This window comes from Amblyomma mixtum, chromosome 2, assembly GCF_055824585.1.
Source record: "Amblyomma mixtum isolate Tamu chromosome 2, ASM5582458v1, whole genome shotgun sequence".
In the NCBI taxonomy this organism is placed as follows: Eukaryota; Metazoa; Arthropoda; class Arachnida; order Ixodida; family Ixodidae; genus Amblyomma; species Amblyomma mixtum.
In genome coordinates this window covers 239,152,853-239,297,031 of record NC_143013.1, presented here as the reverse complement: position 1 = coordinate 239,297,031, position 144,179 = coordinate 239,152,853, and the positions used below count along the sequence as shown (strand labels likewise).

General features: G+C 47.6%; 2 protein-coding genes, 2 long non-coding RNA genes and 1 pseudogene across 4 annotated transcripts; 1 reads left to right on the top strand and 4 right to left on the bottom strand.

The window, feature by feature from the left end:
* Window positions 1–16,867: 16,867 nt before the first annotated feature.
* LOC149363097 (uncharacterized) lies at window positions 16,868–19,048 on the bottom strand. Its single transcript, XM_089569879.1, has 3 exons — window positions 18,913–19,048; window positions 18,493–18,536; window positions 16,868–17,515 (listed from the first exon to the last, which is right to left on the bottom strand). Exons 1-3 carry the CDS (start codon window positions 18,962–18,964, stop codon window positions 17,159–17,161), a joined length of 453 nt encoding a protein of 150 aa, XP_089426005.1. The 5' UTR covers window positions 18,965–19,048; the 3' UTR covers window positions 16,868–17,158.
* Window positions 19,049–41,608: 22,560 nt separating this feature from the next.
* LOC149363095 (uncharacterized) lies at window positions 41,609–77,343 on the bottom strand (annotated as a pseudogene).
* LOC149363096 (uncharacterized) lies at window positions 47,145–49,527 on the top strand. Its single transcript, XR_016288555.1, has 3 exons — window positions 47,145–47,364; window positions 47,432–47,548; window positions 49,307–49,527. It is a non-coding gene; the product is annotated as an uncharacterized LOC149363096 (long non-coding RNA).
* Window positions 77,335–113,539, bottom strand: LOC149363094 (uncharacterized). The gene is made up of 3 exons (XR_016288556.1): window positions 113,478–113,539; window positions 95,560–95,597; window positions 77,335–77,403 (listed from the first exon to the last, which is right to left on the bottom strand). It is a non-coding gene; the product is annotated as an uncharacterized LOC149363094 (long non-coding RNA).
* Window positions 113,540–122,418: 8,879 nt separating this feature from the next.
* LOC149363093 (uncharacterized) lies at window positions 122,419–138,805 on the bottom strand. Its single transcript, XM_089568434.1, has 4 exons — window positions 138,625–138,805; window positions 130,846–130,989; window positions 126,620–127,678; window positions 122,419–122,615 (listed from the first exon to the last, which is right to left on the bottom strand). Exons 1-4 carry the CDS (start codon window positions 138,803–138,805, stop codon window positions 122,419–122,421), a joined length of 1,581 nt encoding a protein of 526 aa, XP_089424560.1.
* Window positions 138,806–144,179: the final 5,374 nt, after the last annotated feature.

Below are 144,179 nucleotides of genomic sequence, written 5' to 3'. Positions count from 1 at the left end.
TGAATGGAGAAAAAAATTCAGAGGAGGCTTAAGCTTAATCTTTAAGAGTGGGACGGGAGAGCGTGTTGCAGCGTTGCCAAGGGGTCCACGGAACGCCATCGCCCGTTCGGCGCGACGCCTTGCCCGAAGTAAAGGAAACGACGCCTGTCTGTAATATCTCGGTGGACACCCGAACCGTGCCGTAAGCGAAGGAAAATGAGATGAAAACTGATTTTAAGGAAATGACGGTTACTGATATCTCCGTGGATACCCAAACCACGCCGTAAGAAAAGAAAAATGAAATGAAAATTGATCTTAATGAAAGGTAATATACTCATACATCGGTGTACACTCGAAAGGCATTTACACCACAGTACGTCTCTAAAGCACCCTTCTAAGACACCCGTATTCACTAGACGCGCCTTTGTTCATTACAAACCATTGAACTAGCGTGGCCGAGTTAACGTCTCGCTAACAAGGTAGTCTCTCATGTCCCTGTCACCATTTTTCTCCTTGCTGTGTCAGACCCACATGTTTTTGTTCTCAGCTGAAGTAGCTCCCTCAAAATCATCTTACGACACAACTGTTCAATTATGCATAGCTCTTCGTCTTTGCTGGAAAATCTAATGCGTCGAAAGAAAGGCGCGCTTTCTTCGTCGCACCATGGCTATGGTGAAACAAAGAACGTTAGGTTGTCTTCACTTGCACTGTTCTTAAGCAACACACTGGGGCCGACATTGAAAAGCATTTCATCTAACAGCATAGGTAATTGTTCCCAAGAGTTGTCGAACACTGAGTTCACAGTTTTGATTCAATGACTTGAAATTAGTTTTTACAACGTGCGGCTTAGTGTAATCATGGCTAGTTTCCAGATTGCCACACTTAATTAATGAAGATTAGGGCTTAATTTCTCTCATTAGTATACCGTGCTCTCGAAGAATTTATTACATTGTACAAGAAATGTGACAACTATGAACGCCATACATTTTGTTCATGGAAGCAATTTTACAATTCCAATCACCAGCGTTCTCCACGGAAAGGTAATTTTATCCAGGCTTAGGGCAATTGGGTACATGGTTCGACGGTTGAAACTTTCAAACTGTGCTCGAGAAACCGCAATTTAGGACCCCATCGTATCGTGGAGCGTTTCTATGCTTTTCGCTCCTTTTAACATTTTGCTTTGAAGAATAGTCCAGTGTTGTCCCCGCGGTCGCTCAGTGGTTATGGTGCTCGGCTGCTGACCCGGAAGACGCGGGTTCGATCCCGGCCGCGGCGGTTGAATTTCTTTGGAGGAGAAGTTCTAGAGGCCCGCGTACTGTGCAATGTCAGTGCACGTTAAAGAACCCCAGGGGGTAGAAATTCCGGAGCCCTCCACTACGGCGTCTGTCATAGCCTTAGTCGCTTTGTGATGTTAAAGCCCATAAACCAACCATAAACCAACCCAATTTGATAGGGTTACGCGCATTCCCAGTAAGTGATCCTCATTGCTTAAATCTTATTCTAGTTGTTACACTACATTTCAACCTCACGTCCCGTGGTCACAGGCATATATAACAAATACAGAAGAGGTAGCAGCTGTGGTTGGGTGGACTAGCATAAAAAGAGAACAGTGAATACTGACCGGTAAACATAGGTTGTGGAACCTAGTTTTTTGTTTCCTTCCTCTGACGAGCGATGAGCGGTGACCGAAGTTATCTGCTCAGTTTCCAGGGTTTCCAGATGAGTTTCCCACCAGTAGGCTGACCAGGTAGGTCATACGCTGAAAAAAAAATGTGCTGAGCGTTAAGCAAATATCCAGGCGTGCTCATGAGAGTTCATGCCCCAGATGCCAGCTTTTGTTTCAGCCGGAAGCTACAAACGTAAGTTGAAGCAATTAGATTTGGGCCCCGTCTCTGCCGCGTCCACTGCCGCAATAATAGATGTGGTTAGACGACTGACCAGCGTTTCCGGCGTTGGAAGATTAGTCTCGCTTAAGCAGACGTTGCAGCTGGTATGCTCAATAATAGATCCTTGTGACCGGCCAACAAATTTGCAGCTGTGCCCCTGACGTCGTCCTCGCTCTTCATTTTCTGAATTTGTCCCTGGTTCGCGCTTTGCCCTGCTCTTTGTTTGCGGCGTGGTTGACCCTGTATGTTGGAGAGCATGATCGTTAAAAAAAGCACGTCGACTTCTCAGCGACTAAATATGGTACCAAAACCTATGACAATGACCGAAGAAAGCAACTGCTCTTCGGTATACGAACTCCTGACATTTAGATTTTGAAATATGGCGCGATGCAGGCTATTCCACCAGCTAGAGCTTGAATGTAAAATAGATGCTCACAAGAGAAACACGACAACGCTGTGCTTGAAGTGCAAATGTTCTGGGACTACAGCGTTAGACTTTTTATCACCGCCATTCGTTTTTGAAGGAAAACATGCAAATGTAGCTGTGGAATTTTCTAAGCACATATGGTGTGGCTTAAAAATAACAACAAATGCATCAATTCAGAATTTCGCCGGCAAACAAAGGTCGAAAACATTCGTACTTAACGCCGCGTAATTAACCCGCACAAATAACTCTTCTTCATTTTTTGCGGAACATTTCAAATATATCTTGTGTGCAAAGTGCATAGATCCTACCCTAGCATGACATGGAGCTGGTAACAGTGAGGAAAAGATTCGTAATTAGGTACTGTACTTCACTGGCTTAGACTCACTTGCAAGACTGTAACTAAATCCTTGCTTGAAGTTATCTAAACTCCGGACCAATGTTTAGTTCCCGATCTGAGTTCAGTAGTCGGCCCGTCATCGCATTCGGCAATTTCCGCTTTACAAATCAGTTTTAAACCTAATTTTCAGTGCCCTACTGCACATGAAGAAGTGATCAGGTATCCTGACTGAAGAGGGTCACTCGTACTCCTTGCTGCTTTGCACGATGAATCTCACAAACAGAAGAAAATGGAACGCATAATGAAAGTTTACAGAAGCTAATTTTGACCAAATACATATTCATCGCAGTTTTTGAAGCACATATTGCTTAAAATGTGATTTCAGTTCATTTTTGTCACCATTTGAAAACAGTTATTCCTATTTAGTAAAACCTAAGTACAGGTCCCAAAATATTCTCCGTGCGTTCCTCAGTTCGCAGTTTTGCACTGAACCACCAGTACGCTTCCATTCCAAGAAAGCAGAGCGCAACAAAACTTCACCTCATTTAGTACGTAGCATTGTAGGGAATTCAACTCTAGCCTTGTTCTGTGGTATTATGGCCGCTTCATTCTCTAATATGACAAATGAATTATAAATCATATGAAAAAAAAAATCTACCAGAATAGTAAAAATCAATTCTGAATTTTGTTAATGCTGACATTTGCACTTAATTGTTGCATAATAGGTGTCTTTGTAAAATAATTCCCTGCACAAAATTTACAAAGTTTAGAGTGCACTAAGACGAATACTACTTCTGGTTACATTCAGTAAGACATTTCTGTTCCGGACTGTATCACGTTACTTACAATTGTGGAGGAGCACAAGACTGTGCAGAAATGCATGCGGGTATAGCATACGTAGTTGCTGAATATTTTTTTAATGCAGTTGAAGCGGCTGAAATATCATCACATCTTTCAGACGCGGGTGCGATCCCGGCCGCGGCGGCCGAATTTCGATGGAGGCGAAATTCTAGAGGCCCGTGTACTGTGCGATGTCAGTGCACGTTAGAGAACTACAGGTGATCAAAATTTCCGGAGCCCTTCACTACGACGTCCCACATAGCCTGAGTCGCTTTGGGACGTTAAACAATAATAAATCAAATCAAATATCACCATTTCTCTCCGCATGCCTCCTTAACGCCGGTTTAGGGGTCATACAAAAAGTGCCCAAGAAGCCATCGGTGAACGTAGTGAAGCAATGTGACCGACCTTTTTTTATATGTTGCATCAGTTCGGTAGTATGTGAACCGGTTATAATTCAGACATAAACGTTGGTGCCCTTGCTACTTAATGGTAGCTGTAATGCATATGAAGGGGCTTTTGTGCAGTCATGATTCTTCCTCAAGTGCAGCAGGCGTCACTCTTAGAAATGCCTCCCTTGTAAGATTGTTCATAGGATGATCTCTGGAGATTTTTTTACCACGGTACCTACTACCATTTCTTGCACATCTTTTCTGCCGCTCCCCCCGCTCGTACAGAGAACAAGACGAGCGAATTCCTCAGCTTCAAAAGAGCGGCAAGATTCGTCCGAGTGGACCCACTAACACATATAGGGCACGTCGTGATATTTGTTCTAATGCATTACGAATAAGCTTTGACATTCTACTGATAAAGTGCCATCGGAATGTACATTAGTGCCATCTGTGTGGGCCTGGCTTCAAAAAAGACAAAAAATATTACAGCCGATTTAGCTTACTTCGCCAACTGCAAAGTGTGAGTGCTAGCAGGACGCGTCTCATTTCGCTTTCGATTCAAGGCTAGATTTTCAAGATCATGCTTCAGTCAAATATCGATCAAATCGGCGATTGGCGGCCTTACTGTACAGCACTTTAAAACTTTGAAACCCTTTAAGCTATCTGAAGAGAGCAACGCAACAACGGTCGCGAGAGAGTGGCATGTAAACACGAGGCGCCATCGGTGCGGTGAGCGTAGAAAAAAAGGTGACGAAGAGTGTAGCACTAGGAGGTAGTGCGACTCCTTTTTGAACTCAGTTTAAGCATAAAATTTTTTGGGTTGATTTGTTGCTTAGCTGTTTTGTATAAGATGTGTTAGTTATGTGCTGTGCATTGGCTCTCTTTTCTTGCTTGGTTATGCATAGTGTTGATTTTGCACTGTTGTCTTAGTGTTTGTGCCTACTTCATCGACATAAAACATACCGTCACTGTAATAACCACCGTGTTTAAAAGAACAGCTGCGATAGCATAGTGATTTCGTACAGGGGCCAGCGAAGGAGATCTGTTCACGTCACCGCGGGTTCAAAGCACAGGCGTGACGCAGTCGTGGCAATGTTAATTTTATTTCGGCAGTCTAGCTAGTTTCAGACAAACAGGCAACTTTTTTTTTCAGATTGGAAGCTTAGGGCTAGTGCACTCAGGTAGGACCTCTGAACCCAATTAGCGAAAACAGACTTCACCGTCAAGAGTCCGCTTTCACGTGATTGTGGCGCTTTCCCCTGAACACGCGGCCTTGAAGTTAGTCATTTATCCCGCCGCAGGGGTTAAATGAATGTGGCGTACGAAGGACACGGGATCCCATCCCTGTCGCGACGGCTCCATTTCAATTGAGTCAAAACGCATGAGCACGCATGTGGAGTGCAATGTCATTGTACACAGAATAACCGCAGAAAGTCTAAAATAAATTGAAGCTTCCCACTCTGATTGATCCCAGATAGCATGCGCAGCGTTGTGCGGCTAGAATCTAGATACTATTACCACTGACATGCGCACCACACGATGTTTAGAGAGGCACATGATGTTGATAGCAGAGAAAACAAAATCTTGATATCACATCACATCTGCATCGACTAGGTGGAAACCTTCGATGAGAGAAATTATAGTGCCACTACGAGGGGCCTATGTCCTAAAATGTAGATACCTTTCTTCATTTTAATTAATTTGCATATTCCATGCTGCATTCGAACAGAAATGCCCATGGGAGGCTGTGTAAATATGAACAATAGTGCCGCGAATCTTTGTAATGTTTTGTAGTGTTTGTTCATGCTTCAAGGCCGCCGACACACCGCTTTATCGGGTGGTTTGTGGCGCAAGACGCGCCTAGATTTATCTCGATTGATCGCATCCAGGCGGAGCCGGTTCTAGTTTGCGCCAGAATGTTCTAGTAGCTTCCCAAAGCTTTATCTCGAATGTTCGCTATCAGCTTTAAAAAGAGCACGGCCGACAGCGGCGGTCATTCTGTTCGACGACCGCCGTGCACGCTTGTTGCTACGCCGCCGCCGAGTGAAAGTTCTTTGCGGGCGCAAGTCAGCCCGAATAAAGAGTTTCGTTTCGAAGACATTCCCGCTGTGTTCCTGTTCGCCGGACTGCAGTCACCACTACGTGACATCTGGTGGAGGTGCTAACGGATGTCCCTGTCGGCCTCACCGCCTGGGAGCCGTCAGAGCAGCCCGAGCCGTCTCGAAGAAGATCACGTGAGAGCTGCAGAAGCCGACCCCCCCCCCCCCCCCCCAGGCGAAGGGCGAAGCAGCCATCGTCTCTAAAGGTGTCCACCAGAATTCGGACGGCTACCGGACCGCACACGAACGAAGAAGGGCCCCTAGATTTCGACTTCAGGCATCGCTGTGACACCAGCCCCCATTATTTTACATCAGCCCCAACTGTCACCGACGTTCAATGCTTCACCGGGCGAGGATGCCGAGGAATGGTTGGAACAGTCTGAGCGTGTCGCCGCGTTCAACAGTTGGGATGACCAGACTAAAATGAGCCAAGTTTTCTTCGTGTTGGAAGGTTCAGCGAGAATTTGCTTCGAAAACAACGAAGCTTCTCTAGCGACGTGGAAATTATTCAAACGGGAGTTCCGAAGGCCTTCACGAGCGTCGTCAGGAAAGAAAGAGCTCAGCTGCTCCTAGAGTCACGCATCCAACACCCGAATGAGTCCGTGACCGCATATGCAGAAGAATTGAAGCGCCTTTTTCGACGAGTCGATCCTGACATGGCGGAAGAGAAGAAGGTGGAACTTTTGATGCGTGGTGCTAAAGAGGCACTTTTCGGCGGTCTGACCCGACCCCCACCGAAGACGGTCGCGGAATTCACCGGTGAAGCAGCCGCCATTGAGAGAACATTGGAAGCACGAGCCCATCATTTTCCTCGACTGCCGCAAGTGACCTCGACTGCCCTCTCGGATGGCACAGCATTCGGAGGCAACATGCGGGATGTGATGTTATCCGCGAAATTGTACGAGGAGAGCTGCGTCGCCTGCTACTATCTTCCAACCAGCCTCAAGTAGCGACTCTTGAGGAAATTGTACGCGAAGGAGTGCAGCATGCGCTTGGCACTTCGTCATCTTCGCCTCCAGCTGAAGCTCCAGCCTTAACCTACGCTGCTGCACTACGCAGTCCTCAGCCCCAACGCGAGGGCCGCATTCCGCCTCTTCGACGTGAACCAGCTGTTCCCGATCGCCGTTCCCCTGCCCCCGCCCGCCCAGCCTACGACCGACGCCCAAGCCCCAGGAAGTGCGACGCCTGGAGGACTTCCAACAACCGCCCGCTGTGCTTCCATTGCGGCGAAGCTGGTCATGTACTTCGCCACTGCCCGTACAGACACATCGGCCTGCGTGGTTTCGCCTTCGACGCCCCACGACCATTCCCCGGCCAGCGACGACGGGAAATCGACGACTACCTGCACAGAGGGGAGTACGTGTCGTCAAGCCGTCTTTCCCGCTCGCCGTCGCCGTCCACCGCACGTTTTGCATCACCGGGCTGCAGCTACGCCGCGGCTGTCCGAGCAAGGTCCCGAGCAAACAAAGCGACCTGTGGAGGTCAGGTTGCTTCCCGAGGAAACGACGAAGACCCTCCAGCGACCACGCCGTATGTAGACGCCGCACCTAATACGCCGACGACGCATGCAACAACAGCCTCGACCACGACGCGAACCGCCTTCAAAACGACGCCGTCATCAGGAAAAGCTTCGACCACACGCCCCACCCACAATTCACATATCCGTCGAAGCCGTGACCCGACGCCGAAGACGACATACAACGCCAGAGCCAGGACATCCGACTTGGAAGTCGGTATCGACGGCCGAAAAGTTACCGCTCTAGTCGACACAGGAGCCGATTATTCGGTGATGAATGGACGGTTTTCTGCGCAGCTGAGGAAAGTAACAACCGCTTGGGACGGCCTACAAAATCGCACCGCAGGGGGCCACCTCATTACGCCATCAGGGCCATGCACAGCGCGAGTGACTCTCAAGGGACATACCTATCCCGCGACCTTCGTAGTGATACGGCAATGTTCCCGCGAAGTGATCTTGGGCATGGATTTCCTTAATGAGCATCAGGCGATCATCGACCTGCGATCCAAGATGATCACACTTTCCACGGCCGAGGCTATCCCATCGATGAGAACTCCGGAACATCACGTTGCGCTTAGTGTCCTGGAGGAACAAGTGAGTGTCCCGCCTCGCTCAAGAGACATCATCGCTAGCCGTACGCTAGCCGTTCCCTGTCCAAAGCCGAAGCTAATATTCGACAACTGAGAAGGAGTGCCTTGCCATCATCTGGGCGACGTCGAAATTCCGCCCCTACCTGTACGGACGACCGTTCAAGGTAGTCAGCGATCACCACGCACTGTGCTGGCTCGCCTGTTTGAAGGACCCCTCCGGCCGCCTCGCTCAATGGAGTCTGCGGCTACAGGAGTTTGATGTAACCGTCGTTTACAAGTCCCGACGCAAGCAGTCTGACGCCGACTGCCTGTTAGGAGCCCCTGTAGATGCAGCGCAGCAGGACGACGATGAGGACGCCTTCCTGGGACCCATCAGCTCCAGGTCTTTTGCACAACAGCAACGCTCGGACCCCGACATAAAATGCCTCATCGAATACTTGGAAGGCAAGGTTTGTTCACTCCCCGCCTCGTTCAAGCGAGGATTGTCTTCGTTCTGTTTACAGAAAGATGTCCTCGTGAAGAAGAACTTTGCAGCGAACACGAAAGCCTACTTCTTGTTGTACCTGTAAGCCTGCGTGGAGAAGTTCTTCAGGCCTCACACGACGAGCTGTCAGCTGGACATCTCGGGTTTTCTCGCACCCTCCACCGCATTCAAGACAAGTATTACTGGCCCCGACTGTCTGCCGATGTCGCACATTATGTAACAACCTGCCGAGATTGGACAACTCTGCATTATGCTGCACGGGAGAAATGCGAAAGCATTTGCATTTGAACTTCAGTAACTTTTTTGCAAGTTGTCTCTGTCACGTGACACTCATCGCATCACCCATGAATGATGTCAAGAACTTTTTGAGTCATATTAGTCACGTCGCGCCTATCACGGGACCCTTTCGATGATGTTATCAACTTTTGTTTCCAAGTGATCGTTGTCTAAGATCAGTACGAATCCCGACCGACCTCACTGTCGTACAGACCACCACGCAATCACTTGCCGCCCCTTAACCGGCTTGAGCCAATGGCTACGGACATTTACAAGCCATTGAACTTTTTACCGGATTAGTTTCCTCTTCTGATGCGCTCCATATCCTTGCAGACCTTTTAGTTATGTTACGTTTACTATCAAATTTATATATATATATGTATATATATATATATATATATATATATATATATATATATATATATATATATATTGTAAGCACAACATGCGACCTTCGTCTTCATCTGTACAATATCCATCATCATCGCTCAAAGCCCAACATGCGACCTTCGTCTTCATCTGTACATATCCATCATCATCGCTCATCTTCTTCTTCAAAGGGTTGGTCGCCATACTTGCGGGTGCCATTAAAGCTCGCTCCATCCTGCGCTCTGTCTCCCGTCTCACAAGTGGTGGAGTGTGCTCTCGATCCCTGCGTCCTCTCCGCCGACAGACTGCAGCTACGTTCCGGTCGCCACCTGCTCGTACCATCCGCACCGATGGATACCGTCAGCGACAACACCACTCGTACTCCCGATGGGCCCCCCGTTCGTCTTCCTCTCGATTCGAACCGTCTGGCGCCAGCAATGATGAGCCAACCCGGTCCTTCCCAATCTTCTGGACACCCCACTTGGACCATCACCACACTCCAGCGCGAGCCTCCCATTTTTGCTGGTCTTCGTGGGGACGATGTCGAGGACTGGCTCGACCAATATAACCAGGTCAGTGCCTATAATCGTTGGGACTCAGCGATGAAACTTGTAAACGTGTCGTTCTACCTCACTGCCGTGGCCAAGACTTGGTTCGTCAACCACAAAGATGCCATCCCGGACTGGGCTCACTTCTCGGCACAGATACGAGAAATCTTTGGCACATCTGGTGCAAGCCCCGCTGTCTACAAAAAAAAAAGCTAGATACGCGCGTTCAGCTACCCGGTGAGTCCTACACATCCTACATTGAAGACGTGCTTGCCCTGTGTCGAGGTGTCAACAGCGCTATGTCAGAGAACGATCGGGTACGTCATCTTCTGAAAGGGCTTGGGTCATTGGCCTTCAATACGCTTGCTGCTCAGAATCCAACGTCAGTTCAAGACATCCGAACAACTTTCCATCGTCTTGACGACCTTCAGTCACTTCGATTAAAAGACACCTGGGACACCCCACTTTCACCCGACGTGGACTTACGCTCCCTCATTCGATCCATTATCCGGGAGGAAATGCACGGCTCCACCTTACCGCCAGTCGATTCCCACCCGCCTCCAGCGCCGTCGTCCTCGCCTTTGCGTGATCTCATCAAAGACGAGCTCGCTTCGGTCACTCGTACCTTGGCTGCGGAACCACCACCTTTACCGCGTTTTGTGCCTACCTATGCCCAGGTTGCTGCGACGCCTCCTGCTGCTGTTTACCCGTCGCATCCACAGCCCGTCCAGCAAACTCCGGTCTCTGTGTCCCCGAGCCCCGCTATGTGTCCTGTTTGGAGTCCGCCTGCACGTCGGCCGGTGTGTCACTACTGCGGAATTCGCGGGCATGTTGCCCGTGTGTGCCGTCGGCGTCAGCGCGACGAGCGCGAGTGGTACCCAGACTTTCGCAACGGAGCTACGTACTCGTCACCTGCTTACCGTCCGACGTTTGCCTCTAGTCCTCCTCTTCGCCCATCGTACGGGGACTTCTCCCACGACGCTCCGCACTCGTCGTACGCTTACCGCCCACCGTTTGCTGACCATACTAATTATCGTCCCTCCTATCCCTCTACCTCTCCGGACCGCTCCTCGAACGACAGGTCGTCGCGCCGCCGCTCCCCATCGCCTTTCCGCCGCTCGTCGTCGCCTCTACGTCCACCATCCTCCCAGACAACTGGCCACACGGAAAACTAAATTGTGCAGTTTCCGGAGGTAAAACTGCACCGCACGCCTCCCTCTCAATTCCTCCTGCACAGCCATCGAACATGTTAACCGTTGACATTGAAGGCACTGTAGTAGAAGCATTGATCGATACGGGCGCCGCCATTTCTGTAATTAGTTCTGATTTATGTTCTCGTCTTCGCAAGGTGCGCACCCCTTACAGTGGTCCGTCTCTCCGTGCTGCCAATGATGAATCAATGCGTCCTTCCGGATTGTGTACGGCACGAGTCACTCTCGACGGCATCCTGCACTACATAGTATTTGCTGTGCTTCCCTCTTGTGCTTATCCCCTCATCCTCGGCTGGGACTTCCTCCACTCTGCGCAAGCTGTAATTACCTGCTGTCCCCCTACTCTACAAGCTTCTGAATCCGACCTTTCTGCCATTTCTGTCCTGCCTTCTCATCATCTGGTTACCACCGTTGATCATGTACTTTACCCCGGCTGCGAAGATGTCCTCCCTGTTGCTTCTGCCCACGTCAACGCTGGGGACGTTTTCGTCACACCAAGCCCCCGTCTTTTCTCAAGGGGCATCTTTCTCGTCGCGTCCCTGCTCCGCTTCACCAATGGGTCTTCACTACTGACTGCCTTCAACACTACGCCGGAACCCATTCTTCTGCGTCAAGGCACAGCCATCGCTTCTGTGGATACCACTCAACCTGTAGCCGTTCTTTCCTCTCTGCCCCATCAAGTTTCGCTTTTTCGACCCCTGCTTCTGCCTCTGCATCTATTTCAGCTGCTATCAGCCCCGGTCTCACCCCGACTCAAAAAGATGAATTGCTTGCCGTCTTGACCAAGCATGCCGCTTCCTTCGATACCCAGGCAACAACCTTGAGCCAAACCACCGCAGCTAAGCATCGCATCTACACAGATGGTTCGGGCATCATTCACCGTCGCCCGTATCGTGTGTCTTCTAGTGAGCGCAAGGTTATTCAAGATAACGTAGCCGACATGCTCAAGCGCCACATCATACGCCCTTCTTCGAGTCCTTGGTCTTCGCCTGTTGTGCTGGTTCAAAAGAAGGATGGCTCAGTACGCTTTTGTGTTGACTATCGCGCCCTTAACAAGATCACTAGAAAAGATGTTTATCCGCTGCCTCGGATTGATGACGCCCTCGACTGTCTCCAAGGTGCACAATTTTTCTCTAGTCTCGACCTAAAATCGGGATACTGGCAAATACCGATGCATGAGGCCGACAAGGAAAAAACTGCTTTCGCCACTCCCGACGGATTATACGAATTCAACGTTATGCCGTTCGGCCTATGCAATGCTCCGGCCACGTTCGAGCGCATGATCGACACCGTTCTCCGAGGCCTGAAGTGGAAAACGTGCCTATGCTACCTCGACGACATAGTCATTTTTTCTTCGACTTTTTCTGAACACCTTGTTCGTCTCGATGAAGTATTAAGCGCACTTTCTGAGGCCGGCCTTCAGTTAAACACCAAGAAATGTTACTTTTTGCTTCCACTTCTATCAAGGTACTCGGTCACGTCGTTAGCCAGAAAGGTGTAAAGCCTGATCCCGACAAAGTGGCTGCAGTTTTGCATTTTCCTCGCCCATCGCGCGTCAAAGACCTGCGCAGTTTTCTGGGGCTAGCGTCATACTTCCGGCGCTTCATACGCAACTTTGCCTCTATTGCGGCCCCTCTGCATAAGCTCCTCTGCGCTGACCAGCCGTTTGTGTGGTCTGAGACCTGTGAGGTCGCTTTTACTACCTTAAAGAAGGCTCTCACATCTGATCCGATACTGGCACATTTCGACGACAATGCTCCAACGATTTTACACACGGACGCCAGTGGACACGGCATTGGTGCAGTTCTTCTGCAGCGGCAGCACTCTTCGTGCGAGCAAGTCATCGCCTACGCCAGTCGTACACTGACTGCAGCGGAGCAGAACTACACGATAACTGAGCAAGAGTGCCTCGCTGTTGTCTGGGCCATTCAGAAATTTCGCCCTTATTTGTACGGCCGCCAGTTCACAGTTGTCACTGACCATCATGCCCTGTGCTGGTTGTCCTCGCAAAAGAACTTGTCCGGCCGCCTCGGCCGCTGGATTCTCCGTCTCCAGGAATATGACTTTACCGTCAACTATAAATCGGGCAAGAAACACCAGGACGCCGATGCGCTATCTCGTTGTCCCCTCGCCCAAACCCATCCACCGCGCGTGTCCTCCGCATCCTCAAACTGCCAAACTAGCCCTTCGACGGCTATCTCAACCTTGACCGCCGCACCCATTGACTTGATGCCAGCTCCCAGTCTTGGCGATCTCGCCTCGGCGCAGCGGGCCGACCCTTACTGCCGGACTCTTATCGACCGTCTGAGCGGTGCTACGCGGCCACCGAATGCCCGCCTACGCCGCCAACTTAACTCTTTCAAGCTAGTCGACAACATCCTTCTTTGGCACAATTACAGCCCCTTCGGTGACTCATGGGTGCCGGTCGTACCCCGTTCTCTTCGCCGAGAAGTTTTGCAGGCCTTTCATGATGACCCCCCGGCTGGCCACTTAGGCTTTCAGAAAACTTATGACCGCATCAAGCGCCGTTTCTTTTGGCCTGGCCTCTCAACCACTGTTGGAAAATACATTGCGTCTTGCATCTCTTGCCAACGTCGTAAACTGAGCACGTCTGCCCCTGCGGGCCTTCTACAGCCTCTCCCCTGTCCTTTCTCCCCTTTTGAAGTCGTTGGGATTGACCTCTACGGTCCCTTACCATTAACACCAACGGGCAACCGTTGGATCGTCACTGCCATCGACCACTTAACTAGATACGCTGAAACGGCCCCTGTTCCTTCCGGCTCTGCTTCAGAGATCGACCACTTCTTCCTGAACGCCATCCTTCTGCGCCATGGAGCTCCTCGTGTCCTTATTAGTGACCGCGGCAAGTCCTTCCTCTCCAGCATCCTTGCCGAAGTTCTTCACGCCTCCAGAACCGTGCACAAAACCTCTTCAGCTTATCACCCTCAGACCAATGGGCTCACAGAGCGCTTTCATCGCACGCTGTCCGATATGCTAGCCACGTACATCCAGCCCGACCACACCAACTGGGACACCATGCTTCCCTTCGTTACCTTTGCATACAATAGTGCCATGCAAAGAACCACCAACTTCTCCCCATTCTTCCTTGTGTATGGACGTCAACCTACCTTCACCCTCGAAGCGTCTTTCTTCTCCGCCCCCTCAACCTCTTCCAGACTCTCTCACGAACAGTTTACTTCTCGTCTTACCTACTGCCGTGCCATTGCCCGCCTGAATACCGACGCCTCCCAAGCCTCCCGGAAAAGCACCTATGATCTCTCCCACCGTTCTATATTTTTTCTCCCTGGTGATGAGGTACTGCTGTGGACTCCAGTGCGTACCCCGGGATTGTGTGAAAAATTTTTGAGCCGTTATATTGGTCCGTATACTGTACTCGAACAAACGTCCCCGGTGAACTATCGCGTTGCCCCTGTTCATCCTGTTAATGATCGTCGTTGCCGAGGTGCCGAGATTGTTCGTGTTTCCCGCCTCAAACCCTTCGCCCGTCGCCCTACTGTGCTCTAATCTGCGCCCAGGCCGGTCGCTTTCGTACGCGAGGGGAGAAAGTGTAAGCACAACATGCGACCTTCGTCTTCATATGTACAATATCCATCATCATCGCTCAAAGCCCAACATGCGACCTTCGTCTTCATCTGTACGTATCCATCATCATCGCTCATCTTCTTCTTCGAAGGGTTGGTCGCCATACTTGCGGGTGCCATTAAAGCTCGCTCCATCCTGCGCTCTGTCTCCCGTCTCACAATATATATAGGTTGCGAAAGCATGAGGTACTTGACTGCTTACAAGAATATATAGCGAAGTCTACGCTTCGTTAAAGGAAACATATTTATTCGACTCGACGTTTCGATCGGAAGACCAATCTTCGGAAGATCGGATATATATATATATATATATATATATATATATATATATATTCTTTCTGTACATGTCTATGGCGAATAAATGTCATAAAAAAGACCCTTCGTGGCGTATGCTTTGCGTGCCCACTTGGAATATACAGGGCTGGAGTTCCTACCGCAATGGCGGCAAATTTCTTTTTTCGAATGGCCATTTTCTTGCAGACACTCTCTGATGACACACTCTGCCGACATGCTCCGCCGACTGTCTCGGCTGATAGGCTCTGTACACGCCAGTCATGAAACAATGAATATTGTCGCAGCAATATAACGAACAACAGTTGAGAGGTTAGCATTAGTCGGTCATGGGAAAACAACTAACGATGCAGTGCTGGCGAAAATTGATGGGCATCACTTGAAGATCACCAAACGCAGGATAGGAGCTTGTACTAGGTTCTGCTCTGGAAAAGGAAGGAAAAGTGCTGGGCACCTAAACTATTCAGCCATTGCGCACAGTGAAGGCGTTCATTCACAGTTGAGGAAGATGGCTACGCTTGGGTGGGCGCTAATGACTAATTACTCCCTTAGCACCAACCTACTCCGCCCGGGGGGTTCCCCTGAGTATTGGAATATCGTTCCCACTTCGAGTGGCTGATCAATTCGCTCTCACCCTACCATACGCTATCCGTGCCGGTTAGCTCAGTTGGCAGAACGACTGCCTCGGTGAAGCAGTGACTCCGGTTCGAACTCTGGAAGAGGAAGAAGTTTTCGCAAACCGTGTAGTTGCTGTGAAAGGTGCATAGCTTTCCTTTGCGGCCTTATAGCTGCAGTAGGGTGTAAGCCAATAAGTAATCCCTTAGAAGCAGATTACTAGCGAGTGCATACACAGGATACCAGAATGGTGTAGTAAATAGCGTCAAAAAGAGCGTGTATGAGGAAGGAGGTATGAACTCAGGAAACGCAGTGCCAAATGTGCCGACTACGTACGTATATAGAAGAGGAAAATATTGTTCACCGGGATATATGTTCCGAGTTTTTGAAAACATAACTCCCTATGGATGGAAAATTGTACCGCAGATGATGATTTGTGTAGAGCGCGCGATTAGTCTCTAGACACGATTGAACATATTCTGCGGGAACATCGCAGTGTCAGTCCTGATGTCGATGCCTGCCCGATCAGCATCTGAGATACTACGTTTCACAAGGTTCATGTGGATTAATGGTTCCTTGCATGAAAAGTTAGGACTGCGCGAATAAAACATGGACAAGAGACATAGGAACGAAAACGACACCACGAGCGCGGACTTCTGTTTATTGATGAATGCAAGCACACGATATACAACCGCGGAACCCAAGCGCGTTCCACGTAGGAAGCCTGCGCTCGTGGTGTCGTTTTCATTCTTGTGTGTCCTGTCGTTGTCCTATTCGCGCAGTCCTACGTAGGCTGCAGTGGGAACTGAAGATCTATTAGGAACGCCGCATAATCTGCATAGGAGGAGTCAACACACCGGTTAAATTCTCATCATTATCTCCTTAGACTGCTGCGCAGGAAATTCACTTGTTTGTTTGACAGGCACATTGAAGGAGCGCTAATGCACTATTCTCCGGATTCACGGATTTCCAAGCCTTCGAAGATTTCCCGAGGCAGCTTGTGTTGGTTCAGCCAATCTCGAGGCAAGCTGACTTGAGAAGCTTCACAATCGAGAAATCACACACACACGCAACGACGCATGTACACAGACGGGTTTTTGCTCCAAGTTTCAAGTAACAATTACGAATGAAAGAGAAAAACACTGCAATTGGACATGCAAGGAAAAGAATTGTTCTCTCGCCCGAATATTCTTTTAGCACCTACCAAGGCGCCACTACAGGACGCCACGACTGATCTGCTGCGTATACGCCAGGCTCCATTTGTGTTCGACATCTTCGGTTAGTGCATTAATGTGCTGCACCAGAACTGTATTTCTTGCGGCGCAAGAAAGCACAACAGTTTATAGGGCAAGGTGCCAGTGTTGCACAAACGATCAAAAATACCTTCACATCAGTACGCCAGAAGGAAAATTAGATTTTTTTTATTCAAGAGCAGAAGCTTTGGAGAAGTCTTCTCATTGTTTCATAATTCGTGTTACGGACCTTGTTTTTCTGCTGATGCCGTGTCCTGGAGAGCGTTCTGAGGCGGAGACAAAGCGTGAGTGCGCGACGCTACTTATATGCTTGATGGTGTTCTCTGAGTGGTGCTGCTTCCGTTTGCATTTTTGTACTGCAATTTGGTGGTGGCTTTCAAAGTTTGCTTTGAGGTAGCATCGGCTGCTGACGAGGAAGCTTCGGAAGTTGAAGTGTGGCCATGCTATTTCTCGTCGTCATCCTCGTCGTCGTCATCATCGTTGTGATGCTTGTCGTCATCGTCATCATCCTCGCGCTTGTCGTCGTCATCATCATCATCCTCGTCGTCGTCGTCATCATGCTTGTCGTCCTTATCATCGTCGTCTTCGTCGTCATCATCGTCGTCATCGTCGTCATGCTTGTCGTCGTCCTCGTCGTCATCGTCGTGATCGTTGTCACCATCGTCATCATCATCATCCCTGACATCGTCTCCGTCATCCTTATGTTCACCTTTGTTGTCTAGCTCTACGTAAGAAATGTCACTGCCTTCATCTTCTCCTGGTGCGTCCGTTCCTCCGACGCAGAGTTTGCCATAACGTGTCTGCAAGCGAGAAAAATGGCAAATGAACCCAACGTAGATCGATGCATGCAGCAGATATAATTTCTTTTTCTTCTCCTACCCTATAATGACATTTGCATTAATATGTCAAGTGTGCACGAAATTGTTGAGCTCAGTGTGGGCAGTCTGAAATCTTTCCTAATGAATAAAATTCTTTTCGTGCTCTTCTGGGGTTCTATATTCTGCTGTAGCTCATGTATTACGCGCACTCAGGTCCCTCCAAAGAGGTGAGGCTACAAGTTTCACGTCAACGGAGAAAATAATAAATGCCCTGCTCAATAGTTTCACTGGATTGATTCTTTGAGAGCGATATAAGTGAATAGCACCGTGACACTCCGTTTATTGCCACGATCAAAAAGGTCGCATTGCGCAGGAGACCGCACCGCTTTCTGAACAATTCGAACCACATTAAAACGCACCCTTCTGCCATTCATCTTCAGTTTGCAAGCCAAATCAATTCTAAAAGGTTCATAGATATGAATCTTATAATAGGACATGCAAGATTTCAGCACCTTCTATTCACTGCGTAGCAGTTAAATAAAAGTAAATGCAGCAACTGGTGCTGCAGCCGCGCGAAAAAAAGAAAAGCATGTGTTTTCAGTGAGAACAATGGGACGTCAACATACTTGATGGCGACGAAATTCTGTACGCGAAGAATTGTGCCAATTATTACCGTGACTTACCGGTACCGCAGGTCTTGCTGTCTATAGTAGCTGAGCGCTTATTTACCGACGCAGAACGTAGTGCAGATATATTTATTAAAAGAAAGACAAACTATTATCCTCATGAGCAGTAGAATAACCGAGTCCTGATATAGATTACTGACTTTAAGTGATTGTTTTCCAGCAAATCACCTGTTTGGTGTGGAAGGGATGTCTATAACCTTCGAGGAGTTTGAAGAAGTATATATGGTAAAAGTATCTGATGTGTGTGTATATGCCCTAACGGAGTAACTTTACCTGGAAGCAGGGTTTGGAGACATTATTGGAAGCAGTTGGTAGTGCTGAAAGAAAAGAAAAAGCAATATGGCTCTAGTCATCATACACATAGTACTAGCTCTTAATAGAAATTTATAAAGCGCGAAAGAAATAGATCTATATATCAAAATGTTGTCAACATTCCATCTTCAAACTAGGTTGTATTTAATTTGCTGCACTTAAAGAAACGTTACTTGACACACATATTGGAGAACAAGCATATGCTTTATATCTGCGATATCTTGAAGCTGAAAGTGGTTCAAAGAGCCCGTATCAGTAACATTTTAGCCCACACTCTGTGCTTCCTTATGACCAAACCGTTGGAATCAGTTTCGGCATAGTGTATGTAACTGAGGGCAAATGATCCGGCTTAAGTACGTTAGCATGAATAAAATTACTTACCTGCTGCTAGCGCTGCCATCGACAGCAAGACAAGTACAAGTGTGATGCGCATTCTGAATCCGGCCTAGAAACAATTCTGCAGGGAACAGTCAAGTATTAGCCAAGCTGGTAAAGACGCTGATGGTTGGTGTTTCGGTCTTTTTATTCACAGCCCTTGGTGCTGTCGACCAAGTAACGCAAGATGCACGCTTGCTCTGGCGGAAATCATAACTCAGGCCTGTCAGCCCTCCTCTGCTTGACGTCAGCAATTGGCTAGACAGGAAGCATGCAAGCGGATGCAAAATGAACGTACCGTCCGACACAGCAGAAGACGACGCAACATACACATCTGTTACACTGAGCAACGGCAAAATGGCACCTGACTAGATTGTCGTAAACGGGAGGACTGCTTGCGGATGTAGTGCAGCTGTGGGCGAGGCAACGATGACAGCCGTCAAGAAGCCACTGATAAATTTAATCTTCATTCTGCTAATAGGATCACGCATGTTTCGACGTAGACGTTTAGATTAGATTTCTTGCGCACCCCTGGTATCCTTACTTGCTTCAGTCTTAGCCCCCATATATTTAACGTCAATCCCAAAGGCCGACCAGGTTTCTTTTACTACTAGCATCCGCTGCTTTGCCGGTACCAAATTGCTACGCATGACCATGAATGATCGTCGAATTGGTCCAAAGTTAGCCTAAACTGTTCAGATGAAGAAACTATTGCAAACCCATCCTTTTCATACGCGTTTCATGGTTTAAGGTCAGTGTTAGAGCCACGGGAGCTTGGTCGATATTGTCAGCAATGGGAAGAAGCCTGTGATCAACGGATTCTCAGCAGCTGCTGCTTTTTTTGCATTGACGATGCTTCCATCAGCGAGAGGCATGATTGGCAACTGTGTGCCGATGTGCGCATTGCAGCGCCCGTGAGAAGTACCAGGTATTTTCAAGCAGAAAAACACATGCCAGTATAAATTTTTTTGTCAAATATACCCCCGACATGACAGCAAATAACTGGTTGCAGCGTGTGTTGGGAAGCTACCGTATTGTGCAAACATTTTTATCCACTTAAATCTTACTTTGCAGAGCACAGAATGCGATAACCTTAACCAACTCCAGTGGCCGTTCATTTTATGCTGGCAGTGAATTATTTCAAGGTAGAGTTACGTGACGTACCCTAAGCTTAAAATCCTTCCAAATTGAAAGCATTTCTGCTATGTTACCGTGATTATTGCTCTAATGCGCTTTATAATTAACTCCGCAATACAACGCTAAACCAAAAGGGCTATAGTTTCAGCTTCAATAAATTTCTTTCGAAGGAATCAGTAATAAAAAAATGCTAATTTGCCAGAAAAAGAGGTAAAAAGTGAAATTTGAGCTTTCAGATTGGACTTGATTTTTTTGTTTTATTTCAAGGGCTCATAATGTGGCATAAAAAGAGATTTTGTTAAACAACAGTATGTCGTAGAGGCTATTATATTCCGGTAACTAGACTAGACTCCGGCTTTGAGCTTTGTCCGTTAGCCACAAGGAAAGGTGTTCCTTCCTGGCGGTCGTAAGCCCAACTTCGAGTAATCACCCTGTTACTGAGTCCTGCTTTCCTGTACACACCCTGAAAAAAGGTGGCGAATATGCACTTCAGAGGGCGGCGTTGAACTCTTGGACATCTGCTGTGCACGCAATCTTCCGTAGAGACCCGTCGGCACATTACCTACGTAATAGGGACCGGCCCAGCAGGCAATAGCTTCCTGAGGCATACCTCCTCCAATCTCGTTAAATTACGCAGGACGAGTTAAGTGCTCGGGACAATTAAGGCACGTATACTTCTTATAGAGGACGACCAGATGGGAAAGCGGAGCTGAGATCAACAGAGATATTAATGGGCGATGCTTTCGTATAGGGGGCTGGGTGTCTAAAGTATGGCAGCTTTCTTCTGGTCAACATTCATAGTATCTTCGTGAGTCCAATAGATCTAGATGCGTTTGATTATTTTCATATTAGAAACATGTATATTGAGTGATGCTTATAGTATTCGTGGCTCTTTTGAGTTGTTTAACAGCAATAAGGTGTCCTGTATATAGAGACCCCTGTTATATATGGCATTTTATTTATATACTTCACCGCATCACCGATATCGTAGAGCTCCATTACAAGTGGGTCTAGATGTTCCGAGACGTATTCACGACGTGTGAAGAACTGAGAATGTGCAGGGCTAGTAGTCGCCTTTTTTTTCGCCTTTTTCTATCATTGATGCGTGCATATAAGCTATACACGTTGCTGTACTTATATGAAACACTGTTCGAGTTGTAAGCTTTGCTCTACAATGGAGCTTGTTCTCCTTGTTTGCAGTTATTGCAGTGCATGCCATGAAGGGGCCTACCCATTTTCGGTGACGATGTTCTCATCTCATTGCAAGCAGCTGCAGCGGACGTACGTTTCTCTTTCTTGAGATGCATTTTTGCTTCTCGCTGTTCAATAAGTGGTGGGTGTATTTTACTGCGATTTTTCCCGGAGAACCGTGGTGGGTGACAGTTTTGGCAAGGCCGCGATAGTGCGCACTGTGCTGCTATTTATTGTTCTAGCACCACCCATCGTCGTCTTATCAGTAATTGGAACTGAGCCTGGTATAGTATCCTGGGTTCAAGTACTGAATGTAGAACTTGTCTGGCCTTCCGAGTTTTGGCCCCTCCACCCCACGTCGAACATTCTTCGACAAAAATTTCATTAATACAATATTGTAAGGCACTCTTGTAGAAACATTGAAGGTAATGATCCATTCATTAGATAAGTAACAAAATCTTCCTTGTAAAATTTTTCCATCGCTCGCATCCAGCAGTAATCACTTTCATAGAAAACCAATGCGGATTTTTTTTACGACAGCAAGCGCGTTAATAGCCAAAAATTGCAAATTGTTATAGGTAAAACTGCGGATATATTATTGTTACCGAGCAAACCACAAACCACCCAGAGATGCTCGGATTAAGTCTAGACGTAGACGTTTTGAGGCATAATCGCTGTGACGTCTTTTTGCCGACCTTTTTTCGTAGAAAAGCTGGAGACGTACCCATGACATATCTGCCTTAGCCTAGACACCTCGTAGATATTACTTGTGACTTCCTGGGAATTTAATCGAGATATGATTTTAGAATTTCACATTTTTCAATCATCTGATATTTTGTGTTGCCTCACTCCATTTAAAGTTGGAAATTGCCGCGAGGCATGACCAGCGCTGCCTGTATTTTGTGTGTGTGTGTGTATTTATGCTCGCTTTACGGAAACGTTATCCTACCTAAAAAGAAAAGTCATTGGGTTTAAAATGCAAGTTACTTTGGTCAGGTTTCGCATTGCTATTTCATTACTTTTCTTACTTTCAATTTATACCTTGCCCTGTAGACCATGCAAGCTATCTCAGCTCCAGATGCGAGGCCACACTGAAAAACTTTTCTTTAAATCCGCAGCCAGGACTGTAATATTTTTTTTTCTGATTAGGCGTGCGTTATTCAACATATTCAAATATTTAAAGTACAAAAATAGGTTTAATTCAATTTTTGGGGGGTAATTTTTCGCAAAATTTGTTAAAACTGCTAGTCGAGCTAGCATTGATAACTACTGCAATGCTGAACTGAGGAAAGCGTTGGCATTTCTGTAGTTGAATGTGTGACCTGTGTAATGAAATAGGATAAATTTAATGGAATCAATAGAGAAAGTAATTTTTTATAGACTGAACAAAGTGAAAAAATTATTCATCTTCATATTTGTTTGAAAACTAAGATGGTATTTAACTTATTTTCAATAGATTACAATTTGGCCCTATTTATTGCATATATCTGCATATGGGGAGCTGGTGGCCAATATTTCATTTCAAAATATCCATTAAAAAACCGTTATCGTAATTTGTGTAAGATGAGCAAAATCTTTTCAGAAAAATGTGAAGATTTAAAAACGTGTGAAACATGCGAAAAAACAAACATACAGATGCAGGTCTAAAATGCGCCACGCTCATAGCTAGGCCCTCTTGAGATGACCCAAGGTGCAGTAGAGTGTTCTTTTGTTAGCATAGCTGCCCATCGTTTCTTCCTAGCTCATTTAGCCTCATCAGTTGCAATTGCGTGTTTTCGTAAAGCATAATTGCGTAAAAATTCGGTTGCATGTGCCTATGCTTTACATGCTCCATTTCAAAAATATAAGGCCATCATCCCACTGTCCTTTGGGCATTTCTTCTCACGAGGAGTCTGCTGACATTCTGAACATAATACTCTATCCATTACGTTTATGTCAGCATTATTATAGCATGCTATAGAGGAAGCCTATGCGCAAGAGATGACCCAAGGAACAGTAGGATGGGGAAGTCACCAATACTTGTGATCCAGAATTTTTCAGGTATTACAACCGCAGTATTTAAGAGAAATTATTGGTCCCATATTCTATATACAGGGTGTTTCACCTAAGACTTTCTGCAATTTTTAAAAATAAGCTATTTGAATTAGACGCGCGCTTTTTCTGGGATAGCATTGTCAGTGGTGTAGTACATCATAATGCAGCTAAGCCGTGCTAACTAGCAGGCTTGTTAACCAATATTTAATAGTTAACTTTTAAACTATTACCGTTGGGCTCCTTAATTATTGAGAGACATGTAGCCCACCGTAAGTAATGTCCATATCCGTTTTTAGAATTTCGAGAACGCGATTATCCTCGGCGCTTTGGCCCAACCAATTTTGGCTATTTCGACGAGTTAGGTTCACTGGAGATGTTGCTTTGCCTGCAAGCTTCTCAAACCGCATGCATTTTGGCGCGATGTAGGCGAAATTTGTTGGGCCACAGCGCCGAGGATAATCGCGTTCTCGAAATTCTAAAAACGGATATGGACATTACTTACGGTGGGCTGCATGCCTCTCAATAATTAAGGAGCCCAACGGTAATAGTTTAAAAGTTAACTATTAAATATTCGTTAAAAAGCCTGCTAGTTAGCACGTCTTAGTTGAATTATGATGTACTACACCACTGACAATGCTATGCCAGAAAAAGCACGCATCTAATTCAAATAGCTTATTTTTAAAACTTGCAGAAAGTCTTAGGTGAAACACCCTGTATATATGTCTAGACTATGTAGACTGGGCGTACTTATATCATGCAAAAAAATCTGCTAAAAGTCGTGCTATACCTCTATACCTACTATACCTTACTATACCTCTGACCGGACACTAATTCTGATGATGTAGGTACGCAGATTTTTGGTAAGTGGTAGTAAACTGGATGTCTGGTGAAGACGTCTATTGTCAAGTGTAAATATCTCGCTGACATCCGTGTAACGTTTTGTGGTTTGCTGGGTGTACTGAAAACTTCAGTATTTGAAAAAATTGTATTAGTGAACTGTTTCCACTCAAAAATGCTTTCGGTCAGAATTGCTGGATAGAGATGAGATGCATTTATTCAAGCGTAATGTAGTCGCTGCTGCTTTTGAATGCATCCTGTTTTATGCCTGACTTATTTATGTCTAGCCATAGGCCACCCACCTCATCTGCACCTTGTATTGTCTGGTTACTGCTCTTTAGATGTGACTCACTAATCGGGGAAACCTGACAAAGAAAATTTATTCACTGTGGCACCACTTGTGCAGTCAAAGTCCAATGAACGCAGTTATATAGCCAGAAAGTACAAAGCCCAGATGCCTCGGATAGGCGTGTATTATGGATCCGAGGAAAGCCACCGAAACAAAGAGTGCTGGTGAAGAATGTCGACTCAAACCATTTACGCAAGTATGTAAGTGTGCACACACATAATGTTTCGAATTCCAGAAATGGCTGCAAAGAGTAAATTTTGGTGTGTTTATGACCGCTGGCGCTGTTGGTTTTCTCTAGCTGCAGTTTTGATTTAAAACCGTGGGCGTCAAATAAACCGTCATGTACGGATAGTAAAACAATTCATTGTAATATTCATGCATGTCGGATGTAAAGGCAAATGTGTTATAGAAAAGGTTGAAATATTTTTGTCTGTATAATAAAATCCTGATTTTCACAATATTATAAATGAAAACTTGCGGTATTTTCTTACGGTATTTTTATATATCGATGCGATTTCACCGCTCCGTAGAGAGCGGAAATAAATATTTGTATCGACATAAGCCGCAGTTCAATGCAAACAATTAGAAAGCCTCGTCGGAAACTTCCATCAAGGCGACCGCGCATTTAAAGAGCGTAGAGAGCAGCGCATTAAAGTAATGCAAGATTATCCATTGAAAACAATTTGTTCAAGATATCCTTACAAACGTTTAAAATTATTCCAAGCAGTCCCTTAAGCATCTACACATTTTTGCAGCGACTCTGCCATGTACTGTACGTATCCTGGAGGGCGTCGACGTTAACCTTATTTGCGGCCTTTGTCACGGCGGTGCGGATAGCTTCGATGTTGCCAAACGGACTCCTTTCAGGGCGCTCTTGATTCCTGAGAACAGGATAAGCTCTGCCGGAGCCAGGTCAGGACTGTAGGGGTGCTGGGGCAGCGTCGCCAAGTTCTGCTTGGCCAACAACTCCCGTACAGGCGCGGACAAAAGTAAACGGAGCACGCAACTGTCTTCGAATATTTTTCACGCGTCGCCTAATTGAAATTTCCAGCAGTGGTACGCGCATGCTGGTAGAGGAGGTTGGTGGGCTTTTTTGTAGACAAACAACGCCTCTTCATTACCAATAGAGAAAGCTTAATTGCACTTCGAACGCAATAGCGTGCTCCGTTTACTTATGGCCGCGCCTGTACACGCAGAGAAGTGTGGCTGGGAGCGTTGTCGTAGCGCAACTGCCAGTTATCGGCGATCTCCTTTCGCTCTCGGAGGTGCCTTTTTCTCAATCTCAAGGTGCCCATAGTAGACAGCATTGAATGTCTGACCTTGGGGTACAGATTCTTTCAGAACCACGCGCTTGGTATCAAAAAAGACTATAAGCATTGTTTTCACTTTCCACTTGCTCTTTCTTGCCTTCTTAGGGCAAGGGGACTCTCAGAGGTGCCGAATGGAACTTTGGTACTTCGTCTCAGGGTTGTAGTCAGATAGCCATGTCTCGCCACCGGTAATGTGACCGCCCAAAAATGAAGGTTTAATCTGCACGCGTTCCAGAAGTTCGCTCGTGATCGTCACTCGGTTCATCCTGTCGTCATCAGCCAACAATTTGGGGAGCAGCTTGGAGCACACTTTCCGCATTTTCAAACTCTCGCTTACGACGTCGTTCACGGTGGTTATTGAAATAATGAGAGTCTCTGCTATCATCTGTACACACATGCGACGGTGGGTGTCACAGAAGATCACGAACACGAGAGACATTTCTGTCAAGTTTGCTCGTTGATGGTCGCCAAGAGCTGGATTCATCATCAACTTCTTCCCAGCCCGCCTCAAACGCGTGCAACCACCTTTGCACTTGAGTGTAGGACAAAGCAGAATTCCTGTAGGCTTGCTGAATCATACCCTAGGTATCGACAAGAGTCTTATGAAGTTTAGCACAGAACTTGACAGCTTACCACTGTTCACGTGCCGATGTAATCTCTACTCCTAGCACAGCACCATCAGTACGCGGACGGAAACAGCGATCCTGACCCTCCTAGAGCTTAGAGCAGACTGCGCTAGGCAGTGATGAAAAGCTTAATCCCCCCCCCCCCCTAAGCCCAACGAATCTGGGCTAGGTAGGACCGATAGCAGCGCGCGAAAGAAAATAATTCCATTACTTTCCGCATACACCATGCATGTATATTGTGTGCTGTAGTGGGATGATCTTCAATGTTTAGTAATTTTAAACAAAAAGGCTGCACAAGCACTGTAGTGTGTAGTGGATCTCTTGAAGATTCATGAAGCAGAAAGTGAATTTTTGGAGGACCAGCCCAAAGGGCAGTTGAATAGGATAAAAAAATAAAATAATCACGCACATGGTTTAAGTTCAGCATGTAAAACGACGATACAGCGCAGCAGTCTCTGTGATAAGCACTTAAAATGCACAAATGTCTGCTGATTTTCCTTTCTGCTCAAGCCTAGTGGCATCCTGCGCATCTTGAAATGTTTTGAAGCCTCCATGGAATAGGATATTTGTCGTTCTCACACAGACGATTTGCGATTGGCCTAGATGGGTTTCTGCACACTGTGTCTCCGCACCTTGTACTAACTAGGGGCCAACACGGGCGCTTGAGAGGACGCCGGCAAGCCCTCACCGCAGCAGCAGCTAAGCCGGGTAACCCAGTGCAAGCGGCCGAATTCGGAGCATTATCTGTGCCCTGGTCACATGGGCATCTCTGTTTTTGGGCTATTTAATTCCATGCCATTACGCTGTGGGTCTTGTGTCTCCCATTTTTACTCGGGTTTTTTTTTCCATCCGTGTTCCAATGCTGCAAATATCGCTCTTCTCCTCTTTCTGATAGTGCGCACCACCTTTTTCCTACACCGATAGCCCTGAGGGGCTCATTGTGCTGCAGTATGCCATCGGCGCTCGGTACAAACGGGCGTCCGCGATCACGTCATCACTAGGCAAAGGTGTTCGTACTACCCACGCAGATGTAGGCGACGGCAGCTCGAGCGCGCACATGAGAAAACAAGCATCTGCCGACTTTTTAAGTCAGTATTTTGGTGTCAGACATTTTATTGCGATATATTTTTAAGCGCCAAGCAGTCGCTGCTTGCGACACGACGAAGAATAGCCCACAGTGTGTCAGTGCTCTTTTTAGTACAGAAAATCAGCAACTGCCGCCGGTCAGGCCAGCAGCAGATTTGATGGGCAGGATGCACAAAGCATCGAATAGCGTTCCCTTCTCGGGGGAAAAAGCCTGGAGGTCGGTAACGTGGCCTTCAATATGCGGCTAGCATCAAATCTACAATTAGTGCCTTGAGCAAAGCACGCAAGCCGTGGGAGACACGTGCACACCCAAACATGAAAGCGGAATCAATCTCACTGGATGGATGCATGGATGGAAACAACTTTATTACACACACGAAAAAAAAAAAAACTTTTCCAGGGCGGTTCCGGGCGGTTCCTTACTGGAACCAGGAGCTCACGGGCTTGTGCTTCCCGTAAAGCCCGATCCACCAGCCACTTCTAGGCGGTGGGCTGAGCGGTCCGTAAAGCAGCCTCCCAGGAAGAATGAGTGGGATTGGGGCTGGGGGGTACTGCCTTTGGGGAAGGACATTCCCAAAAGTAGTGGAAAAGTGTGAATCTGGGCACGCCACAGGTGGTACAATCAGGAGGAAAGGTGGGGTGAAAGCATGAGAGACGGTGGGGGGAAATAAAGCAGCCTGTCTGTAATTTTCGCCATGTGGCGCTGGATAAGGGCGACAAGGTACTGTGGGTTGGTGCCAGTGTCATGTGGCTGAGTTTGTAGAATGTGGTGATTTGGTGATATGTAGAGAGGACCGATGGGGCATCTTGCGCAGGGTTGGGTGCTTTCATCCGGGGTCCGGGAGGAGAGTTCTCGGGCGCCTCGGGAGAGCACACGGGCGCCTTTTGCATTCAGCGTTAAAGAACCCCAGGTGGTCACAATTTCTATAACCCTTCAAAATGGTGTGTCTCACAGCATGAGTTGCTTGGGGAAGTTAAATCCCATAATTGAAACCAAACAGTTTTGTACATATATTATGAAAGCTTTGGCAAAAAAAAAACAAATGACTAAGTACTGAAGCAGCAACGGATGGCGTTGCCTCCGGCTACATCATGAATCAGCGCTGGTAATGTCTTCAGCTTCGGAGCTCTCGTACAAAGCACGTTGCTGCGTTCACTTCACAAACGAAACGAAACAACCACACGCCACTGGACTTTCGTTTTAGCGAATTAATTGAGGCGGTAGAATTTTTCGGTACTAAGCCATTTAGAAGAGCGTACGTTTGCTTGAAATCAGTGACTCGAGTAGGCTGGAGATCGAATACTACGAAAATAGCTTGTAAAGGAAAGGCGCAATACCTTTCTCACTTTCGGCGGACGTCTGAAGGACACTATGTGAAAAGAAGGAAGGAAGCAGGAAACGCGATAGTGCAGTGCTTCCGGTTAATATAGGCTGTTATGGAACAGGTAGCATGGCCGTGCCGGGGAGGGAATGAGGGAGGTCGGAGACGAGGATGCGGGAAAAGACAAGGAGAGAAAACTTTATAATATTAAATTTACATTATTTACAAGGGAGCTCGGTAACGAGACGCCCAATGCTGGAATGCTGCATGAGGAGAGCACACGATGAGACCATCCGATGAAAAGCCCCTCGGCCGTACCGCTGCCGAGGTTTTTAAAGTGTTCCCTTTCCCTAGGTTTCCTAGATGGGAGCCGGGCCTGCCGAGGAAGGAAGTTCTCTGTGGCACCAACCACACCCACACACTCCTGAGGGATCACACCACCGTCACGTGTTGGGAGAGCGAGAAAGATGCCATCCACGTAGCGCAGACGCTGGAATGTCCACGAGCGGTGTTCCCGCGCATTTCATGCGTTCGAACGTGCGTTCGCACGCAGTCTAGGGAGACGCTCGCTCAAAACTTCATCCTGGCAGACGGACGCGGCTTCCTGTGGGTAATGACGCGGGTTCGATCCCGGCCGCGGCGGCTGAATTTCTTTGGAAGAGAAATTCTAGAGGCCCGCGTACTTTGCGATGCCAGTGCACGATAAAGAACCCCAGGTGGTCGAAATTTCCGGAGCCCTCCACAACGGGGTCTCTCATAGCCTTAGTCGCTTTGGGACGTTAAACCCCATAAAACCAAGCAACCTAATGAAGGCGTTAACCCGTTGTGCCTTTCGGGGCTTGACGGCGTTCCGCGGCAGCCATGCCGTTTTCTTCCACACGATGAAAGCGAAACGTAACGAGGCCAAATAAGATTTTTCTTTTTGTTTTTTGCTTTCGTAGAAACGCAGCTGCCTGGGCCTGGACTTCATTCATGCATCTCAATGGCGAGCACCCAAATGACAAATGAGGCGCTGCGACGGCTGTAGCGAGAACGCCGAGGAGGCTGAGATTTAATGGCGCTTCCTCGTGTTTAGCTGGTGAACGGCCAAGGAAACGCTGCACGGCTGTCACGGGTTATTATTGCTCATGGAATAAGCAACCAACCACGAACAACCTCAGTCTTCGAAATTATGTTTAGAAAGGAAGGCCCTGGCGTTATCCGCGGAAATTTAGTGACACACTTGTTACCAGAAGCCTATTAGGTGATTACTAAATTCCAAATAGGCTGGAGGCTGTCTTCTTACTGTGGTACTCAAACCCTGCTGCGGGGCGTGCAAATCCTCGGCTATCAGCGTTTTCCCTTGCGTGGTAGTCTTTTTTTACGTCCTGGCCTAAGAATATCGGTTTCTGCATGCTTAATGCACAGCAAGCGTTTAATAATTTCAGAAACTGAACCGTAAACACCATCTTCCATGATTTCAAAAACTGAACTGCTCCTTAATAGAGTGACAGATGTATTGCGGACACAGCAAAGCCTTTTTTAATACGAAACGTTTCCGTAAGCTACCGGGAATACATATAATTTCTTCTTTTCTAATTTCCGATTTAGCGAACCACAGGCTCATGAAAACAGGACACATACTATTGCTGACAAATGCGCGATATCCTTGATTTTTAATGAAGAGTCAGGCTACGCGACCTGTTAGTGACAAATATGTGGCTAGGCTCAGGTCTTCTCAGCTAACACATGCATTTTTTGAAGCACTCTGTTGTGGGCAGTTCGGCAGCGGTGCGTCTGTGTTGAACGTCTCTAAGTTTTTTATCGCGGAAGCGGTGTAACATTGCTATCAGCTAGCACAGACCGCATCGCCGGGAGCAACGCGAAGCCGAGACTGACGGGCCCTAGACATCGGCTGCCAACCGCAAGCCTTGGTTTTGCGACGACATAGGGCTGCAAGGATTTTCTGGGCTTAAAAGGGATCGCCGAATTCATCCTCTATTCTGTTTGCTATTCTGAACTCCTACCAGTGAACCACTGTCGAACGCACCTGCCGAATGTACGTGTGGCCTAGCCTGTTGCATATTCATTTGCTGAAATTTTTATCTGCTTTTTCATCACTTCAGTATGCCAGGGAAGACGAATAAAGCGATTGAGGACTTGCGGCGGGAGCTGAGAGCTGAGATTAGGGCAATCAAAGATTGCTTGCAAGATTTTAAGACACTGAAAGATGTCATACAGAACCTAAAGACAATAAAAGATTACACTCAGAATTTCCTTCAAGAAAGTAAAGATCTAAAAGCTGGCAATGCGTGACTGTCACACCGCATCGAGGAGCTGGGGCAATACCATAGGGGAAATAGCATGGAAATTAAGGGAGTGCCACTTGATGGCGAGCCAGTGACCATAAATAAAGAGATTGGTGTGCTTGTGGAAGAAATTACCGATGCCGGCATTGATGCGTGTCAAATGCGGCAGAATGCCGACTTCAAGACATGATGAGACGAATATCATTGTTCGTTTTGTCCAACACCAGAAGCACAACGCTGTTTTTGATAAGGCCGGGAAAATCACGATGAACACTACTAAACAGGGTTCTGAAGAATCTGAACAAGTCTTGGTGAATAAGCGTCTTACCCGTCATGGTAAGCAGTTCCTCGGTGCGGCGACAAAGAAAAAGCGTGAAGTAGGCTGGAAGTATGTGCGAAAAAACGGTGGCAAAATCTTTGCTCGGTGGTACGAACAGTCTGCAACTTAGCGGATGAACGCTACGACTGATCCAGAAAAAAGTCACGTGAAATTGAGTGAAAGTGATTACCCGCATGCCAGAAATAGTAACAAGTTACAGTTTGACAGCTTTAAACTCTTCTCACTACTGTACCTAAACACCTTCAATTCTTTGGCAGAGCTACTCCGAACCAGTTGCTAGTGTTCCACTTGAACGTGTGCAGTATAGGAAACAAACAAGAGGAATTATGCGCGACTTTTTCAATTCATTGTGCCCCGCCGCGGTGGCTCAGTGGTTACGGCGCTCGGCTGCTAACCCGAAAGACGTGGGTTCGATTCCGGCCGCGGCGGCTGAATTTCGATGAAGGCGAAATTCCGATGTCAGTGCACGTTAAGAACCCCAGGTGGTCGAAACTTCCGGAGCCCTTCACTATGACGTCTCTCATAGCCTGACTTGCTTTGGGACGTTAAACCCCAATAAACCGAACGAAACCAATCAATTCATTGTCCTTTAAATTTTATTTGATGTTATTCACAGAAACATGGTTAGGAGTACATGAACAACCTCTATTGTTTCAAAACTATGCTTATCAATGTGCTTTTAGGTCGCAACGTAGGGGCGGCGGCATAGCCGCGTTCATCAAACTATTCGTGTCACATGAATTTTTTCCTGAGTTTTCTGTCGTTGACATTGATCTTGAATGCCTTACCATATGTGTGGAAAATAAAGTAGCTGCCGTTATCTTTAGGCCACCAGCAGGGAACAAAAGAAATTTCTTTGAGTTTCTACGCGGTTTACTGCTACACCTTACGTGTTCTCGTCTGCTTCTGTGATTACGGGCAATGTCAACGTAGACATGCTATTGCATGATGTCCCTTCAAGTCAACTGACACAACCAGTCACATCTCACACAACTCACACACCAGTCACAACTCACACAACCAGTCACAATATCGTCGAAGCAACAAGAATGACGCCCAATACTGCATCTTTGCTTGATGTATGTGTTACGCACTTACACCCACCAAACTGTGCTGCAGGATTGCTGACGCTAGGATTAGTGATCACTTTCCAACTTTTTGCTTTATCCCTTCTCTGCGTTGCAAACTTAGTCATGAACCAAAGAAGATCATACGCAGAATAAATGATCGGTCACTAAAACTTTTTCGCGTTCTGGTTGCTGCCGCTGACTGGGCGTGCGTATTAAAAGATGAACCTAACAAGGCGTATAGTATTTTTCTTGATAAACTTCTAGTATGCTACATCCAAGCGTTTACAACGAAATTGAGTAGGCCAAGATGTAGAAGAAAACGGAAGCCCTAGATTAACAACTCGTTATTAAAGAAAATAACAAAAACGAACCGCTTTCGTACAAAAACGTGGGAAGAAGACGCTCTCATCACTTTCAAACACTATAGAAACCAACTGAGCAGTTAAAATAAAAATGCTAAGGTAGAATATTGTGAACAGGTTTTTGCCAAAATAGGAAAGGATCGCAGGAAAATACCGAATGAAATAAAAAGTCTAACTGGGAAGAAAGAACAATGTACCGTTCTAAAAACTGTCACAACCACAGGCGCAATAATCGGTCTTGAAGCAGCCAGAGCCCTCAACGCCTATTTTGCCACGAGCGCAGTGGACGATTAGCAAAATGTTTAAGAAGAACAAACATGGTTGATAAAAGTGTGACGTCAATAGTGAACTTCATGGTACTCGCATCACTGACTCCGTACGAAATCAGCACACTTATTAATGAGATAAGAAATGACGTTGCTTCGAGTTTTGATGGACATAAAGCATTGCCAATTGAACATGTGTCTGAAATCTTATCCCCCATGAAAGCAGATATAATAAATAAAATGTTTGAGGCTGGAATCTTCTGTCTCGCTCAATATATCTGTCCTATTAACAAGGGTGGTGCTGAAGGAGACATAAGTGACTATAGGCCAGTCTCGGTCCTGCCTGTTCTTTTGAAAGTATTTGAAGGAGTCATAAATATAAGACTGGAAAAAATCTCCGAAAAACAAGAGGTAATAAGTGATTTGCAGGTCGGATTCCAAAAGGCAAATCTACCGAGGACGCGCATCTCAGTATCAAGCACCATATTATACATAACTTTGAGCACAGGTTTTAAACGCTAGGATTGTTTGTCGATCTATGGTAAGCTTTTGATTGGGTGTGTCACAATGTGCTATTAACTAAACTAAAAAGGTACGGTGTTCACGGCGTTGTCCGTAAATTGGTATAAAGTTACTTAAACAATAGGCTTCAATATGTCAGCGTCCACATAGAAACGACTACAAAAATAGTAAATAAACAAGGTTTTCCTCAAGGTTCTATTTTTGGACCGTTATTATTCCTATTGTATCATAACGATCTTTGTAACATCCATAATTCTCCAAAAGTATTAATGTGAGAGATGACACGAATATTTGCTTCACTGCACGCACCCTTACGGAGCTTCGAGAGATTGTTAATTAATATATGGATTCACTTTCCGACTGGTTACATGCCCACAGGTTACAGTTGAATACTAAGCAAACCGAATATAATATATTCGCTCCAATTAATAAGCCAATCCACAATGGTATTCATGTTACCTTTCGGGGCGCTCAGTGAAAACAAGAAGTGAAGTAAAAATTTCTGGGAGTATGGTTTCAGCAAAACTTGTCTTGGAAAATCCACATTGATAATCTTGCTCTGAAGCTCAGTAGATCGTTCGGCTCCTTATGTAGAATAAGTTCACTCATACCTTTGTGCTTTAAAATTTCTCTATGATATACTCTCTTTAATTCCAGACTTTCCTACTGCATTTTGGTTTGGGGTAGAAGCTGCAGTAAATATCACATCCGAATACTAAAGTTACAAAATCGCGTACATTGGTTACTTGAAAGATATGCAGGACACCCAAGAAGCTTATCAACAGGCCCACTGTTTGCAAAGTATTCTCTGCTAATAGCTGATGAACTTTATTGTTTCAAGATTTTGCAGAATGTACAAAAACATAAGCTTCACGTACGTAGCAGTCCAGCTGAAACACACACGCTTGCCCTTCGAAAGCAAGAGCGCAGAAAGCCTCGAACGCCCACAAATTATGGCAAGCAGCATTTAAATTGCCGAATTCCGGTGCTTCTAAATAAACAGCCAGATGATGCTGACCGAAAGAAATCAACGAAGAAAAAAACGGTCGAAACACTGGCTACAGAGAAAGATATTCGCTACCGCTGACTTCGCTCTTAAGTCGTGTGTAGGAGCTGTAAAACATTGCTCTTTTACTGTGTGTTCTAGATGTCGCCTTTGTTTTGTTTTCTTTTTTTTCTCCTTTTCATATGTTGATATGTTCGCTACGGTGACCGAGTTTTGCCTCTGTGTTCATACTTTTTTTTTCCTGTTTTATTCTTTTCACATCCAAGGCAAAAAATCCGTTGTATATATTTGTGTATCGCGAGAGGTACTGCTCCTGCGTGACATAGAACTGTCCAGAGCACAGCTAAAAATGTGTGGGTGCGTTTTTTTTCTGTAATGCTGTCGCCACTGTATGCGGAGGGAGGGTCTCGTCTGGTTAGTAGCCTTTAGCTTTCCCTTCGTTTTTTCCTCGCATTGCAAAGAAATCAATAAAGAATCAATCAATCAAATGTGTGGCTATACTGAGGTCTTCACAGCTAACAGATGGATTTTCTGAGCCACTCTGTTGACACTTATTCCACACAAATTATGAAGTGCCTTTTTAGGAGGGAATGTGCGCAGCCAGTCTTAGTGGCTTAGGTAGAATAAATCAAGACAAATGTAAGAAAAACATTTTAAGGGCCTTAGTATATAAAAAATGAGGTGCAGGAAAGGAAAGCTCTATGAATGCACAAGCCATGCCGGAATGGCTTCATGGACGTTTATACATCACCAGTCGCGTAAGAGTTCAGCAGTACACTTGCCTTGTAAAAATTTCATGTGAGTGCAAACCGAGCGATATCAAGGAAGTTAAATAAAACGCTTAAAATACCGCCGACTCGAAACAGATGTATCAGGTAAAAATAGTTTTATAATTGGCAATCAATCGCTTCGCTACAATTATTGGTTTTGGTCAGGATGCTTTATATGCTCTTTATTTGTCCAGCCTTGCATTAGGTATGTATGATGATAACCAGTGGCTCTCTTATTTCCATGGAAACATCACTTATGCCTTTAGTAAACCGTAATCTTCGGCCGGCTCTTCCATACGGCATGAAAGGGAACAAAGAAGACCAAGCTTTACTCAGTACGTTTAACGTTCAGTCGAAACTAACTAAATGCATTCCGGTGATACAGTCACTGCTGTGCTCTTAGTTGTAGGGATGGCTTCGTATAGCGCCGCGGCACATGTACCGACTGTTGCGTCGCTCAGAGAAAACAGGAAAAACATTCCCTCGGCTTATCCGCTCACCTGTTCGAGCACAAATTTTGCACAAGGGCAGCATTTGCCGGTTAGTTTTGCTTTAAACTTTGTTTGGCTTCAGCACTTGCCTAATTCGGTCAGACTACATTTATAATCTCCATCATGTGCGGTGACGGCAGACCAAAACAGCTAATTTTCGCCGCAGCGGTACCCGTAGCGCCCTCTCCACCCACCGGAGGAACGAACGTTCTGCCGTCAACTAACGCTGCGCCTGCTGTGAAACACAAAGGGGGCGAAAGCGGCCGCATGGTTGAATTTAAAAAACTTTTTGGGCGCTGGAAATATTTTTTCGACGCGGCTGTCCTCATCCCCGCACCTTACGTTTTCTCCGCAGCCTCACTGAGCTGTGGCGTCCTCATTCGTCCGCGTGGCATGTGATGGCGCTACCGGCATCACTGCAGCGAAACCTGGCTGTTTTGGTTCGCCGTCGCAGCACACGATGTAGCTTCCGTATAAATTTTGTCCGAATCAGGCAAGTACTCCACACATGATCAGCCTGACTTCGACCACTGTAGGGCAAAGGATACTCCCAAATTTGTGCAATTAATCCTGTTCTGTGTCAGCTGCTGCCAACCTATCTACGCGAACTTCTCCTTCCATCCGCCAACTTTCTGCTACCCCCTGCGGCGCTTAGATCTTCTTGGAATCCACTCTGTTGCCCTTAAATGGCAACTGAACCACTTTTAGAGAATTTCGCGGTATTAAAGGATTTGAATCTATATAAGGTGCAGGCAAAACATGCCAAGTTTCTTTCCGCTAGCCTTTAGAATAGCGGCGTAATCTACAAATAAATTTTAGGCTTCTCGTCACAGCCCGAAACGAGTGCTCTGACGTCACGGAAGGTAAGGTTTCATATTCATTTATTTATTTATTTCGGATACTTTCCAGGCCCGAAGGCATTACAGAAAGGAGTGGTAAGATACATAAAACGAACAGTGCATGTTATACAATAATATTTACAAAACGGCAGAAGATACAGTTGTCTTGAAATTGCAGATGTCAGAAATGGCAGCGATGGAGGGAGGAATGTCGTTCCAGTCTGCGCTCGTTTTGGGAATGAATGAATTATGACACATGTTTGTTCTGGAAACTGAAACAGCAACTTTAAACATGTGGTCAGAATGGGACGATATGTATGATGGGCGAGCAAAAAGATGATCCTTTAATACAGGGTTGTGATGATACATTCTATGGAAAAGACAGAGTCGAAAACATTTACGGCGTGAGGAAAGGTCTGGCAGGGTAAGGGTGTTTTTCATGGAAGTAATGCTGGCGTGACGGGAATAGTTAGATAAGATGAAACGTGCTGCGCGATTTTGAATGGATTCAAGTGTGTTGATTAATGTGATTTGACTGGGATCCCATACTGCGCAAGCATCTTCGGCCGCACTAATGTTTTCTAAAGTGTTAGTTTTATTGGTAGAGGCGCAGCAGAGAAATTTCGACGTAAATATCCAAGAACCCGGTTAGCGTTATTAGTGACATGCTCAACGTGCATATTCCATGATAGGTTACGTGCAATATGAACACCTAGGTATCTGTATGACTTGACGGATTCAAGGGAAGTGCCGCGAAGAAAGTAAGTGCGCGTGTTGTCAGTGATGTTAGTGCGACGCGATACATGCATTGTTCTACATTTGCTAGCATTTAGTTGCATGAGCCATTTATCGCACCAGTTAGATATGCTTGTAAGGTCTTCTTGAAGCTTAATAGAGTCAGTGTGGTCAGTTATTGTGCGATAAATGACGCAATCATCTGCGAAAACCGTGATAGATGAATGGGAAATGCATTTAGGTAGGTCGTAAATGTAGATAAGGAAGAGAAGAGGTCCCAGTACCGATCCCTGGGGTAGGCCAGGTCTGCTGCTGCTAACCACACCCCGTCGTGCCTAGTTGGATGCTGCCAAACAACGCTCGGAGGCCTTTGCCTTCAGTGGCGTTCGTTCTTTTTTTCTTTGAAACCAGGCCTTGGTGCACTGGAAATGTGCTGGTACCTTGATGGCGTCACATGAATCTGTGCGCTACTGAAAAGCTTGATGGCCCTTAAGATTTCAATCGTCGATTACGTCACCGTTTCAGATACTAGCCCGAAAAGACTTCGCGTGCTTTAGCAGCAGATTTCTGACATTCGTCCCATTTAAGCTCGTCGCTTTCTAAACTCAATGCAGTTTCCCTTCAAGGACCATCGGATATCCTGGCTTCGCATTCCCTGCCCTGTCTAAGCCCATTTCTTCTTTTTGATTTCGACTAGCATGTCATTCCCACCCGTTTGTTCCCTCAATCACTCAGCCTTTTTCCTGTCTCTTGACATTACGCCCATCATTTTCCGTTCCATAGCTCGCTGCGTTGTCCTTAACTTAAGTTGAACCCTTTTCGCTGCCTCCGCTTTAATTACTCATAGGTGAACACCGGTAAGATACAGCTGTTATATACTTTTGTCTCCAGCGATATCTGTAAAGTGCCTTTTATCACCTGCGAGAACCTGCCAAATTCACTCCACCCTATTGTTATCCTTTACGTTATTTCACTCTCGTGTTCTGGATTCTGCCGCCACAGCGTGCTCTAAGTAGACCCTTTCGCTAACCGCTTCCAGCACCTCATTGCCAATCGTAAACTGCTGCTCCATTCCGAGACCGTTGAGGATTACTTTGATTCCGTGCATAATTATTTTTAAACTTACCGTCCTGCTCTCTATGTCTGACTTTTGATCATGCTTTACAATTTATCTCCGGAGTGACTTAGCAAGGCAATGCCATGTGCGAATCGCAGATTGATAAAGTATTGTGCATTAACTTTTATCTCAGCTGGTCCCAATCCGGGCCTCTGAATGCCTACAGTAAACAGGCGGTGAACAGCAATGCGATATGCCTGACACCCTTCATTATTGAATTTTTTTTTGCTCGCTTTATGCAGGACAGTGCTAGCCGTGCGGCCGTTATAGATACCTCCCATTATTTTTACATAATGTTCTTCTACACCTCGATTCCACATTGCCTGCATAACTGCTTTAATTTCAAATGAGTCAAATGCTTTCTCGCAATCTATAAAAGCTATACTGAGTGCTTCAGTGTACACTTCGATAATTTTTCTAAATTAACCTTTTTGGGGTAAAAATATGGCTTCTGTGAAATAGTACTACCTGTGTTGGCGGACACCAGAAAGCCAGTGAACCGTCTTGAGTAGTAAGCTGGTTAACAAATTTTGAAAATCAACTTTCTAATTTCTAGAGTTAGGCACCTAGTTGCAGATCCGGATTTCTTGCTGAGTGCGCAGTATCACCAGAGTTGGCGGGCACCAGAAAACCAGTGAACCATCTTTAGTAGTAAGCTGGTTAACTAATTTTTGAAATTAACTTTTTATTTTCTAGAGTTAGGCAGCTAGCTGCAATTAGAGACTTGTAGCCGGTCATTAGCATTAGCCACATCAGTTCGTAGAATTTCGAACAGGTGAGTGCCTTTGGCGTTTCGGCTCTAGAAGAAAAATTTCTTTTTGGACTTGTTAGCTGCATTGGAGGGGTTGCTCTGCCTGCATGCATTCAAAAGTGCATCTATTTTCGTGCAGTGCAGCTAAATTTTGTCCAGTATGGAGGTCAGCTGTCGTTTCGCTGCTTAAGAAGCTTTTCTATGTATATTTTATCATCCCCATAAATTTCTCTTACCAATGCAAATAATAGTCAGTAGTGACCAAAACCAACCAAAGCTTAGGAGAATGTTTTCTTAATGTGCTGCCTTTATCAATATAAACTTCGCAGTGTATTCACTTTTAAAGAGATGTAAACTTCCTTACAAACCTGAAAAAAACACAACGACAAACAGCCAACCAGATTCCAGCCCACGGCCTTCGTACATTGCGTAGGGTGCTCGACCAACTGAGATTTTGCTGCGGAAGTCCAACCTTCCATTACTCAGTGCATTTGCGTTGAGTGTAGCATAACCTCGAGAGTGCTAACCAGCATCGCCTCATGCATAGCGCCGTATATAGAACACTCACTAGCACCGCAAGTGCACCGCGGAACGCAATAAAATGAAGTGTCCGGCAGCTGTGCCAGAACCCTCTTCTAATACCTCAGGCCACAGCCAATATGACTGCCAGAACCGAGAGCCTGGCTAACCTATTGCGGGGGCAGTTCGTTCTACCTCCACCGCTAAGTAGCTGACGTTCTAGAGAACTCTCAGGGTTATGGTAAAGTGAAGGAGCGATATTAAAGGGACGGTCAGGAGAAATTGAAGTCGGCTTGTATCGACAGAATACCAGCTCCTGATTAAAAAACGCCACTAATACTGACAACAAAGCTCTTGTAACGTAGAAAACAGCAAGAACAAAAATATAGGTATCCCCGCCACAGGCCAAACTCGCAAGTATAAGCGTGATGACGTAATAGGACAAACCATGGGACAAACAGTGTTGCTAGAACCAATGTTTCTAGCAACACTAGGACACGAGAAGGCACGCATGACTGAGGCGCAGCCAATGTATGCGCAAATCTCCTTGACGTCGCCAGATGGCGCCACGTAGTCGGCAGCTACGCGTGCGCCTGCAGCATCGGGACCAATCAGCGCTTGCTCACCGGTGGTAGGCGGGCTCCGGTATTCTGCTAACGGTAACACGGTATGCTAAAGGTGTCTATTTGCGAGAACTTCGTTGACGACTTCGAGAACGGGCTCGAACGTAACTCTGGCAAAACGCCGGTGCAAACGTAAACGAAGCGACGGTAGCGACGGCCGCAATAGCCGATAGCTGCCTTCAACGTGCGGCCGGCGGTAGCTTTGTTTTCGGCTGCTGCTAGGCCACCCGGCTGGCCGCCAGAAATCACGGAGTCTCTGTTACGTCATGTGCACATCATGTTCACGTCACTTAGTCCTGTGTCGTCATAAGAGAGCCCCAAGTCTGAATCAGAGCGCGGAAAAGCTTTTTCAACTTCGAATCCAAATTTCTTAGCAATAAATGCATCTTTCCCTGCCGGCCAAGTGGCAACAAAGCCATGAAATGCCGAACTATCGGATTTTGCTGTAAAAAAAAATTAATACAGCTCTCCTCACTGTCCCTTTAACGGCCGCCGACATACTCTAAACGCACCGCCCCGCTCTAAAGCCCGCTTCGTTTGGCTTATGGGCTTTGACGTCCCAAGCAGACTCAAGTTATAAGGGACACCGTAGTGGAGGGCTTCGGATAATGTGAACCACCCGTATTTCTTTAACATGAACTCACATCGCGCAGTTCACATGCCTCTAGCATTTTGCCTCCATAAAAATGCGCTCTCCCGCGCCCGAGATCGAGCCCATAGTTTTCGGGTTATCAGGCGAGCGCCATAACGACTGCGCCAACACGGCGGCTCAATGCCGGCTTCGATTTCTCCTCTGACAATAGGCACATAATAGCCAGCCACTGATTAGCATCCCCTTCTCTTTTCAATTCCGTTAGCAATGATGTAATATTTCATAGCTGAGACGTTCAGATCAAGCATGTTCCTGAGAAACGCCCTAATCATCAGGTCAGATCACCCTTCAGTGGAAGTGGATTATACACAGGCCACTGCTGCGCAGTAAAAAAATATGACTACAGCACACCAGCCAGTATTGCAAAACGCAATAGATATATACATTTATTACTTGTCGTTCTCAAGACCAAACGGCGCAAACTTTTGTACATCTTGAAGCGACTGATTGTGATGGGAACTAAGAGGGACATTCGGTGGGGGAAGACAGCTCACTGCTGTTCGTGGCACCAAGTTTCTTGTTTTGGCGCTCAATAATCCAAACCTTCGTTTTCTTTACCATATACCACCCCAAGAAGAGGAACAAAACGCCCATAGTAAAATGGAGACCTGCTAAGGAGTAGAACACGCTGTTATATGAGCCATTCTTGTCTCGGAAGAAACCTGCAAGCCAAGTGGAATAAAATTATTAGTATCCTACACAAACTGGCATTTCTTTCTCTGTGTAAAAATTACGCAAGCATTGCTCAAGAATTACTGAACCAAATATGTAAATGGGTGCGCACTGAGCTCGCAGCAGTATGGGGCTCCATAAAACACTATTAGGTTTTTTTCTCTTTACCATGTATTTGAAGCCATAGCTGCAAGAGTTACTTCGGTTTCGGTAGCCATGGCTATGCGGAAAGTTTGGAGAGAGCATTTCGTGCCTGGTCTTTGAATCAAGTTCTGGCAGGAGCACTGAAGCTCTGAGATGGGAGCTGGCGAATACTTCGGCTGTATACCGTGGAGGGCGCTCGCGTGTATTCTTCTCTGCTTGTATAATTTTCACCTCTCTATAAGAGCAAAGTGCCGCCAGTGCACCGATACACGGTTTACACAAGGCTGAGACGTACTCAGCAATACGCCTACTAGATTGACGGTTCCTTGACAAGCATGGGCAGTAGCAGCAGGGAAGCCAGGTGTGACGAGAACTGGCCACCGCACGTGCACCTCGTAATCTAAAGTAGGTCTCCGCTCAGCCCCAAATGTTTGCATCACCACATTTTGCATAGGGCAAAAACGCCAACCGCATTCATTCTCTGTGAGATGACTCATTGTCATCTCGTTGGTGTCTGACAACCTCAACATTCACGGGACGATGCCATCCTGGTGGCTTCTGACAGTGTCAGTTAACCAGACGCTGGTCAACTACGACACGCTTTTAAAAGAGAATTTGTGCATTGCTTCAAAGAAAATTTGAGTTGCATCGTCGCAGTAAACTAGAGAAAAATTGAACATGTTTTCCCCACGGTAACTAACAAATGTAGCTGAAAACCATGTTACGAGTCGTATTTGCACTTGCAGTTTATCCATTTTCAATAGACTTGTGCCTACCATGGGATACCCATCCAGAACAAAATAATTTGAAACTACGGCGGAAGTTATACACCTACGGCTCCGAAAATGCTTACGAGGACACTCGGAAGCTCGTTGTTCTTTAAAAAAAAGATTACAAGTAAATACTTTCTTAAATACTCTCTCAGTGCACAGGAGTCGCCGCGTATCAGAATCAATAAGAGCGTACGTGAAATGTGTCATGTAACATTTAGAGACCAGATAATTAGTTCTTCTGCGTACCAGTTTTTCTACACCTAATGCAACAGTGCAGTGCGCCCAGATTCACAAAGCTATCAACAAGAAAGCGAAGTAGAACACTGAAAGTTGTTCATAGAATGACGAGGAAAGTCCATCCATATCATGTGGCAATTGCGCCATTTAAGCACCACCTTTCTACAGAAAAATAAACATTCAGTTGTTTCCGAGCTTCTCGTGTGCAACTCACCTAATATTGCAGGATTGCAAAACAGCATCGGCACCACAAAGATTCCAGTGGTGGCCCACGCTGCTGGAACAGCCTCAACACCGAAGTGGTCAGCCACGACCACGTGCTTTATCGTTGTCAGGCAGCCAAGGAATATCCACGCAACTGCTGTACAGACGACATACGCACTGAATGTTCTCGTCAACCCAACCAAAGCAAAACTTGCTGCGAGGAGGAAATAGCAAGCGCCGGCGAGTACTGTGCGGCTTTTAAATCCCATGTCTGCCAAGAACGGCAGGACTGTGCGGCCAAAAAGCTGCGATGGCGCCGAGAACACTATCGTCATTCCGGCCTGAAAGGGTGTTGCGTCGCGGTCTAGCGCCGAGTCCACGATGGTCGCCGAAAACACATATTCAGAGTAGTCGCACAGGACAGCGCCGAACACAAGAACCCAATAGGCCGGCCTCAGTAGAAGTGTTCCAAGCGGCAATGTGTTCTGCTTCTCCCAAGCCTCATCTTGTGATTTAGTGTCATCATGCACGTTAACCGCGTTTCTTTTGCGGTTAGTTTGAGGGTGGGCTGGCATCGTGCTAACAACAGACAGCGACCGTGAGCACTGCTCATTTCCTCCTGATGCGGCTGAAGTGTTGTGAACTGAAATTTCAGTCGTTCGGTTTCTTTCAGTGCTGCTACGTTTTTCATATTCCCTGTCGTCTATGTTAGCCACTAGACTTGGTGAGGGTATGCTTTTGTCAACTGTTTTCTCTCCCAAAGCGCTTCCGTGCTTTAGAGCACCAGCTCCAGTTTTATCTTTCGAAATATCGCACAACCTTCTTTTTTTATGCAGAGCGACTTTCGGCTCAGTTCAGGCTCTTTAAGTGCGTACACAAGAGGTGTAACGTTCAGGCTAATGGCACCCAAAAGCAGAAACATATGACGGAAGGAAAAAACAGCATCAAGTTGTGACAGAAGAGGCGGGTAGACCAGCGACGAGAGCGAGTATCCGGCGTAACGAATGCCTGTGGCTGTTGCCCTATACTTGTCGAAGTACCTCATCAGGAGCACGGTAACTACCACGGCTACAATCCCAGATCCAGTGCCTGCGAAGATGAAAGGCAAGAGAAAGATGAGGCAGTAACCCAGTGGCATAGAATATATTTTTTTTTGTGAGCTGATTAAGATTTGTGACTGCCCAGAATGCACTTCACGCTGACCGCCGTATTAAGAAAGAGTTTTGTTTAGCTTTGAACTGCATTGATACCTGATTCTAAACCAGAAGCAGCGTTGGGCTGCGATAGATAGTGTAAGAAATTGTCATTTTTTTGTAATTGTGTTCACCGCAGACAACAGTAGAAAGAAAGAAAGATATGATTGAGTGAGAGGGGAATGAGCACAATGGAACAATTCTTCCACCCCTGCGGATTGGTAGTATAGTGGCCGTTGGAGAAATGCGGTAGGAAGCCGAGGAGGAGAAAATGGGTCAAGGCCCTGGAGTTCAGTGGGAATGTATGAAGAAATGGGGGGGGGGGGGGGTGAAGGAAAGGAGCCGCTTGACAGAATAGTGACTCGAGCAAACAGGCTAAAGGGGGCGGTAACAGTACCGTGTTGCCGTGGGCCTTCCTCGCCTGCCGCTGGCTTTTTCGTTTCTTTGGCCTGCTGCGTCTCGTACGAATGTTTTGTGTTGGTTCCTGAGTCGAGACGTTCTGTTCATGTGGGCTGCGGCATGTCGTGGAATTCTGGATTCCTAGCCTCGTTCCATGTGCGGCTACTTGTCTCCCGGGAGCTCGAATTCTTAGCGAAACCTTGCCCTTCAGCTTTCCTTTGACTCCGGCGGAGTCTTCGTATTGCCAGTCTGCGGAGAACGTCGAGCGTCCCATGTGACCGTAGGCTCAGCTGGCTGACTGACAGTCTCGAGCCAGCCACATCCTTTCCAAAGACTCGTCACCCAGAGCTGCACTTAATCATCGTCACCTCGCCACTTCTACAGCGCCTCAGCTGTACAAGCATCAGGACTCTTCCGCAGTTGGCCAGTCACCGCCCCGCAGAGGACACTGACACAACACAGACCCGGCGCGCAGTCGCCACCCGCGAGTAGTACCCGTCCTCCAACTTGCAGCCAATATAGACCCCTCCACAGCGACGCAAGAAGAAAGGCCTTGGCCAAGCACATTAACATGAGGTCATACTCCTCAAAGCACGTATTCTCTGCAGAGACGCCAGCCCCTGCCACGAAGCGCTTCTGCTGTGTCTACCGTCAACGCGAACCTCGGGAAGGAAATAGCGAGCACCACTGTCCAAAGCCGAAACAGCATAACGGGCGCCGAGGAAGACGCTGTCGCGCTTGCCATCAAGCACGCTCACATCATCCAGCAACTGACTACGATTATCAGGGACTAGCAGCAAGCCTGCAGAGCATACCTAAATGGGGTGCTCTGCCTGGTGGCAACCTACATTATGCGCAATCACTCCCTTTACATATCCCCGCGACACTACTTGATTAATCCCGGCTCAGAAAGGCATAGAGCGCAATGACATAGCTGAGAAGATAGCTCGAGGGCGTACATTCCGAGCCTTTTCGTTATCCACCCGCGAACCTTCATCCCCACTAACGTACAGAGAAATGGTCGAGTATCGCCGGCTTACTCCCAGGAAAAAGGCAGTCCCCAACAATGACCTGTATCGTCAGAAAGCCACTGTATAGGGAAATATGCAAGCGCGCACTCTACAATAGACATAATGATACAGGAATATCTGGCAAGCACAATTGCCCGCTATTGCATGGTCGGCGTGCGGCGAGATTTGAAACTTCCTCCGCATGGTTTGGAACTGCCTTGCGCAAATTAAAAATTATAATTCTCAGTAAGACAGCAATGAGTAGTGGGAGGCGAAGGTTCGTTTCGTGGTTTACAAAAGCATTTAATGAGGAAGCTCGAAACGTTCTGTTTACCTTGCTCCTTGATTTAAAGTTTTTTTGCCCCGGGGCAGCAACTTTCACTTCAGAAAGCGGAAAAGGTGCATAATGAACGCGGGACGAAGACAGAGTAAAATTTGTCCAACGCTCAATTAGACAAACAAAATAGTGTAGCAACTCTCATAGCAGAACTTCCGACGGCATTTTTGCAGAAGAACTTTAATTCAAACTATGTTATAATTGCTGTTGGGCATAAAATGCGACTACGGGCTGTATAGAGAGGAAATATGGATTCCTTGATGCCAACTCATGCAAGCAAAATCACGTTATTCATGGCGCTGTTTGGCCAAATAAAATAAAATCATCACTGGATTAATTTAGACCAGCCCGTCTTAGTTTTCCTCAGGGCATGCACGGATGAATGCGTGCGTACTTACACCGCTACACTGTAAACACAAATAAGCCCAAATAGGAGTATAAATGGCTAGTGTCCGCTTTTAAACTCCTTTTTGAAAATTGCGCAATCGACTTTAAGTTGTAAAAAAGAGGAAATCCTCCTTTTTTACTGCCGTCGCGAAATCGAGGAGTAAAATAAAGCATTTACATGATTTTACTACTTTTCCAAGCAGGAGTATGTCGGCTTCAGTACTCCTTCAGGCCCTTTATGCACTCCTTAGTGTCTGCCCGCCGCCTAGTGGCAGCTGCCGGTTCGCTGCACTTGCAGGTGAGGACGCCGGCTCTGTCGTCGCTGCCTGCTCGCCTCTGCTTTTGCTGCTTCACGCACGTTTGTCATGTTACAAGACACCGGATCGCCGCAACCTCGCGCACCAATGTGCGCCGCAGACAGTGCCTGTGAAGCCCCCAGTGTATTCGGAGAACGCTTGGTGTTGCATCGCCTGCGACGGCAGTCTGCGAGAGGCTTAGCCAGCCGAGCTCAGCCGAGCCAACATGGCGGTGTGTGACGCGTCGACCTCCCCGAAGCCGCCAGTTTGCCACCCGCTCCTTTGCGCGCTCTTGTCGTGACGTAAGACTGGACATCATCGACCTTAGCAGCAACGCAGCAACGTGCTGCAATGAACGTCTCACTCAAGCCAGCAATATGTGCAGAAGCAGCGGCTAGTCATTCATTGTCTACGCAGCATACAAGTGTTGGCTGCTGCCGTTTCGCCGCGCCGACATGGCGGTGTGTGTGTGACGCACCAGTTTTCTCGACATCGTCGGCCCCTCGTTCTTTCGCTGTATTGCAAGAATACTAAAGACCGGATTATCATCGTCGTGTGTTCTGGTAAGCAGTATTAAACTCTCCTTTGATGCCATAGACGCGCATGCACTTAACGCCGCTCCCTTTTCAGTGTGCGTAGACTTGCTGTGAACCACGGGTGCGCCGAGATGAAAGACTTAACGAGAACAGCAAAACAGCGAAGGCTTCATTGTGGTCCGGTGGAGCCAACTCACACAGCAGGCATGAAGTAAGCATCTGAGAAATTTGTTGTTGCATGCGGCTGAAAAAAAGAGTGTGGCACTGCAGTCGTGGCTGTTACTCTAACATGTACAGCTGGAAGTACGGTCAGTTCTTCTAGGGACCAAATTTTCTTCATGCGTTCACGCCCCATGAATATGGAAAAGCTGTACAGGCAATGACAGGTGAAAATGCACAGCTTTGGGGTCTGTGAATTTTTGTCACGTTATTACGAACAGTGCTGAGAACCCTGCCCTAATCGGTTGCTTCCTTTCCTGTGTTTTAAGAGGGCCTTGTTATGCAAACAATGCAAGCGATTTTATTCTTTTCAGTCATAGCACAGGACATGGCGACGCCTTAGCGATCACGGAGATTAGCTAAACTGTTACATTTTCCGAGTTGGTGGCATCTTAACGTTGCAGCGATTTTTGGCAGCGGACATGAGGTTTCAACCATACTGAACGCTGCCTTTTCTGGATGGTTAGGCGTCTAGTTCCAAAATGTGGTATCTTGTAAGCTCCTCGCATTTGAAAAATGTTAAAAGAAGTTTCCACTTCGCGTGCAGTTTCCGAACACATTCCATTATGTGAAACTCGTGGAGGCAAGCGTTCCGGTTCAGACTGCTGATCCCAGGAAGGCAGCGAAAGAAAAAGAATAAAGCATACGCCAGTGTACAAGATCCCCTGCTCGTGCTGGACGTAGTACATTGGCGAAAGCAAGCATTTCCCAGAAAAACTGAAGCAGCACAAAGCGGATGCCAAACAAATGAACAAGGAAGGAAGCGCGGGTTGACAAGACTGACTTCGAGGGAACTATCCTTGCATCAACTGGCTACGATCAGTGACCCGGCGGATGACTAACCGAAGGCTTAAAAAAAGGCAAGCTGTGACTCACTCGCAGTCACACCTGCTGAAAGAACCAAGATTCCGAAACATGTTTTTTTTTTTGATTGGCGTTCTTTCCCGAAAGTATATTCCTTTCCCAGCCAGATAGGCCTGTGTAGAATGTTTTCTTTTGAACCCTGGCCACGAATGTGAGGGCAAAGCTTAACAGAAGACAGGTGGCGGCGGGAGGGTGGGTCTGGTGGTAGCTTTCTATTCCTAACAATGCCTGCTATGTCAGTCACCCTTGCCCTGCCTTTGACCTATACACAGAATGACGACGTCCTGAAAATGCGTAGCTGCGGGCTCTCCCATCAAGGAAATTGCATGTAAGCTTCCGCTGCGTGTATGCAAAGCGCTGTATTTTGTTTGCATGTTTTGATTTCAGTAATTGGTTCTGATATGGTGCCTGAAAAGCATGAGGAACCTCTGACAAGTAAAAAAAAAATTATATCTCGAGGCCTCTTTCGGTGCAGGAACGCAGCCAAAGGCAGCGCGAATGGGCAAGTGCCTCAGTAAGACCATTTTATTTTTTTCAGTTTTATGCTTTGCGGAAAAAATGTTCCCTATCTATGCTGCTTCCCATTCGCCGTATTGCCTTAACGTTTACGAAAGCGGCTCTCTGGAATTTGTGATTCCCTGAAAACCGCGTTTAGCCGCTGTCATCCGACAGGGTACAGGTATGTATTAGCTAGTTGATTACCTACTATGTTCTACTAGCTAATCTTTAGTCATGAAAAACGTTTAAACTTCAATAATACCTACTTTATTTAAAAGTGCACTCTGAACGGCTTTGGGACGTTGACTTCTACACTTGAAGCACGTCATACTTCAAGCTTAGAGGTGCAATTCCTCTGATGCATTTTTTTTTCTAATCTTTCTTTCAGAAGGAGCCTGTATGTTGACAGCGAAGCATTTCAAGGTTCCCTCCTTGCTTTCAAGTGTGGCATCTCTATTTTCATTCCTTAACCCACGCTGTACCCAAAGACAGCGTGGGTTAAGGCACTCTTCTTTTCTACAGGGGCCAAGACGTAGGTTCTCTGTAACCGTCGAAAGCAAGCTGCCGAACACGTCTCAAATGTTTTGTACCCAATAAAATATTGTTTGAAATAAATCACTGTAAGTTCATCGACGCATTTATCCTGGAATATCAAGCTCTAAAATGAGCCTTCCATACGAATACTTTATTTCAAATCGGCTTCCGCATCAAGTGAAGTAATATACTCGTCTGGGAATCAAATGTAACCCTATAGTAAGAAAAATTTCTCGAAAAATTTCCTGTCAAAACTACTTAAAAGGAACAGGCACGTACTCCTGAAATGTACTATAAAAGTAGCTGCAAAGGAGTATATAATACTTCTATTAATTACCATGCTAACTCCTTTGTGATCACAACTTTACTCCTAAATAAACTCCCGTCTGCAGAGCGGTAACACTTTACTCCTTCTAGCACTCCGAAAGTACCCCTTCAAGCAGAGGAGTAGACGATATACTCCTATTCTGAGGAGTATAAAAACCCCTTTTCGGGAGTGCGCTACGCGATGAGCCATTTACTCCTATCCGGGTGTTTTTCGGTTTGCAGTGTAGTAGAACCTTTGTTGGTGCTGAATCCCCAGTCAAGCAGTGTGTGCATTACGATAACTACCCAAGACACGCATAATATGTAGTTATGTAGGTAGCATAAAGAGCTGCACGGTTTATCGCATTTCACGTTGAAGTAACTCAAACCTCCAGGAGATGCGGCTGCTTATATACACTTTAGAAAATTATGCTTACCTTGCACAAATCCGAAGGTGAAAGTCATCCAAGGTATGTTAGGGGCCCATTGTGATGCGAAAATGCCGCACCAAAACAACACGCTTCCAATGAGTCCAATTGTTGAAATAGAAAATCTCTTTTGCAGGGCAACGGCAATCAGGGCTGTGGATGAAAAAATTAGAGGCTTAACACACACAAAAAAGAGCGCACGATGAAGCGTAAAGAAAGGGGTGTAATGAGGGGTTTATCGCTCCAAAGTGGCATTTGGTGCAAGACAGAAACCTTTGACATCATCATCATCAGCAGCAGCAGCAGCATGACTTGCTCACTACAGGCCAAAGGCCTCTCTCTCCCCTCTCCAATTAACCCAGTCCTACGGCAGCCGCGGAAACCTTAACCTCATAAACTTTTTTAATCACCTAACTCTCTGCCGCAGTCGGCACACGCTTATCTTTTTTTGAACTATGTCGTTAACCCTAACGGCCATCGCTTACCTAGCCTTCGTATTACGTGCCCTGCCCAAGCCAATAGGGTGACATTAACCCGTGTTGCTTCCCTAACCCACTCTGCTATCGCCGGTTTCTTAGAGTTCCACTAAACATTTTCGCTTCTATACCTCGCTGCATTGTCCGCAGTAAAGGGCTTCACAATAACTTTCCCTGCCTCGAGAATTTTACCGCGGGCTGACAAAGCACTGCACATTTTTACTACAATGTTGATATCTTAGGTTCGCAGGTTTAGGTCAATAAACAACCAGTTGAAGTTTAGCGTTTGTCCTGTGTGTCTTTCCTACTTTCTATCTTAGTTCGGCGTGAATAAGTGCACTCGACTTACCACGACCAATTAGCTATCGTTTACGCAGTTAAAGTTTTACATTTCGCCTCTAAGCAAGACGTTCGCCATCGCGGGATTTCGTCTGGAGTCCTTGGACTCGCCAGCTAAACGCTAATCCAGTGATCCACCGAGACGGGCTACGATTATATTGATGTTAAATGTTGCTTTGACCCATATGGATCAGTTCAGCCATCAATAAAGCGCCATTTAGTAGGTCTTTAAGCTCCTGTGTCGAAGGACAGGCAACGTTGGGAAATCCTTTGTTCCGTGCTTTTGCGATCGGCGTCAGCGGGTCCCGCTTGGAAGCATCCAGCACACATGGTTCTCCTAGGAGGCTCAGAGTACTCGCTTTCTACTCGACGACAATTGCTCCCAGGCCGGTCGTAATGGGCCACCAGGAGAGGCCCCGGCCCTCATCTGGCTTTAACAACGTTTTTTTGTTGCGTCGAAGTGCGGCCGTCTTTTACTGGAAGAGACGGCGGGCTGAACATTGGACACAAAAGCGCCCAACTTCCTGTGTCGTCTTACGGGCCGAGAGCCAGCCAGCGAGCAGGCGGTCGTTATCTGCACCAGTCGCTGCGCCAGGTCAGGAGACAAATTTCTTGCTTCCGGTGTTACCTCTCCTGTGTGCCTGCCGCACGAATAGGGTGTTATTACGCACCGGTTCCGGCCACACGTGTCGGCCAGCTCGCCATGGAACAACCCGCGCTGATCTACCGCAGCCTACGTGACCTCGCCGGCATTCTCCTCACTCTAGCTCGAACACGTGGCAGGGGCGTGACCACAAGTGAGAGGAAATATCAGACTGCGCGAAAGTGAACGTTCAAGCCACTCCCTCCTGGGCGAGGCCGTCGTCCACCTAGAGACTCTAGGGAATGGGAGAATATAACTCGGCTGTGTTTGTGGCTGAAACACTCTCCTCTTTGCTCTTACCCTTCTAAAAATGTAAATAAAGCCACTCATAATCTTCCTCTATTCACCCAACTCATTGACTCGACGGCACTCCTGTCCTGGTGCTGAGAGCGGGTGTCGACTTCATCGCGGTTCCGTCAAGCAGCAGCGGCGACCTCGAAACCCCATTCCCAACACCTGCTTGGCAGTGGTGTGATGAGCCGGGTGACATTGCGCTGCATCCGTGGGCGAGTGTTTGGTTTTTACTTTGGATCGAGGTGGCGCCGCCCTGGTTAGCTGGCTGCCTATTGTGCTCCGCTTTCACCTGACTTTGGCCTGGTCCAGTGCCTCGCCTGCCCCTGGATTAACTCTCCATTGCTTGAGGAAGGCAGGCTTCCGAAGCACGTGAACACCATTGGCAACACGGCCCGCTGCCGAGCTGGTCTTCCTAGCACCTCCAAAACTCTGCAGCGGCGCGGCGCCTCAGTAACCCTAACGCGCCACGCCTGCACCTCTGCAATGCAGAGACTGACCAAGCCCCTGCAGCCGACACCCACCGATGCCTCGCCGGCCTCAGCTTCTTCCGATACCGCCGCCGCGGGGCCTACTGTAACCACGCTGACAGCCATGTCTCAACCGGATACGTTCAACTTCGCCCACGCCACCGCGCGCATTCCTGTCGCATTCAACGCTGTCAGCGACGCTGGGAGCACCGCATCGACCACCGCGGCGCAGCCGGCAACGTTCGTCGTCGCCGCAGCGTCCACTGCTAGCCAACTCCACGCTCTAAGGTACGCCAAGAGCTTCGGGTGCATAGACGCGTCGCAGCCGGCTGCGTTCTTCGCCGCCGCCAGTGCAGCCGCGCCTACTCCAGCCACTTTTGCCGTTGACCCCAAGAGCTGCAGCCCGCCACCCACGTCACAGATTGCGTCTCAGGCGGACGACATGTCGGCAGACATGGCCCTTACGGCGTCCTCGGTAGACGACACTCCACCCCAGAAATTGGCCGGAGCACCATCGGTGCTATCCCTAAGCCTGCTTCCGCCACCCGGCCCCGCGCCGACCTCATCACTGTTGGCGTCCAACTTCCCCTTGGTGCCCTCACTCCCAAGCTTCCTCTCTGCGGCGTGCTCGCCGCAGTCATCTCCACTGCACAACTCTCCTCCAATACCAGCGCAGACATCACCCTTCAGGCCAAGTGAGCCCAAACCCTTGTGTTTTTAAAAAAACTCATTCTCCCCTCACCGCCCACCTCCTACTTTCTATCACGCATCTTCACCTCCACGGTAAGCCTATCAGCATTAAAATATATGCCCCTATCCTCCCATCTCATGCCTCGGCGTCATCCATGACGTCGGTGGCCACTTCACCAAAGATGGCCTCATGCATGATCTCGAATATTTCACAACACATATTTTTGCTGCTCGCATGATGGGCGCCACTCAATCGGTGCTCATACCTTTCGCTGCTACCGTCATCCCCCACTTTGTATACTTCAACCTGTTGGCTTTGGATGCCGTCTTCATAAATCTAAGCCTCCCATCTGCACCCGTTGTCTCACTCTAGGACACCGCACCCACAAATGCCCCAGCACAGCGTTCCGGCCAAGTGCCGTCGCTGTGCTGCTCTTCTACCCGCCGATCCTTCCGCTGATGTATGTGCCCAGTCCTGGTGCATACATTGCCAGGTAAACACCCACCCCTCCCTCGACCCCACTTGCCCCTTTCTCAATGCTAAACATGCGAGTGTGCCAAAGCTGCATAGCTCCGACGCCTAGCTTTGTGCCCGGCCACGCAATGCACCTCCACCTCCTCCTCTGATCACGAACCTCCATCTGTTCCGATCACGTAACCGCCAGGCTCCTACACCCCAAAGTTAAAGGATCCTCGGTGCCAGCATCCCTCACTTCCACTACACCGCCCTTTTCATCTTTGACTGACTAGAGCCGCTCCTTCAACTTACGGCTCGCAATGCTGGAACGCCACCAGCGAGAGGAAGAGCGCATTTCCGACGATCTGCAACAGCAGATCCATGCCTTGACGCGAACCCTCCAGACAACCACTTGCTCTCTTACCCCCAAGCTTACTAAGCTAAATGAGCACCTTGCCATGTTCACCACTCCCTCCTCCACCGCCCAGGTCGCCCGTTTGGCTGATCTTTTCGAAACCGCCACATAGGCACACCACACTCGCTCGGTTCAGCTATAGAGACTTCGGTTCTCCAGATTCTTACCACTGTTGGGACTGGGTGTCCGAGCCATGAAACGGTCGAGGCGACGGTGAGTCAAACGACTTTTATGTACAGTATGTACAAGGGCTTTTACATGATGCAAGGGTCAAGAGCACCACGGGCTAGCACAAAGAAGAAGGGCGGCCCCGGCGGCGAGCGTAGCTCCGGCGTGATGGCTCTTCTGCTGCCCGTCTGCTCTCGGGTTCAGCGCGGCTCCGCTTTTAAAGCCGCTGGTAACGGTTACGGCAGCCAGCCGTTCAAATCCTCCAATCAGGTCACGGCACTGGCCACCGTTCAAATTAGACCAATGGTCGAGAGCCGGCGAGCGTCGGAGGAGTTCGCAACGACGGAGAGGAGGGGAGGAGGAAGTGTCCGTGTCGCCGCCGCGGTGGCGGGATGAGTCACGTTGCACGTCGCGACATGTCCGCGAGAGTCTGGGCCTGCTTTGAGCGCCGGCGGGCGCGCAGCGCTGGTTTAGACAAGCCCGCCAGCGAAATGGGAGCTCCGGCACTACACCACCCTCCAAGCACAATCCAAGCAATTAGAATCCTTCACTTCTCTGCTCCAATCCATGCATGAGTCACTGCCCCCGGTCAAAAAGAAGGAACGCATACCCTCACGAACCTCTACCTCTGCACTATCATAATGGCGTTTGGCGAGGACCTCGAGATCGTACAGTGAAACAGCCGAAATCTTTGCCATAATAAGAACCCCTTCAACCAGTATCTACTCCCCCACCCCTCCTTGCCCCGTTTTCTCCTTCTACAGGATACTCGGACGGCCCGCACTGTCCCAGGCTACCGCACGTACCATGCCGTTATGGCCACACCCCTTGCGTCAATTTATGTACGCAGCGACGTGCTCGTCGAGCCACTTGGCATCCACTCCGCCCTCCTTAAATATTTAGTTCGTGTGGTCTGTTACCACCCTTCTTCCCGCATCTCACTCGCCCTTTTGTCTTTCTACAACCCCCCTATCACTTCTTTATTCTCTGCTCTGGGCAAGTTCCTTCACTCTCTTCCTTCTACCTTCCATCTCCTCTCTGGTGGTGACTTTAATGCCCCTCACACATTCTGGGGCTACCCCCAACCCCTGAAACCAGGCCGCCTCTTCCATTGTCTGGCCCAGGAACGCCACCTCACCCTTCTTTATACTCCTCGCTCCCCTATTTGAGCGGGCACTGCCTTATAGCACCCCACGACACCCGACGTCACTTGCTCTCGGGGTTCACTTTCTTTTCACTGGAAGATGACGGCCGAAACTCTTCTCGGCGACCACTTTATCATTTGTATTACCACATCTCCTTCACACATCCCTTGATATCATCCTTTTATAAACACGGAATGGCGCGCATTTCGCACTAATCTCGCCTCCGACTCCTTTAAATCCTAAGACGACTGAACGTCTCGCATCTGTGGAGCGCTGATGTCCAGTAGCCATCGCGTTCACTCTCGTCACGCAATCCCAGACCGCGATCCTCATCATCTCTATTTATGGCGTCACCGTGAACGTCTTCAACGCTCCTTTCGCTCCTAGCCCCACAATGCCCAACTTTCCACCCAGATCACTGCTCTGTGGGCCGAGATCGTCGCCCACTGCGCCTCCCTCGAGCACTGAGCACTCTCGTTGGAGTGCTCTTAGCGATGGCCTTGACTCTGCATTGCATTCCTGATCCACATGGTCTCTCTTTAAATCCCTCCTTGGCACTAAGCCTCCCCTTGCTCCCACTCTAGCTTCAGCCGTCACTCAGGGGACTCCCTCCGATGTTTTTGATCAGCTCGTCGCGCTACCTCTCGCCTCCTCAAGCACCCTCCTACCCAGTGTACTCGGGCGGACCTAACCCCAATCTGGACACCTCCTTCACACTCCGTGAGCTGGAATCAGGTCTGGCTGCCAATTCTGCAAGCTCGGCTCCCATTGAGGGTGCCATTACATACACTACACTTCGCAACCTTCTTGACTGCGCCAAAGAACTCCTCCTTCAAATCTACAAAGAGGCCTGAGACAGCGGCAGCCTGCCGAGCTCCTGGACCTCCTCCCTCATTTCCATGATTCCAAAGCCGAGCAAACCTCCCTCTCTCTCTAACCTCCGCCCAATCTCCGTGACGCCGTGCGTTGCTGAGACGCTTGAGCGAATGGCCCTGATTCGTCTCTCTAATTTTCTTGTGGCGAGGGAGTTCGTCCCTCATTCTCTCATTGGCTTCCGACGCCACATCTGTGCACAGGACATGTTTCTGATTCTCTAGCAGACCTTCCTGTCACATACCCACACAAATTCACGCACTTGTAACCGTCGATGTTCGCAAGGCCTTCGACGGGGTTTGCCACGAACAGATCCTTTCTCAACTCGCTTCTAGTGGCTCCCGCACGTGCTCTTATACCCGCTAATTCCTCTCTAAACGTGTGGCTCACTTTCGAGTAGACACCCATCTTTCTGACGCACACCACCCTACCCGTGGCACTCCTCAAGGGGCTGTTCCCTCTCTCACTCTTTTCAATCTCTCTATGGCCCCTCTCGTCTCCCAGCTCGCTGAAATTCCCGACCTGCATCATATATTTTAGCCGAAGACATCACTCTCTGGTGTTCGTCTGGCTCTCCCGGTCACGTGCTGGACACCCTGCAACGTGGCCTAGGTATCATCGATACCTTTCTCACCACCGGGGGCCTGTTTCCTGCTGAAGTGAAATCCGAGCTTATCCTTCTCAACCATTCCTCCTACCAGCGCTCACACAACCACTTCGTCTCTCTCCACTTTTCTGACTCTCCCATTCCTGTTGTCACGCAGTGCACAGTTCTTGGCTTCCCTTTGCATACGGCGAAGAATGTGCAAACCCTCCACCACGCTGTCAACACCTGCCACTCGGTTACACACCTCTTGCGGCACGTCGTCGCTCGACGCTCAGGTCTCCACGAGACTCATGCGTGCCGAGTTGCCCACGCGCTGGCCCTCAATAAGGTCTTCTACTTTTTACGCTGTGCTTCCTTCACTCAGACTAAACTAAACGCTCTCAACGTAACCTCCGCAGCACTGCCTCTACCGCTAAGCTCTTTGCCACAGGCTTCTTCCATCCTCTCCGTTCTGTTCTAACTGTCCTTCATGAACCACAGCTTTCCCTGCTTCCCCTTACATGCCAGGGTCAGTGGTTATTTACTCAAGCGGGTATCTCGCCCATTCCAATCACCCCTGTTATCTTTCCTATTCCCACAGCGGCTCCTGATCTTCGTATCCTCCCCTCCCGATCAACATGTCCCCCTCCTGCCCGCCGGCCGTTGTAATGTGTAGCGCAGCACCATTCCTCTCTCTTTGATACGCAGGGTGTAGCCAAAGCGGATGCCTCCTTCATGACTCCTCGAGGTTCCTCCGGCTATGCCCTGTACCGTTCCCACCTCCCCACTCCTGAAACCCACACCAGCGGGCCGTATCAACGCCCTCCGGACGCACTGTCCCTCGAGGTCCTCGCCATTGCGCATGCCCTCCAGTCATTTGCCCACCTTCCTTACCTCTAAGAGTACGCAGTCTATTCAGACTCACAAGCCGCTATACCCTTCACCAAAGTATTCTCCAGGCTCACTACCCGTCTAGACGAATTCGCTCGCCAAATTGACGAACCATTTAAGGAGCAAGAGGGTCCCCGTGCGACAACTTGTGCCATCTCGCGGCCTAAAAAGGAGGCCCAGCTCCACACCCTCCCTAACTCCTGCACGGCAAGCGAAACCTTCAGTGATGGCGAGGCCACGCACTAGCCTCACCATCTGGCAGTGGAACTGTTGATGCTTTGGTTCCAAGCGGCGACTTGTTCACTAGTTCCTAGCTTGGACAGGCGGCCCCGACGTGCTCGCGCCGCAAGAGCCGTGCAATCCGCTTACCGTGCCCAGCTACCTGCCCATCGTCCCCATTTTTCCTACACCCCGTCGGGTTGCATTCTTTGCATGCCGTGCACTCACTACCATCTCCCAACCGTTAGACGCCCTTGGAATAGATCATTTCATCGAACTCGTGGCTCAGCACACTCGGGATAACAGTCTGTTCATCCTCAACGTATACAGACGTATCCACAACGTATCCACTTGTATACAACGTATCCACAACTTATACGACCGACTATTCACGCTTGCCCCTCCTAATTGTAGGACTCTTCAACACCCCACATACGGCCAGAGGCTACACAACCGACATCCCAAAGGGGTGCAGCGCATGGCTCGCAGCTCAACAGGCCGGCTTCTCCCTTCTCGCAGATCGCAACCACCCCTACTCGCATCGGGAACAGCATCTGCGCAGACGCAGCTCCCGACCTCACTTTCAACCACCGCTCCCCTCACGCCGCGTAGTGTAACATCCAGGAGAATCTGGGTAGTGATCACTACATTATTGAGATTCTCCTACAATCAGGCCAAACACGCAGACCCCCCGTGGTGCTACCATCACGAAGTGGGACTCATTCAGCACCTCCAGATTCATTGATTCGACTCAGCTCTTACTCTAGACACCATATCAGAGATAGCTACTTAGACCGACCAACTTGATCGTGTAATCGTGTATTCCGCGCCCTGATTCACAGCGTCCCAGAGGACAACCCTGCATAGGCAATGGATTCCCATCTCATGCACCTATGGGAGGCCCAGGCGGGTCTTCAGCGGAGATGGCGGCGTAAGCGCTGGAATCGAGCCCTAAGACGCCAGCTGGCCCAGCTCAAGAAGGAGGTTGAGACGCATACGGCGACCCTATCTCGACAAAATTTGCAATCCCTCTTTAACAGGTTGGACGACAACATGAGCCTGCCCCTGACCAGGAACCTATTCCGCCATCTCATTGATTCGACTCAGTCCAAGACACACCAGCAACACAATCTTATAAAGCTCATACACACTTCCGAGGCCCCCTCACACGAACTCCTCGAGGAGCTTCCCGATCATCTACTTTCTCGCTTATCCCTCCGCAGACCACCCTAACTACACAGGCTCAGCCAACGATCTCCTGGACCGACCGATCACCGAGGCGGAAGTCGGGGCAGAACATCAGCGCCACAAAGGTCTTCAGCACCTGTCCCCGACGGAGTGTACAACAAGGCACGCCACAACCTCGATTCCCTCTCCGTCAAAGCCCTAACCGACTACTTCAACGAATGCTGGATGCGCGGCACTCTCCCACCTCAGTGGAAGGACGCCGGAGTAGTCTTTACTCCGGAATCTGGCAAACCACTTCTCCCCGTTAACTTTCGTCCCATCTCTTTTACTTCGTGTGTGGGTGAGCTCATCGAGCACGTTCTCCATAACCGGCTCAGCCGATATCTGGAGAGTAACAACCTCATGCCTTTGGGCATGTTTGGTTTCCGCCCAGGTTTATCCATCCAGGACGTTTTTTTGACAACTCAAGCACCACATCCTTGACTCCCCCGCGGAAGACCCCAAGGCTATCCTTGGCGTCGACCTGGCAAAAGCTTTCGATAACGTTACCCACGCAGCCGTCTTAGAAGGCTTCCACGAGCTAGGCCTAGGTCAGCGGATGTACAATTACGTGCGCGACTTCCTCTCCGAACGCACAGCCGCACTCACCTTGGGCAATCACCAGCTCCCCGGTGTTTCACTGGGAGCACGGGGAACGCCTCAGGGTGCTGTGCTGTCTCCTATCCTCTTCAACATAGCCCTTCTCCAACTCCCCCACCAACTCGCCCAAGTTCCCGACATACATTTCAGCTTCTATGATGACCACATCACTGTCTGGGCCAATGTAGGCAGTGATGGCGACATGGAACACAACCTACAGTTGGCCCTCAACATCATCGACTCGTACATTCACGCGCGCGGCCTAGCCTGCTCCCCTTCCAAATTAGAACTATTCCTTGACCGCCCAGGCCGCACGACCCCGCCAACCCTCCCATCTCATTTAAACTGGGGAACCACCCCATTCTCCTCGTCTCAAAGATTCGCATCCTGGGCCTCGTCCTTCACTCCCATGGCGCTCACGGGCGACACCATCCAAGCTCTCCAAACCCAAACGCAGCAAGTCACACGTCTAATCCGGCCAGTGGCGAACCGGCGAGCTGCTCTGCGAGAGCGGAACACTCTCCGCCTCACCCTAGCCTACATCACGAGCCAAGCGGTGTACTCATTCCCCTACCTCCCCCTAAAGCAGAAGGAGCGGGACCGCATCAACGCGGCCCTAAGGAGCTGCATGAACGTCGCTCTCCGCCTACCCACCAGCACCTCTACTGCTCGGCTCCTCAATCTCGGTACCCACAACACATTTGAGGTGCTGGCAGAAGTAACTCTAACAGCACAGCTGCCTCGCCTGTCGGGTACCGTGACAGGCCGCACTCTACTATTTCAGCTAGGCATAGCCCCAATCATTCATCCTACTGAGGAGGCCCCCCTGCATCCTGACCTACGCTCCCATCTCACCATCCATCCCATCCGTAAGAACATGCACCCCGCGCACGACGGAGAACGCAGGGCAGCCCGAACCAAAGCCCTGCACAAGCTGTACGGCGACAACCGAGGTAGCCTACGTGGACGTGGCAGCGTACTCGTCGGGCTCCCGCATGGTCCTCGCCATCGCTAACAATCAGGCCCGATTACTCGCATCAAGCTCCATCACCACAGATTCATCAGAAATTGCAGAGGAAGCAGCCATTGCGCTCGCTCTCATCTCTACCTCTGCCACCAAAATTCTGTCCGACTCGAAATCCGCCCTATCCAATTTCGCTAAAGGCGTGATATCCCGCACCGCGGCGCGGCTTCCGCGCTTCTGGCATCCCACCCACCCTGTAACCCTTATCTGGACCCCGCATACGCAGGCCTCCCCGATAACGAGGAGGTCCACACCCTCGCCCGAGATCTCACTTTCCGGGCTGAAGTTGAACCCCTTCCGCCATCCCAGGAGCGTCTGCTTACCTTCAGATATATACTTACGCGCTACCGAGATACCCGGCGGGTTTACGCACCGCCTGTTTCCTTTCTAACTCTAACCCATGCCTCCTACTGGCGCGGACTCCATACCCGTACTGCTCCCTGCCCTATTCTTCTTCATGCCCGCTACTCCGATCAATTCCTATTGTCCTGTAAGCTGTGCGAGAAACCGGAAGAGTTTATTATTATCCTTCTCACAAGCCCTACCTTCCCACACCCTCCATCGCCAACCAAGGCGGAGTGATACTGGGAGACTCTCCTGGCCTGCTTCGCTGCTGCGGACCAGCGCAGGATAATTATCGACGCCTTGAAGCGGATAGCGGTCCAAGGAGTGCCCATTGCCCTTTAAAGGCAACCCCTTAAGGGTTCCTTCGTGCCACGTAAGGGGAGGCAGGGTTTGCCCCGCCTGCATTGCTTGGCAATAAATGTTTCCACTACCACCACCGTAGCCGAGTTGGACAGATTTGACGCCCTAAGGCAGGATTGTGAAATGCGGCACAACCGGCATGAAGGGTACATACTCCATAAAGCGCGGCCGAAATATAGCGGCTAGAGAGACAGTCAAAGAGTTAGCTAGGTATAATTCCGCGAGAGCTCGTTCAAAAAAACATATGGAAATGGCACGGTGTGATATGCACACCAAACTGTCGAGGGATTTTAAGAACGCGGCACTCGCACGGAAGCCGGGTATATATTAAGTGGTTTGGTTTGGTTTATGGGGTTTAACGTCCCAAAGCGACTAAGGCTATGAGAGACGCCGTAGTGGAGGGCTCCGGAAATTTCGACCACCTGCGGTTCTTTAACGTGCACTGACATCGCACAGTACACGGGCCTCTAGAATTTCTCCTCCAAAGAAATTCTAGCCGCCGCGGCCGGTATCGAACCCGCGTCTTTCGTGACTCTAAAACTGTGATTCTAAATTTTGCTCAGCGCCGAGTTCATGTCTCTACTTTTGACATACTGGACTCGCACGATGCACCACCGCCCCGCCAAGTGGAGCTGATATGGGTGACTGCGCACTCCGGGAATCTCGAAAACGAGGCCGCCAACCTTTTAGCCCGAGGTTCTTTAAACCGGGCTCAAGTGGCCTCGGATTGGGGATTCACAAAGGAGCGCATCCACTCAGCCAGCTGACTCAGGCATACGACGCCTCACGCCAGCTCTTCCCCCCGCCTCACCCCTCCCTAGATAATGAACACGCAACACTGGCACAGACTAAAGACACACACTCTCCCCTCACCCCTTACCATAGCCCACTATCATCCCTCCTTTCCCACTCATGTTTCCGCCCTATGCCCAGAACCCTTCGCTTCTTCCCTCCATATCCTTTCGCTCAGCCTGGCGGACCCTCCCCCGCGAGACCTAGAGAACCTCAAGACCTGGGAGGACTGGGAGACCCTGCTGCGTTCGGAGGACCCGGCCGTGCAGACCATCGCCACCGGCCGGGCTGCCAATGTTATGGACCTTAGGAACATAAAAACTTGGGTGCAGTAGGGTCGTGCGGGGACCCTGGGGCGTGCCCCGAATTCCTGTTAAAGATTTTCTCTCTCTCGACAATGGTGCGTCTGACAGTTGAGCGCCGTGCGTGACACCCCCGCGTTGCGCGTGTGCATGTCCAAATGCTGTGTGCGCGACGGACACGAGGAGCGGAGAGATGAATTGTAAAAAAAACCGAGGTGTGAAGGAAGACACCGCAGCGGAAGTCTGCTCATCCAAGCATGGAGGTGGCAGCTGTCGGACATTAGGTCTGTGCTGCCGGGCACTTCCCTTGAATCATCGACGCAAGCCTACTGCTTCCCTTTCAAGTTTTTAGGTGGCAGCCAAAGGATTAAGGAACGCCTTAGACGAGGCTTGGCTACGGTTTTCGTGCTGCTGCTGCCAAGTTCTTGGGGCGGCTGACAGGAGTTCTTCAGCTTCTTCCCGTGTTCATCTCCGGGAAGAGCCATAGAGCTCGTGTGGGTCCCGGCTCACTCGCAGCTAGCAGGCAACACCATCGCTGACTTACGTGCCCGAGAAATGTCACTCCGGGCTGAGCACGAGCCGGAAGAGCTACCGCACCCGGTCACGAGCTTTCGGGACATTACCCGGATGTTCCGAGAGGAAAGGTGCAGACGGCCAGAACCGCATTCCAACCTTACCAGGCAACAACAGACGAGCCTGCGCCGAGGGCAAGCGGGATCGCTTGCGCATCCCGTACTGATGAACCGCATCTACCCTGCGGAACACGATACGCTCTGTCCTTTTTGCAAAAGAGAAAAGTGCACCCTGCTGCACGTCTTGGCAGAGTGAGCTGAACTGACCCCCCCCCCCCCCCCCATCCTCTCCTTCCCGCCAACACCCCCAATCCCAACCGCTTGAGCGATGGGAGATCTTGTTATCCAGCCCCGCCCTACCGATTCAGCTCGCACTGACGGGCATCGGCCAGGAGCTGCTGGGATGATATGGGTCCCGTAACTAGGGAACCGCCCCGTCTGGTGCCTTCGTGCTCCACCGATTCATTTCGGGCCCAATAAATGTTGATTCATCACCCGTTTTTTTCCACCTGGCTCTCCACTGCAGCTTCCTTCGGAATAACGCCAGCGACGCGTCGCAAATCATAACCCGCGTCATTGATACCTGCAAGGCATTCCCGCTTCACCTGGGACGCTCTATAGCTGGTGAGCTCTTTCCTTTAATTTGTAGTGTTGTACGCGTGGTGAGTGCACGTTTTTCTTGGTGTTTTCGTTTCTATAAGCCGCCTGGGAATCTGTAACTATGTATTTCGATGCGGAGTGCGTTGCGGCTAGGGCTATCGCTACTTCCTCCATAGCCTGTGTATCCCTGTTACGAACTGAAAGCCCGTCCACGACTTGCATTTGGTGCGCCACTGAGATTTTTGATATGTCTTGTACAGAACCCGCAGCATCCAGGCTCCTTCTTCTGTGGAATAGCACCCGTTCATCTTCTTGCTCCTCGCCACTCGTCTAGCCTGATGATGCTCCAGGTGCATGTTTTGGGAAGCGGAAGCGTAAGGAATTTTCTCTTCCACTCTTTAGGTATATTTTGTCTCCCAGCCACTTGCTGCGGAAAGCTAAAGTTTAAATCTTCTAAGACCCTGCGGCTGGTCGTAGTTGTGGCCAGTCGTATTACCTGGCTTGTAGGATGGGCGCTATTCAATTCATCATCCGTATTGTGTACCCCTAGCTTTAGCAGACGCTCCGTAGATGCTTTCATGGCTAGGCCGATTGCCTTCGAATAAGAACGTCCTGATGATTTAGATTGGTGTTCCTCATACGAAGGTATGGGGCCCCATACACTATCCTGCAGATGACAAAGGCCTGTATTAGTCTAAGGGTATCCTGTTCCTTCATGCCGTTTTTCTTGCTTGTTATCCGAGATATCATACGGATGACTTGTTCACACACCGTTCGGAGCTTGGTGATCGCTGCTGCGTTCACACCCTTGTTGTTAATAGGCAGCCCCAAAATCCGTATTGTTTCCATCTCGGGAATAGGTGTATCATGGGCCGAGATTTCCAGCGATGCAGTATCCCCCTTCCCTCGCAGGACGAGGAGCTCCGACTTGTCCGGGGAACACCGCAGTCCGCATTCTTCTGCATACTTTTGAACCGTACTGGCAGCCTCTTGGAGGGTCTCCTCCATATGTCCCAAGTTTCCCTCCGTGGTTCATATGGTTATTTCATCCGCGTAGTGGGCGTGGCGGATTTGCCTTAAGGCATTAAGTTGTTCCGGCAGGTGCATGAGGGCAACGTTGAAGAACAGTGGAGAAAGGACTGCTCCCTGAGGCGTCCCCCTGGTGCCCATGGGTATCGCCTCGGACCTTGTGTCGCCAATCGTGATGTGCGCTTGCCTATCTTGCAAGAAAGCCTTGATGCAATTAAAGGTACGCTTTCCGCAGTGAGTACCCTGTAGATTTTCCAGAATCTTGGAATGCTTCACGTTGTCGAAACCCCCCTTAAGATCTAGTGCCAGTATGGCCCTACTGGTTCGTTTGCAACATTTACGCCTTGAAAGGCAGACACTCCCGAGGCGCGCTAAGGGTCTCAGTAAATCAGAGGTGTGTCACCTGCGCAGGCTATAAACTATGTCTTTCAATAGTCTAACTACGCTTCATGCCACTGAGCCCGAGTCCTTTTCGGCACAGCGCAGATTTTGTGGCCAGAAGGCAAACTTGTACTATGTGGTATGGGCTTGCCAGAAAAATGACAGCATTGACATCATAAATCAGCCAACGCGGGAGGGCTGGGAGGCGGCCCTGTCCAGCTCGGATCTCGAGGAACAACGAGCCCTCGTCGCCAGAGCACGGGCAGCGGCTTTTACCAACGGCGTCCTGGACTAGGGACTCGACCAGCCTTCCCTTCAACTAAGGCATTGTGGCTTTCAATAAATGTTTCCATCATCATCATTGAAGTTTTCGTTTCTTATTCGCTCGTTTCGTTTTGTTTGATATTTTTGTTTTATTCTTCGAACCTGCACGCGATAGCATTCCCATTGGGCAGTCGGGGCGTGTCACCCAATTCGCGACAATTTGGCGTCCGCGCAACAAGACGAAGCCGTGTTTTTTTTCGTCCTTTCGTTGGTCTGTAAAGAGAAACAATGGAAACGCTAATAAGAGTTGATTGAGTTGGGCCGCATTGCTCAGTTCCGACTCGACCACACAGATCCGGGTTGTGACAAGAACCCCAGCAGTCGCCGAACGCCACGGGCTCATGGCCACTTGAGCTCCACACTGTTTGCTACATTTGTCTGCGGAAATAGTTTATCCTCCTGATTGAGTTAGGCGAAAAGTTGGGGCTGAGAGATGCGGGCTGAGAGATGCCAAGCGGCGCCCCGCCACGGTGGCTCAGTGGTTACGGCGCTCGGCTGCTGACCCGAAAGACGCAGCCGAACGCGAATACGCCGAGGCCCAATCAGAAGCTGAACGCACTGCACTGCAATTAAGGCTCGCAGAAACTGGTGGGGGCAATCGACAACCAGCACCGGGGCCCTCAGCAGCGGTTAGCCCACACAAGTTGATCTCGCCTTTCGACGATCGCAGGGATGACATAGATGCATACCTCAGACGTTTTGAGCATATCGCAGAAGGGCACAGCTGGCCTAAGGAAAAATGGGCTGGAGCACTAAGTATGTCTTTGACTCGGGAGGCTCTCCATGCGTTCGGTCCACTGTCTCCAGTAGATTCAATTGATTACGATAAGGCAAAACTAATCCTGCTCCAACATTTTCGGTTCACAGCAGAAGATTATAGCGAAAGTGTTCGTGAAAGTAAGCCACTTGATAAAGAAAAAGGCAAGCAATACGCAGCACGCTTGCTCAGTCTTTTTGATGGATGGGTCAAGATGTCGGGAACGGCCACACCGTACAATGATTTACGCGCTTGGTGGTGGCCGAACAATTTTCCTTCGAGAAAGAGAATGAAAGTCGCTGGAGAAGATGGCTGAGGTAGCAGCCAACATTCTAGAGGCCCAGCGGCAAAGAAACCTTTCTTTGTTCAAAAATTCGATTGAGGTGGGCATTCCGAAAGAGAAGGATATTCCATCAAATAGACAGGCATGATGATTTGCAATCGACCCGGACATAAGGGTGCCGAATGTTGCTTAAAGAAAAAACAGCTGTATTGTGTTTACTGCCTGAAAACAGGGCATGAAGTTCCTGCTCAAGAAAACAAGAAAGTCAGAAGCAGTCGTCCTGTTATGTTCAGTCAGAAAGTGTTGCGCCTGAAACGGTGTCCACAACAGCAGGTAGGCTTGAACCAGTTGAGGGTAAGGTGGTGGTTGTACTTGTCCGCAAAAATCTTGAAGACGCACAACACATGCATGTCCTAGAGGGGCGTTCCGAGGCGTTCATTGCAGCACTAGCAGATATGCTCCGAGGCACAGCACCGGGACAAGACAAAATTACTCTCGGACTTCTGGCCAACCTCTGCACGGAGGCTTGTGCAACAACTCACGGATTATATAAAAGAATGTTGGCGTACCGGCACCATTCCACACGCATGGAAAACAGCCAATATACATTTTATCTCGAAACCCGGCAAGAAAATCAGAATCGAAAACCTGCGCCCCATATCCCTCATGTCGTGGTGCTCAGGCAAACTCATGGAAAAGGCAGTCCAAGCGCGTCTCTGCAATTATCATGAGGACAATGAGCTACTGCCACACACGATGTTTGGATTCAGGGCACACTTGCCCACCCATGATGTGCTTCTGCAAATCAAACGCGAAGTCATTGATCCCGCACGCGGAAACCGTGACCGAGCGCTTCTAACCCTCGACCTCAAAGGAGCGGTCGACACCGTCAAGCACTCTACGATCCTAAACAACCTCCACAGCATGAACTGTGGCCAGCGAGTTTACTTGTACACGTGCAATTTCCTTACGGACAGAACCGTCAACATCAGCACTGGCACAAAACAAACAACGCAAGTGAAGATGGGCACGAAAGGCACTCCACAAGGGGCAGTACTATCCCTACTTCTCTTCAACATTGCACTCCTAAATCTCCCACCGTTTATCAATCCGGTGCAGGGCGTACGCCACGCCCTGTACGCTGATGATATAACCATCTGGGCAACCACGGGAAGTGTGGGAATGATTGGAGGACAGCTACAAACAGGGGCAACAACAGTTCAAAATTATGCGTGGTCGTATGGAATAGCCTGCTCTCCCGAAAAATCTGAACTCATAGTCTTCCGTCAACGCAATAATCAGGACACCACCAACATCCGCGTTGACAACTCGCCCATCAAGAAAGTTCTGACCCTCAAGATACTACATCTGTACAGAAATAACAACGGCAACAACCTGCCACCATCCAGAAACTACGGCTCTTGAGCGAGCAAGTCACCAGGATGATCACCAGAATAACAACGCTGAAATTAGGGATGCGAGAACGAGCGACTGGTGCAGGCTTTCGTCGTAAGCCGCGTCGTCTACGCAGCCCGCTACCTCCGCCTCAAGAAGCGTGAAATCAGGAACCTCGAATTCATAATCAGGACAGCCTACAAGAAGGCACAGGGCCTTCCTCTTGCGAGGTAGACGGACCGGCTCTTACGACGAGGAGTGTAAAACACGATAGACGAGCTAATAGAGGCCTACCTCATGGCGCAGGAAGAACGGCTCTCCACTAGTGGGACTGGCCGACAAGTCCTCACTGATTTAAACATCACTTGTTTCGTCAGCTTGACGTTAAAACCAACATTCCAGCCTCATGGAGAGGACAATTCACGGCAGCTCCACTATCCAGGAATATGCGCGCCGATTTTCACCACTCAAGACGACAAGCACGAGCCGAAGCTGTGAAAAGGAACTATGGCAGGCGCAAGGGCGTGCTCTATGTCGACGCTGTGGTTCCCGAGTAGGGAATGACGGCCGTCGCGGTAGTGCACCAAAATAAAAACAATGGACGGACTAGTACTGGCTATCCAGGACATACTTGCTGCGGAAGAAGTGGCGATTGCTTTAGCTGCAACACGCACTAGCTCGGAATATATTCTTACAGATTCACAGACAGTGTATCGCCATCACCTCAGGGGCAGGATCGCACCACTAGCAGCTAAAATCCTGCAAGACATCTACACCCGTGGCTGCCAACCCACACACAAACACTTAATATGGGTACCATGTCACCAGGGCATCCCAGGGAACGTGAGCGCACATACCTCAGACCGAGCACTTATCCCCCGGGCACCCATTGCGAATGCCGCGGAACCTCCTACCACACTACTAACTTATAACGACATACTTGAGCACTTAAGATTATACCGTCAGGTCTACCCTCGCCGGCTAAGAAACTGGACAAAGGGGAGGAACTACACCTCCGAAAGCTACAGACCAACACTCAAAACAACCAACGAAGACTACACGCAATAGACCGGGATTCATTTCACTCACACTGCAAATTCTGCGGGGAGAAGGCGGACCTGTACCATATGGGATGTTACTGCCAACGAAATCAGGCGGTCACTGTCAATAACCAGCCAACGCAGGAGAGGTGGGAGGCAGCCCTGACCAGCTCGGACGAAAGGATTCAAAAAGAACTCATCGAAAGAGCGCGGACAGCAGCCTACGCCAATGGGGTTCCGGACTGAGAGCTCCACCCGCCGCTACAACCTCCAAAACAATTTCATTCAAATATTTTCACCACCACCGCTTCCTTCGTCGCAACGCCAGCGACGCGTCGCAGATCATCAACCCGCGTCTTTGCTACCTGCCAAGCATTCCCGCTCCACCTGGAACCCTCTAAATCTGGTGAACTCTTTCCTTCAATCTGTAGCGTTGTACGCGTGTTCAGAGTGTGTTTTCCTTGATGTTTTCGTTTCTTATTGGCTCCTTTCCTTTAAACTATAAATACGGCTTCGTTTTGTTTTGTTTGATCTGTTTGTTTTATTCTTCGAACCTGCGCGCGATGGTGTCACCCAATTCACGACACACGGATGGCGTCAGACAAAGCCCAGCCCTGAGAATTCGCATGCCAACTAAACAGACCGTCGCCAGTTAGATTGTTGTAAACGTGCGAATATGGGTAGAGAAATAGAGTCTAACCGGCACGGACGGTTTGCAAAAAAGAGAGCTCGAACAGAAACTCTGCAGTGACAATAGTAACCGTCTCCGAGTTGGTAGAGCTCGAGGACGCCAGAAAGGGGCTGTACAGGCGACTAACCGGCATGGGTGTAAAAAGAATAATTTCCCCAGAGGTAGAGGTTTCGAAAGGAAATGGGAGGACAGCCCCTCCCCTGTGACTTTCTTACTCTGGTTCCTCGTCTTTTGCTCTGTGTTGTCACCATGAATCTTTACCAACTAGTCCAGTTGAACATCTCGAAAAGGAAACAATGGGCAGCCGTTTGGGGATGCTGAATCGTGGCAACTGCGAGTTGAGGTGTCACTGCGGCGTCAGTGAGCAAGCCAAACTTGTGGCAACCTCGGCGACACTAGCGCATGAAGATTGCGGAGCTCTAGTTGTGCTGAAACGCAGTATTGACAACCACATTGAGACAAAGGACGAGAGCACAACTGTAGACGAACAGTGCGTTTCAAATGAGCGCTCAGGGCAATAAACAAGCGATCGAGGGACTACCTTCAGAAAAGCGAACTGGATTTTGGATTGGAAAACATTTATTTCGTCAAGAAGAGCTTGGTGATCGCAGGGCCGTGTTAGGTGGCCGCTAGTCCGTGACTATTGGCGACCTTGTTGGCCCACTCGACGGCCCGGACTTGCATCTTCGGGTCTCAGCTGGCCAGCACAGCCTCCCACCGCTTGAGAGAAGGGATATGTATTAGCTCCGCCGGAGGCGGTTCTTCCCTACAGTCCTATAGGATGTGGTCGTAAGTGGCGCGTTCGCCCCAGCGGGAACATTGGGGTTCGTATTGAGAGGGGTACATGAGCGACAGTAGCGCGGGATTCGACAAGGAGCGCGTCTGAAGCCGTCTCCACGTGGTTTCTTATACTTTGGACAGCGTTTTAGCCGGAGGGGGATAAACTCGACTGCCCAAGGTGTAATGGTGGGTAATGTCATGAAAAGAGGTCATGCCGTCTCTCGTAAACCGCGAATGAAAAAGCGAGCTCCCTGCCCGGTTGACGAAACCTCGGGCTTTATTGTGAGCTGCCTCGTTCCCCGGATTGTCCGAGTGGGACGGCACCCAAATTAGTTCGACCTCTCTGGGAGGTTGGGCTGTTTTTGCAAGAATGCTGAGGGTGGTGGGTGCTATTCGGCCCCTCGCGAAACTGCGAAGAACTCGCTCCGTCTTTCAGCTGTGGGGAGATAACTATCTGTTGTGAAGAAAACGCCTAAGAAAGAATCACGCAATGCATGCCAAGGACTAGAGGAGGCAGTCTTTGTTCATGCTACGCCCGCGGAGAGCTCTATGTGTAAAAGGAAAATGGCAAGAGCCAACAGGAAACGGAGAAAACGTCAAGCCCTAAATTGAAGTACGCGGACAGGCGCTAATGTTAGCACAAATGTCAATGCGGCAGAAGGGAAACAAAAATCTTCCCTCACAGGTCCTCGTAAGTTCGCGGCTAAAGTTACTGGTAGGGCGACACGCGTGGATTGTTCTAAACATGACCGCAGTAACAGAAAGGGACAACCGCATTTTCCAAGCATATCAGGAGCGAGGATTTTCAACGGGCATCGGCCTACAGGAAAACCTCGACCCCCCCCCCCCTACCTGACAAGAAGGCGCTAAGGAAAAAGGCAAAGCGGCCCGAGGGACAGGAAGGCGCTAGCTTGCGCTGCCCTCAGCGAGAGCGAGCACAGCGATTGAGCAACAGAGACCACGCATGCAGGCGTGTTCAGTGCGCGCCATTGAGAAGGATGCTTCCTTCACTTTCGGCACTGTATTCCAGGATGCGCGCCGGCCGAAACGGAAGCCAAGCTTCGTGTTTGAGGCGAGAACAGAGAGCAGCTTCTCGCGATGGTCGCTGTTCGTGGCCAAGAGCCGGTTCTCGACTTTGCATGCGCTACCAGGGCTTTCTGAGAGCGTCGAGGGGGCACAGAGGCGACAGTTCAGGTAGGAAGTGGTTTTTTTTCAGTGGCCTTTTGTCACGAATTGACAGCAGCACCATCCGTCAGAGCGCTACCCCAGTGGGCGCGTCTAAATGGCCAATGCTTTGAACACGGCTTGTGAGGCAGCTTTGACGCCTACTCGAAGTAGCTGTTTTTATTCCTTTTTTGTGTCGGAAATTGTGCTGAACAAAGCTACTTTGTTTTCAGATAAAGATTTAGAGTTGGCGATGTTACGCCACTTTCTCATAACTTCGACAAAGATTATCGTCTCACTGAGGTAAAAAAGAGTGCTAATTTTCCACACTACGAAATGATAAGGGCACTTGCAGGAGTGCAGCAAAGACACCTTAGTAGACGATGTGCTGTTTGCATAGGTGGAACCGTTCACAGCAAGCAAGTCTCTTTGGGTTGGAATCTTGGCACACGTTTCTTTGTGTATCTTCAGTAGATTCCGATGGTAGATTCAGACGTGTCTAACTTGGTTCAGATACCAAGGGCTTGTTGCTATATTAACAGCAGCGTAGCTAATGTGCTGCAACGGCAAAGAAAGTACGTGTATTTATACCCGTCTGCGTACTCGTGTTTACCGTCGTGTGGTTGGACAGCCGATTTTGTTACTCAGGGATCAACCGAATGAAGGGGGGCTGCAGAATTTTATGGAGAACAGCTTTAACAAGTTTGTGTATAGATGATAGTGATGAGCGTGCTGGGATCGTTTCTTCATGCTTGCCTGACCTCAGCAGGCATCGTTAGCGGCGACTGCAATAGTGGATCTGTGGTCATGTGACGCGAGTGTATAGAAGCTGGCTGCGATAATAAAGGGGGGCTTCTTTCATCGCCTGGGAACATGGTGTCTGGGCTGCTTCCTCGGATAGCACTCAGGCACGCGTTCCGCTACGCCCCCAGCTTAACCCGACAATGACATTCAGTACCGACACAGTAAGTTTATCGGAAGCCTTTGGCCAGTGCGGGAATGACTACGGATTCTGATGGCCAGTCGCATTTTTTGTGAGTTCAACTGGAACAGTTAAGTATCAGTCTCGAGGGACGATAAAGTCTCCTTCAGAATAGCCAGTGGATTAAACTAATCGTGGGCGAAATTTTAAGCAGACTTCCGATATTCGGGTGGTATAAGGGTGTCAAAGCTTTCATAAGGAATGGAGTTTTTGTTCAACATTGGTAGGCTTTGACACACCACTGTTTATTGTACAACGTGGCAATCTGTTTTGACGACCTCAGACGTGACGCGGATGCTCGCTTTGGGACTATATTCGGGCAAAATTGAGGGGTCAGTATTCTGGAGTAGGATTTTGTTTTCCACTAAAAGGAAGCCTGGTGGGTCTTGAGTGATCTTCAAGCACTTGCGCGTGGAGCGGCGCATTGCTGTTTGGAACATCCCATTTAGGCTTTCCTTTGTTGGTGGTTTGGTGCTTTGGGTTGTGCCTTGGGAGTTGATGTTGCAAGCCAGGATATGAACGCCGGCGCAAGCCCATCTCTTCCTGCCAAGCGATCGGGAGCGCTGGCCATTAAAGATTTTCCCGGCTCCGGGGGAGCTCTTGCGATAGGAGTCAGCGGGTCTCACTTGGAAGTAGCCAGAACGCAAGTTTTTCCTGAGTGGCTCTGGAAGCAGCCATCACACAAGTTTCTCCTGGGTGGCTCCGAGTACCTGCTGTCTACTCGACGACAGTTGCTCCCAGGCCTGCTGTAACGGGCCAACAGGAGAGGGCCTGGTCCTCATGTGGCTTCAGTCAACGTAATTTGCGGCATCGGAGTGCGACCGTCTTTGACTGAAAGGGACGACGGGCTGCACGCTGGAGACAAAAGCTCCCAATTTCCTGTGTCGCCACCGCAGCGAGCAGGCGCTCTTTACCTTCTCCAGTCGCCGCGACCAAGTCAGGAAACGAAGGTCTTGTTTCCGCTGTTGCCTCTCCTGCGTGCCTGCCCCACGTGTCGGATGTTATTAAGCATAGCGGCAGCACGTGTCGACCAGCTCGCCATGGAACAGCCCGTACTGACCTACCGCAACCTACGAGGCCTCGCTGCATCCTCCTCACTAAAGCTTGAACACTTGACGGGGCAGTGACCACAAGTGAGAGGAAGTGTGCGACTGTGGGTGAGTGTGAACATTCAGGCCAATCCCTCCTGGGCGAGGCCGTCCTCCACCTAGGGACACTAGGGAATGGGAGCACTATATAACTCGGCTGTGATTGTGGCCGAAAGGCTCTCTTGTTTGCTCTTACGATTGTAAAAATGTGAATAAACCCACTTGCAATCTCCTCCCATCACCCAACTCAATGACTCGACGGCCCTGCTGCCCTGGTGGTGGGAACGGGTGTCGACTTGACCGCGGTTCCGTCAAGCAGCAGCGGCAAGCCCGAACCCCCATGGCCAGCAGTGCAAAGGATGTCAGCTCACCCGCACCCTTCATTTTTTCACAGCAAATTGCCGCCATGAAGATTCGTCCAAATCCTATATGCGCGATATTTGAGAACTCTATTTTGGCCATGGCACGAGTATGGTGGATGATGAAATAACGCAGGACACCCAGATAAAAATTTCAATAATTTGCTTTTGGGTGGACAAGGACCTTTCATTGAGGTATCAGTTTTATTTCGCCTAGATATTTCCTTTACTTCGTTGCGCTCACACCACCTACAGTCATTAGTTTTGTGGAATTTGTAGTTTGAGCCAGCGCATACACAAATGGGTGGCAATCATTAATATTTTGCTTAATAAAATAAATTCCTTAATAAAGCTAATAATAAAACTAATAATGAAGGTTTATTAAAGCACGCTCTGGGGCTAGTTAGTAGTTCATTTTCTTTTCTTGCAATTTAAGCAGCTAAATTTTTAGACGAATACACAGAAATACATTGACAGCGAATACACAGAAAGGCAGAAAGACTGCACCCGTCCTGTCATGTATATCTGTGTATTCGTCTAAAAATGTATCACTGTTTTTGAATTCCAAGAAAAAAATTGTCGGCATTGTGAAAAATTTCAAATGCGCGGCTCACTTATTTTAAATGGAGGGATCATATGGAAGCATTGTTGTAGCGAAAACTCGCTATCGCGTTTTATCAAAGCAAATAACGAGTCCTTCGGTCAAAACGAAGACTCTTTATAGTGGCCAGCTAATATATCCTTGAACGACGTACAGATTGGTCTTTCCTTGATTTCATTTTCACTGCTACCTTGCGAAACGATCGGCGGATGCAGTCTTGTGAAGTAAATCTCGCTGGCATCTTTCACACTTTCCAGAACTCAATTGTCCCTCGGCAACTGGAAACCCAGTTTTAGCGTTTACCAACGAGGATCTGAACAAAATATGCAAAGCGAGTTCTCACCTGAGCCTTCCGTCATGGCTTGGGAGACGCTAGTCGGCCATGATGCACTCTCACGGTTTACGCTGTATTCCCGCATGAATGCCACATAAAAGAAGCCGATATTGGAGTGCACGGCACTTGCGGTAAATGTAGCTGCGCACGCAATCACCGCTCGGCCCCAGCTCTTGTCCACATCGGGCATGATTCGCTGATTCCTTTTCTGAAGTGCCTGTTTTGCTTGCCCTGTGGCCTCTGTGGTGGTACCGTGGCTCTTGCCGTTTCACGACCTGCTAGCGACCCATGCACGGAAAAATTAAAGCTGTATTTAGACCAACTGGCCAAGCATTTAAACATAGCAAGAGTTGATAAGACGCGATGTGTTGCATGCCTGGGTTTATGCCGTTTTTCCTTACATAGACACAAGATGTGAACAGATACGGAAGCAAAAATGGCGTGAAGCGGCTGGGCCACTGTGAAGCAGTGAAGGCCACTCCAACTGCGGCTTCGTGAGCACTGAGCAAGCCACACGACCGATTAGGTAGCTAGCGTTAGGTAGTCAGTGATCACAGGAAGACATATCCTTTTGTGCTACAGTTGATGCGTAAGGTCATTTCACGCGCAGTGGAGATATTAGGTGGTTGAATGGGTGCGTGGTGAATAAATGCCATCGTTATGTCTATGCCCGGGCCGCAAGCATTTTGGGAGCGCCTATAGAGTCAAGCTACTAGCGTTTTGTTCGAGAGACATTGTTAGACGTTGGTAATGTTATCCGGTGAACGCGTGGCTTCAGGCCACTTTCACATCTTGAGCGGAGTCGTGCATTTCTGAGTGCGTAGCATAGGCTGGCTGCTACGACAGCCGCGAAACACCTTATAGGCTGAAAAATGAAATCATTTGTGCCTGTTTTAATTACCGAATAGTGAGACTTTCTGCTTCTGAGTGTTTTAGGAGGGAGAAATAAAAAAATGGCTGAGGCTTAACTTGGTTAACCCTGGTCAGATGCGAAGCATATTGATGTCTAGGCTTGGTAATACATGGCTTTCCTTGGTTGAATACTTGGTCATTTTAATACAACCACAAGAAGCCTTCGTCATGGGGGAAGACAACGGCATGGCTACAGCGGAACGCCGACTAACCCCGAGACGCGCGTTGGGTGGGCGCCTGGATTGCCACGGAAGCCGCGTCCGCCTGCCCGGTGGAGCGAGCGTTTTACCTACAGCGAGTGTGAACGCGCGTTCGAAATGCGCGGGAATGCCGCTCGAGGACATTCCGATGTCTGTGCGATGGCATCGTTCTCCCTGTCCCAGCGCGTGACGGCGATCTGTCGTGACGTCATGTGTCACGTGGTATGTCACGTGGTGGGACGTCACTGTACCACGTGGTCTGCACGGCGTGCAACCACAGCGACGGCGCGAGGTGGTCCCCCATCTTCCTCTGTCGTGACGTTATGTGTCACGTGGTATGCCACGTGGCGTGACGCCACTGTACCACGTGGTGTGAACGGCGTGTAACCACGGCGAAGGGCTGTAGTGTACCTCCGTCTTCCTCTGTCGTGACGTCATGTTTCACGTGGTGTGACGTCACTGTACCACGTGGTGTGCACGGCGTGTAACCACGGCGAAGGGCTGTAGTGTACCTCCGTCTTCCTCTGTCGTGACGTCATGTGTCACGTGGTATGTCACGTGGTGTGACGTCACTGTACCACGTGGTGTGCACGGCGCGTAACCACGGCGAAGGGCTGCAGTGTACCTCCGTCTTCCTCTGTCGTGACGTCATGTGTCACGTGGTATGTCACGTGGTGTGACGTCACTGTACCACGTGGTGTGCACGGCGCGTAACCACGGCGAAGGGCTGTAGTGTGCATCTAGTAATATGCTTCGTATAAAAGGAAAAGCAAGGAGGTTAACCCGACAGTGCCCGGTTGGCTGCCCAACGAATGGTGAGAGCAAAATGGGGTGAGAAAGGGAGGGAAATATTAGCTTTAGTCTTACTCATGGAACAAGTCCATAGAGTCATTTGTTCTGGTTATTAAAAAACGCCATGGCTAGTCCATAACTTGGGGGTGAAACCTATCTCCTAAATATTTTAGGAGGCTTTCGATGGCTTCACTAGCTTACTAAGGTTTAGGTCATGTGCCAGGAATGATCGGCTACGATAGGTGAAGGTATTCTAAAAGGAACAGTGTGTCCTCCAGATGCACAAATTAATCCTGACGTGGCGCAGAGGAAACAGATTTGCTCTAACGCTTCCTCGCACTAGCTTTTGACACAGGTGAGTCTGCTGTCCCATTTATAAAAAGATATGTGTTTATGAACAGCACTCTCGTGATGTGCAGGCACGCACAGGGACCTCTGTTAACCCTTTGGCTTCTGTCACAGGACGATAAAATTGGCAGTGGGTTATCTATGGTAAGCCTTGATAAACAAGCGAAAAGGTTCACTTACGCTTGTTTCGACGTCATGGCTGTCGCAGTTCGCGCACAATGTACTGGAAGCACCACGATAACGGTGGTGGCGTTCGGCCGTCCAAACATTGCCTGTACGGAGCCGGAGACGCGCGTGTAGTGAATACGGTGCTGTCTTAGAAGGTTGTTTTAGAGACATGTACTGTGGCGTGCATTCCTCTCAGGTGTACACAAAGATATGAGAGACAGGCATTTCCTTTCCTTAAAACCAATTTTTTATTTCGTTCCATTTTCCTTAAGGCCCTTACGGCGCGGTTCGGGTATCCACCGAGAAGTGAGAAAGACAAGCGTCGTTTCCTTTCCTTAAAACCAATTTTCTTTTCATTTTCCTTCCCTTACAGCGCAGTTCGGGTGTTCACCGAGATATGTTTTTCCTGGCACACTGTTGTCTTTTATTTCTTTTTCGGATATTTTATTTCTTTCATATTTTTGTTCTCCTTTCTGTGCTTATTTTTATTCCTTTTTTATTATGGAGTGCGCGGCCACCTTCGCTGCGCCTGACGTCGCTCGGTCTCACGCATGCGCAGAAGTGGCAAATCTGGCCTTTGGCTCACGCGAAGCGCGGTGTTGACGAGCCTAATGAAGTTTTTCGCTTCAAAACTTTTTGCGTCCTTCGGATAGCCGAAATCCAGTACTGTGAGGCAGTTCACTGCCAAGAATGTCGTCAACCTGCCAACCTGGCAGCCACTTGATAATAATATCCGCACCATTTCAAATGTGCCCTAATGGTGTGAACGCCTCATCCACGCAACCAGTTTCGGGTGGTTTCCTTGGCGTAAGGCTAAATTAAAGCGCAGTAGTGCAGCATTTCAGCCAGGGTACACCGAATGAAACTGTGAAACTCCGTAAAAGGCTCTGGCGTACATCCGAGTGGCTCTTGCACCGACTGCCTTCGCACTTGCGCGCAATCATCTTCTATCGTCCACAACAGACACGGCCAAGACTGGCTGCATTCAAGCGTCCGCGGTAACGGCAGTAAATATTTCCTGCCCTTAGTTGTCAGTAGAGGAGAAATAAAAATCTCCAAGTTCGCATAATCATCGCGAACACACGAGCCATGATCATATCCTGAATGTAGACTTACAATTCAGATTAAAATGTGAAAGTGTGTCCTGACTCAGTTACGGCTCACATTGTTCTCATAACCTGAACCCAAACTCCCTCAAGCGAGAGATCTTGTTATGCGTTTGAGCCCAAGTGATCCTCAGCGAGTCGACTCATTAGTGAACGTGGCGGCCTTTTTTTAAAATGCGAGCGCTTGTCATCTATCGTTTTTTTTACATATTTTCAAATAAGCGCCTTCCTTCTGCAAGCGCTGCTCAGCTCTATAACCAGAATATATTACAAATGCTGTGGCAGCGGCAATACAGGCCATTGGCCCGATCGGATGCATTTCAAACGGTGAGTATTTTCTCTGCATCCTGTTATGAACATGCAACGGCCGCGTTGTTCGACCCAAATGAATGTCCTGTAGAACATTTGTGAGCTCCGTGAATCCGTTTCTGTTTTTATGTACTGCGGCTGTTGTTTCTAGCTTCTTTGTTTTTGTCTTATGCAGCTTTCCACCAACGCTATTTTCAGCATAATTATTCAAAATTACGGGCTGCATAGGATTGGAATTTTTCATGTCCATGGTTATCCAGTGTCGGACAATACATGCAGTTCGCAAGTCACATTAGCACCCATAAAGGTCTGTGCGAGTAATGAATTTGCAGTCATCGCAGCGAACTCGATTGAACGTCTAATTCATCCCTGGTCTCCTCAGTTTTCCTGTTGTTTTGTTAGGTCCCTTTCGCGGGTGTTGTATGCGCTCAATTATCTGTAGAATATCATTCACCTCCCAGCGTCACAGAGCTGTTCTCCTGGGTTCTTGCTGTCCCCTATTTCTTGCCCTGTGCTTCTCAGTTTTCCTGTTGTTTTGTTGGGTCCCTTTTGCAGGTGCTGTATGAGCTTAATTAGTTGTAGAATATCATTCATCTCCCAGCTGCACACAGCTGTACTCCTGGGCTCCTGGCGTCCCCTATTTTTTGCCCTGCTTGCTGCCATCATAAACCGTTAACCTACTTTCATGAGCAGTAACCGTCATTTCTCTCTTTAAAAATAATCGCGCCTTCATATTAAAATATCAGGCACTGCACCCTATACCGTGGCTCCATTTCTGATTTTTTCTTCGCAAATATCTGATTACTTCAATCTACAAATCAAATCTCTAGCATTCTATCGCATATTATTAAACAAAAGCTTCGCATCATTTCTGGCTAATTCATGAGCATCCGCCCATTTAAATAAATGCTTCCTGATGTTAGTAAAGCACTGCCTGACAGTCGCCTCACTGCCATTAATCACTGTCGAACATGGGTGGTTCTAAACAACGTCTTGATAATAATTTTTTGGGCCTTCGGGCTTCCCCAATGAGAATACTGCGACTACCCTATTGTGCTAAGAAATCTAGTCGGGGGGCGTTTCTATTCGTATTGCGCAATCATTCAGCGTCCATCTTTTCCTGCTCGGCCTTTTGATCTTCGTTTATTAGTAACTTATAGCATACCGCGATCCGTTTTCGCAGGGCGCCACTCGTACGCGCTGATTGGTCCTGACGCGACAGACGCGCACGCAGCTGACGGGAACGTGGCGCCATCTGGTGCCCCCATCACATTCAGCGCATGCGCAGCAACGACTCGCGGAAACGGATCATGGGTGCGTATCGCGGATCGGCTATGGTATAGCTGTGTTGTTGGTACACACTATATAAGTCTGTCTATTCTGGGAAGCAAAACCTAGACGTTTTGTTCAGGGCAGGCTTGCAAGGGTAGTAAATTGCAGTAGTAGTTTCGCAAGCCTGCATGCCTGCGTCAAAGTATAAAACGATGGAGCCATGCGGCAGATGGGCGTCTTGTTGTGTAATTCGTTCGCGAAACGACGCCACCGCGAGGGCAGACGATGGCCGACGTAGATCAATCCTCCTCTTTCCTCCTCCTGTGCGGAGATGCCGTTCAAGAGGAACTTTGCTCTGTGGCCTCCATTCCCCTTCTACCTAAGTATCGCTTTGTCATCCGCACCGACGCCCTTCACGTCATACGCCTACTACGACGCGTCAGTTGCACCCCAGACATCTGCCAGGACATCCATTGTCTCGCGGCACGCATCCCGCAGCCAATCCCAATTGAGTGGGTCCCACGAGACCTCCTAGGTTCGCAAAGCCGGGCAGATTCTGCGACCCGCCTTGTGACCCCAACGTCGTCTTCGCCTCGAGTCACTCACTCTAGATGACACCACCCTCATTTTAACAAAAAAGGAACACCTCCGGCGCCGCATACTTGCTCTAATCTCTCCGTGCGCGGTAACTCTCCCCCGTGGTCTTACCCGTGCAGAAAAGGTCACTTCGGAGGATCAGGGTTGGGGTTGCCCTAACTCCAGACGTGACGCGAAAGTGGCCGCAATTTCAAGGTGTATATCCCCCCCCCCCCCCCCCCCCCGGGTGTCCAGTCGGAAAGAACCGAAATCTGGAGGCGGACATTCACCACCTGCTGTGGGTTTGCCCGGTGTTGAAGCCGACAAGAATTCGGCACCTGACGGCAGCGGGTCTTCCGCGACAATAGTGCTTCATACACCGCATGGACACAAGGACCTTATCATCGCTCACTGCTCGATTTCATTAGATCAGCAAACCTTTTCTCATTTGTTTAGGCATCCTCATCTACCATTACATACCGTTTTCTGTCCTGAGGCAATGAACATCGCGTTAAAAAAAAGTCCGTCTCTGTCTTCAATGTTATTATCGACTTTCCTCAAGCGTCCGTTCTGCGCATGCGAACCGAACCCATGCTCCTCCAGCTACGCTTGTTGAAGACAAACTGCCAGCCCCAACTGCGCACGCGCAGCTCGTGTCAGCTCCAGGTTCACGCCACAGATTCCGGCAGCTGTCAAGCGCACACTTCACACAAATCGCACTTCGTAGGTGGATCACTAAAGTGGCTGTTTGTGCTTCTTGGTCAGTGATCGCGGTTAAAGAATGCAGAGCGAAAAGACAAGGACAAACGAAGAAGTGGACAAGACTGGCGCTGTGCTTTGCCAGCAAGGTACAAACTTGTGATAGTTTACACGGGGCTGAAAAGACAAGATTAACATTGTTTATTTTTGCGACCTTCTGTGGTACAGCTTATTGGACAGCTTGTGAATATATGGATTACGGCCAGGGGAGGCCGTTTATCCAGTCCTGTCCACTTCTTCGTTTGTCCTTGTCTTTTCGCGCTGCATTATTTAATCATGATAGCTGGATCACGCCTGAGTCCCCTAAGGGCGTTCTTTTTTTTAAAACCGCTAGGACAAGAATTTCCTCCACTTCCCAGAGGGTGCCGCATCTTGTGAAAAAGGCGTATTCTGGGAAGTCACTTCCCACTTAGTTTCTTTTTCTGGTGCAAAATAATCTTCTTATTTCTGTCATTCTATTATGCTTCCACTTGTGTTTGTTTTCCCAGAGAGCCATGTAGTCTCTTTTTCCCTATTTCGGTTCGCACTTTGCGTTCATTTTATGGCCCCTCTTTTGTTTCTAGCCGCCGCGGTGGCTCAGTGGCTATGGTGCTCGGCTGCTGACCCGAAAGACGCGGGTTCGATCCCGGCCGCGGCGGTTGAATTTCTTTGGAGGAGAAATTTTAGAGGCCCGTGTGCTGTGCGATGTCAGTACACGTTAAAGAACCCCAGGTGGTCGAAATTTCCGGAGTCCTCCACTACGGCGTCTCTCATAGCCTTAGTCGCTTTGGGACGTTAAACCCCATAAACCAAACCAAAACCAAACCATCTTTTGTTTCTTTTTATTTTTTAAGTACTTTCACATTATGTATTTCCTTGTGGTAATATCATGTGTGTTCTCTTCTTGGTATTTGCAGTTAAAGATATATTCAAACTATTTTCTTGCTGTCTTATTTTTATTGTTGCACTTTTGGCGGCCACTGCCACCTGGCTTTTTAGCTGCAGAAATTCATCCGCATCATTCACTCATGCTTGTTACATGATGTTTAAAGGTTACATTTTAAAGATATATCGTAAGGCGTCCGGTTGCAATTTCAGAGTTGAAGCGGCTCGTTAATAATAGCCATATTGGGATTTAGGATTTCGAAAACAGTATTATTCCGAGCACGACAGCTAAAAACATTTAGCTATCTCTAGAAGCTTTAAAAAACCATATCTTTTTAGGGCACGCAATCTCCCGGTTACCAGTAAACATCACCCCGTTGCGCATCTGCGACATGACCATCTCCATCAGGTTCGCGCTACGGTGTTCGCTGCTCTAGCCTGCCCAGGCCCGTGCACCGTGAAGCGACATTTACAGGTAGGCGTTGCTGTGCGCTCTAGAAAAAAGCACGATATTTGGAAGGTGCGCAAGATGAGCTGAAAATGCCGCGCTTTTTGTGCCTCGTCGCTCTCCATCTACAGATAAGCGCAAAGATAATCTCGCATGTCGCTCTCACCACTGGCCTTTCAGTTGACTTTCAGGATCTCACACCTCATTGCATTGACCAGACCGACATATTATTCTTTTAAGCTGAAGTACCTCACTGAAAATCTACTGGATCAGTTATGTATAACGCTTTTTCCTTGCTTGAACATCTAACGGGCCCAAAGACAGGAACGCTTTCCTCGTCTCACCGCGGTTACGATGAAACAAAGAACGTTAGGTTGTCTTCACTTGCACTGTTCTCAGAAAAAACTCTGTCACATATATTAAAAGCATCTCACCTAGCAGAATATGTAATTATTCGGCATATTTCTGGAACGCTGAGTTCACAGTTTTAATTTAATGACTTGAAATTTGTCTTTCTAACGTGCTGCTGAGTGTGATCGTAGCTAGCGTCCATAATGCCACAGTTCTTTAATGCGGATAAAGGCTTCATTTCTGTTATAGGAATCCCATATTCTTAAACGGCTTATCACATTGTTCAAGAAATGTGAAAAGTTCGAAAACATGAAAGCCATACTTTCTTTAATAGAAAGAATTTTATAATTCGAATCACCAGCGTCCTCAATGGAAAGGTAGCTGTATCCAGTCTAAGAGCTATTCGTGACATGGTGCGACTGTTGAAGCTTTCGAACTATGCCTGAGAAACCGTAACTACGGACCCTATCGTACGGCAAAGCATTTCTATGCATTTCGCTCCATTTAACGTTTTGCTTTAAAGAATGATTCAGCGTTATAAGTGCCTATGCCAATTTGATGCGGTTACGCGCATTCACACTAATTGATCTTCTTCGCTTAAACCTCCATGGAGTTGTTAAAATACATTTTATCCTCACGTTACATTGTCTTCTCAGGCATAAATAAAAAATACACGACTGCATCTGTGGGAGGTCGGACTGGCACAAAAAGTGAACAGTGAACACTGACCTGTGAACATAGGCTGGGGAACCTAGTTTCTTGTCCCCTTACCGCTTCCGCATTCTATAATGACCAACGAATGGTAACCGAAGTTGGCTTCCAGATGAGTTTCGCACTAGTAGACTGAGCAGGTAGGTCGTACGCAGACGAAAAAAAAATGTGCTGACCGTTAAGCAAATATTAAGGCATTACCCTCAGAGTTCCTGCACCGCATGCCAGCTATTGTTTTAGCCGGAAACTCCAAACGTAAGTTGAAGCAGTTAGCGTCGGCCTCCGTCTCTGCCGCAGCCGCTGCCGCAATGCAGGTGTGGTTGGACCACCAGCGTTTCAGGCGTTGGAAGGTTAGTGTCGCTTAAGCAGCCGTTGCAGCTCGTATTCTGATTAATAGATCCCGGTGACCGGACGGCAAATTAGCAGCTCGGCCGCTTACGTCATGCTCGCTCTTCATTTCCCGAACTTGTGCCGCGTTTGAGCTTTGCCCTGCCCTTGATTTGTGACGTGGTTGACCCTGGATATTGGAGAGCACGATTGTTAAAAAGAGGACGCCGTCCTCTAAGCGACTAAATGCGGCGCAAGTATGGTACAAATACGGTACCGCACAATAAACAAAGGAAGCAATTGCTCTTCAGGATACGAACTCCTGACATTTAGATTCTAAATACGGCTCGATACAGGCTATTCCACCAGCTAGAGCTTGACTATCAAATAGATGCTCACAATGGAAACAGGACGACGATGTGCTTGAAGCGCAAATGTTCTGCACCTACAGCATTAAAATTATTATCACCGAAATTCGTGTTTCTCGGAAAAAATGCAACTTTAGCAGTGGAACTTTTTAAGCTCATCCGGTTTGGCCTAAAAATAACACATATGTATAAATTAGAACTTAGCCAGCAAAAAAAAAGGTCGACAACATTCGTAATTAACGCCGCGTAATTCACAACCACAAATGACTGTTCTTCGATTTTTTTCCCAGCTCCTCCACCAATTGCCATGGAAAAGGCACAAAGCACAAGCACAACATCGCACAAAGCACAAAGCGCAGAAAGGGGTTCACCGACAGTCAGCGGTTCCAGCAGCACCAAAGCGGCTTAAGTACGCGCTCGCCGAGAGCAGAATCGCTGCCGCGCGGGCACTTCTTCGTCATTACATGCGAAACATTTCAAATATATCTTATGTTCAAAGCGCATATATCCTACCTTATCATGGCGTGCCTCTAGTAAATGCGAGCAAAAATTAGGACGCTTAAGCTTCGCCTTAGGAGTAGACGCGATAGCGATTTCTCCTCCTTTTTCTCTTCTCATTCCTTTGCTTTCTATCTTCTCACCTAAACTCAAGTTGCAGTCGTAGTTCGTCCGCACATCGTTCTGGACAAACCCGATGTCACGAACACAGCATAGCTTCCGCGCCGAAGGAACGGGCAGCAAGCCGCAAGCTTCGTGGTGAACGCGCCATCAATGTGCGCTGCGTTGTTCGCCGCTCACCGCGTAATTCCAGCGTCCCCGCACGGCCCCACCGCGTCCGAACAAGACGAGCGGGAGGCGCTGCCGTCGCGCTATCTGCTGGGGCACCGGCTTAGATTACGAAAAGGAGACGGAGGAGGGAGTGGTTTTAGTGGGCGCCGCCTGATGGCGCTACGTGCGCACTAAGCAAAGTAGAAAAGTGGTGGAAAAGTACTTTGCTACTCGCTTAACCGCGACTTCTGTAATTTCCGTGCTCATAAATACTAATATGCACCACAGTGCATGTCTCTAAAGCACCCTTCTATGACAACGCCGTAATCACTAGACGCACCTTTGTTCATTCAAAACTATCGAGCTGTCGTGGCGGAGTGGTTAGTGTGCTTTCCTACTCGGTTTTATTCATTAATGCTTCTGGGATTTTTCACTGACGGCCAACGCCGCCGACGCCACCGTCGACACCAGCTTTTCTGCGACACGGGGCCCTTAACGCTATCGCACTAAAAGATTCGTAATTGGGTTCTGTACTTCGCTGGCTTTGACTTTCTTGCCAGTCTTTAAGTAATCCCTTGCTTAGTTCAGTTGCCTATCTGAGTTCAGTAGTCGGCCGGTCATAGCATTCGGCAATTTCTGCTTTACAAACCAATTTTTAAACCTCATTCTGAGTCCACTACTCTACATGAACGAGTGGCTAGGTGGCCTGGCTCAAGAGGGACACTCCGACGTCCTTGCGGCTTTGTACGATAAATCTCAAGGATAGAAAAAAAAGGAGTCCATAATGAAAAGTTTACAGAAAATAATTCTGAACAAATACATATTCTTCACAATTTATGACACAAATCTTGTTTAAATTATGATGTCAATTCATTTTTGTAACCATTTGAGAACAGTTGTTCCTATTTAGTAAAAGCTAAGTACCGGTCCCAAAATATTCGCTGTGTGTTCCTCAGTTCGCAGTTCTGCACTGAACCACCAGTACGCGGCCATTCCAAAAAGCCGAGCGAGCGCAAAACTTCAGCTCCTTTAGTTCCTAGCATTACAGAGAATTCAACTCTAGCCTTGTTCTTTGTTATTCTGGCCGCTTCATTCTCCAATATGAGGCATGAATTACAGTCATCAGAAAAAAAACTAGCACAAAAGTAAAAATTAATTATCAGTTTCATTAATGCAACACTCCACTTTATTGTTTCATAATAGGTGTCTTTATAAACGAATAACTTTCACAAAATTCACAAAGTTTTGAGTGCAATAAGATGGATACTACTTCTGGTTACGTTCAGTTAGACATTTCTGTTCCAGACTTTATCACGTCGTTTAGAATTCTGAAGGAACACAAGGCTATGCAGAAGTGAATGCAGGTACAACATAAGTCTGTGCTGAATATTTTTTTAATAAGTTAGAAGTGGCTGAAATATCATCAGTTCTCTCCACATGCCTCCTTAACGCCGCTTCAGGGCTCATACTGAAACTGTGCAAGAAGCCATCGCTAAGCATAGTAAAGCACTGCGAGCAGCTGTTCCTTATACGTCAGATCAGTTCGGTGGAATCCGAACACGTGATAATGCCGACATAAATGTAGAGTCGTTCCTACTTTAGGTAGCTGTAATTTATATGCAGGTGTTTTTGTGTAGTCATGATTCTTCCTCTAGTGCAACAGTCCTCACTCTTAGAAGTGCCTCTTGTGTGCTTCTTGATGGGATGGTCTCGAGATTTTGTGATCACCGTATCTACTGCCGGTTCTTGCACATCCTGTCTGCCGCTCCCCGCGCTCCTTCTCGGAACGAGAGGAGCGAATTCCTCAGATTCGAAAGAATGGCAAGATTCGTCCGAGTGGACGCACTAACATATTTAGGGCACGGTGTGATATTTGTTCTGCTGCATTAAGAATCATCTTTGACATCCTATATATACAGTGCCATCCGAATCTACATTAGTGCCATCTGTGAGGGGCTGTCTTCAAAAAGGACTACAAAATTACAGCCGATTTAGCTTACTTCGTCAAATGCGAAGTATGTGCGCTAGCCCATTGCGTCTCCTTTCGCTTTCGATTCAAGGCTAGGGTTTCAAGAACAGGCTTCAGTCGGCGATTGGCGGCCTTACTGTACCGAACTCTAAATGTTTGGAACCGCTTAAACTACCTTAAGAGGGCACCGCAACAACGGTGCGACCTGGATTCATTGCGCAGAGATAGATGTTGATAAGACGACGGCGTGAAATGCAGAGCGCGAGAGAGTGGCAGGTAAAGACGAGGCGTCATCGGTTGCGCCGATAGAATACACAAAAATCTGACGAAGAGTATAGAACTAGGAGGTAGTGCGACTCCTGTTCGGACTCCGTCTAGGGATACAATTTTTTGGTGTTATTTGTTGCTTAGCTGTTTTGTACAAGATGTGTTTGGTATGTGCTCTGCATTGGCTCTCTTTGCTTGCTTGGTTATACATAGTGTTGATTTTCTACTGCTGTCTTAGTGTTTGTGCTTACTTCATCTACATAAAACGTACCGTCAATGAAATAACCACCGTATTTTTAAAAAATGCTGCGATAGCATGGTGCTCCCGTACAGGGTCCAGCGAAGCAGACCTGTTCATGCCGCCGCGGGTTCAAAGCGCAGGCGTGACGCAGTCGTGGCAATGTTAGTTTTTTTTTTCTGCAGCCTAGCTGGCTTTAGACGAACTGGCAACTTTTGAAGTGAAAAGCTTCACTAGGGTAGTCAACACCTGGTCTGGCGTGCGCCGTGATCAATTTTAGCCAGAGCTGCGCATGCGCGAGTTCGCCGCGTGACGTCACTGGAAAGTCGGCGGAGCCGCCGCTCTTCCTTCGCCGTTGTTCACGCGCTTGTGCGTGTTTACCGAGTACGCATCGGCGCGCGCTCGGCTTTCTCGTATGACGCTACTTGCAGCTGCGTGTTTACCGCAGTTACTACGCATGCGGAAGGAGGGTATAGAACGCGCTTGCTTACACCGTTATCGTGGTGCTACCAGTGCATTGTGCAAGAACTGCGACAGCCATGACGTCAAACAAAGCATAACTGCAGCTTTTCGCTTGTATATCCAGGCTTAACCAGAGCTAAGCCATTGCCAATTTTTGTTTTCAGATTGGAAGCTTAGATCTAGTGCATTAAGGTAGGACCTCGGAACCCAATTAGCGAATACAGACTTCATTGTCAAGAGTCCGCTTTCACGTGACTGGCGCTCTCCGCTTAACACGCGCCACTGAGGTTACACTCATTTGTGCAGCCGCAGTGGCTAAATGACTGGCGTACGAAGGACGCGGGATCCCATCTCTGTCGCGACGGCTCGATTTCAATTAAGTGAAAATGCAAGAGCACCCATGTGGAGTGCAATGTCATTGTACATTGAATAACCGCAGAAAGTCTAAAGTAAGCTGAAGCTTTCCACTCTGATGGATCCCAGATAACATGCGCAGCGTCGCGACGTTACAAGTCAGAGACCATTAACACTGACATGCGCATCAGACGATGTTTAGAGAGGCACATGAAGTCGGTAGCAGAGAAAAACAAAAGCTCGATGTCATAGCTTATCTGCATCGAATAGGTGGAAACCTTCGATGCAATAAAATATAGCGCCACTACGAGGGGTCTATGTCCTAAAATGTAGATTTTCACTTTAATTGCGTTGCATATCCGATGCAGCATTCTAGCAGAAATGTTCATTAGTGCCTGTACTTAGAACCTGACATGTTTGCATTGATCATGTTCTACCCTAATTCTTTCCACCAAGTAAAGTTAAAGATAAGATAACGGCAATACGTTGCCTAAATCACAATACGAGACTTCGGAATATTTCGTGCGTGTTTTCTGTCTACACGCGCACGAATTGGCGAAGCGAATTGGCAAGTAACGAAGGTTACTTGCCAATTCGCTTCCAAAATTATTTTCCACCCCGGGAAGGTTTCTGCAATATAAAAGTGTGCGTCGATAATTGTGCAAAATCCCCCCAAAATGACAAAATTTACCTGTTGCTAAGGGAGCTGTCACGAACCAGGGAACTTTTACGTGGAGCCAGAGATGGTGCTGCAGGAAATGTGAACTACTCGGTAAGTTCGAAGATACTATGGCGGTGTGATGTTTTGACTTTTTTATTCCAAGCCGCTACCTAAGCCTTTGGGTGCCTGCAGCCAAGTGTTAGCCATATGTTCGAAGCATATGTTGGCGCTGAGAAAAAGTGCAGTTAGGGCGTATGAGCTTCCCTCCGCTTGCAACGTAGAAAGAAAGGGAGATCGTACACGTGTACGCTTTCACAGAAAATGCTTTACGCAACACCACGAAACGCGGAACAGTTTGCTCGTGTAGTGAATTCCTCAACGACGTGAATCCTTAGCGCACCGCTGCTTATGAAATAACGGTACACGAAACTGGTGTACCGAGTAGGGTGACAAAAGTACTTCAGTAAAGCCAATCGTTCTGCTACTAAGCGCTGAAAGCAGGGTTCGACATATCTGGGCTCGATGTGTTTGTAAGATATCCTACTTCGAAAAGCGTTTATTTCCTAATATAGACTACCCATATTTGATTGTGTGCAAAAGTGTATTCTTGAATTTATTAGGCACCTTTTACACTGAGCGAGCACAGCTGTAAACGAAGCTAGTATCTGGTCGCCAATATGATTAATCATTGGGCAGTGGGAATTGTGGCAACCTTCCTTTAACCAAGCAATGAGCACGCCGTATTATAAAGTCAGTAGTTTGCCCTTTTCTACGTGACAATTGCATGGGGCGCCTATGGCGCCACTCATGGCGCGCTACAACACGGCGGTTGCGCGGCGCAGCCACACGGGCAAGACATTCCTCCGTAGACAGTTTACTCCACAGAGTAAACTCTAGAGGGAAAGCTGCGCAATGAGACCATACAAGACAGCGGGCAACGCATGAACGCCGCCATGATCCAACGATTTGTGAGTTCCCAGCTGTTTTTTACATTTGCTAAATCTAGACAAAGAATGGTGTTGAAACCTGGCAACCTAATCCGTGGGAAGATGGCAGCATGCCGTGCACCTCGCGACTGCTGTAATCAACAGGACAATCTTCGCGTTTGGAGCATTTTTTAGGGCATGCAGCGTTGCATACCGGCTGTAACTTCATTTAAGTGCCCTATTTGTTCTCAATTGTTATTTCAAGGCAAGTACCGTGATTGTGACGCGCTTGGAATGTATTTCGTCCGTCGAGCGCGCGGGATTTGGCATGTCCTCTGTTGCCTAGTGCGAATGGACAGCGGAAACTCGCTTTGGCCCTACAAGGACGAGCACAATTCCCAAAGGAAACGAATTCTCAGAGTAAATGGAGCAACTGCTCTGCCTGGTTTATTTTGTATGGTCAGCGTTTTGTCATTGTAAATTTCGAAGGTTTGTTCAACTACCGCGGGCCTCATGCATTTTTTTATCTTTCTCCTTCGCCGAGGAAGATGGTGCCGTGTTTTTTCTGGCACGGGACGGACTCATAATGGGATTTTTCGCACGGAGCAACGCTCGCAGCTTCATCATGAACGACTGAAACATGATGGAGCAAGAAATGCGCGAAACATCATGCACCGCTCGAGATAGCTTCGTTTCATGTCTACAATCCTACGCACTAAATAGTGGGTGCTTGGTAGTTGGTTGTGGTGGGTTTTTTATTGCTATTTGTTTTTTTTCTTATCTTTCTAGGTTTCTGACTGCATTTGCTTTCAATGTATGACACTGCTTTTGCCCAGAATTTTTTTTTATTCCTCTATTTGGTTTCAAAACCATTTATCAGAAGCTAGCACCGCTAGTATTTATACGTATGGTTCTTCGATTACATGCATGCTGTCTTCTTTTCATGCCGATTTCCTGTCACTGGGTGTGTTCGGAGCGATAATGCGCGGTGGCACATGCTTGAGCTGAGGACTTTAAGTCTGCCTCTTTCCCGTCTAATAAACAGTTCTTAGCGTGCGCATGGGTTGTCCCTTTCTTCTGCCGTTGTCGTTGCGCTGCCGTTAATTTCAACAGTGCCACCTTTACTTACCGCATGCATTAGTGCCGCAGAACGCAATAAAAAAACGCCTTTAAGCAAGGCCACTTACATTTTTTATAAGTAGTACCAATGTGTACTCATTGAGGCAATGGCGTTAAGAAAGCCGAATGACGTGAAAAAGTAAACGCCAGCAAGGTTGATTCTACTGGTGTGATCCGCCTTTAAAGAGAGTTGAGTGCGGGAGATTTTCGTTCACACGCTTTGCAGTACCTAGTTGTCTCGAAAAGTGCAGACGTGTCATTTCGCATGTTTAATCACAGATGATGCGACATGCCCGATCATTTTGGAGCTTTTGCCACGTATACAACGCACGAATGTGGCATCCCGGTGCATAAGAGCGCGAATAACTCTTTCTCGTATGCGGCTCCATGCATTAAATGCCTTGATATCATAGCTTAATCCCCTTAAGCAACCTGAAATCCGGTGTGAAAGCAGAAGATTAAAACCGAACCTCCGAGAGCGTTTACTCAGTTGACTCGTGAACATCGTTCACAGTCATCCGATATTAAAAGAAAGGGACCACAATTCGTATGTTAAACATTAAAGAAATATGTTTAAAATATCAGAAGTACGCGTAAGAGTGACATATAATCATTTTCTCTACCGCAGGGTTTCGGATTCAAGTTCAAACTTTACCCATCCTTGATTCTGCGAGAAAAAACTGTGCTGGCCACAATAATGTGGTGTAAGATGGCGTCCAAGATGGAGACCTAAATGCGCGGACCACTTTGCTAGCCCAGCTTTACCCCCTGGTTTACTCGCAAAAAGATCTTGCACACTTGAAAATTATTGAAGTGAATCGGCTTCGTACCGTCTTTGCTAAAAGTAACTGAGTGGCCGCGACGGCAGCAGCAGCGGGCTCTCAGCCGAGCGGTGGTGCTGCGGGGCCTAGCGCTAGCCGCTGCTCACCGGCTGCAAGTGTAAGTTGGGTGACATAAGCCCGCGCTCGCGCCCTCCTTTCTTGCATGATAAAAAATCTATGCCTCTCCCGTAACCGAGAGTAGAGTAGGCATGAAATGTTTATGGGCATAACACATTGGTTGTAGATGGTACTGGTCAAAATCTTGAAATGTGTCTAGTGTTCAACACACCACACCGCACATGATGTGCACTGGTTCATGTGGACGCAATCGTTTCCTGTGATTGTCTGGGGAATCTCTTCCGCCCTGCCTCGTCAGCTGTATCCGGTTTCTGTCAGGCTCCATTGCTCGGCTTAAGCAACTGTGACGGTGGCGGCATTGAAATGCAGAACGATGCAGATGCGTACGCGGACACGACGAGACGCAGGTCTGACAAGAATGTATATGCAGCGCGTTCGAATACTCCTCGAGCGTGTATACATCTGCCTGCCAAACGGGAAGACGTCATGAGCTGAAGGCCCAGCGGCCGGTCTTTTACATGCGTGAGTGTGGGACCGCAGCACCATCCTTGGGGACGGTGCAGAAGCAGTTCTTCCGCCTAAAGCCCTTCTCGCCCTGGAGCTCCCCTCTTTCTCTAAGCGGCCCTCTCTGTTAAGAGCCTCATTAAATCTCGTACGGTGCCCGGATGCTCTCGTTTCAGTGCCCGGATGAGTGGAATTCTGCGCCTGGATGTTGACTGTCGGTCTAGGCGTGACGTCACCACACTGCCGACAAAGGAGCTAAAAGCATTTCATGCTTAAAAGTCATACTGAGCGAGGGCGCAGGCTCACGTGAACCACTTTACACCCGCAGCCGGGGAGGATTGGGCAGCGCTGGAGTGCGGTCGCTCGGCTTAGAGCTACCTCCGGCCGCCGAAGCGTGTGCTCGGTTACTTTACCAAACCAAACCGAAAAGACGGTAATGCATAGCAGAGACGAGAGGAAGCGGTCCCGAACCGGGATTTCGTCAGCAGCGGAACCACTGCATCATGAAACAATGGCGCAGGCATCCCCCGCCGATGGGCACGCCTACTGATCTATATTACAGTATGGAAAGCTGAAACGGTTTGCTGGTTTATACTGAAACAATGCAGTGAACAGAGACCCACGCTGCCCTGGGGGCGCGCATAAATGTTACAGGCTACGCCATCTGGTTTTAAAATGAGCAATCATATAGTTGATTGAGCTAGACAGACCGAGAAGGGTAGTCGGTTAAAAATGAATATGGTGAAAACTAAAGTAACCCTAAACCGCCTCGGAAGGAAACGACAGGTTAGAATTGGTCGTGAGGTGCTGGAAGTGGTAACGGAGTACGTCTACTGACGGCCGGTAGTACCGCAGTTCCGAATCACGAGAACGAAGTAACTAGAATAAGAAGGGGATGGAGTGCATTTGGCAGGTTATCTCAGATCATGAATGGCAGTTTGTCAATGTCCCTTTAGAGAAATGTACATCAGGTTTGTCTTACCGCTACTCGCCTTTGGGGCAGAAACAGACGTTAACCAAAAAGATTAAATTTATGTTAAGAGAACGCAGCGACCTATGGAAAGCAAAATGATAGGTGTCACGCTAACAGACGGGAAGAGGGCAGAGTGGGTCATAGAATAAATGGGGATTAATGATATTTTAGCCGAAATCAAGACGAATAAATGGGCTTGAGCAGGACATGTAATGCGAAGTCAAGGTAATCGATGGACTTTAAGAGTAACAGAGTGGGTTCCAAGAGAAGACAAGCGTAACAGGGGGTGGCAGAAAGCTAGGTGGGTGGATGATATGAGGAAGTTTGCCTGGATAGGGGGGTTGCAGATTGCACAGGACCGGTTTCATTGGAAAGGTATGGTACAGGTCTCCGCCCTGCACTTGGCTTAGTGAGGCTGATGGTGATGATGGCCACAGAATAGTAGTGTGCTTACAAACATGGCTGAAAATGTAGCGTTAGCGTCCAAACGAATACGCGTAAGCAAAAGGTTGCAAAGCCGTTTTCTGATTCTTGAGTGAACCCACGATGTCGTCCTTTCGTGAGGTATAACCAAGTACAAGGTCGGTCAAAAGTTCCCAGGCCACAGGGTCTGCTTTTGAGCAGTACAGTCTTGCAGTTTCGACATTCCCGAAGCTCGAAATATTATTACAGGGTAGAAGAAGTATCGTTCTAACCTCTGACAACCGTGATAGCTTCATCGGAATCATAAGTATCAGTATATACCGACGAAAAGCAGACCCTGTGGCCTGGGAATTTTTGACCAACCCTGAACATCTTAGAACAGATTTCGAAAGTATGAATCGCTATTTCAAAGCCGGCGTGTATTTAAAACACTGCAGTATGTTCGCTGTGAGTCACCCGTGGTTAACACCGGCTTTCAGTACGGGTTGAGCGCGCGAGCCATAAAAACACGTTTAAGTAAAACATTCCAAACACTTTTTCTCGTCTCTCAGGGTACCAACGAAGGCGGTCAATCGTTAGCAGTTGACAAGTGCTTTGGAGGATACTGTGACAAAGTATGCTACCTCATTTCGAAGCCATCGTTTGAATATAACAATAAATGTATGTTGTAAAGCCGGACATGCCCTAAAAGACGTTCTTATCCCCTGGGTGTTTCCCTGAATAGAGCATGCGTCTCTTGTAGTCTAACATGTTGCCTCGTGCGCTCTGTTTCCTCGCAAATACGGTCGTTCCAATTAGACACCGGAGATAGCTTTACATTGAAGATAGCCCTCAAACAACTCGATATACGGAGGGCGCTGAAGACCACTTACATGCTTTGAAGTCTAACTTATGAACTTTTTCATTAAGATTTTTTTTTCCTTTCTAAAGACGCAGCTACAAAACAGCATACAGTCGTAACGCAATTCAGATAAAATGGTTCGCCTTTATTCGCCTTTATTCATGGCGGGGCACGCCACCGCCATGAATGTGGGCATGAAGTCACCCTTTCTACTGCAGGCTCTCCTACTGTGGTCCATCGGCCCTGTGCTTCTCGACTCCTGCTGCACTACTTCGTCCCTGGCTTTGGACTTCGACGAGCCGGGCTGCCGCCCTTCCGAGCCATTTACGACGAACAGCAAGGGAACATCGTATCCGCCAATTTCTGCTTCGGAGCGCCTCTTCATCTGGCAACCACTCGGAACTATCAGCTCTGGGGATCCGCCCCGTCTTCATATATAGCACCACCGCTCACGAGCCAGTTGGGGCACGCCACCGCCATGAATGTGGGCATGAAGTCACCCTTTCTACTGCAGGTCAGTTACCTACTGCAACCTTGCATTCGCTCGAGTAACCCTTTCTTGTTTGCGGTGTCGTGCCCCCCTGATGCTCTGTATTCCTGTCGCCGATTGCTTTGTGAATCGCTTTGTTCATATTGCTTCAGCGCATATCTCACTTTTTTGCATCTAGCCTTGTCTGGTGACATTGAATTGAACCCAGGTCCCACCGGTGATCCCACCGCATCTCTTGAAACCATATCAGCAGCAATTGTACGTATAGAACCCACCCAAAATGCAATACTTGCCGATGTTGCAACAATCCGATCTGCGCAAACCAAAATAGACAACCTGGTCAGTGATCTTTCTGTCCGTGTTGACGCACTTGAAAAATTCGTAGAGACCTACAAATCCCAGGAACACAAAACAAGTCCGAACACTAACCCTACTATTGGGCAGATATCGTCAGACATTAGGGCGCTCACGAAGAAATGCGACGACTCTGAAAATCGTCTCCGGCGCTCTAACTTGATCTTTTTTGGCATTCCCGACGTTAAGAGTGAAACTTGGGCAGAATCTGAGTCATCCATTATCAAATTTTGTTCTGAGCAGCTGGCCATAACTCTCGAAAGTGCTGAAATTGAACGCGCCCACAGAATGAGACAGTTCCGTGAATCTAGAAGCCGCCCCATTATTGTAAAACTGGCCAACTTTAAAAAGAAGTCCGAAATCCTCTCTGCTGGCCCTAAGCTGAAAGATTCGGAGTATAAAGTTCGCGAAGATTATTCTGCACGTGTTAGATTAGCTCGAGGGAAACTCTTCGCGTACGGCCAGCAGAGCAACTCAACCTTCAAGATGCGCTTCGACAAACTTATTATTGGCAGCAAACAGTACTTTTACGATGATGAATCTGACACGGTGCAAGAAGTTAAAGCATAGCAGTCATCGCGAACGTACCGGCGCCCGTTCTTGCCGCCATGGCAGCCACTTGTAACACCTGCGACCGTTTTTGAATGTCGAGCCATGCCTACCTTGCTTGCCAACGTACGTAGTTTCATTCCCAAGAAGGAATCTACAGAAGCTATTCTAGACGATAATAGCACCGATATCGCGGTATTGACAGAGACTTGGTTGACTGCTGACATTCGGAACGACGAACTATTTGATAACATTACAGCATTCACCATTCACAGGCGCGATCGGTCGAATGGGTTGCGGCGTTCTCGTCTTCATTAAGTCCTGCACGCCTTCCTTCACTATTGATATTAGCTGCCGTCAAGAAATCGTGTGTGTTAACTTTTCATTTTCTGGAACCACATACATACTGATTGCTTGTTATCGCGCGCCTGATTGTGACATTTCCTTTACTAACGAATTGCATTCAATCCTGCTCGAATTGTCGCTTTCCCCGCGCTAATTGTATACTTTGCGGCGATTTCAATTTTCCCGATATTAAAGGGCCAACTTAACTGGATCCTCCCGTCTGTCTAAAGCGTTTCTTGATCTAATACTTCTGTTTAACTTTATTCAAACAGTCAGTACACCTACTCGTTATTTCAACACACTTGATCTAGTTTTTGTCACGGATGCAGAATTAATAGATTCTATGTCGTGTGTCGATGGTCTGAGTGATCATAAAATGCTGTTATTCAACCTATCCATTCAAGCACCTGTTCGTCAACCATCCATTAAACACATACGCGACTATAACAGTGCTGATTTCACCCGCATCAACGAAGAGTTGGAACTGTTCTACCTTTCCTTTCGCGAATCTGCTAACAGTAGATCAGTAAACGAAAACTGGATGGCTTTCAAACACACACTTTTATCTCTAATTTATACCTATGTACCACTCGTTTCCATTCGAGGTGACGCAGGCAAACCTTGGTTTTCCAATCCTTTGAAAAAGCTATCGCAAAAGAAAAAACGCCTTTTCCGAGCTGCCAAAATATCAAATTCTGCTCTTAAATGGGAAAAATATTTTACTGCTCTGAGGGATTACAATAAGCTTTTAAAAAGTTCTAAGAAAAAGTTTTATCATCTAGACCTACTGAGCATCCTCCGCACCAACCCCCCAAAGTTTTGGAACGTTCTTACTCCTCCGCTTAGTAAAAGCCATAACATTTCCTTGCTTAACGAAGACGGTTCTCTGGTACCGGTAGAGCAGCGCTCCAATGTAATGAATTCATACTTCTCATCCATTTTCGCTCACGAACCTGCTCAAAGCACGCCGGTCTTACCTCGCTCACACCTCAACCAGATGCCGCTCATTCATATTTCTGCAGAAGGAATCGAGAAACTTATTGACAGCCTTAAGTGCTCTACCAGCCCCGGCCCTGACAGCCTCCCCGCGAAGATTTTGAAGTCCACTAAAATAATTTCTAGCCTGATCTTGCAAATCATATTCACCCAGTCATTAACTGACAGCTCGCTTCCGGAAGAATGGAAACTAAGCAAGGTAGTGCCAGTATTCAAATCAGGAAACCGCTCAAATCCGTCCAACTATCGCCCAATTTCATTAACGTGCATTGCATGTAAGCTCATGGAACGCATTATATACTCTCAAGTCGCGAGCCACCTTCACAATAACTCATTTTTTTTTTCTAAGCAGCATGGCTTCCGCCCCGGTCTTTCATGCGAGACAACTTTTTGAATTCACTACTGACCTTCATTTGCATTTGAAATCATTATTTCAAACCGATGTCATATTTTTAGACTTTTCAAAAGCGTTCGATCGCGTCCCGCACCGACGTCTTATGTCAAAACTTTCTTGCCTCAATATTGATCCCCTCACACTATCATGGATTAACTGTTTCCTCACTAACCGGTTTCAATATACCGTCATCGGCGGTTATCATTCAGCAACTCATGAAGTGATTTCAGGCGTGCCGCAGGGTTCTGTGCTTGGGCCCCTGCTCTTTCTCATATTTATCAATGATCTCCCGTCCGGCATATCTTCGTCCATTCGTCTTTTCGCTGACGACTGTGTGTTCTATCGTCGCATTTCCTCTCACGGCGACCAGGTTATCCTACAAAATGACCTACAAAAAATAGATAATTGGTGTTCCGAATGGTTGATGGAGCTGAACAGCACTACATGCAAATTTATGCAAATTACACGCAAGCATTCCAATATTACGTATCCTTATTCTCTTCAATCAACTATCCTTTCGCAGGTTGAATCATATAAGTACTTAGGTGCCACAATCAGCAGCAAACTGACGTGGGAAAAACACATCACTCAACTCGTTGCTGATACATCAAAAACACTGGGTTTTTTAGAAGGTCACTTTCACTGTCTCCGCAATCAATCCGTAAACTAGCATACGAGATTTTCATTCGCACTAAACTTGAGTACGCATCAGCAATTTGGTCTCCTCACCAGGCTTACTTAATTAACACCATTGAATCCATTCAGAATCGTGCGGCACGCTTCATTACTTCAGATTACGATTTTCACCACAGCATTACCGCTATCAAGTCATCCATCGCTATCAGCCCACTAGCCCTTAGACGCAAAGTTTCGCGCTTATGTTTATTGCACAAATTATATCACAATTTTCCTAACCTACGCGAGTCCCTTCTAGTCCCTCCTGTGCGCACGTCATCCCGTTTATTCAACTCCATGAGCATCCAACGTTTACACGGATCAACTAATGCCTTTAACAAATCTTTTTTGCCAGCCGCTACTCAAGACTGGAATCGGCTTCCACAATCGGTTGTCATTGAAAGCGATCCAGTAAGGTTTAAAGAACGTCTGATGTGTTATCTTGCTGTATAAATGGTTACATTTCCCTTTCGTGACTTTATTTCTCTTTATGCTTTTGTTGTGTGTGTGTTTTCTTGTTTGTTCTTTTTTTTAATTCTTTTTTTCCCCACCAATGTGAGTCATGATGAATGTACTACTCCCCCCCCCCCTTATGTAATACCCCCTCCCAGGGGCCTTTAAGGGTGAAATAAATGATGATGATGATGAATCAACACGTTCTTTTTGATGTAAATAGAACACAAATTCAGTGTAATAAATACCATGTTAAAAGAAAACGGTTTTGCGTTTTACTGGTTACGTGCTCGTTTCACGATCTCAAGGTCCCTGTTTCGATTCCCCGTATCTTCTGAAAATTTTGTTTTCGTTGCTGTGGACGCCATAGGTGTTTTGTTGACCACAATTCCTGGACGCCGACAACGACCCCGGGTTTCGTTGATAATGGGACATGTATATTTATTTATTGGTTTATTTAGCCGCCGCGGTGGCTCAGCGGTTATGGTGCTCGGCTGCTGACCCGAAAGACGCGGGTTCGATCCCGGCCGCGGTGGCTGGAATTTCTTTGGAGGAGAAATTCTAGAGGCCCGTGTACTGTGCGATGTCAGTGCACGTTAAAGAACCCCAGGTGGTCGAAATTTCCGGAGCCCTCCACTACGGCGTCTCTCATAGCCTTAGTCGCTTTGGGACGTTAAACCCCATAAACCAAACCATAAACCAAACCTTATTGGTTTATTTGTGTGCCCTCACGGCCATGGGCATTATAGAGAAGAGTGGGCACAAGGCGTACAAGCAAAATGAACTGGAACAAAATAGAACACGGTGGATGTTAACAAAGCGGTTACAGATGTGTCTACTCATAGAGTGTTAGCTATGGGGGTTCTCAAAAAGTTGGTAATCTTTGATTGTTGCTGTCGATGCGGGAAGGTGATTCCACTCTTCTGCTGTGCGAGGTAAAAACGACGGAAAGAAAGCGTTAGTTCTGCAAAAAGGGACACCGACTTTTGTAAGAATGATCTAATCGCGATTATAGGTGATGTGGAGGAAAAATGCATTCACTGCGCAAGTGTGGGTGATGAAAAAGTTTCTGGAAAATAAATACGCGTTTACATACGTAGTTGGCGTTCGCGGATGCCGGAGCTAGGGTGTCTCGAATAAGTTTCCTACAGCAGGAACGCTGTACCGATGCACACTAGACGAAGCCGGAGGCGGCCGGGATACCGTCTGCGTCGTCGACTCCGACAGTGCCCGGTTTTCTTTCGTTCGCTTGCAATGTTGTTTGATACCTGCTTTTTCGTGTATTACTGGCTACGTTGTTTGATTTGAAGGTCAGTATTTGCAAGGAACTGCAGCGCATGCGGGAGCACGTGGGTCTGCAAAAGAAACGCGCGCGATTCCGTGAAGCACCCATGCAATAAAGTGAGTTTTGAGGGTATGTCCAGCTTCATCGCACACATTCATGTGGAATTTTAAACCGACACGTTTAAAATTGCATCGCAATCTTTGCTACACTATATTTCGGAAAGTTTTTCTTGCATGTGCTTCTATCTGTCCCGTTCCCAGCCCGCATCACCAGACCGGGACAACTCGCATGCGCATGTATAACGGTGTTTTAAAATACTCCTTCTTTGAAATGACGGTTGTTGATTTCACAATCTCTTCAAGGATGAGCCTGGTTGCTCTTCACAAACGGACGACTTCATTAACCAAGTGTGTAATCAGAAAACTACTATTAAATTTTTTGTTTACATATAAGCAGATGAGTGCTAACCCTACGTTTTACCCCCGGTCGTCCCAGTGTTCTACAGCAGCGCCACTGCATCTTCCTTACGTCACAGATCGGTGTTGGTGTATACCGTGGTTGCCGGTTCGTCAGGTCATGCTTGCCTTCGTAGCCTTTCTACGTCAGTTTTACAGTTCTGAAGAGAAAGAGTTTTTATGCGTAGCATATTGCGATCACTCAGTTCAGTCCTTGGGCGCGGCCGGGCAGCCACCAAACCACGTGACGTGACGCCACGTGGTTTAGTGGCGTCACGTCACGTGGTGACGTGACGTCACCAAACCACGTGAAAAAATAAAGAAAAAGAACAAAAGAAAAAACAACAGAAGAAAAAAAAGAATGAAAAGGACGGCTGAGCATGGAGGCGTTGCCACCGCCCCGTTTCAAAGGGGGCGCTCCTATCCATCCATCCATACGTCACGGAGGAAAAGCTGCTGAGAAAATCGAGTGCCGCCAAGCAATACCTCGCGCAAAAAGACCGCGCAATATGCAACGCATTCTTGGCTTAACCAAGCTAAGCCTGGGCATAATTTTTTTGCGATATTTCCAACAAATTCACTAGATTGCCACAGTTGTCTTTCAACTCGTTACTAGCTGTGCTGTCACCGGCCTGCGCGAACAAAGCGGGGTTTTTGGTGCACTACTGGTTTAGAAGTAAAAGGTGCCTTTCTCTCTTCGCTTTCATCGAAACGCGGCCGCCGAGGGCGGGTTCCCGCTCGCAGTGCCCGGAGTACACAGGTTCGAACCCGGCCTTGGCAGCCGCATTTCTATGAAGGCGATGCCCAAAACGTGCGCATGTGCTGTGTGACGTCAGCGCACATTATAGACTTTCAGGTGGAATTTCACAACGGCATCCTTTTCTCTCTTTTCATGCGCGTCTTCCTGCCTTCCCTGACGCCGCGCTTGCAGTGTGCCGGAATGTGCTTGGCTTTGATTTCCTGGAAACCAGACATTTTTTATGTAGCGCTTTTTAGTGCGCAAGCATTAGACGCCTCCCGAGCGAAGGTGGTAGTGTTTCAACGGATTTAAACCAACTGGACGTGCGATAGCATGCGTTGAGCCTGGTTGGCGCATAGTTTTGCTTTGCTGGAGCGTCGGCACGTCTGGCGAAGATATTAGACTCAGGTTCAGCTCTCATCGAGGTTTAAGCTGATCTGATCTGTTCGCACCGCACATGGAAGTTGATGTGGAATGTACAGCACGGGAGTGTGTTGCATTTTAACAATAGCCGTGATCCGCTGCTGCGATAGCATAGTGCTCTCTTGCAGTGGCCAGCGAATAAGAAGAAGAATAATATGGAATAAGAACATTGCCACTTAAATACACGGCGACTATTATTACCCAATACTGACATATATCATTATTGCAATGCTTCAGTCTGGAGATTAAAAAATTGCTGAAGTCCCGCCCGTGTATAAAACTGATTGTGCATTAGGTATCAATAACTATCGGCCAATTTTCGTCCTCTTGGTTTTTTCGAAGATATTTGAAAGAGCTCCAAGTGATCGGCTTGTGTCCTTTTTTGAAAAGCATCAGATTATTACCTCTGCCCAATACGGGTTCCAAAAGAGAAAATCAACGGAAATGGCTCTGATTCATATTAACGAAAAGATTGTAGAAAACATTGAACAGAAACTTTTGACCCTAGGGTTATTTTTGGACCTAAAGAAAGCATTCAACACTGTAGAGCACGACATTCTGATAAAAAAGCTTGATATGTATGGTGTACGAGGAATAGCACTCAATTTAATTAAAAGTTAATTATGTGATCGCTACCAGTATGTTGACATTAATGGTATAGCATCCAATGAAATGCGAATTCTATATGGTGTGCCCCAAGGATCCATTCTAGGGCCTTTTTTATTCCTGGTGTACATCAATAATATTACTTCTGTCACTGGCTTTACCGACATAGTTTTATATGCGGATGACACCATTGTCGTGTTCACTGGAGTGAGCAAAGCAAGCTTGAAAAAAGCTGCTGTTGAGTACTTGCTTAAATTATGAGAATGGCTTTTAAATAATAAATTGAGTCTATATACAAGTAAGACAAGTACATTATATTAAAGTCCATAAATAGGATAGATTATTCAACCATAAATGTAACCTATGATAGAACTCTGATAGAAGAGGTAAAAGAACAAAAATTTTTGGGTGTTTGGTTCAGTGAAGAGCTTTGGTGGACTACGCATGTTAAGAAATTAAAAGCTGATTTGGCACTAATAACTGGAAGCTTCTACACGATCAGGAATCTTGTACCCACGTCCTTAAAACATGTGTTATATTATTCTCTTTTTTACTCTAGATTAAGTTATGGAATATTAGTCTGGGGGACGACGACAGCCTATATATATAGAAAAATTAATTGTTGCACAAATAAAGGTACTACGCTTCTGTGAGAATTATAAAGACGATAGGCGCAACTTACGGACCGGGCCGCTTTTTGTTAAATACAACATGCTAAAAGCAAACCAAGTCTATTACTTTAAACTGCGGTGGTGGGTCCATCAGAACAAACTACTTATCCATCTAGGAGAATATAGCAGTACATATCCGATCCGCGAGCCTAAACGAAGAGTGCCTATGATACGAACTAATTATGGTCGCCAAACGGTAACTTTTCAGTCTACTAAACTGTCGAATAGCTCTGGAATGCACATGGATTTCAAGAAACCCTTAGCTGTTTTTAAATGTGAATGCAGAAACTCCTTGGTTAATTGAGCAATTTCATACACAACTTAATGATATGTGTTTTTACTGAACCCTCACCACATTGATTTAATCGTCAATACGTGTTCCGCGGTTTGCATCTGCAATATGGTACCTAACGCTTGCAATTGGACACAAAAATGTTTTGGTGTTCTATTTTCTTTTCTTTTGTTCATGATGGGGCGATGGCGCAGTGGGGAGCACGAGGAACGGAAAGGGAACGACACGTGTTCCTTCTGCGCTATCTTTTCATCATGATCGTTATCTAACTGGCCCAACTTTCGGCTTTGCTTTTCTTGTGTATTTGTTCTGATGTTTGTAGTGACGGTTTCGCACTTGATATTTCGTATTGCCTGTGCCCTTTGTATGCGAACCTGGATATGTTTACAGAAGCCGCATTTTCTTACAACTTTGGATTCTGTGAGACTGATGTACAGGACGGTACAATATTGCCTTTTAAAGAATTGTTTACATTGTTTCCCTGCTACTGGCTTAAGTATTATGCCTGAGTTCTGTTCGTTGCTGCAAAAATTTGTACAAGGGGCCAAGCCCTCGTCAGGCTCTTCGCCTTTAGCCTTGGCGTCCTCTTAGACACTGTCCGAGGAACAAATAAAGGGAAAAAAACCTGTGGGTTCGCTGGCCGCAGCGCGCCGCTGCGGGTTCGAAGCCCAGACTCGGAGTATTCATTTTATTTCTGCACCGCTCCACAAGATGTTCGGATGGGTTTGCATCAGTCCGGAAGTAATCATTTAGCACTAAAAGCTGTTCTTTCCGCGGCTGAAGGATGAGGATGAGAGGCTGCCACAGCCCGGCGGGCAGGTTGCCACCTGCATATGGTGGGAGGTTGGCAAGTGGAAAGGACGAAAACTGCTTTCGCGACAGATGCTGCCGAGTGTCGTGTCAGCTGCTGCCAAATGCAAGGGAGGAAGCACGTTGCTGCAGCTCATTAGAAATGAGGAAGTCCAACTCACGCTATAACGAAACTAGGACATGTGCGATACGCCAGTTAAAAACCTGAATCACGCTAAGAGGAAAGGGGAGCGCTTACGCCGCGCCAGGTGTAGTCACGCGTTAAGGTTGCTGCAAGAGAGTGGAAAACTACATTGTGCGGGGGATGTAGCTGGTGTAGTGTGCCAACAAAGGGGCGATTGTAGTATAGCGCACCTTTGCAGCGTTTAGTTTAATTTTTAATAATTTGAGAATTTTTTTCTCTCCAGTTTGCCGTAGAATGGCGCAAGCATTTGCAGAGAAAATTGCTTTTATAGAGATAAGGAGACGCCGTTAAAGAACCAAGCTTGGCGACCATCCACGTTGGCAACATTCAAGCGGATCAAATCAGACTAGGCGTGCTATGCACCGCAAGCGTGTTAAACGTTTGTGTTTTTACAATAAAAAGCAATGCTTTATCATAACGAGGCCGAAACCTGTCCGCTTGGATTTTACTTCGCGCGTCATAATTTCTAAGGCACGCACTGCATGTGGCAGTTAACCAACAGAAAGCTGACTGGGCGTGAAAGAAATGCGTGCCCATGCGTTTAAGCGCATGGTTACTAGATTACAATCATGTACGACTCAAATTTCACGGGTTTTGTCGAGCTTCCAACTATTTATGCTTTCAATATCAACAGCACGCGTGCTTTTACATCTTTTGCGTTGACTTTAGCCATGACGCTGCTACCGCATTTGTTGCTTAATGCGCGCAATAATGTCGCAATTTCATGGCAGTGGTTCGTCTTGCGAGTCTACAAACACATTTTGGATACTGGCGCGCTTCTGAATCACCCGCGAGTCAAGCAGAGATTGGGAAACTAGTTAGCAGCGTTAGAACAATTATGAAAGTTTGCTAATGTCCTGGAATGCGCGGTAGCTTTCGCTATGTTGGCCATCCTGTTATATCTAAGCAGTTGTTTTATGTGCGCGCGTTTGATGGGCAAATCAATTTAAGAGAAGTACAGGCCAGGTGCAACAGCGAGCATCATAAGCCACTTGTAAAGGGAGATGTCTAAAATAAGGTTAAAAGGAGCTCGAACAATGTTGAAACAGTCGACGTACACCGTAACATTAATAAGCCCAAAGAGGAGTATATATGGCTACCGTCCGCTTTCAAAACTCCTTATCGAAAATTGTTCAACTGGCCCTAAGGACCAAAAATGGGGAAAGCTCCCTTTTTTACCGCCGTCACGAAGTCAAGGAGCAAAATAAAGCATTTACATGATTTTACTACTTCTCGAAACAGGAGTACGTCGGCTTCAATACTCCTTCAGGCCCTTTAAACACTGCTTAGTGTCTGCCCGCCGGCTAACGGTAGCTGCTGGTTCGCTCCACTTGCAGGTGACAACAGCGGCTTAGTCGTCGCTGCGTGCTCGCTTCTCGCCTCCGCTTTAACTGCATCACGCAAGTTTGTCATGATACAATACACCGAATCACCGCCGCCTTGCGCAACAAAGTGCTGCACAGACAGGGCCTGTGAAGCAACCAGCGTGTTCGCAGAACGCTCGATGTTGCATCGCCTGCGATGGCAGTCCGCAACAGGCTTAGCAAGCTTAGCTCAGTGCAGCCAATATGGCAGTGTGCGACGCGTCAGCCTCCCTGCAGCCGCCAGCTTGCCGCCCGCTCCTTTCCACGCGCATGTCGTGACATAAGGGACTGGACATCATCTACGTTAGCAGCAGTCATGATGCAATAAACGTTTCACTCAAACCGGCAATACAGTTCGTAGTTTTTATGTTGGTTTCAGGGGTTTAACGTCCCAAATCGATTCAGGCTATGAGAGACGCCGTAGAGAAGGGCTCAAGGAAATTACGACCACCTGGGGTTCTTTAACGTGGACTGAAATCGCACAGTACACGGGCCTCTAGAATTTTGCCTCCATCAAAATTCGACCGCCGCGGCCGGGATCGAACTCGCGTCTTTCCGGTCAGCACCCGAGAACCATAACCACTGAGCCACTGCGGCGGCCAGACCGGCAATACGTGCAGAAGCAACGACTGGTTATACATTGTCAACACAGCATGCAAATGTTGGCGGCCGCCGTTTCGCCGCACCGACATGGTCGTGTGCGTGTGACGCATCAGTTTTCTCGACACCGATGGCTCATCGTTCGTTCGCTGTATCTTCATGTGAACTTGCAAGAATAAAAAAGCCCGGATTCTCATCGTCGTGGGTAGGGGTAAGCAGTATTGAACTGCCCGCAGCTGCTAGCCCAACAAGAACTAATATAACTGCAAGTCACTATGCGAGCTACCTGGATTCAAAGCTGTATTTTTTTTTGTTGCGGGCAGTATAGTGGTTTGGTGTATTTAACAGCTCCAACATAAAAAACAGACAGAGAATTTGAACTCATTCGCTCACCGATCATGTTGGCATGAGAGTAAATACTATCACTGTGTAATAGCAGGTTTTTCTCATTGCGACATGGATGTCACATAACATTACATTATTTTAGCACAGTTAGACGCGGCTGGATAAAAATATTGTTTTTTGTTATGCTTTATTCCAATGCTGTTTCATATAAATGTATTTCGTATGCTGTTACTATTTTTTTTCCAAAGCTTCATTGCGAGAGTGCAATTACTTCAGTCTACAATCCGGTATAGAGGTTACCTGCCGCTGATCTTTTACTGATCTCTGTGCAGACAGGCGACAAGGAATAGCTCGCCGAACAATGTATCCCCCAGGTGAAGTCAACACGCGTCTTCTTAATACTAGCAAAGGCTTGCACTTAACCAAAAGGCTTCAACGAAAAGGTTTGAACTTAAAATCGCGATAGACCAGCCACCTCATGATCAGCCTTTCTACGCGGACTGCTGGACAAATGCCTCTCCCATCTCTTTCAAAATACCCCTGTCCTCTGCCCGCTGTGGCCACCCGACCACCCAAACTTCCTAATCTGATTCGCCCACCTAATTTTCGGCCGCCCCTGCTGCACTTCTCTTCCCTTGTATCGTGTATGTTATCTTTAAGGACAATCAGTTATCTTGCTCTTGCAATAAATGCCTTGACCAAGCGCATTTTTCCTCTTGATTTCGACTGTGATGTCATTAACACGTGCTTGACCCTGCCCACTCTGTAATTTTACTGTTGCTTAAAGTTACACCTACCTTTTTTCTTTCCATAGCTCGATGCTCTGTCCTTAACTTTAATCCTTTTCGTTAGCCTCCATGTCTCTACCCCACAGGTGAGCAAAGGTGACATACAGCAGTTATGTACTTTTCTCATGAAGTATATTGGTAAACTGCCATTCATAACCTAAGGTTACTTGCCAAATGCTCTCCGCGACATTGTTTTTTCTTCTCGTTATTTCACTCTCCTGATCCATACATGCCGTCACTACTTGCCCTAAATGAACATATTTCCTTACCACTCCTGTCGCCTGGTTTGCAATTGTAAACTGATGTTCTCTTGCAAGACTATTGTACATTACTCTGGTTTTCTGCATATTATTTTTTAGGCCCCCTGTGATGCTCTTCAAGCCTAATTCATTGATCTTTTTTTTTGCAGTTCACCTCTTGAAGGACTTCGCAACTCAATCTCACCAGCGAATTGCAGACTACTAACGTGTTCTCCAATACCTCTTATGCCAAACTGTTCTCAATTCAGGCCTCTCAATACCGCCTTTAGACAGGCGGTGAGTAGCATGGGCGAAGTCGTGTCTGTGTGTCTGACACTCTTATTGGAATTTTATTGCTTACTTTATTTAGAACCATGGTAGATGAGCATCACCTATTGATATTGCCACGTATCATTGTAGCGTCTGTTCGTTCGCGCAAGGACGCAGAAAAGGGGTGTTATCATTTTTGTTCGAGACGCGAGAAGCGACCGGTCTAATCTCGATGGTTCACAGCCATGAACAGCTGCATCTACGTGTTTCCATATTACTCTAGATGATCTCGACCTGTTATCTCGAAGCTTCCTTGGCGGCTTTAAATTGAACGATGCCGCGAGCAGCGGGCATTCGTAGATCGACGACCGACGAGCACGTTTGTTGCTTACGCCGCCGCCGAGTGATTCAGTTCTTTTGAGGGCGCAAGTCAGCCCAAATAAAGAGTTTCGTTTCCAAGACTGGTTGGTGTCTTCCTGACCGCTGGACTGCCGTTACTACAACGTGACAATATATTCCATTATTTTACATAGGGATCCTCTGCATCCTGATTCTTCAATGCCTATATCACTGCTGAACTTTCCACAGTGTCAATTGCTTTCTCGTAACCTATAACGGCTGTATGAAGGGTATGGTTATACTCTGCGTATTTCCCTATTATCTAATTGATAGCGTCAGCCCCGTCTACTCCCGAGTACCCTACACGAAAGCCTGATCAGTTGGTTGACTGAGGGCCGCCGCGGTGGCTCAACTGGTTGCGGTTCTCGGCTGCTGACCCAAACCAGGACGCCGCGATTAAATTTCTATGGTGGCGAAGTTCAAGAGGCCCGTGTACAGTGCATTGTGAGCGCACGTTAATGAACCCCAGGTGGCCGGAATTTCCGGAGCCCCTCGCCACGGCGTCCCTCATAGCCTGAGTCGCTTTGGGACATTAAACCCCATAAAACATCTGGTTTACTGATGTCTAAGGCAGTTCTGAGTTTATTTTTGATTACCATAGTAAATACCTTATAGGCAAAGGAACAACAAGCTGATCGGTCTGTTTTTTCAAGTCATATTCTTTCGAGTGAATTAAGATGATCTGTGGGTTTCTCTAGCCGTTTGGTCTGCTAGAGATCTTAAGGCACTGCGAATATAGGTTTAATAGCTTTTCTACCACAATATCTCCTCTGTCCTGCCCTGGCCTTCCCCAGATGCTTTCCCCTTGTCGTGGTTCCTATAACTTTCTGTACTTCCTTTTTCGTTACTAGAGAGATGTCCCAGTGCTCTGGGCTACTGCCTCTCTCACTAATGTCCAGATTAGATAGGCTATTGTATAGATTTTTGTTGGAATCTCTGGCTATTCTATACTATCCATGTTGCTACTCACATTGCCCTCTGTGTCTCTTGACTAACACATCTGGTTTTTCCATTGTCTAGCTTTCTCTTCGCATTTAGAGTATGTCTGTTGTTTAGAGCATAAGCAATTCTATCTATCATAAACTTCCTTACCTTGATTACCTCACTCTAACTAGCTGACTTTGATAGCTGTGCAAGCTTTATTCTGTCTGTAGGGTTTGACGCCATCATGCTTTGGCGTTTCTTAATGATATCTTTCGTCTCCCGAGAGAGCTTGCCGGTATTCTGTCGAAGCAGCCTAGCTATACTGCGCAGTCCATGATGATAGGTTTGAGGTTATTGTTCATTGCTTCAACATTAAGGTCAACGTCCGCAGTTAAAGCCTTAAACCTGTTCTGCAATGATATTCTGAATTGATCTACTTTCGTTTCTGTCCTAACTGGCTAATAGGCTTCCGCTTCAATAGTTTCTTCAGTTTCCTTTCCAAGTCCAGACTAACTTTAGACGTTACTATCATGTGGTGGCTATAACGCACCTTACCGAGGACCTCCACGTCCTGCACTCTGTCAGGATGAGCACATTGTATGACGTCTATTTCAGTTTTAGTCTCAACACTTGGGCTCTTTCACGTCCATTTCGCGTTTTTTCGTTTCCGGAAGAAGGTATTCATTATTCATACGTTATTTATTTATGCGAAATTAACTAATAACACGCCCCTGCTATTCCTAGAGCCTACGCCCAGTGTCGCCCACTGCCTGGTATCTAGCCTGGTTCTTCCCTACCTGGCATTCAATTCGCCCATCAGATCAGTGTACTGTACTTTTACTTTACTTCTTGCCAATTTCACGTCCCCCTAGAAGATTTCTACGTCCTGGTCATCGTAGCTATATGTGGGCGTGTAAGCCTGTACCACCTTCAAGTTGTATCTCTTATTATGCTGAATTACGATCACTGCCACCCTCTAGTCATTATTATCGAATTCCTCTGTGTTGCCAGCTACATCTTTACTGATGACAAATCCCACACCTTCTTCCCATCTGTCCGCTAATCTACGATAGCACATTATGTGCCCACCCTTTAACACAGCATACGTTCATGTATACTCTTAACCTCACTAAGCCCTATGACATCCCACTTAAACCGTCGCTATAGCTCCTCTAGCAACACTGCTAAACTAGCCGCACTGGAGAGCGCTCTAGCGTAAAACGTTGCCAGGTTGAGTTTCCAGTGCAGGCTTGTCCGGAGCCAGAGATACTTACCACTCTCTGCTGTGTAACAGGTCTGACCACCACCTTGGTCAGCTGCTCCACAGCCGCTGTGGACTGAGCGCCGAGGGATAATTAGTTTCTTCGTATAGGAAGTTGTGGCCAAGTACTACACCATGGTGGCTAAATCCTCTTCTGCTGAAGGAGTGCATTGTTGGTTTTGGTCACCGCGACCAGGCCTCACCACCCCACGCCCGAGCATGCAATTCCATCGACACGAAGAGTTCATTATTTTTTAAGGAAAGGAAAAAGGCGTAATAATAGGCTATACATAAGGGCTGGTTATATATAGCCTTCTCGTAATAAATGAGTAATATATATAACCATCCCCAATATGTAGCCTTCATTCATTACGAGAACGCATTTGACTCAATGAAAACCTCAGCAGTGATGCAGGAATTGAGGAATCAGGGTGTAGCAAAGCCTGAAGTGAAAATACTGGAAGATATCTAAAACGCTTGCATAGATACCATAGTCCTCCATAAAGTCAGCCATAAAACTCGAATCATGGAGGGTGCCAAGTAGAAAGACACGATCTCGCCAAATGCTATTCACCGCCTGTTTACAGGAGGTATTCCGAGCCCTGGATTAGGAACTTTTGGAGATAATTGTTAATGGAGAGTACTTAAGTAATTTGCAGTTTGCGGATGACATTGCCTCACTAAATCACTCCGAAAATACCTGCAAAGAAAGATAAATGATTAGATAAGGAAAGCAGAACCGTAGGTCTAAATATTAATATACAGAAAACAAAAGTAATGTGAAAGTAATGTTCAACAGTCTCGGAAAGAACCAGCAGTTTACAATTGCTAGCGAAGGGATGGAAATGGTAAGTAAATATGTCTGTTTAGGGCAGGTAATGACCGCATATCTGGATCACGACAGTGAAATAACGCGAATAGCAATGGGGTGGAACGCATTTGGCAGGTTATCTTAAATAATGAGTGGCAGTTTCATAATATACTTCAAGAGAAAATATGCAGCTCTATCTTACCGGTACTGACCTATCAGACAGAAACGTGCAGGCTAACAAAAAGGGTTCAGTTTAAATATAAGGAGCACTATGGGAGAGTGCTTGAGGGAACAGATGTGGGTTAATGACATCCTAGACTAAATCAAAAGGAAGGAATGGGCTTCGGAAGGCATGTGACGCGAAAGTTGTTAAAGGGGCTTTAAAGGGGCTCTAATAATGTTTCGGTATATCTGTGATGTTAAGGACGCGGCTTCACGAATATCCTCCAGCAAGAATTTTTCGGGTGTGCTTTGTAGAAGCTGTTATCTGTAGTGAAATTTTTATTTCAGCTCCTTCGCTGAAATAAACCTCTCGTTAAGTTTTGCGCGCTGAAAGATCAGCACTCCTCCGGCGGGCTCACCGCCGGGGATGGAGCTTCCTGATCCACCGGGGCTACGTCGCTTAATGGCCGCGGCCGTGAACGCCTGCAAGAATGCAGCCAATAGCCATCTCTTAACGGCTGTACGCAGAAGCCGTACGTCGGCGGATTCATTCACGTCTCATTCACGTGTCAGTGATTTTTGTTCTTCCGCGCTCAGGTGTTAGCGCGCATGTTTTTGTAGCCATAGCACGGCGCTATCAAAAGCCTCAACCGCATGCTCTTCGCCGTTCCGTTCTGTGCTGTGCCACTTTGGAAGCTTTGATATAATGCGGAATAAATCTGAACATTTTATGCTGACGGTAGGTAATTCGTCGGGTAAGGCTATGGCTCGCGGACACCGTTCCCTGGAATACGAGGGCTTCAGATCTGCCAAAATCAAAGATGAATGGGCACGGGTAGGGCGTGTAATGGGTATGCAAAATAACCGAGAGTTCTTTAGTTTTACGGAATATAGTCGAAGAGAAAGCAAGCGTAGCAAGGGGCTGCAGAGTGAGTTGGGTGCCTGGATATTGTTGCCAAGGTGACGGCAGTCTCCTAAACACTAACCTCCTCGCTGCGCACATCCACTGCGGATGCGGTCTACATTTGTACCGCCATGTGTGTTCAATAAACAAATTAATAAAAATGACTTAAAAAATAAACAAACCCCTCATTCATGTTTTGTATAGAAAAAAAAAAACACAGGTCAGCAAGAAAGCAGCAGCAATCACCATGACAGCTTATCCGCATCACCCTTTTCAAAGAGACATTTTTGTAGTGACCGAAGTGGTCACATATTGTACACAAATATCAATCCAAATGATATGGAAAACAATAAGTAATATACACAACCTAAGTTGTTCTGCTACAAATAAACAATTCGTCACAAAACCACATGTGTTCGCGCACATTATTTACCATCTTATACACAACTGTACATATTTAAGCACCTAGCCTAAAAACGCATTTCTAGTAGTAAGGAAGAGCATAGTTATTTCATGAAATGGCTTGATAAATATTTTGGACGGATATATTTTGGTTCCAAAAAGCCATGGTGTGTTCTAGTGCGCAATATGGAATATGTAATAAGTTTTTGTGTCGTAAACAAAGTGTGATGTGTATGTATCCCAATTCTGAAAATAAAGCTAGTTGTTCTTTTATAAAAGGACGCTAACCTGGAACCGAACATTCTATTCATAGGTATTCTATTTCGTATTCTAAGTCCACACAAGTTGTTAATGTGCCATACAGCATGTTTTGCAATTACTTGAAATACTCATGTAAAATTGTGAGCTTCGGGAACAAGGGTGCTGTAGGTCTTCTTCAGAAAAGTAAGCAGTAATATGCGTAACAATAAGAACAAACACAAGAAAACCTCACCTATATTTCGGCGGTCTCAATGCTCCTATACCGCGAAAACATCCCGAAACATCTCTAAAGACCAACGCGAGCTTTGCTAATTTGGCGTCCAGTGATGTAGAAGTGGTAAGCACAACAACAAGTGCTCTAAAGGTTTTCACACACTCGGCGGTTGGAATAACAAAGCTTTAGTTTTTGTTTGTTTATTTTAATGAGTTTAATTACGGCCAATCAGCTTATGACGCTAGGGCAATATTTGCCGGTTAGTTTTTTTACTTCACATGACGGCAACAGCATGTTGAAATCGTTCGCGTATATGAGACATATAATTAAATCTCTGACATCGCATGTGGGATAAATGCGCGCGGCTTTGCAGCAAGTAATGCAAGAGTAGGCGTAACGTATTTATCACAGCGTACGAGTTTGCAGAGAAACGCTTCCATGATGCTTATTCATTTTACTGTAGGTAAGTTACTGGTATTAGTCTGCGAGCACTAAAGCTTCGATTATCGAAAAATACTTGTCTGATTTTCTGAAGCCAACTAGACCTGCAGAAATAAAATAAATATGACCACGACTGCGCCGCGCCTGAGTTTCCAACCAGCCATGGAGCAAACAAATCAGCTTTGGTGGCAAGTGGAAGAGGCCACTATGCTATTGCCACAACCAATCACCATTTATGTTTAACTGCCACTCTCTCGCGCTATGCACTGAATGTCATGGTCTTCATCAAACTCCGTTCGTGCGCAAAGAATCCAGAGCACATCGCTGTTGACGTGCCCTTTTAAGGTGCGTTAAGTGCTCCCAAGTTTTTAGAGTTCGCTGCCACAAAGGTACTCATGCACTGAATTTGCCGATCTTTGCATTACCTGACCTCGAAACCATAGCCTCAAACCGAAAGCGAGGCGATACACGTTGCGCTAGCGCACATATTTCCAATTTGGCCAGTTGAGCTAATTCGGCTGAGATTTTTTTGGAGGTAACTAACGGATCTTTTTCGCCGCACGTCAATCATGTATTATATGGACAGCCCGTTTGCTGTCATGGAATTCTTGAAAAAATCTAGGCCGCAGGGTGTTCAACATAAAGAGGACACTATTGAATGTTTATGCGATGGCACCACTGGCATGAGCAATGTGCTTGGATTAAACAAGGAATGCTGGCGTTGAAGACAACAAAAGAAGTGGGAGAACATCCACTGAAACCGCTGACACGAATCAGCAGCTAGTAGGGCGAATTGATGCTGGCCCAACTTTATTGTTTTTTTATGAAGACCACACTGAATAGTACCTTTTCATGATGACAGAGTTGCTGGAAAGCGTGTAGAATATGAATGACGCGTGCAAGTAGAAAAAAACGTTGCAAACTTTTGCTTTACTTTCGGTACAGCCGTTGCTTTCGGTGCAGCCTGCTTGTATAGTGGATAGATTTGTCCCACGATTCTGGCTGGGGTAATCCGTTTACAGTCAATTTTACACGTAGGCAGAGCAGTGAATAGTACCATACGAGAGATAGAGTTGAAATAACACGTATACCGCAATGGTGAGACTTCTTAGTGTTTTATTATTCAGGGTGTCGAATGCTTCGCTGGCGTCAACATAGACGCCCAAGTTCAGATTCTGAGCTTCGAGGTTAATTAATATTGCTTTTTAGCTTGTTTTTTTTTTAATAACAAACATAACTTAAGGTACCTGCATGGTTGATGAGCATGGTGTAGTAAAAACGCTGGGGGAACCACACAAAGGCAGTACGTAATTTACACCTTACACAGACATACTGTTAATATTAGACTTGATCTATTCTTTACACTTCCGACATGAAACAAACGTCAGCTTCATTGTTTGTTCCAGGAACAGTGATTTCTGCACCCTTTCACCCCCCCCCCCCCCCCCCCTTAAAGATATATACCTGGATCGTACAGCCTGTTCGCGCGATCAAAAAAGAAAATTCGCGGCGGTTAAGTTGTTACAGTCCTCGCCTGCTGACCCCGAAAGACACGAGTTCGATCCGTGCCGTGGCGGTCGAATTTCGATGGAAGAGAAAAGATAGAAGCACGTGTACTGTGCGATATCACTGCACGTTGAAGAACCCTAGGTAGTCGAAGATATCCGGAGCCCTCCGCTACGGCGTCCCTTATAGCCTGAGTCGCTTTTGGACGTTAAACAACATAAAACCGATAAAACCAGTACCAAGATCAAAACATTTCGTCTGAAGGCATTCGCTGCCGCTTCCGCATAAGGTGGCACGGTTAAACCGTTTGGAATCCAGTTTGTGTGCTTGAAGGCACCGAGGGCCCATTGGTTTCACAGAGTCAAGCGGCTCAATAAGAGGCGCGAAAAAAATTTATGTTGACCATAACTCTAATGTCATCAAAGACTACGGTCGGAATGCGCATTCTTCGTATCGTTTGGTTTGGTTTTTATTGGGTATAAAGTCCCAAAGCAACTCAGGCTATGAGGGACGCCGTTGTGGAGTTTTCCGGATAATTTAGACTTCCTGGGGTGCTTTAGCGTGCACCGACATCGCACAATAGACGGGCCTCTGGCACTTTGGCTCAATCTGAATGCAACCGCCACGGCCGGGATCGACCCGCGTCTTTCGGATCAGCAGCCGAGCGCCTTAATCATTGAGCCACAGCGTCGACCCAAGTATGTCAATGTTTGACAAGATGTTTCTGTCACTAGGGAACTGTTGTGGCCCGCTTGGTCGTTGTCTGAGCGGCCGCTACGCGCCCTCCTTTACAATGGCTCTTGTCTGCTTCAGCAGCTACAAAGCTATTTTTCTCCCTGTCGTGAACAGCATTATTGCTGCAAGGATATAGTTGTAATTAACACGAAAAATAAAGTGATCACTGGCGAAAAATTACATTTTCTACTAATTAAGTGATGCACTTTGAAGTTGTAACCTTCTCGGTACTCCCATTCTTTCTTTTTTCATTAATCGAATAATAGTGATCAGTTACATTCCTTTAAAAAACAAGTTGTAACCACCGGCATAACTTCGAGAGCCTGGATTCGGTTGAAAAGACTTTTGCTTGCCGTGAATATTCCTTCGCGACTGAGGGAGACAGTGGCCGGCCTGCGGAAAAGACACGCGCACATGGACTTCTGGACATAGAAGCCCAACCGACCTATACTTTGCTAGCCGCGTCTGTAACGATTCGCATTTCTGAACGACGGCAATACACAATGACATGGTTAGTCACCTTGAGTTCTGTATCCTGAGACAGAGAACCAGAATGATGCGTGGAGCTTGCGAGCCTGAGGTGCGCAAAGTTTTTCGTATGATACAACTCGGCCCTTCCCTCTCACGCATACGCCGTGACAGGCTATAGTCGCTGGTGATGTCTTCACAAGTAAACATGAAATAATTGTGGAGGCCACTTAAGACTATTTATGTGCCTTCAATGCTTAAACAATGCATATTCAATCGTATTTTTCCCGTCCTCTCTAATGAAATACCTACTTATCTACACACTCGCAAGCAGCGCATACACAGGCTCACCTTTATTAGCAGAGAAGCAGCGCTGCTGAGTAGAAATGCCGTGTTTGAAAGAACAGTGTGGTTATGTGGCCTATGGGATAAGTGCTCCGCTTGTAATCTGAAGGGGCTTGGTTCAATACCCGACACCTTAGGAATAAATTATTTTCTTGGCTGATGACGTGCATTGAGGTCTCGTGAAGCACTTCCTGGACGCTGACGCCGGCGGGATTTCGTTGCTGATGAGACATATAAGGCTTTCGCCTTACAAATACAGATGGAAACTTAGAAAAACCGCTGGTGGTAAAAATTAAGAGCACATGAGTTGCACCAAACAACTGACATTGGAAGGCGCGCAGGCTTATTCTAGTCCATTTCTTGGTAATTGGGAAAGAAACTAACGCAACAGTATCCATTATTCGTTTGTAGTTTAGTTTCTTTTTGGGTGCTGCATTTCAGCTTTAAGATGGGCTGCACTTGAGATGCAGTAGTTGCAACTGTACTTGGTTACTTCTTTCCTGCAATGTGGCCAAGCTTCTTTGAGACTTCCCTTTTAGATTCTCGAGCTGAAAATGATTGGTGCTCCTCGGCCAGGCTTGCGTAATGCTCACATATTCAGTTAATGGACAATATCGCGCCGTGTGGGCCCGCTGTGCGCGTGTTGAAGCCTCCGGCACCGCACATCACCGGTACGCTAAACGCCAGGTGTGCTGCCCTCGGAATACACAGACAGGCATTACCACTGGCATTTGAGAGTTACAATGAGGGACGCGTGACGCTAAAATAGAACAACGGTTACAACAAGGAAACCGCACGGCTCATAGACTTAGTTATAACTGTACGTTAGTCATAGACTGTACGTGCTGAACCAAACAAAAGAAGAAATTTGCCGACATGGTTTGCGCGGCGTTCGTCTCTCGCACCCAAGCAACACATCACATCGGCCCCAATATTGCAGATGTGTTGTCGAAGGCCGGGCCTACAAAGGAACAGCGTCGCCACTGATTTCCCAATATAATCATTGCTGCCATCTGACAGTTGCAGTGATGGCCCTACCTGCATTGAGCGTCGCCAATTGGCAGCGCCGCTGCCTGACGGTTCTCATAAAGGCCCTATTTGCCCTCTCTTCTACTAATATTGGCAGCGCCGCTTCGTTACGTTGCCAAGAATGAACCTAGTTCACCACTATTTCCCTCCTATTGGGAGCGCAACTCCCTTATATTTCCAATATACGCCCCGGTAGTCCATTGTGCCATGCGCACTGGCATCGCGACTGCCCTACTCAGACACCACGGCCCTCGTTGTGTAATGTTTCCCGAGGAGTTCGGGTGCCATTTTATTAGGCTGGCCAAAATGGGCCATTATTTTACACTAATCCTCCGACAAATATTCATGGTGCATTAGGATGGACGAGACCATGTGAGTAAAGCGGGATTATGTTTTATCGCGAATGAACAGTAACAGACGCGACCACTTGCTCTAAAGTTACAGCGGGAAGAGGCAGGGGACCCAAGAGAGAAGAGAGATATAGCATAGATATAAAATAAACCACAAAATCTATCAGCCTTCTCAATCGCGAGGCTAAGGTGGCTAGCGTTTTCATTTGGCCTGCGGTAATTGGAAAGCAGTGGCCTGTGGTACTTTTGAAGTATATAATGCTGTAATTTTGTGCATTTTACTATGCTTTTGCATATAGTTCATTGACAGCTCTTGAAGTGAATCATCCCCAAATATCGCCTTTAAAAAAAAAAACTCCGAAAGTTGTTACCAGTCGAGATACTACTCGTTTCTGTTAACTTTTACTTTTTCATTGGGCGAAGCTTCCATAACAGCGATCCGGAATTGATGCAATGCTAAGTAGCACGTCGCGTTATTCCAAGTTATCCCGAACACGCCCGAGCTGGCCACTTGACAGCGGTTTCGTTTAGTTTTTCTTTATGGGGTTTAACGTCCGAAAGTGACTCTGGCTATGAGAGACGCCGTAATGAAGGGATCCGCAAATTTCTACCACCTAGGGTTCTTTAACGTGCACTGACATCACACAGTACACGGGCCTCTATAATTTTGACTGCATAAAAATTCAACCGCCGTGGTCGGTACCCAACCCGCGTCTTTCGGGTCAACAGCCGAGCACCATAACCACTGAGCCACCGCGGCGGCTGCATGGTTTTAAGCAGAGATGGCTACCTTCTTCTGTATAAAAGTACAGGATTATTTGCTCTACCAGCGAATCATTTTATTGATTAATGATGGCGCTTAGGCATTTGCTGTTATACTTTGTTTTCAATTCACTTGCACGTTACCTTCATGCACTCTCAATGCAGTGAACTTCGTCAGCCCATTTGTCGGACTATGCACTCCATCATTCCATAGGTTACATCAATACTCGCCATTGCATCCTCACTACCCTTTCATGGCCGCATTTTATCGTTTTTTTTACCTCTTCCACACTGCTCTCCTTCTGTTTTATCTCCCAATTTCCCCTCCCTACGCAGAGTAGCATGCCAGCGATTTTTTAACGCCGGCTAAATTCTCTGTATTTCATTAAAGAGACTCTCTCTCTCTCACTCACTTACATCATGTATGAAACACTTGAAGATCACGCATTGTGCATGCTAATTTCAGTTATTGATCCATATTTTTGGTATTTTCATTGTGCTATGAAGATTCATATCTGCGAGGGATACAAATTAAAAACATTAATTCCTGATCCACCGATTGAGACTATCCTTCTCGACAAAGATAATCTTCTCCGAAAAAGAAAACGACTATTTGAGGTACGTCCAAACATAGACATTATTCTGTCGTTAGGTGGAGCAACTGGCCAGAGTCAGGAATAAAGAATTACAACAAAACGAAAAGAAGAGACCTGTGTTTTTTTTGCATCATATCATATCTTTGTCACTTTATTTCTTTTTATACACCTTATGTTCTTCTCAGCGCCAGTTGATAACGCTTTGCCTCGGTTCTTCAATCCGGTGCTTTCTTCAGACATTCTAAGTGGAGCGCATTTTTCCGCCCTGTTCTTTCCGTACCACTCTGGTTTTTTTTTTCTTCACAAACCTCACAAACTGCCACGCTTTTTTCAGAAATTGGTTTAATATCTAGGTAGACGCCACCGGCTACTCACAGCTCGACTCAGGTGTCCGCTGACTCAGTGAGCCTGCTGCACTTTAAATCAGAGGATTGAGACGCATACACACACCACAGAAACCCGGGGAGGTCGACTTAAAGCTCTTTTTACCCCTAAAAAATTTCTCTCCGGGAACTTCTGCCCCATTCGAGCTCAAGCGTCACCCACTAAATAGCATGTTATAATGTACCCGCTGCGGCGGCTCAGTGTTTGGAGCGCTGGGCTACGTTGTTCCCGCGCTCGAACCATGGAGGCCGCGGCGGCCCCGTTTAGAAGGAGGCGGAACGCAAACGCGCCCGGATGCTGTGCGATGTTAGTGTATATTAAAAATCCCCAAGTAGTCGAAATTTTATCGGGACCCTCCATTAAGGCACCCGTTTCTCTTTTTCGTCTTTCCCTCCTATCTTCCTGCCTTCCTTTACGGCGCTGTTCGGCGTTCTACATGCAACTCTATTTCATGCCAATAGAAACGCTTATTCGAAAGGAGCGCTTAATGCACGCTCTGACGCCATATGAAATATACTTACAGTGCACTCCGACGCATCGCTGCCCATTTCTGCTTTCGTGCCTCTTTGAAAAATGGCGTACTCAAACTCGTGAACATATTCAGTGCGCATTGCTCCACGCAGTAGCTCAAGTCCAAAACTTAATAGCCTGTCAACAATTCTCAAAGAACAAGTGTACGTTCTCGGCGCGTAAAGAAGCTTGTGAGTAGAAAGTGGCTTTACTGTTAGGTGACTTCAGGCTTTGAGATCATTGTAATGACCTGAAAAATAGACCGGTGCTGCAATGACACCGACTGCTAAAAATGCAGCGGTGTTTTTTATGAGCGCTGAGTACGGTATCGCCGATAGCACAAACTTTCCCACACTCTCCACTCTTTCTGTTCTACGAATAGAGACAAAAAATATATTTCAAACATGACAGCACGCAAGGTCAAGAAAAAGCACCATACGCTGAAATCAAAATGCACACTATGTAACGCGTATATAAAGGGTGTACCACCTCAGATGTTGCGCATTTTTTTAAGGGCTTTTTCAGATAGAAGGGCGGCTTTTTCGCATAGCATTGTGAGCGGTGTAGCTCATCAGAACACAGCTAATACATTTTAGAGAGTTGTTCAGGTAAATAAAATTGAGAAGTTAACTATTTAACTATTACTGTTAGTGGTGATTATTTTATGACAGGTTTTGGCGTACCGTAATATCAGTATATCAGTATTTAAAACTTCGAAAACGCAGTAAACCTGTGCGCTTTTACTCAACAAATCTGCGCTTCTTCGCACCAATATACAAGCCCTTTTGAAAAGGTTTGGACGCAAAGAAATGCCTTCAGGGCACATAATTCGTGTAAATAGCCGAAATTTGTTCCGTCGTAGCGCCGACGGTAACTTAATTTTTAAATTCTAAAAATTGATATAGATATTACTGATGGTGTGCTACGCGTCTCTCCATAAATAGGGGCTAATCATAAAAGGTAAAAAGTTAGGTACCCAATAATGATTTATCAGAAAACTAGCAAGCACTCCTTTATTGGATTCTGATGCACTATGCCGCTGAGAATGGTGTGCCTAAAAAAACAATCTTAAAACTCAGAAAGTCTGTTTTTAAAATCGCGGAACATCTTTGACGCAACAATCAGTAAATAACTAAGATACTCCATCGGCGCTGCTCCTACGGAAAGGGTGTTACTTCAGCAACTACATACCGAACTTTAACTACGTGCTATTAACAATGTAACAAAAAATCACATTTGTTCGCTTTGTGTTCCTGTATATGTTCTGTGTTTCATTATGCGAAAAGAAAGTGGAGGTGTAGATACCTTAATTTTGAGTCTGCAGAGCAAACGTTTTTTTTTTTCAAAAGGAAATATGCTTTATTGCCTCTTCATTTCATCACTCAATGAAAAATCACGACAATGCTCAAGTGTTAACCTGGTGTTACGGAAGCTTAAACAGCAATGAAATTGAGAAAATTAAACCGAAGTATTGTAATGCATAACGAGGCAGACATCTGAAGGAAAAGTTCTTTTACCGAGAGATTGTTCTTTGGTTCTTAAGCTATATATGCACGACCCCCAAATATTTTGTTGCCAGGAAGCAATCCGCATTACTTCAACAGTCAGCATGTAAATAAGGCGGTCATTTTTTCAAAACAACATCATATCAGAACAAGTCTCCCTGCGTACCCATCACACACTTACAGGCATCTCAGTCGCAATATAAAATACGGTAAATGCGAGCAAACCCGTCTTGCTGAGCCGGTCACATATGTGATGCTTTTTCGTCATTAGCAAGCTCTAATAACTAAAGCGTGACATAATTCACACAGCTGATAATAACGGACGTGACTAATGTCTTTTGGTAGGGATCGACATTTCGCTAGTATCGGCGCCAGGTTTCGTGTTTTGATGCTCAATCTTCCATTTTTTTTGTCGCTTCATCGTAGAGTACCTCAATAGGAAGAACGCGATGCTCATAATAAAATTTAGACTTGCTACAGAGTAGTACAAGTTGTTGTATGAGCCATGCTTGTCTCTGAAAAAACCTGCAAGTAAAGTGGAATTGGGTTATTAGTTTGCTGCAGAAAAGGGAAAGTTTTTTTTTAATGCGCAAAAAATACAAATTCACTGGTGAACTAATACTGCTGACAAAGTACGAACAGCAGGTGAATAGAGACATCTAATCAGCCTAGCACGTTCTTATTAAAGCCAGTTCAATTCTTTCTCTCGTTGTTCTGTTACTGCCTAAATCCCGAGGCTATGACCGCGATGGTCGGCGTAGTGGTCAGCAGAAAGGAGGGGTACCGAAGACCGGCATCCTAACACTCAATGCGGTATGGACGCCGCGGATAGCGAGCGTGTACACGACGGCTGCGCGCCGCGCCCGCGCGCACGCTGGGGGAGCGTGTAGTACTTGCTGCAGCAGTGTCTGGAACTTCTGCAGCCATACGTGGCCGACAAGAGCACATAAGTGAGCGCTCTTAGCTACCTCATCCGAGGCTGCTGCGACGAAAGCAGTGCTAGCAATAGGGTCGATTGAGCAGCGACTTCTGCGCGGCGCGTGCTCGCGTATGTTCCATGCGATAATTTTTCTCTTCGACTATGAAGAGCCGGGTCTGAATCATTAGGAAGTTTAGGCTTAGCGGAAACTTACTGCAAAAGACGCATACAATTTGCCTACAGCGCAAGCCGTGTTGTCGCAGGTTGTGCAGGCAACATTACATGACTGAGGCACCAACCGCTTAGCTCGGGCATGTACAATCACCGCGCTTTGTACACGGCAGCAACGCGAACCGCTTTTCCTGTCCGTGAGAGCATTGAATGCCTGATAGATGAGATCACATGCACTAAACTATCACGGGCACATGTGATCCTGGTAGTTTGGCATCATGTGCGTAAGAAAAACGTAGGTAAACCGATAGTAGGCTTTGTAGATGAAGACTTTTGTGAAAACCGCTAAACAAGCTTGTAGGTGGGTTGTCGCGGTGTACGTGACAAACTTTACTGGTCATTATGTGTGTTTGAGTGCTCGCTTCTTATTCTGCAGGTCGCGGTTGAGATACCGCGGTTGCCGGCTTACAAAGCATGTCCATTAAATGTTGACCTAGTGTCCAAGCTAGGGGTCCAGGGGTACAGCAGTTGGGGAAGGTAGCTTCGGGCTCAATATTCCCCGTCGAATATGGGCAACAAATAGCTCAAAAATAGCTCAAACTTCGGCCAAACTAATGAAGTGCAGGTTACAAGGCAAAAATTGGGCTTCACCACATGAGTATGATTTAAGTTGTTTGAAGGCGAAAAAAACACGCAGTGGTCTGATATAAGACCCCTTCCCGAGCCTTGCTTTCAAGAAAAACTGAGCAGGAAGCCGGGCGAAACCCTGGGTACCGATGGGTAACCGGAGGCACTGGCGCCGGTTTTCTCCAATGGATGCAAGCCACCGCCCGGACTGACATCCCAGGGTGCATGGCTTCGGGAAGCAAGTAGCCTTCGTTCACAAATAACATCACTGTGGGCTTGGATATATTGCACACTTCGTTGAGCTAAATCGTCCCGCTTGTAGGGGTAGCTGTCTTTTAGTGCCAAAGTGCTGGCATTGTGGTAGAGCATCCGCGTCGAATGCAGGAGGCACTCGGTTCGATGCTCAGCGCCGGCGAGGCGCGAACGGCTTTTATAAGGCATAGACATCCCCTGGCTTGGTGCTAAGCCTTGTATGAGGTTCGTGTTTCGAAAAGAAGCCATAGTGGCTCTGTGTGGAGTTGCCAAAGTGGATTCTCGGCGCCCCTTACCTACCATGAACCGCATGATCATGAAACCTCCGCCGAGTCCATATGAGATAACTGTCATGGGTGCCATTGCGTACATCTTATTAAAATAGGTACGAATAAACCAACCAGTCTGGCACTTAGCCGATCGTGTGAGCCCCCAACACTCGGAACCCTTTCACGCCTATACCACAGGTCGCCTGTACTTCTTGGAGCACCCGGCCAGGTTTGTGGGAAGGCGTCATGGGCGCACCTACTGGAAATCCGCCGGCATGAATGAGTAAAGATGTCCTTCGGCCAGGTGCTCGGGCCTCTTGTGTGGTTCCATCTAGAAGGAAGGTCTATGACTTCCTCTCGTACAGGGATTGTGGGGTGCCCCTGTCCTACCTAGGGTGGCCTAGGGGTTGAGCATCCGCCATGGCGGTTGAAGCAATTCGGTGTCGCTGGGTACCTACCGGTGAACAAGGTACGAGCGCGGTACAGGTCTGGTGCTCGACTCTTATAAGACTTAAACGATCGGAAAGATTACCCAGCTCGGTCACGCAAACTGCTCCGTTGATAATGGCGGCTATATTTTTTCGACGGGTTAGACATTCGTTCCGTCGCCAAACAACATCGCAAAGCTGGTACCGTAAAAACAGCTTTTGACCCATTTTTTACGAGCGCTGATTTCGAAATATCGCAAGGGTGAAGGCACCTGTGCGCCTGTCGGGAAGAGTAACAATTAGCAGGTTGTGAGGTGGTAAGCTTGCATCTGTTTCACTCGACTGCGCAATTCCCAAGTTCTGCTGAAAAGCCGGCATTAAGGTTTCCGTCATCACAGATGTGACCGAAAAATATTGAATGGTCGAAAACAGCATCCATGACGCACGAGGAGGGCCGCATTTAATAATCCAATAAAGCTTGCGAAAACTTTTTACTAGAAGCTCTCAGCATCACTAAAAACATGAGTGGGACTTGTATTTACATAAATTAGAGAAATGCGCTGAAAAGGCAGTAGGGGTAGTCGCGAATCATACCCCTTACCCTTGGGTTGCACATTAGACACACTACCGCTCAGCTACGGAGGAAACGTTCGCTTGGCTTAGATATAGTCAGGGTCTGTATGTTTGTCGTGTGGATTTTCACAGAGTGATTGTGAAATGAGAAACAGTGCACATGTGCGCGTGGGCAAGAGGAAGCGCTGACGCGGCATACCCTTAATGTGAGAACTTCAGTGTCCCGCAAGTTTTAGCGAAAGCTCTACTATTCGACCAAAACTGAGAGAGCCGTTTCATCGCTGACTTCCGGCATTGCATGAACATATAAATCAATAAAATAATTAATGCGGCTACTGGGTCTAGAACCCCCCTCCGGGTAATGATCAGATTCGCGGGTCTGGGCACGAAAGTACTGTGCTTTTGCCGCAGTCTTTTTTTTTTCTTTATTGCATAGAAAAAGTGCCGAAAAGAAAAATCTGAGCATGCTTACGCCACAAAACACCAGGCTGCCGACCACGCCTCATGTTCAACTGAAAAACATTCTGGCTGTGTGCTTCGCACTTCGTCGTCTTCAACAAGTGCTGCTACAAACGAACTAATATCGTCGCCACATGTGCCGACGACCCAGCAAAGCAACAACATTGGCCGACCAGCCTAAGCACATTTTTTCGCATATCTACTCAGTTTAACTAGGTTTAAAACCTAAAAAAAAGTTTAGTGGTTTCTGTACGACGGGGGGTTGCTCTCCATTTAATTTCATACTATTTGATTTGCGTTATAGGTAGCATGCGGGCTCTCATTTTTTCAACTTTCAATGCCCTTACCTCTTGTAGTATGAAAAACGAGGAAAAATGTCATCTTAGTCTATATGTAAAGCCACACAACCAGACCACAGCAGGACCCTTCGAGGATGCTTTAAAACGTGTGCGCCCGTGATTAAGCACTGTTACATGAGTAAACGGTTCTTCAATACCACCTTGAGTGCACTAGAAACTCCGATTGAAAGTGTTTAAAAATCGCGCTGAGAATACCTCGAATGCGTCACAGGAAATTGCGCAAGCGATTATGATAACGTTAATTAGGTAACCATAATGTTTCTACATCGTACATTAATTATTCCGCATGCTTTGCTTGATGTATGATTCCCGAATGTCTCAACGTGCAAGCGATGTACGCCTTTACAGGCATTCAGAAAATACGACGAACGGCTACCGTCGAGGTGCTAGAGTAAGTACCTTTGTTGAATGAATCAGCTTTACCCATTAAAAGAAACACGGATGTCTCTAGAGATTCACCTGAGCGGCTTACCTAGTATGGCGGGATTGCACATGAGCATCGGCAACACAAAGAGGCCGGCCGCGGCCCATACCGCTGGCACTGCCTCGACGCCGAAGTGGTCTGCCGCGACCACGTGCTTCAGGGTCGTCAGACAACCAAGGAATATCCACGCAACTGCAGCACAGGGAGCATACGCACTGAACGTTTGTGTCACTCCCAGCAACGCAATACTGGCTGCGAAGAGGATATAGCAAGTGCCGGCGACTGTGGTACGGTTCGCAAAGACGGCGTCCGCCAAGAAGGGAAGCAGCGTGCGGCCGAATAGCTGCGGTGGTGCCGTGCACACTATCGACATGTCGGCCTCGAAGGAGGTTGCCCCTCGGTCTAGTGCTGAGTCCACGATGGTCGCCAAAAAGATGTGTTCTGAATAGTCGACCAAAGCAACACCGAATACGACAACCCAATACGCCGGCCTCACAAGAAGCGTGGATAGCGGCGGCGAATTCTCTTCCTTCTTCCTGGTGTCATTCCGGGACGTTGGGTCATCATTCCTTTGAACATTGTTGCTGTCGTGGTTAATATTCTGCTCGGCGGGCACCCAGTCAATTGCTGCGATGGAGCGTGAGAACTTCTCAATTCCTGTAGATGGCGCTGTCATAGTGGAAACTGGGATTGAAATTTTTGAGCTTGTGTCTGCACCGCCTCGTTTTTCAAACGCTCTGTGATCTGTATCGGTAACTTGATTTGGTGCCTGTCTATCTGCGCCGCTTGTCTTTTCTGTGGTAGCTGTAGTTTTAATCTTTGAACTTTTCTGCTCCTCACTTCTCTTTACGTTGAGCGACTTGTGTTTCAAGGCAGGCTCTCCAAGTGCGTACACAAGGGGTGTAAGGTTGAGGCTTATGCCACCCAGAAGCAAAAACATTTGACGGAGGGAAAAGGTCGCATACAGTTGAGAGAGCAGAGGAGGGTAGAGGAGCGACGAAAGTGAGTTTCCGGCGTAACGAATGCCTGTGGCTGTAGCTCTGTACTTGTCGAAGTGCCTCATTAGGAGCACAGTGACTGCTACGGCCACAATACCACATCCACAGCCTGCAAATAAAGAGCAGAAAGTATAATACTAAAAGCAGTAGACGGGCATGCTAATTTTTATTTTAACTTAGTAGAGGGTCGTGATGTGAGAAAAAACAGCGCTTGGAGGCAAAGGACGAGGACAAAGAGGACACACAACTGCGCTGACTAACAACCTTATTTCGGAAGGCAGCCGATCAGTACTTTTTATACAGACCCGTAGGGAGTGATGGGCACGCGGAAAGATAAGCGAAGAAAAAGCACGGAAAGCGCCAACAGATATGCCAACTATTTTTATCGTCACCCGTAACCAGTAACGCAGCCCAACCAACCGAGAAAAACAAGGCGTGAAGTAAAAAAAAAAAACAAATGCGAGAGGAAAAAGCAGAGAGCGGAATCAAACAATTCTAAAAAGATCCCGATGACAACGAATTCGCGAAAATCATGCGAATGAGACGACAAAGATCAAAGCGCTAAAATCTCTTGGCGTATCTGTTGACCCTTTCCGTACTTGCACTTCGCTTATCTTTACGCATGCCCATCACTCCCTCCCTGTCTGTATAAAAGGTGCTGATCGGGTGCCTTCCGAAACAAAGCTATCAGTCAGCGCAGTTGTATCCTGCTTATCCTCGTCCGTTGTCTGCAAGCGCTGTTTTTTTCTCAGAATGTATCTCAGCCAACTCGCCCAGCAACGCACCTTGTTGAATTCTTATTGAGCGAAATATAAGCTACACTGTGACTTTAATTCGAAAAAGTAGTTTTTTATTCGAAGGCATTATGTGCCTCATCATTCAAAAATCCGGCTTTAACCCTCCAAGAGAAGCACGCTGAAATCCCTACGTAGCCTCATGCCATCATCGTCAGTGCCTAACATCAGGAAAGAAAAGAAAAAAAAATATTCCTTCCGAAGCGAGCTTCGAACCCAGGCTGGAGCGAACTAACCAGCTTCCCTACTACGCGACACGCCTAAGCCTACGAGACGCCTAAACCTACGACGTGCCTAAGCCTACGACACGCCTAACCATTCCAGCATTAGAGAAAAGCCATTGAACAGCACGTAACTAAAAGTGAGCGCCATTCCGGCTCTAAATCGGTCTAAGCATACACCTGCTTTAGAAGAACAATGATTCTACTAAAGTGTCCTTTTGGAGGAACAACAGATTCACAATGTTAGTTCCTCACGCGTGTTTTGAAGACGCTGTGTACTCCAGTTTAAACGAACAATTCTAAGATTTTCTCTGTAAATGGCAGTGCGGTAAGACAGTGTACACAATGCGGTGTCAAATTCTCTTTTTACAACATCCATTGAAAGACATCAAGAATGAGTATTGCATCTTTGCAGTTGACTACAACCCTCACCCGTTTCAGGCTCATCGTATAGGCGCCAATTTACCGTAGAAACAAATATGCCCTTTTTCTCGAACAGTGTTTTGAGTGGAAATGTCTCACTGCATAGATTAGAGAAAAATGTCCTTGTACGAAGCGAGAGAGTCATTTTACTTACTCTTTTGAGTCCGTCATGCCCCTGTACACTCAAATGTACAGAGCGGTACATGAGTGGATGGATTAGGAGGCCAATTAAATCATTGTACAGCCGTTTCCTCGGAAGTGAAAACAGCTACTGAGGTCGCAAACAAACCAGTAGGAAAGGAACAACCAAATGTTTGTTGTTTTTGTTTTTTTTTCACTGCCCCGCCCCCTCTATAATGCCAAAGCCATGAGGGTAAAATAAATGAAATGAAATACGCTACATGCAATAATCCCCACAAACATAGAAGATAAAAAACTACAGAAGACAAAATGAGACGTGCTAAAAGATGAACTAAAGTGTTATGCAAGATGCATGCACTATGGGGAGTGTGCTGCCACGGAAAAACATGCAACGTAGAACTATCTGTCCGACCTGCTGGTGGATTAAACCGAGGCCGCCTGCTTTTAGAGGCGAAAAAATTTTATTCGCCAAACTTGAAGCTTAGGTATGGGCGCTTAGGTATCGAAGCATATGTATCGGTTTTTGTCCACAAATAACTAACTTCTCACATTTAGCTAGTCTGTTACATAATCAAGAAAAGTGCTGCAGCACCTGTTCGAGGTATTGTGATGTCACACCGAATCCTATTCAGAGATGAATGGGTCAAATACGACGATTATTACGACGCAGATATATTGTATGACGCAACAACGTGTTTAACGCGGCATACTAAGGAACCTGAAACAATGTATATATTTTCTTCACCAATTGGCACCGCCGCGGTGGCTCAGTATTTACAGCGCTCGGCTGCTAGCCCAAAAGACGCGGGTTTGATCGCGGCCATGGTGATCGAATTTTGATGGAGGCGAAATTCTAGAGGCCCCTGTACTGTGCGATGTCAATGCACGTTAAAGAACCCCAGGAGGTCGAATTGTCGGCCCCCGTTCAATACGGCGTCCCTGATAGCCTAAGTCGCTTTGAGGCGTTAAACCCCCATAACCCATCCTCCATCAATCGCGCCATGCGTCTGGCTAGCCTCGTTTAATTCTCATACTGGCAAGGTGCGTTCCCTTTGCGGAGCAAAAAGAGAGCCGGATTTCTCCAAAACTCCTTAGGTTAACAAAATGCTTAGGAAAGCGTAGAGGAACTCTCATGGTAGAACTTTCTACCCCCATGTTGTGGGCCATTGTCATTTCAACAAAGGGTATGCTTACAGTTGTACTCAACAGGCCATAACAGGTTTTACTATACTGTCGAAAAAGCCTTACCGAACAATACAGGATAGCAACAAAATTATTCTTTACTCTCCAAGCGAGAAAAAAGTAACAAATGAAAGAAGTCCTTTGATATCAAAGCAGCAGCAGTAAAATAATGCAAATAATTAATTTTAAGGCTATTAAATCTTACGTTTTATCGTGTGTCAGTGCTACAATTGTCTGGTTTGAATTGGACAGCTTGAGAGTTCTCAACTTTTAAGGTGAGGGGAAGTGGCGTCGATCAAGGAGGATAGTCTTGTTCCAACTTTTCTTTCAGTTCATGTACTATTAGTAGGGTTAGTAGTTCTTAGAAGTAGTGCTTTAGGATAACTATGCTGGACGTGCGTCATACGCAGTAATTAGAGGACAAGAGTTCCACGTTCATCACATTTCATTACTGACTTATTTGAAATCTCCAGTTGATGAAGCTGCAAATGCCTTCTTTAAAATACCATGCTTACCTTGCAGAAATCCGAAGGTGAAAGTCATCCATATTATGTTAGAAGCCCACTGTGATGCGACGATCCCCGACCAAACCAGCACGCTTCCGATGAGGCCGATCGTGGAAATAGAAAATTTTTTCTGCAGGGCAAACGCGATGAAGCCTATAAAGAAAAAAGTAGGAGTTAAACATGTCATAAGAGTCAACGATGAAGCACGCGCAAGGCGGAAAATTCCTTGCTGTTCATCGTCTCAAAGCAGCCTATCAGCGAACAGAGAGCCTTTTCTGGACGGCTACGGATTAATTATGACAAAGTGAGCACATCTGCTCGGCGCGAACAGAGAACAATACAGGGACGCTTTTCCATTTTGCAGGTGACAAGAGGCGGCTGCCGCAGCCCGGATTCAGTCCTCGAACTTGTGGCTCGGCCACCAAACTTCGTGGCAACATATCCACCGCGGCGGATTACCAATGTACTGCTTATGAAGATTGCTCTCCAGTAAATGACCATTTCAGTCACAAACATTGTCTCATTTAGTGACTATATAATCACCGGTTTTCAACCGTGCTAGGAAATATAGAAACCACATTTAATCAGTGCCAACATGCTCTGTTCCACTGCATCCTTTAATTTTTCACAGCAAATTGTCGCCATAAAGGTCAATGCACATCAAATATGTGCACAATTTAAGAACACTAACTCGGCGCTTGCATCCTCTTGAAGTGGGGTGAAGTGCCATCGAACTCTCAGACTACTAAATTTAATAATTTGTTTCATCAGAGAAGTCTAAAGTCGAGTCCGGATACATCCAACTTAAAGCGTACCGTGACATGTTGCGATGTGTCACTAAATCTATGTATGAAAAACGACAACGCATAGCCTTGCGTATAACCTAGAAAAACGAGTACTTTCTCTCAAGTTTAATGACGCGCTTCTTGCAGCGACGTCCCACCTATCGGCGTGCTGGCAGCGCACAACTCGTTAGCCGCTGCTAGGCCTAAACGGCTTCCTACGGAAGTCACAGTGGCACCGCCTATCACAACATGCCTGATTGCATTGCCACGAATCTCTGTAGTGTTTGTTTGTTCATCGTTCAAAACTGTCGGCACTCCGCTTTATCGCTTTGCTTGTGATGGAAGACGCGCCTAGATTTATCTCGATTGATCGCCTCTATGTTGCTTTAGAACGTTCTAGGAACTTTTCAAACTTTATCTCGAAAGTTCACTATCAGCTTTAAAAAAGCACGGCCGAGAGCGGCGGAGAGTTCGACGACCGCCGAGGACGGCAGTTGCTACGCCGCCGCCGAGTCATTCAGTTCTTTGTGGGCGCCGGTCAGCCCAAATAAGGTGTTTTGTTTGGAAGCCATCCTCATTGTTTCTCTGTTCGCAGCACTGAAGTCACCAATACGAGACGTCTTGTGGAAGTGCGGACCTGCTATCCTGCTATGCCCCTCACGATGGAACCTGGTGCACAGCCAACGCCCGTCGTGCTTCGCCAGTCCGGTGAGCCACCCACTTTCCGTGGAGAACCACACGAAAAATGCAGAAGACTGGCTAGACATGTACGATCGTGTGGCAGCGCTCAGCGCCTGGAGCGACAGCATTTAGCTTCAAAAGTTTATTTTGCATTGAAGGCCTAGCCGGAGCGTGGTTTCAAAACCACGAATCTTCCCTCACGACCTGGGCGACCTTCAAAAAGCAGCTACTGGGTACGTTGACTAGCGTCGTACGGAGAGAAAGAGTGGAGGTCCTGCTGCAGTCCCGAATTCAACACCCAAACGAGAGCAGGACTTCTTATGTGGAAGAATCGAAACGCCTTTTCAGGCGCGTCAACCCTGACATGTATCAGGAAAAGAAGCTTTGTTTCCTGACGCGTGGCGGGAAGGACCAACTTTTAGTGGACCTGATTCGAAATCCTCCAAAAACTATGGCCGAGATTGTAGTTGAAGCTTCTACTATCCAAACTCTCTTTGACGCCCTGACCCGGCACTATAACCGACCACTTCAAGCGCTGATTCAAGCCCTCCAGAAGATACCCCGGCAAGTGGGGATAACCTGAGAGATCTGATACGCGAAATTCTTCACGAACTTCACCGACTGCTGGTGCCATCCCCAACACAGCAGACGCTGGAGACCCAGGTGGCGTCGCTCACGGATATTATCCGTGAACAAGTACAACGTGCGCTTGGCTCCCCGTCACCGATGACACCAACAAAAGCTGAAGCCATGACCTAAGCCGCCGCACTACGCAGTCGTCCGCCCCGACGAGACCCACCAAGCCATCTTCGACGGCCACCAGCTCTAAGGAAACGACCACTCTACAAAGCTCCCACACCGCCACCTTACGAGCGGTGCAAATCTACAGGAAATACGACAAGTGGAGGACTCCCGACAACAGCCCACTGTGTTTCCATTGCGGCCATGCCGGATACATACTTCACCACTGCCCGCACAGGCGCATCGGCCTGCAGGGTTCAGCCATCGACGCCCCACGACCGCTCCCCGGCCAGCGACCACGGGATATCGACGACTACCTGTGCAGAGCGGAGTACATGTCGTCAAGCCGTCTCTCCCGCTCCCTATCGACGTCCGCCACACGTTTTGCGTCCCCAGTCCGCAGCTACTCCGTGCAGCTACGCTGTCCGAGGAAGGCCCCCTAGCCCCCGGAGGGCAAACTTAACAAAGCAACCTGTGGAGGTCAGGTTGCTTGCCGAGAAAACGACGAAGATTCTCCAGCGACCACGCCGTTAAAAGACGCTGCACCCACCACGCCGACGCCGTATACAATAACAACCTCGACCACGACGCGAAACGCCTTCAAAACGACGCCGCCATCCAGAAGAGCTTAGATCATAAGCCCCATCCACGATTCACATACTCGACGAAGCCGTGCCCGACGCCGAGAATGAGGTGCAATGCCAGAGCCAGGACATCCGACTTAAAAGTGGTCATCGACGGCTGTAAAGTTACCACTCTAGAAGAGAACATTCGCGGCGCAGCTGATGGAAGTAACAACCGCTTCGGACGGCCCACCAATTCGCACCGCAGGGGGCCACCTCATTACGCCATCTAGGCGATGCACAGTGCGAGTGACTGTGAACGAACATACCTACCCGCGACCTTCGTTGTGGTATGGCAATGTTCCCGCGAAGTGATCTTGGGCATGGATTTCCTCAATGAGCATCCGGCGATCATCGACCTGCGATCCAAGATGATCACATTTTCCACATACGAGGCCATCGCGTCAGTGAGAACTCCGGAACATCACGTTGCACTTAGTGTCCTTGGGGAACAACTGAGTGTCCCACCCCGCTCAAGCATCATCATCACCGTAGGAGCCACGTTAGCGAATAACACTGAAGCCATTATAGAGGGGAACATGCAGTTGCTTCTCGACCGAGAAATCGGCATCGCAAGAGGCACTGCACATTTCCGCAAAGGACAAGCCGAACTACTGCTGACTAACTTCAGCGAAGAATACCAGCACGTTAACAGAGGAGCGGTGATTGCACTCCTCGACGAAATATCCGACGAACGAGACTTCTTTGCCCTCTCCGACCCATCCGTAGAAGATTCGCCTGACCAAGAGAACTCGCCCACTTTCGACATAAACACAGCCCTGTCCCGGAATAGACAGGACCAGATACGCAATCTCCTTCGAAGCTACAGCGAGTGCTTCTTGTCGTCGCCGAAAGTCCGACAAACTCCAATTGCCAAACATCGCATTATAACCGACCAGCACGCCCGACCTCTACCGAGTGTCTCCGCGAGAACGACAAGCCATCCGGGACCAAGTGGAAGAAATGCTGCGCTACGACGTTATTCAGCCTTCAAAGAGCCCCTTGGCGGCACCTGTTGTTCTAGTGAGAAAGAAATACGGTGCACTTCGATTCTGCGTTGATTATCGGAGTTTGAACAACATCACGAAGAAGGACGTCTACCCCCTCCCCGCATCGACGACACACTGGAACGGCTCTGCAACGCCAAGTATTTCTCATAGAGGGAGCTCAAAAGCGGCTACTGGCAAAATGACGTCGATGAAAGAGATCGCGAGTAGACCGCATTCATCACTCTGGACAGCCTCTTCGAGTTCAAGGTGATTCCATTTGGTCTCTTTTCCGCACTAGCGATTTTTCAGCGAATAATGGATACAGTGTTGGCGGGCCTAGAGTGGCACATTTGTTTGGTATATCTAGATGACGTAGTTGTCTTCGCCTCGGACTTTGAAGAGAGCATCTAAAAAGGCTCCGAACATTACTAGACGCAATCAAGTCGTCCGGCCTACCCTTGAAAGGAGAGAAGTGCCACTTTGACTATGAAGAGCTGCTGGTTCTACGCCTCATCATCAGCATGGAGGGAGCACGCCCCTCCCTCAGAAAACAGCTGCTATTGCGCTATTTCCACCGCCGCCCGATAAGAAAGATATGCGCAGATTCCCTGGACTGTCCGTATATGACCGGGGATTTGTGAACTTTTCGCGCATCGGCGAGCCTCTTACCCACCTGACAAAGGCAGACGTTCGGTTCAGTTGGGAAGCGCCTTCAAAGAAATCCTCCGTCGCTCACAGTACCCACCAATCCTCGCGCACTTTGATGAAAACGCCGAGACTGAAATCAATACCGACGCAAGCAGCGAGGGCATAGGCGCTGTCCTCGTTAAAGAAAAATTCAGTAGGCCACGTTGTTGGCATTAAGTGCGGTGAGGCGAAAGCCTTTAGCGCGGTGTTACTGCTTGTGTCAATGATATGTGGTTAAGATGTTTATTAAGTATACAATTGTTTGTAAATCTTAAGCTCTGGAGACCCAAGAGGGTGCTTGAGGGGCATGCGCATGATTCAACGCCTTTCGCCAAACTCCAGCGTCCTAGACAAGGAGACAAGTAGCGTAGCCATTAGCACGCTCGTCTGCGGAACGGAAGGATGCTTGTTCAAATCCCATTGCGCACAAAGATTCTTTTCTGGTCTGACTGTAAAAGCGGTACACCTCTGCTGGCAGCCTTCTGCTGACAACCTTCTGTCGAGAACGATGAGGCATTCAAGGCTTTCGCCTTAAAACTGGCGGTCTGAAAAGGTAATCGCATACGCTAGCCGTTCCCTGTCCAATGCCGACGCTAACTATTCAGCAACTGAGAAGGAGTGCCTTGCCATCACCTGGGCTACGTCGAAATTCCGCCCCAACCAGTACGTACGAAAGTTCAAGGTTGTCAGTGGTCACCACATACTGTTCTGGCTAGTCGGTTTGAAGGACCCCTCCGGAGCCTCATTCGACGGAGCCTGCGCCTCCAGGAGTTTGACGTTACCGTCGTTTACAAGTCAGGACGAAAGGACCCTGACGCCAACTGCCTCTCAGGAGCTCGTATAGATGCACCGCCACGGGACGACGAAGAGGACGCCTTCCTGGGACCCATCAGCTCCTGCTCTTTCGCACAGCAGCAACGCTCGGACCTTGAACTAAAACGCCTCAGCGAGTGCTTAGAAGACAAGATTATTCACCCCATGCCTCGTTCTAGTGAGGATTGTCTTTGTGTAGTGTACTGAATGACGTCCCCTTGAAGAAGAACTTTACAGTGAACAAACAGCCTACCTCCTTGCTCTGCCTGCAGGACTGCGCGAAGTTCTTCAGGCTTCCCACGAAGACCGACAGCTGGACATCATGGGGTTTCTCGTACCCTCCGCCGCATCAAGACAAATATTTCTAGCCCCGACTGTCTGCCGATGTCGCACGTTATGTGAAAACGTTGTGACTGTCAGCGGCGAAAGACACCTCCAACTCGACCAGCAGGATTTCTGAACCCCAACAGATTGGCATGGCATTGCTTGGCCCTTTCCGAAGATATGGTCTCCAAATCAATGAATCATTATAGCAACCGACTACCTTACCCGCTATGTCGGGGGAAAAGCACTACCGAACGAAGTAGCAGCAAACATCGCCAAATTTTTCGTAGAGTGCATTCTTCTGCGGCACTGCGCTCCCGATGTGCTCATCACGGACAGAGCAACATCATTCTCGGCGGAACTGCCAAACCAGCTACCGGGGCACAACTGTATACCATCCCCAGACGAACGGACCGACCAAGTGCCTGAACAAAACCATCGCCGATATGCTGGCCAAGTATTTTGATAGCGAACAGAAGACCTTGGACATTATCCTGCCTTACATCGTCTTCACCTACAACACCGCAGTGCAGGAGACCACTCAGACGAAGCATTTTAGGCTCTTCCAGGGCCACGACCGCTCTAGACGCCATGCCACCCAACGTTAGCGAAGAAGATAATGTAGATGTCGCCGCCTACCTTCGATGGGCAGAAGCCCGAAGACGCCCGATTACGGATCAAATACCAGCAGCGGAACGACGCCAGACGCTACAACCTACGAAGGCGCAATGCAAATACAAAACAGGAGATCGAATCAGGGTTTGGACGCCCATTCGCCGCCGCGGATGGAGTGAAAAGCTTTTGCGCCGCTGTTTCCGACCTTGCAAGGTCATTCGCCGGCTAGGTAAACTCGACTATGGAGTCGTCCATGTCCAAAAGACTGCATCCCAGCGACGCCGCGTGCGACCATAGGTGGTCGATCTTGTCCGTCTAAAGCCATTTTAAGCGCGCTAAGGGCGCTGCGTTCCCACACTCTGTGAACATTTTTCCACAATCCGTTTTTATTTATCTGAAGTCGCATTATGTTCTGAAGCATCACGTCGACACTTCTTTGAGAGGGGAGTAATGCGCCAATCTTTGTAGTGTTTGTTCGTTCATTCTTCAAAGCTGCCGGCACGCCGCTTTAACAATTTGTTTGTGATGCAAGGCGCGCCTAGATTTATCTCGATTGATCACATCCAGGCGGAGCCGATTCTATGTTGTTGTTAAAATTTCTAGTAGCTTTCCAAGTTTATCTCGAAAGTTCGCTATCACTTTTAAAAAGAGCACGGCCGAGAGCGGCGGGATCGGCCGCTCAACACGCCAGTTGCTATGCCGCCGCCGAGTCATTCAGTTCTTTGTGGGCGCAAGTCAGCCTAAATAAAGAGTTTCGTTCAAAAGCTATCCTCGCTGTTTCTGTGCTCGCCGGACTACAGTCGCCACTACGTGACAGTGTTACTAGTACAAAAAAGGAATAATGGCTCAATAAAATCAATACCGTGTTGGTTTTTGTTATGCGTTCGGCGGCAAAGCAAGCCAGAAGAGGGCGCCTCTAGGATATTAGATTGGCTCTAACGCATGAAATTGACGTGGCGTGGTAAATAAATACAAGAGATCAGAGGCCACTTTCAATGATACCCGCGTTCAAAGTGTCACTTGGTCTTACTAAGTAGCGATGCCAGCAGGTTCCTATGGCCTGCATCCGCTCCAAAGAGAGATAGAAATGCAAGGACATTGGTGTGTGTTAGTTCGGTAATTACTGTAATATATTAACCAGTGAGACTGAACAAGGACGCGAGAAAACACACAATACTGGATGAGGGCTGACGGTCGATTTCATATTCAGTCGACTGCCGACTTTATATTGAGTTTATATTGTTAGTGTCCCTGTTCCGTCGTGCTTAATTTTATTCAGTGGACAGCCACCGGTCTTACTGTGTTGTGTGTTTTATCCTGTCCTTGATTTTCGCGCTCGATTAAGCTTTTGGGATCAAAAAGTTCTGTTAGGGGATGCTACACTTGAAGGGATGCGCTGCGCTTTTCGATATATCGCATGACCATCGAAATTACAGTTAGATATTCTGTCACGGACACGGTTAAATGACGAGACATGAGAGAGGCCTTTGCACTGCAGTAGGCGTAGACAGGCTGCTGCTGATGTCCTACCTGAGCCTTCCAACATGGTTTGGAACACACTAGTCGGCCACGAGCCCTTCTCATGGTTCAAGCTGTATTCCCGCATGAATGCTACATAAAAGAAGCCGGAAGTGGATTGTGCAGCACTGGAGATGGTTGTCGCTGCACACGCAATCATGGCTCGGCCCCAGCTTTTGTCCAAATTGGTCATGGTTTGCTGATCTTCTTTACCAAGTGGTTGTACAGTCTCGATCTGTGGATCTCCGGTGGCCTCTTCGGTGCCGCAGTTTGTGCTGTTGCACGCCCTGCAAGCAGCCCATGGTTCGGAAAAGTATGGTTCTGTTTAAACAGATGGGGCCAGGATATAAACGGCGCAAGTGTATGTAATACACCACACAATTAATCGGCCTTCAAGATTTCCCCGCTGCAAGGAAATCTCAAAGTGAAGCGGGAGAACCACAGATGGCGCGAGGGTACATTGAGGCCACTTCTACTACATCCTCATCCGCACAAAATAATGGCTTTATTATAATAAACGACCCGCGCTAGCATGACAGTGCGCCTGAAAAAAAGATTCTTTTATGGTGCAGCTTATGCACTACACGACCTTTCAGAGAGTAACAATAATTGGCGTTTCGGTGAGTGGAGGACAACAGTCAACAGAATACGATTTTCTGGCCAGGCAAAGTAGTAGCGACTTCTTCGCGGGAGGTTGCTGAAACTTGGAATCGTCATGCTACAAACGCTTCACCTGAGGTCGTTGCCATGCCTTCAAGGAATCGCGCATTTTTTAGTTCGTACCATTTGATGCTAAGGCAGCCGCGAAGCATTATTACTTGCGAAACGAGACATGCAATGATGTCTGGCTGTTATGATAACCGAAGTGTGCAGCTTGCTGCTTTAGCCTTTTGTTGGACAGCAAGACACGTGCTTTCCAACTTGCTTCAAGTGCCAGCAGATGGATAGAGGTGTGCCTATGTACCATTTCTTTTTTTTTGCTGTTTAGTACCGAACTATGAGACAAAAGCTAGAACGTGTTTTTTTTTACTTTCGCTAGTGGTGCTCTTTGTTGTTATTGGTTGGTTGGTTTGGTTTATGGGGTTTAACGTCACAAAGCGGCTAAGGCTATGAGAGACGCCGTAGTGGAGGGCTCCGGAAATTTCGACGACCTGGGGTTCTTTAACGTGCACTGACATCGCACAGTACACGGGCCTCGAATTTCTCCTCCAAAGAAATTCAACCGGCGCGGCCGGGATCGAACCCGCGTCTTCGATCCCGGCCGCGGCGGTTTAATTTCTTTGGAGGAGAAATTCTGCAAGAGCAGGAGCACAGTTCGATGCGGCTAATTTGAGCGGAAAAAAAAACTCACAATCAATACCATTCATGCGGGCAGAGCTTGTTGTAACGTTACTGTTTACACCAGACCGCGAAGCCGCTACCCCTGACGTGTACAGACTGTGCAAGTGGGTGGTGCGAATCAGGTGCCACGTACAGCGGCGGTTCCTTTCGGGAACCATTTTCTTTCGGGAGGACATCACGAACACGTTAGCTACGGCAAGCGCTTCATCTCGATCAACTATCAGATAATGAGTAGAGTTAGGCTCAAACGAGGCATAAGAATTGTGCTGTAGTGCAAACTAGAGAACAATAGATTTTAACTTCAAGCATTCCACAGTGGCCACCTCTTTGAAATTTCTGAAACGTTCTACTTAATAGACTGCTTGAACCCGTTCTACCATCCGTGGTTGTTATTTAAGCCTCAGATAATGACGAGATGTCAGTGATTCCACGTGTTTCGCGCAAGGGTTTAAAACCACAGAAGGTAAGGTTCTTACTCGTAATGCCCAGTAGGCCTCCAAGCCTAAGGTTCTGGTTCGACTCAATAAGTGTTTTTCTCAGATGCTTTAAAAAGCCCTCTCATGAACAACAATAAAGCCCCTGTTCGCTACCAGGGCGCACAAATTTGTTTGCATGCTTCTATTTCGGTTTTTGAGCAGTACTCTGAGACTAAATTAGCTACCACAGTAACGGCCTCCTGCTACTGACAAAATACCGTGAATAACTACCAAGCTTTCAGCTGTTCTCGGCGTGCATTTTGCCATTTTTCTAATCAATATTATGGTATTGGACAGTAATTCCTTCTGTTATGATGGCGCCAAGGCGAAACGCACGATTAGTCCCACTGCTGGAAGGTCACATTGCTCGCTATTCTGCTGGAGGCAACCAGAAAGAAAAAGGGAATTTTGTGCTACTTGTCTGAAAAAATACCTTTAAGGACGCTCACCATCCATGGCATGCCACACCTCAATACTACTCCTAACATGGTGCACTAAGCATGAAACGTCTCCACGAAATATTAAAGAGACGAAGTTATAACGCGGAAGTGGAAGCACATTTTTTCGGCTGATCCAAGCCATACGCTGCCGCCGCGGTCACCGTTCGCTGCCCTTCGATTGGGAATGGCGCCACTAGTAGCCACAATTGTCCTCAAACCGAACTTCGGTAGCATTTTAAACACTATTCGAAGTATTGAAGTACTCTAGCCACAGCTTGGTGCAGCGAAGCACTTTTACAGGTGGGCCACTCAGGGAATCGAACTGGAAAGTAATTTCATGCAGCATATAATCAACTGAGGATATATTCCGACTCTTTGAGCTATGTTTCGGTGCCTCGAAACTAGAATTGCAGACACATCCATCGGGTTGCTCGTTTTGCCAGAATCTCTCCTCCCTATGGCTGAGCAACAGGCCGAACATATTGAAGCGGGTAGACGGCAACAATATCTATGCTTTGTGCTCTAGTTACCAATTTGCTTTGAACAAATATTTATTGTTATCGCAGCATTTTTTGTTGTGCAAGGAGTGCTAGTGTTGGCAGCAAGTAATCCGCTTCGTAGATCTCTTTATCGACTTTTTTGCACTACAGTAAAACCTCACGTGACATTGTGACAAAAAATGACAAGCACTCGACTGGCAGGACCGCTATCAGGACACCTAAGTGAGCAATGAAAACTCACCTCCGACCGTATCTTGGAGCAGTTAGTGCCGAATGCCCCTTCCGCCGGCCCTCCGCCAGAATGACTGAGGAGGGATGAACGAAGAAAATTTTCTAGTGTTCGCAGATCAGTTTCGTTGTAGTAGCCTGATCAAGAAGGCACTTCATGGAATACTTCTCCTCACTGGCTGGCAAGACTTCAGGCGTTCAGACGGGCACTATGCCACGTACGCGATATCATTGAATCATAAATTCAAAACATATGTTGCAGCAGTTAACATCACCGGCTCCGGCGCAGCCGCTGCCACTATAACAGGTGGGGTTGGGGGAGAACCATATCTAGCGTTGGGAGTTTAGTGCTGCCTCAGCAGCTACACTAGCGGCTAGTTTTCAGAAATAAAAACCTCGGTGCTGGCATGCATATATTGCGGTGCCTCGCTGACGTCGCGCTCTCTCATCGTTTATAGAATATTCTCATGTTGGTAATCGCCGCGGTGGCTCAGTGGTTACGTCATTTGGCTGCTGACCCGAAAGACGAGGGTTCGATCCCGGCTGCGGATGTCGAATTTCAATGGAAGTGAAATACTAGAGGCCCGTGTACAGTGCGATGTGAGGGTACGTTAAAGAATCCCAGGTGGTCGAAATTTCCGGAGCCCTTCACTACGGCGTCCTTTATAGCCGGAGTCGGTTTGGGGGCGTTAAACCACATAAAAACCAAAAACAATGTCAGGTAGTGCTGGCGGCAGTACAGGCAGTGAGGAAATGAGTGAAAAATTCTGTTTATTGAGCTGATTTACGCCAACACTGGACTGATTGACTCGGTGGCGGGGAAAGCAAGAAGCATACTCGGCGGTCGTAGAACAGAGTGCCTCCGGTCTTTGGCCACCCTGAATTTTGTGCTGGCAAGGAACATTCGAGATATGGAACCAAAAGCAGGTACAACAATTGGATAAGATTTGGAAGCAGTTGTTCATGGCCACGACCAAACGAGATAAGTCTGGTCGCACTCGCGTCCCAAACAAAACGATAAAGTCGCCTGCCACTGGCTTTGAGCGTGAACAAACAAGGAAGATGCGCAGCATCACTCCCCTTTGTAATAAGCATCGGGTCACTACTTTACAACAAAAGAAATGATTACAAAATAAGAGGAAGTAACTACAGAAGGGAAAAACACTAGTACTGCAAAGACAGAGTGTCCGTTAGTGCCCATGACAAGGCTTTATGTGCCCAACTTCTTGATGCGAACGGCGACACTGTGGTGCTGTCATTCCGTCGGGGCGCCGCTACGTAGTCAAGTCGACGAATTATCTTACACAAGCTGAAGCAGCGGCAGGGAAGCTTTTCATTAAGTCCGCGGTGACGAATGGATGTACACACCCATACATGGTCATCAGGCTTGTATTCCGCGTGACGTCTGCGTAGATTGTACCGTTGGGCGTCGGTGCGCTGCTGATCATCGATCCGCAGTGGGGCTAGTCGTAGGGCTTCTGCGTTCAAGGTAGGCAGCAACGTCAATGTTATCTTCATTGGCGACGTTCGGGGGCATTGCATCGAGCATGGTGGTTGCCTCTCTGCCATGAATGAGCCTAGACGATGTCATCTGAGTGGTCCGTTGCACTGCGGTGTTGTACGCAAAGACGACGTAAGGGAGGATGGCATCCCAGGTCTTGTGTTCGCCGTCCATTTATATGGCTAGCATGTAAGCGATAGTTTTGTTGAGACGCTCTCTAAGACAGTTGGTTTGCGGGTGATACACAGTACTCCGTCGGTGGCTTGAGTGACCGTGAATTCCGTTCTCCTATCCTTTGATCAGAACTTCTCGGCCGCCGTGACGCAAAAGGTCGTGCTCGGCAGAAAATTTTTCCGACTTCAACTGCAGTACCACAAAACATGGTTTTGCTTCGGCGTAGTAGGTCAAGTTGTCGGTCGCTAGAGTTATCCACTTGTTGTTAGACGTTGACATTGGGAAGGGGGCGAAATTATCCATTCCAATCTGTTGATAGGGCTTGGCCGGTGGTAGTACGAGTTCAAAAGTCCAGCTTGCATGATCGGCGGCGTCTTTCTTCGTTGAAGCTACCGGCATATTTTTCCATTCTGTACGACGTCAGCGGATAATAGGGGGCAGTAGTATTTATCATGGATGCGACGAAAGGTGCGGGTAAACCCGAGGCGTCCAGCTGTTGGTTGGCTGTGCGAAGCCTGGATAATTTCTTCGTGCATATTGTTAGAGACAAAAGGGAGGTATGCGGTCTTCTTGGGGGGGAATTCTTCACAAGCATGCCATTACGCAGCACACAAAGAAGGTAAACCGCGCTAGAACTCTGTTTGGAGAGGGAAAACGTTGCCTTACAGATACTAGATCAAAAGCTCTAGGTAAGGGTCCGAGCGTTGGTGCTGCGCGAAGTCGCTTGTGCTTAACGCTTTCAAAATGGCGTTCTCATCGTCCTCTTCCAGCGGATTCTCGACAGAGGCTCGAAGCAGGCAGTCCGCGTCAGCGTCCTCACGTCCACGTCAGCGTCCTCACGTCCAGATTTGTAGACGTCGGAGATGCTCAATTCCAAGAGGCGCAGGATCCACCGAGGGAGGCAGCT

Bases quoted from the DNA above. Each gene is read 5' to 3' on its own strand.
- LOC149363097 (XM_089569879.1), bottom strand. From the start codon at position 18,964: ATGCGCATCACACTTGTACTTGTCTTGCTGTCGATGGCAGCGCTAGCA. The intron at 18,537-18,912 runs GTAAGTAATTTT...CTTTTCTTTCAG, and splicing joins GATGGCAGCGCTAGCAGCAG to CACTACCAACTGCTTCCAAT. The intron at 17,516-18,492 runs GTAAAGTTACTC...TCTCGCTTGCAG, and splicing joins TCTCCAAACCCTGCTTCCAG to ACACGTTATGGCAAACTCTG.
- LOC149363093 (XM_089568434.1), bottom strand. From the start codon at position 138,805: ATGACCAATTTGGACAAAAGCTGGGGCCGAGCCATGATTGCGTGTGCA. The intron at 130,990-138,624 runs GTAGGACATCAG...TTTTCTTTATAG, and splicing joins AACCATGTTGGAAGGCTCAG to GCTTCATCGCGTTTGCCCTG. The intron at 127,679-130,845 runs GTAAGCATGGTA...CTTTATTTGCAG, and splicing joins CACCTTCGGATTTCTGCAAG to GCTGTGGATGTGGTATTGTG.